The 121,896-nt window shown below is 37.7% G+C and overlaps 2 protein-coding genes across 2 annotated transcripts; both read left to right on the forward strand.

Annotated features, from left to right (window-relative positions):
• Nucleotides 1-32,414: 32,414 nt before the first annotated feature.
• NDUFA5 (NADH:ubiquinone oxidoreductase subunit A5) lies at nt 32,415-48,224 on the forward strand. Its single transcript, XM_046021537.1, has 5 exons — nt 32,415-32,532; nt 32,827-32,871; nt 37,299-37,415; nt 43,405-43,470; nt 47,073-48,224. Exons 1-5 carry the CDS (start codon nt 32,512-32,514, stop codon nt 47,172-47,174), a joined length of 351 nt encoding a protein of 116 aa, XP_045877493.1. The 5' UTR covers nt 32,415-32,511; the 3' UTR covers nt 47,175-48,224.
• A 7,531-nt stretch (nt 48,225-55,755) lies between these two features.
• IQUB (IQ motif and ubiquitin domain containing) lies at nt 55,756-101,679 on the forward strand. The gene is made up of 13 exons (XM_046020973.1): nt 55,756-55,823; nt 61,083-61,516; nt 64,704-64,838; nt 67,793-67,954; nt 68,041-68,213; nt 68,782-68,937; nt 73,722-73,932; nt 79,834-80,009; nt 88,202-88,372; nt 91,650-91,826; nt 96,554-96,802; nt 97,931-98,116; nt 101,497-101,679. The coding sequence occupies exons 2-13, from the start codon at nt 61,087-61,089 to the stop codon at nt 101,677-101,679; spliced, it is 2,409 nt and encodes an 802-aa protein (XP_045876929.1). The 5' UTR covers nt 55,756-55,823; nt 61,083-61,086.
• Nucleotides 101,680-121,896: the final 20,217 nt, after the last annotated feature.

A 121,896-nucleotide genomic window follows, 5' to 3' on the forward strand; every position in this document is an offset into this window, starting at 1 on the left:
TACTAAGTAGAGCCTGGAGAGAGCACAGGTACCTTCATTTTTAAGGTCTTTCTGAAGCAGCAGGAAAACAACGCACAGTCTGTTGCCCGTTAAAGAAAACACTTTGATTCTGCTCTTAACAGCCAACTCAAAATGACAATGACTTCTAAAAATAAAAAAAAACCAGCTTCCAGGGACACATAAATCTTTCTCTTTGGTGCCCTGCCATAAGGCTTTGTGTTCCGTAGGGTGGTCTGTGGGGTCCTAAACTTACCTTCATTCTGTACTTTGAATCTGGGAGTCCAAACATTACTGTCTTTACAAAAAGGACCCACATACCAGTGGGGGCCTGACTGAAGTGGTCAGGAGGTTGGGGTGGTGTTGCAAGAGATGCTACTGGAGCAACCGTGGGTGCATGACGCCTGTCTGCCTCAGGCTCTCTCAACCCCCTCCGGCCTCTATTCCCTGCTAGCGCTGCACTGTTGACGAGTCTGTGGGTCCTAAACGGGGCAGCCCTCACAGTTTCCAGAGTGTCCGGTCACTTCCATGCAAGGAAGCCCTTTGTGTCCAGAAATATCACACTGCCCCTGGCACCTGTCACCCCAGTGTCATTCGGTTGCATCAGTGAGAGATAATGTTCTTGACGCCTTATTGTTCCATGTTCTAGTGTCCCTTTGAAAATGCCAGCCGCGCTCTACGGGTTCCCAGGGCAGACCTAGGATCTCTGGGGATAGTTAGTGAAGGTGGCATGGGGTGGAGAAGAGGGCAGAGGGCCTAAGGCCGAGTCGAGTGGAAGGTGATAAGGGGGAATAATAGAAGGGGCATGCAGTAAAACTTAGATTTCTTCACAGGTTTATACACAGCCCCGATCCAAACCCAGAGGTTCTGCTGTGTGGAATGGGGCATCGTCATACCCTGAGGCAATTTTCTCTTACCTCGAAACTGCTACGGTTTCAGAGTGATGTGTTCACCTCCTGGAGGCCCCAGAGAGAATCATCGGCATTTCTCCTATCAGAGGAGTAGCGATAGTGAAAGAGGATTTCTGTGTTTTGGTCTTGTTAAGAAAATACAGTTATTGTATTCAAAGCAAAGTTCACTCTTGCTTTCCTGCATTTTGACCCTTGATATGTGTCATTTTAGAGGCATATTGAAATCAATACGAATAAATCTTTGTTAACTTTGGTTTTTACTCGGTGGCAACACACTTCTGCTCTTTCAGAGTCCAGTGGCACAAAATGGCAAGTCAGACCGATGGCTTCATTGGACTAGTTTCCATGAATCAACCAGTCAACCAAGAGATTTCTGAGAGTGCTAAAATGCTGTCAGAATTGGGGGTCCAGCCTACAGACACAGGTAACTTTTATTTATAAGTATTGTCACAGCACCTCCCTCCCCATGGTGTAATCCTATAAATAACAGGGAGAACTAGGCCAGTTCTCCTTCCCCAGTAGAACAACTTACTCTGCTGATAAATTGAACAAAGGTGCACCCATGTGCGTGTACACCCCCCCCCACACACACAGAGTTCAAGAAAACGAATGCTCGGGTGCCTGGGTGGCTCAGTGGGTTAAAGCATCTGCCTTCGGCTCAGGTCATGATCTCAGGGTCCTGGGATCGAGCCCCGCATCGCACTCTCTGCTCAGTGGGGAGCCTGCTTCCCCCACCCCATCTCTGCCTGCCTCTCTGCCTACTTGTGATTTCTCTCTGTGGAAAAATGCTACTTTTATGTAGCATTCATAGAACTACTACTCGACATTTTAGAAAATATATAAAAAGAGGCAAAATACACTAACTATTGGCTGAAGTGATGAATGATTAAATAATCAGATACATGCTGCTCTTAAAACTAGCAAATTAATAGATTCACCATGTGTTGCCTATGTCATATATCTTTGCAAGTTCACTTCCAGTTTTGGAGCTACATTAACTGAGGCTGAGTTTCTAGGTAAATACAGTAGTGATAAGACCTGTCATTTTACTTTTGCTTATCTCTAGTTTCACAGTACAACATTAGATATTTTTACTCTACTATTGATTTCTATGTCAAATTCCATTACAACAGAGCTATCAGAAGGTGCGTGCTAGTTTGTGAAAATGATACACAGAATAGGAAGAAGCTCTAGAGTCACAAATAGGTGGATTTCTAGAGGAATAGAAACAGAATAGAAAAGAACAGAGCAAGCATGGCCCACAAAAAGGCAACTTATAATAGATGTGCCCTTATCACAAACTCAAATGATAATATGTTTTTTTAAAGCCCTATCCTTTGTTTATAATTCTAAGTCTAGGAATCTATCTTATAGAAATAATCAGAGATGTGGACAAAAAAAATTATATATGAAAATGTTCATCTCAGCCATATTTAACTGCCAAGACGTTAGAAACAATCAAATGTCCAACAAGAGGAAATTTGTATAAAATATTATAGTACACCTAAGCAATGGAAAACTCTCCAGTTATTAAATTCCATATCCTTGAAGAATATTTATTGCCATAGATAAAGTGTCATGTATGAGAACGATGTTCACTTAATCAGATATTACCAGCCACTTGGAAGGAACTAAAATTGACTTTATGGAACCAAAGTTTTACAAAGCTTTCCAGAAAACTGGCCTCGCATCTGGGTCACAGGCTGTACCTTACAGGTGGTGAAAGAGGTCACTTCCTGACAGGTCAGGGACCTCGGTGACTTTGGTAAGAGAGAAATTTGCACAAATTTATAGCAGAGCAGGTGAAATCTGGTGGAGAGAATTTCTTGGCTTGGGGAAGAACAGAAATCTGAAAGACTGACTGATCCATTTACCTGAATCACCCAAGCAAAGGCTTTGATACCGAAGTTATTCTATCTCTGCATGAGGCTAAAAGTTCATTTTCCACTCATTAGTGAGTGGCAGTTTCTGAGGAAGGTGAGGCCAGTTACAGACCAAAAAATAGCTACATTTGGTTTAGACAGCTGAATTCTAGGATAAGTTAAAAAAAATGTTTTGACTACATTAATTAACTACAATCACAATAAAAATGAAATGCCTCTAGACTTTAATAAAAGCATTGTTTATGTACCATATATGTATGTGAACACACTGCTATAGTATCTGTGTATACTATATGGTGTGTGTACAATGTCTCTACTATATATATGGTATGTGTACATACTGCTATAGGTACGTGTTCATTTGACATGGCAGCACTTCCTGTCTGGGGCTCAAGTCAAGTCATTTCGCATTCGAAACTCAAACAGTAATGAGCCATTGCATTTCTTCATATTTTATTTTGAAATCACATATAGACCACTGATTTCTTTCTGGGGAGATAGTTGGGTATAGCAGTTGGAACTTTGTTCGAGTACTGTCCTCTGGATTAGCCGCTTCATTAACTGTGTTTGATGTGAATAATCAGCAAACCTTACCTAGCATTTTTCTGTAGTTGAACTCCTCTGGAATGAGGAACTAGAATTCTAAAGGTTGTTTGGCAGTTTTAGCTCTATTCCTCACCCTTGAACAGGCGCTCTGTCTGACATACTCATTATTTCTGTTTCCTTCCTTGTCTCTAGAATCACCAGACTTCAGAGCTGACCATTAGATAGCCTCACCTGTAAATTCCATTTACAACATGCCCCATGAGTAATTGTCCAGCCTCAGCCCTCACCACCAAAGTGACAGAAAGGTTATATCCCCACAGAGCCCTTCGTCTTTGGCCAGCTTTAGCAATTAGGAAAGACAGTGAAGTTGAATCCTGTCTTCTCAAGTCATTATTCTGTGATCTTAGTTCTATTCCTCAGGGTCACACTGAAAAAATGTTGTTCCTCTGCTACGTGAGGGCCCTTGAATCATTCGGCAGGAAGGCTGTTATGTCTCCAGTGAGCCTTTTCCTCCTGAGGCAAGACAATTTTTCTTCCTGTGCTGTGGGTTCACCTCCCTCTGCCATCTTGATTGCTTTCCTGTAAACACACTTGTTTACCCATTTCTTTCTAAAACTGGCTCTGGACCTTGGGCTCTGATGGGAGCACAATGGCTGTAGTCAGATCAACACATCAAGCAGGTGTGACCACCTCCTTTTCCCTAGACTCTATAGATCTGTTAATTTAGCCTAAGCTCAGATGAATTTGGGGGCTATCACGTTACTCACTTGATTTGGACCCCTACTGGCCCAAATTATACATCTCATATTTTTTCTCACATTATTGTTACGCATTTTTGTGCAGGACTCTTTATTTAAACCTATTAAACGTTTTGTCTTTTCTTTTTCTTTCTCTTTCTTTTTCCTTTTTTTTTTTTTTAAGATTTTATTTATTTATTTGACAGAGAGAGATCATGAGTAGACAGAGAGAGAGTGGAGGAAGCAGGCTCCCTGCCGAGCAGAGAGCCCGATGCGGGGCTCGATCCCAGGACCCCGAGATCACGACCTGAGCCGAAGGCAGTGGCTTAACCCACTGAGCCACCCAGGCGCCCCTCCTTTTTTTTTTTTTTTAAGATTTGACCTTTATTCCAGTCTGCTAAGATATAATGTGTTTTCCCTCCCTCCAAGTATTGTTCTATTTGCAGATCTATTGGCTTGTCTTCTATAGGTTCATCTGCTCCATTAATAATGATAAATGTTGAACAGAAATTGGCACAGGCCAGAGAGGCCTTCAGGTTGACACTGATCTATTATTTAGCACCCTTCAAGAAAAGCTGTTTATCCCATTACAAATCCTCCCAAACACACCACCATCTAGTATTAATGTCTCCTTTTTGATAATGAGACTATCATCAAGAAATGCTGTCAACTACTCTGTTGAAATACAGATGCATAGTGTCTACTGCATTTTCCTTCTCTGCTGAATCTAAAAGTTAAAGGAGGAGTATCGACCCACCAGTTCTTGATGATGATTATTTTTCTTCCTAAGGATTTTCAAACCATCCTATTCGTTCATTCAAAAACATGTGTTCAGTGTCCGCTAGTCTAGGCAGTGCTAGACACAATAGGATCCATGCCCTCAGGAAGTTTGCTGCCTTTAAAAATGCATTCTAGACTTTTCTCCAGAAGCAACCTCAGTTGCTCTCCTCCTTTCCAAGATTTGGCAGGAAGTCAGGCACACAGCACATCCTCAATAAATATTTGTTTTATTGAGTTTAATAACTAATATAAGTAACATCCATTGAGTACTTACTGGTGACATACAGTATGCCAAGTACCTTAGTCGATTTAATTTAATAGACAGTTTCCCCTATTTTACGGGAAGCAGAGGCACAGAGTTGTGAGGTAATTTGCCCAAGCTTGCACATCTGGTGGAGATGTGGATCGAAACCCAGTTTTTTGGCATTAGAGGGCACACAGGCTTAACCACTCTACTGTAACTGATGATCCAGCTACTATAACAAAATTAATGAAAAGAAGGTCTCATTTCACAACCCAAATATTCATGTTTTCTAAAAGAGCTTACGCAAACAACCAGCAAACGTATCAAACAATCTAGTAGAAATATACATATTTTAGGTAAATTGTCATCTGAAAACAAGCTATTTATTCCCACAGAAACAACTGAAGTATAAAATTATGATACTTATGACGATAATACAGTCTTCTCAGTGCAAAGCAGAGTTAGGACTTCCTCGTCCACATCCCTGCTATTTTTTTTTTTTTTTGAAGATTTTATTTCTTTATTTGACAGAGAGAACACAAGTAGGTAGAGAGGGAGGCAGAGAGAGAGGAGGAAGAGGCTCCCTACTGAGCAGAGAGCCCAATGTGGGGCTCGATCCCAGGACCTGAGATCATGACCTGAGCCGAAAGCAGAGGCTTTAACCCACTGTGCCACCCAGGTGCCCCACATTGCTACTATTTCACAGAAATCATTTCATTTTAGATGTAGAAGGTTCTTTAGACGTCATGTGTTCATTTGCATACCAGATGTGTGATGGGCGCGGGTAAATTTAAGGGCTGTCCAACCTCAAGGTGCTATGATTTATTTTGCAGAAGCAAATTTCCAATTCTACTAAGTTCCTTTTTCTCATCCAAATCAAAAGAACTGAAAGGAATTTTTCAATCTGAACATAAAGTATCCATCTTTTGCTGTAAATGATGAAAAAGCCTTGATAGAAATTCATTTTAATTAGTCACAAAAATCATTTAATTTTTTTCTCAGAAACAAGGGCCAGCTAAGACCCTGCTGAGATTCCATAGCTGAGATTCCATAGTGTGTATACCGATACTTCCTGTGAGCATATTCATCCATAATATGTTTTTCTCATGATACTATTATGCTTCATAACTATGCCATGGAATTAATATTCTCTGAACAAACAAAAATAACCCTGCCTTTATTCTCTGATTAGAAAGGCTCTAGAAAGGCAAACCCCAAGGGTGATCAACTGGAAAGAAAGTAATGAGAAGCTACCACAATACGTATTTCCATCCATTTAAAATATTTCCAATATTAAACTACTTAATAAGCGAGTTGGTGAGGTACAGATCAAATATTTCATAATCTCACCTTTTGGAATGATCGTCTTGCCATTCTTATCCAGGGCCTTGCCTTCCTAAACCAGAGGAAGTGCCTTGGAGCCAATGTGTTCCTCTGTGTATCTAAAATTAAGTACCCAGTTGGTGGTTAAATTAAGATCTGACCTTGTACAACTGAAACATAAGCAGTTCCTGGCACGCAATAAAGTATTACCCATGACTTCTCTAGACTCTCATCAAAAGAAACATAAGCCCACAGAGGTATAATAAGATTAGCTGTGTCCTGATTGGTTCAAAGAGCGCTCATGAAAACAAATGATCTGCCAACCCAGCTGCCATGAGGAGGGTTCCTGCTGAGGAAACCAAGCAAAACCACTCTGACAGAATTTTTACCTCCCTTAAAATTAGTTGTTCAGGAGACAAAACTGTCAGTCTTTGAGTCTGTGTGTTTCCAGATCCATATCCACTTGTAGTCAATTTTAACACACACTATTTCTTGTTCATCTTTTAGACTCACATCAAATCTCATTACATACGATCTTGGTGTATGAATTTACTGCTTTTCATTTAATTTGTATTGAATCCCTGCCAGTCTTCTACACCGATGGGGATACAACATTCAGCGACATATACTCTAATCATGGATTTTTAGGTCAAATTATAAAACATATATAGTCTTAAGAAAAAGTGAGCAGCAGATGTAAAGCAAGCAGAAAAATCTGGATTTTTTTTTTTAATTGGGAAGGATTGTTTCCTATTTAAAACAAACAAACAATAAAGTTGAGTGTCTTACTGATTTTCTAATGAAAATAATCTGCCCTAAGTTTGTTTTGACATGGCTCTCCTTGGATTAGCTCGGGACACTGTCAGCATTCACAAAGCCATCTGGCTTCTGTCCCCAGCACTCCACTAAAGCAACTCTTCTGAAGGGCGTCAATGCCCTCCTAGTGTCTAAAGTCACTGCGTGTATTACTTTTCAGACCCTCTGTTAGATTTCTGCCGTTGGTCCCTTCCTTTCTCCTGAACTATCTACTCCCAGGTTTGGGGGAGCACTATAAATAAGCTTTTGTTTTTCTTCTATCTCTCTGAACCATATTTTGGACTTGGTGTCAATGAAGAAACACATCAACTGGAGTGAATTTACCAGTTTTACTTCCAAACTTGGAATGCCATAAACATGAAATCAGAGCTCCTAGCTCTTCTTTGTGATAGAAGAGGTTGTGCTTCCATCATTCTCAGAGCAGACCCTGAGAAATAGTATGTATTTATACCACTATTAACTGTATCTTGAAATGGTCAAGTTTGAGGGTTAGAATATGGTACATGTTTTATAACTATTAATATAATTAGGAATTTTTCAATAAAAATTCTTATAAGAAACAAATGGCATGTGATACCCTTTAATTTTTATACAATACTTTGAGATAACAATATTAAAAATTCATATGAAGGCTTAGAGTTCAATGCAATTTATGGGTAAAATCTATACCCAACATTTAAAAATGTGATTTGGCACATTTCAGGAACATTTCTGCTCTTATACCAATCAATTTATGACTCTTTTATCCATTTATATAATAGTTATTATAGATCTCCTTAGATCACACAACATTTAAAATAATTGCTTAACATAACAGAAAGGACAAAAAAGACAGACTGAGTGCCAAATAAATGAAAACATGTTCCTGATGTCATGAGTCCATGAACAGGTCTTCTCTTACCACTTATTGTCTCTGTTACCTTAGATTTGCTATTAAATATTTGAGACTCAACTTATTCATCTGAAATGAGGAATAATAATAATAATCATAATAAGGAAAGTAATAATACAATGACCGCAACACCCGCCATTTTTTAGGAGGTGTATTCCTCAGTTAATCTCTACACACGCAATAAAGCATGTCTTGAGTAATTCAAATATTTGAAAGAATGATCTGTTCATATGCTTATAATCATTCCCATATTTGCCTGTTTTGGAAGTTGGCTTTTCTTGTTGATCCTCTCAAAATGGAAACAAAGTGAATCAGCTTTTTGAACAGTGGACTTTGGGCTCGCCTGGAAAGGGTGTTTCCAAGCAAAGGGTGTGAGCAAGCCGTGAAGAGCTGTTGAACACAACTGCTCTTCTGAGGAAGGCATGTATAATGATACTGACACCCAAATACATGTCCTTGTGTCTTTATATGGCATGAAATCCATGTCCTGTACCACAATGATAATTATAGCAACTAAAATGAGGAATCTTATGTGGGAAGGGTTGAAGCACAGTGGTAGAAGGACTGTCCCTGGAAGCACCCATTCTTATTTGGGGAACAAAGGATTTGGGTAGCAATGTGCATTAACTTCCAGAAAGCACAGGGCTTCCTGGCCTTCACGTTCAGGTACCTGCTGCTACTACACTCCTTACTTGCACACAGGGACTCGGTGTTGCTGGGAACGTGCCACTTGCAGGCCTTTGAAGGTGAGTTAAAAATACAGATCTTGCTAAGATTAGCCAAACAATCAAATCCACCCCTGACAAAGCCATTTATCAGGTTCTATTCTGATCCGACCTCTGCTTTCCAAAAGCCTTATCAGACTACAGTTTGATCTTTGCCTTCTGGGCAGAATGGCCTGGTTCAAACTCCTGGAGGAATCCTGCTTTGTTTTGTCCTAATATTTCGCAGTTTAGTAAGCAACATCTATGCACATGTCACTTGGTTTCACTTTTACTTTGAAATACTGTATTTCCAATTTTCTCCTCCTCCTTCCTCCCTTTCTTGCACTTGCTCATTATTTTGGTCATGAGGGGTTGTGATTTAAATACGCACATTTTATTTCAATTGTATATAAAACAGAGTAGAAAAATGTGAGTAAGAAAAGACATCCTTTATTTCTAGTGTTCATCCCAGGACTTTGATAATCAATTGTTTGCCTTTCCTGTGCTTTCTATTGTTTTGTTTTTTCTCAGACTTAAAATCAAGCTGACACTGGGAGCCAAATGGATCAGCACTACGCTCCACCAGGGTGCTGCTGTCACAGGCCTGTGAGGAAGCAGCATCCTTGGCATGGCTCCTGCCATCTTGTTTCCATACAGCAGCACAAAGGCAAGTGACAAGAAAGCAATTTCTAGGAAGGCGCCACTGCAGATAGCATGCTAAGCGAATGAGGAGCACAAAGAGGGAAGAGTTCTGTCCTGGCGGTTAGTTACATGCACTTTGTCCCTGGTGTCTGCGGAAGTGCTCGCCATGTTGGAAGCATGCATGAAATATGTGTAAATGCTTTCTAAACATGGTGACTTGTTCATCTGGGTTAGCAGTTATTTCTTTTCCTTTCCTTTCTTAAAAGATTTATTTATTTGAGAGAGAGAGAGCACAAGGGAGCAGGGAGGAAAGACAGAGGCAGAGGGAGAGAGAGTCTCGAGCAGACTCTGGGCCGAGTGTGGAGCCCGACAGAGGGCTTGATCTCATGACCCTGAGATCCTGACCTGAGCCAAAACCAAGAGCTGGAACCTCAACCAACTGTGCCACCCAAGTGCCCCAGCAGTTATTTCTTATTTATTTTAACTAAAGGTTAATTCAGTTAAAACTGAGTCATAATAAATGTCAAGAAAGCAGGCTGATGGAATTAATTTTCACTACTATGAAAGACATTTCAGGAACATCAAAGAGAAAGAACCCTGGATTAAGAGAAGTCAGGGAATTTGGAATTTAGTTTCAGATGTGTCCATGTTTTTGTGAATTAAGGCAAACCACTTAAATATCTATGCCCCGGTTTCACCTATATAATAATTCTGCTCTTGTTATTTCACATCATTGATATGAGAGTAAAATGAGAGCATAATTAGAAAGTTCTGTGAAAAAATCGTAACCACTCTACAGATAGAGTACTTACTATCACATTGTTCTGTTGACCCTTGAAGTTTGAACTGCATGGATCCCTTATATATGGATGTTTTTACTACAGTACCATAAACGCATTTTTTCTTATAATTTTCTTCATAATATTGTCTTTCCTCTAGTTTACTTTTTTGTAAGAATATAATAGAAAACTCATCTACAAAATGTGTGTTAACTGTTTTATGCTGTTGGTAAGGCTTCTGGTCAATGGTAGGCTATCAGTGGTTAAGTTTTGAGGGAGACAAAAGTCTTTCCTGGGTTTTTGACTGAACGGGGACTGGCGTCCCTAATCCCCGTGTTGTTCAAGGTCAGTTGTATTATATTTCAGAGACCTAAAATGGACATTAAAGAAAATATCCCATTTGGCTGCCTATTCAGTACATGAACACACACATTGTACTAGATGCAGAATTGTGCAGTGGTGTGAGGCCACTTCAGGACGCACATGTGGAGAGAGGTGGGACATGCAGTTCTGGTCCTTAACAAGCTTACCACAGTGGGGTGACTCAGTTGGTTAAGCATCTGACTCTCGATTTCAACTCAGGTCATGGTCTCAGGGCCCCATGTCAGGCTCTGCACGGAGCATGGAGTCTGCTTGAGATTCTCTCTCTCCCTCTCTCTCAGCCTCTCCCCCACACACTCTCACTCACTCTCAAAAAAATAAATAAATAAATAAATAAGAAGAAAAGAAGTTTACCACTGTGTAGAGAACAAATAAGTAGAAAAGAAGCCAGAATCAGGTGAGAGAGATAAGGCATAAGTAACCTTCGAGGAGAAGGTCAGAGAACAAAGACAGACGTTTGAGTTTTTAAAAAAAGAGAAAATGGCTCTGCATTAATAGACCATCAAAGTACTTTGAGAGTATTTATTTTTCTTCTTGTCTTTTGTAATATTGATCTCTTATCTATCCCGGATTGATAGTGTGCTAAGGCAAGGAGACTCACTATTCTTAGTATCGTACTTAAAATAAACTAAACATAATCATAATCAAGACTTTATATTGGTAACCAAAGTAAAATTTGAATTACTGAAAATTCAGTATTGTACACTGTTTTTTTCTGAAAAGACTGATGTTTTTTATGTGTTTCGATGTTTTTGAAGCTACTAATGCATGAAATTCATCAACCAGTATTTGTTATGAACAAGAACATTTGAATATTAATTGTTATGTAAGAGTTATATGAAGTTGGTAAAGAAAACTTACCATGTTAAAGCTCAACAATCACTGTAAGTCTATCCTTTCTACAAGTAATAGACCCACCTTTTGCTGCTCTTGCATTCAGATCTTTATTTTTTTATATTTCAACTTTGACCCACTGTTTTGTGTATGTTCAAGTGATTTCAATATGAATGGTAAGCTTACGGGGCACGTGGGTGACTCAGTGGGTTAAAGCCTCTGCTTTTGGCTCATGTCATGATCCCAGGGTCCTGGGATGGAGCCTTACATCAGGTTCTCTGCTCAGCAGGGAGCCTGCTTCCCCCTCCCCCTCTCTCTGCCTGCCTCTCTGACTACTTGTGATCGCTGTCAAATAAATAAATAAAATCTGTTAAAAAAAAAAAAAAGAAGAAAGGTAAGCTTAGTGATTCTTTGAGGAAACTAGAAAAATATGATTATTTCTGCTAGGCTTAGATTTATCTCTAATAAAACAGTGTGAATAATTGGATGGGATACTCTGGATTTTCCAAAATGGTATTTCTACTAATTATTTGGCTTAATTGTGACTTGATTTGAGAATCTAATATGCAATTACAATACAAATAAGGCAATTTGCATTTTTTCACAGATCCTATAATACCAAAAATATAAAAATTAAGATGAGTTTTGAGGGTTTTTAAAAAAACCCTTTGAGAGAGGGAGAACAGAGTGAGTGAGAGAGAACACGAGTGGGGGAGGAGGGGTAGAAGGAGAGGGAGAAGCAGCCTCCCCGCTGAGCAGGATGCCCAACATGGGGCTCCTTCCCAGGACACGGAGATTATGATGCTTAACTGACTGAGCCACCCAGGTGCCCCAAGTTAAAGGTTTATTAAGGTGTTTTTATGCAGCTTGGAATGTTGAGGTAATTTCCCAGTCCTGAAGATCGGAACCATTCAGTCTCAGTATAAGCAAATCCTTTCAAGGGGACTTTGGGTGGGATAGAACAGTGAACTGATTCATGGGCTCTGGGGCATCTTACAAAGTCCAGAATGGTAGGACCCAGAGAAGAAGATGACTGCAGGATTCTCACCTGTGTTATATTTGGCAAATAGTTGTTGAGCATGTATTATGCCAAGCACTGCCCTAGGCCACCAATGACCCACCAGGTCCCTATTCTTGAAGAACTTACTTTTATGTTACTGAAGTAAATATTAAACAAGAGAATAAATTGTAGTAAACTTATGAAGAAAATAAGCATGAAAATCATTGGTAACAAATACATCACATGGGAATCCCCACAAGTAATGAATCAGTTTGGGGACTTAATTCTAGTGCTTCCTAAATTGGGATTTAGGGAATAAGGAGGTGTTTCCTATTTTGAAAAAGGTTGGGTGTTTCTTTAACCACTTAAATTTTTCAGAAAATTTCACCTGAAAAAAATCAGTCTCTAAGAGGGTGAACTGGTACCCAATTCAAGTGCAAGATTATTTAGTTTTCATTGAGATAATTGTATCCTGTAACTGAAAAACTCAAGGAAATGCTAGCACATTCCTATACCTATCGGTTCCTTCACGAGGACCACGCTATTTAGATTATTACAGCTATATAGAATGGTGTGATATTTCAGAGGGCAAGTCATCCCTCATCATTTTTCTTTTAAAGATATTTTTGATATTTCATATATTAGTATCTGTTAGGTGACTTTAAATCATCTAGTCAAGATGGAATTGTGACCGGGCATACACTAAAAATAGATTCCTCTGGGAATAGTTGACATGTCTAAAATACTTAATTTCGTGCTCGCTTCGGCAGCACATATAATAAAATACTTAATTTCTCCATGCAGGAAAACTGTATGTTTCAATTGATTCAAAAGTTTTCTTTTAAGCTTATATAAGATGCAATAGTTCTTTTTTCCCCCTTAAGTCTTTATTGTTTAAGTATTCCTTAGTATTTTGTAATTTTTATTTCTTTGTAAAGAGAATTATTTTCCTCAGTATATTTGAATTGGTTATTTCTGGCACATAGAAAGCTAACCCTCTTTGTATTTTTATTTTGGTTTGGCTGCCTTTCAGAACTCTTATTTGTTCTAATAATTTTAGGTTAATTTTCTTGCATTCTCTTCTTTTTGTACACAGTGTCAGCGTGCTGAGTGATTAGAAACCTTACAAAAAATAATAGACCAGCTTGTAAGGGAAGAAAAAGAGATTCCACTATGAAACATTTAGAAGAAGTAATTAGTGTATAAACACTAGCTTTAAGTATGATGCCCACCCATAGAGCAAGAGTTCTCAGGTTTGGCTCCCATTGGGACCACCTGAAGAGTTTTAGAAAACTAAAAACTGATAGCTGGGCCCTTCCCCAGAAACTCTGCAGTAGTAATTCCTGAGCATCAGGATAGAAAAACTCTGCAGGTGATTCTAACATATTGCCAAACTTAGGAACCATATTTATAGGTGACTTAAAATGTTCATCATCATATAAAAATCTATTTCTTTCCTTCCCGGTTAACTTTGTGCTTTGGCATGTCTAACTCTTGATTTTTTTTTTAAAGATTTTATTTATTTATTTGACAGAGATCACAGGTAGGCAGAGAGGCAGGCAGAGAGAAAGAAAGGGAAGCAGGCTCCCTGATGATCAGAGAGCCTAATGTGGGGCTCGAACCCAGGACCCTGGGATCATGACCTGAGCCGAAGGCAGAGGCTTTAACCCACTGAGCCACCCAGGCACCCCTAACTCTTGATTTTAAAGAAAAATTTTTTGTTGTTGTTTTAAATAGGTACTCATTCTTACTTAGTCTCAAAACCACACATTCCCTTATTCAATAAGTCTTTTCGGAATAGCACTATATTCCAGACGTACAGTTCAGGATACAGGGACGAATAAAACACATTACCCTCTGACATGCAGGGACTTTTATGTGTTGGAGTACTGGTTTGAATTGGACATTGCTTTGTGAGAGAGGACACCAGGATGAAGCCTAAGTAGCTGGAAAGGTAGAGCTACCATCAACTAAGATCAAGAAGGTTCCGGAAGGAGCAGGTTTAAAGAGAAGGACTAGCAGCTCAGTTTGGATCATGTAGAGTTTGAAACACCTATTCAAGTCCAAGAGAAAAAGTTTAATAAGCCAGTGAATGTGCATTCATATTTAGGGGTAGGGGAAGGCCAAGCTGCAGAAATAGATTAGTGATATTTAAAGCCATGAGGCTAAATGAGCTCACCAATGAACACCCCATAGATGTGGAAATAAATACATTCAAGGGATGAGGCCTGGGGTTAACCGAAGCTTCAAGATCGAATGCAAGCCAAGGGAAGAAAAATATTTGCAGCATGAGGGAGTGAGCAACTGTATCAAATTCTGCTGCTGGGTCAAGTCAGATGACGACTAAGCAGTGACTATTGGACTCAGCACTCTTTAGGTTTGTTTTCTATTCCAAAATCATCTCGTAACCGTCCAGGCTTCCTTTCATGATTTCCCATCTTTCTCCTCCTCTGCCCTCCTTCTCAGGATGGGCAAGAGAGACTGGGTTTATGTAGCTCCCTCAATCAGGGAATGTTGCTTCCTTTTCTTACACCTTTCCTTTCTGAAAAATCTCTCTCAGCTCATTTTGTTAGCCTTATGTGGTGAATAAGGGACATGGAGTTGTAAAACTCAGTGCTTCTAAAGTTTATACTAGCAACCGCTTCAGAATGAAACAATGTCATAGGATAGACATGTAAGTAGAGTTTACAATTCTACAAATTCCTCAGAAAATCACCCGACGCAGGATGCGCAAGCGGGTGAGGTGGAGGGCAGGACCGGTGCCACAGGCTCCGCAGGTCAGAGCTTTCGGAGCTGTTCAGAGTTCTGGGGCACTTCACGGCCCTCAATTTCAGCGTCTTCTCAGAGCTCATTCCCTGTGATAGCTCCTCCCATGACCGGACATCAGAACAGGTTGGGACATTTGGACACTTGGAAGTGGGTCCATCTCTTACATCTCTGGATCTTCCCTTTCCCAGCAAGAATATTAAAATGAGGACTGGAATTAGACGTGCTGTTTCCCTTTCAATTTTAAGAATCTATAATACTTTCTACATTTTATGTTCTATGGCTTGAACAGTCCTTACTTTTAAAGCTTCAGATTCTGCTAAAATACTCCTGTGCAAAATGCTGGCTGTTTCTTCACCTTCTATCTGACTTAGATTTTAAAATGACTATTTAGGGGAGTGCCTGGATAGCTCAGTCAGTGAAGTATTCGACTCCTGGTTTTGGCTCAGGTCATAGTCTCAGGGTCATGAGGTCAGGCTCTGGGCTCAGCTCATAGTCTCAGGGTCATGAGGTCAGGCTCTGGGCTCAGCTCTGTGTCTGCTTAAGACACTCCCTCTCCCTTTGCCTCTCTCCCCTTTCTCTCTCGAATAAATAAATAAATAAATAAGGTTTCTCCTCGTTAGTATAGTGGTGAGTATCCCCACCTGTCAAATAAATAAATCTTTCTTAAAAAACAAGCTAACAGGTTAGCCCTTAAATAAGATTTACATCCTATATTACTATTTCTTTTTTTTTTTTTCTATTTCTGAGCAACCTAAATGCAATGTGTTTTTCCCTGAATAGTACTACATTCATTTATTCACTGGGCACTGATTTATTAGCTATGTGCCAGGGACAATGGTAATCTCCAAGGCAGTTCTTCCTCAGTTGAAGAAGATGGAGAGATGACCAAAAGAAGGTGATATTTAGCTTTCGGAGGGGACAAAGAATGTATCACAGAGTTGAGAAGGATTAAAAAAAAAAAAAAATATATATATATATATATATATATATATATATATATATGCTAAAAAAGGACAGGCATCCTAGCCAGAGAAAATGCACATCACTGTAGGAAAATGGCGTATGTGGTAGGACCTCGTGGCGCAACGGTAGCACGTCTGACTCCAGGAAAATGGCGTATGTGGGAGGAAGGTCACAGAACACACTGAGGGGCCGTAGCAAATGAGCTGGAGTCTTTGGCAGGAGTCAGGACATGGGGAACATTATATACTGAGAACTAGGTACGTTACATTTTATTTTACTTCTTCCTCTAGGGCAGTAGCATTGGCAAAGGACATATTCCTGGGTGTTAACTGGGCTGCTTGGCATTCTTAGCCAGGATCTCAAAGGCCGTGTGCATGTTCTGAACATCGAACACACGCATTCCACTATAACCCCACCTCCCATCCTCACACATCCTTCTTTCCAAAAAGCCGGAACCTCAAACGTTGTGGAATGAGTTTGGCCAAGTGTTTCAGAGTCCGAGAACCACTGTAGGAGGCAAGAAGCAGCCATGGGAGCATTCTAGGTAGAACAATGTCATGTTCTGACTTGATTATTTCTCCTCCCTCTTCTAATTTTGCAGATATTTTATCGTTGAAATTGAAATGGAGATTCTGTTCCGTATTTAATAGGACGTATTCTGTTCACAAATGGATGTGGAGCTAGAGCAGCACAACGTCTGGCCCAGCATGGCCCAGAACGCGTGACTGCAGAGTCAGAAGGCTCTTTTCAGTGAGTTAACCAGTCCATTTGCTCTACCTAAAAAGTTCATTTATATTGTTTCTAAAGTTTGCAGAAATCTTTCGAAAAATACCCTTGAAGTCTCCTATTTTTTCCTCAAAATCTGTCAGACTTAGAAGTGACAAAAAGGGAAAGACCATGGAAACATATCTGGTAAATTCCCAACTGTGCTTCAGCAATAATAAAAGAAAACTTTCACTTTACAAAATAATTTATTAAATAACTTACTAAGTAGCAAGTCATCCTCATAATGTGATATACGGGAGTTCAACCAAAGGACTTCTTAGAAACCTATCTTTTGGGTAGTGAAGCTCACAAATTCCTTAGAATGAGATACATTGAAAAAGAGGAAGACAGAAATAATGAAAATACAGCCTCAGGACTTAAGCTGGGCAGGATCCTCCTCCCCCCCGGCTTGGAGACTAGGTGTCTGGAGAAGAGCTTTTTCTAACCACACAGTTGAATGATTTTGTCCTGCCTCCCCTCTCACTATAACAATGCCGAAGGTGGTCAAACGCTAAAGTGAGGCTGTTAGGGGATCACTTAATTATTGATGATATTCTGGTTTTGACTTCAAAGAGTCCGGAAGTTAATGGATTTTCTTCATGGTGGCTCACACCCCTCCTGTTGTTTTCTACCATCTAGTGAAAGTCATTTCCGTGGATTGGTGCTTAAATATATTGTGGAGCATGGATGCATTGAGAGAGAAGGAACACCTCCTCCGCAAAGAGCTGAAGGAAGCCTGTGGGAGACGGATACCACATGGCTATGGACTGAGTTATTGGTAAATAAAGGACATTTTTTCTAAACCGAGCTGACTGTGCCTACATTGAAGGACAGCACCATCTAGTGGGCAGAGAGTCACACAGCAGTGGATGCCCATTGGTATGTTTTCTGATTCTGGATTCTGGATTTTGAACACTTTTCAAAGTGCATTTGGGGTGCATTGGGAATACAGCGGCCTCTCGTCATCACTGGCTTACCCAGATAGTCTCCAACTGAGCCTCAACACTGCATTTTGCATTCGTTTTCCACCTAATAATTATAATGATGGCCAATGTTTACTGAGGTCCTGTTATAACAGTATTAGGCTAAGTCATTCCCCAGGGTTTCTGTGTACAGTTGTGCAGGTTGTGCCCTGCACAGGGATGCCTTGGGTGAAGGCATCAAAGGAATGAAATCGTCTTCATCTCCACTCATTCATATGAGCCCTCTGTTGAAGGGCTGTGTCTTCCTGGAGAGGGAAATTACGCAAAGGTTCCATATAATGCAGTCCCCTATGTGCGTTTAATTCTCACAACACTCCTGCAAAGCAGATGTTATATTATCATGGTCCTTTTTCAAGGAGGAAGTAAGCCTTAGGAAGGGTTAAGTAAATTGCCTAAGTTCGCATAACTAGTGAGGGGGCAGAGCTAGGATTGTAACCCAGACAGACTTGACCATGTGCTAAGAGACCTCCCAGAAGTGTGAGTGTGAGTGTGTGTGTGTGTGTGTGTGCGCACGCGTGCATGCGCACAGGTGCTTGCATGTCAGATCACTGTCTCCATCCCCATGCTGGAGTGAGAGGTGAAGTACAGTGTCTTCTCACGACCAGGAACTCCTGCTCAAGTGGTCCAAATCGGAGACAAGCTCAGAGCTGCCCCTGTGCCTGGCAAGTTTGATTGAATGGCTGCTCTGCTCAGTGATTCAAGCAACTCGACAAGTAGCTAAATCAAAAACATATCAAGCGTTGCATTGGAGAATCCAAGGCTGCCATGCACCTCAAGACTTCTCCTGCTCCTTTAGCTTAACTCGTATGCTCTGAACAGGCTATGCACCTTCTTCCCCCTGTGTCTTACATTTGAGACGCCACCAATCTCAAACATCCTCTCTTGCTGCTCCCCAACTCTGCATAATGAAGTCCTGCTCCTTTGAGACCCAGCTTCACTCTTCTTTCTCCACTTCTGTCAAGTTTTCCCAATCCTGCCAGAGTCCATCTTTTTTTCTTTATCTTCCGATCATATATTTTTTTGTTTGCCTTATGCTGTAATTATTTATGTGCATTTCTTACATTGGGTTTTTAATCTTTAACCTCCGAGGACACAGGATGTAACCCACAGGATTTGGGCAAACCAGGCGTGCAGTAAATGGGAATTAAATTAAGGGCCTGGGGACCTAAACAAAAGCAAGAGAAACCTGCAGCTTCACCATATGTTTCATGTTCTTGCTTAAACTAAATGTCTACATTGGCGTTTCATAACACAGGGAACGACAAGGTGGGAGTCGGAAGGCAAATCCACAATGCATTCTATAACATAATAGATTTGTTTTTAATAAAGACCTAGTGAATAATTTAATTAGTGTGATTTGCCATAATTAACTCAGCTCCCAGGAGCAGAACAAGTTATAACTTTGCAAATCTCTTGGTAGCAGGCAGGTTGCAAACTAATTCAGAGTTAATTTTTAACTTTCGCTTTGGCAATGATTGTCTATTAGACCCTCAGGCTAAAGTTAAGCAAAAATTAAGTAGAAGAAAAATAGAAAAGCCATTCTGGATATTTCTGAAAATATTTATTGAGAATTTATTTTGCATAGGAGTGAATTGGTAATAAAAAAAAAAGACTTCAGCGAACAAACATAACTCTTACAATCTCAGCAGTGAGTCTATCGCAATGTGGAAATTTAACAGTATTCATTTAAAAAATAAATTTAAGATGATTCTTCTTTAATTCTAACAAGATATTTTTATTGAAGATGCGTTACCGATTAAACTTTACAATTATTAAGGAAAACATATCACAATAGAATCAATGTATTTAAATATTATTGGTAAAATAAACATGACCCCGTTTTTATATATTGGATAACACTATTAATGTTCTTTCTTCTTTCTTACCTTTGCATATAAAATATCTTGAATATAAATGGCATTATCATAGATTTGCATTAAGAAAGATAAAACCGGGTATATCAGATATGAAATAGGAGAAATAAGACTTCATAAAATTTACTGATGGCAATGGTTCAGTTGCCTGAATATCTACAAGAGGGAGGTGGACTATAGGGTGGAAAATTCTAATCATGTACACACAGGTTTCATTGTGATTAACTAGATTGCTAGTTTACAGCAATCTCTTTCATGAGTTTTAGTATTAAAGGGCATGTACAAAAGATGGCCAAGATCCCTTATAATGAAGATACATATAAAGATAATGCTAGGAAAGCTTCAGCCTCAGATTAACTGAGCTCACATGCATGCATGCATGTATGAATGAATGAGTACGAAAAATATAGAGATGACTGCTTAAAGAACAATTCTTTACAGAGAAAGAGAGATACGTTCACAGTTTAGGAAAACAGAAAATATTAAAATAACAGGTAAGTAGGTCAAGGCAAGTTATTTCCTGGAGACTGAAGAGCACCCAGTTCTGATCACAGAAATACTGCTGGTAAAGTTGGAGCAAAACAGAGAATGAAAAAGGCATCAGGAGACTTTGGATGGCTAATGCTGTGAGGTCGTTTTTTAAACTGAAGTAAAATATAAGCAGGAGGTCTATGAGCAATTAGGACAGAAATAGATTATCCAGTATGGATTGTGGGGAACTCTTATCATTTGAACCTTATTTTACCGTTCTTGTATCCTTTTCTTTATCCAATATTATAAAAATAATTTCTATGTATAAGGTACTATGCTTGGCATTTTTTTCCACAAGGAACACTAGCTAGTAAATAGAGGTCACAATTTCCACATGGCCTTCAACAGAAACTCACCTAGGAACCCCAGGGGTGAGATAAAGAAACATGAATGAAGAAGGGGTTAGTGGGTTCAAGACTGAATAACCATACCCAAAGAAAATCTTAATAAAAGGCTGATGTCGACTGGACTGTATTGTTCAAGAAGTTCCACATCTTTATTAACATTTTAAGTTATATTGCCATGAGCAGCAAATTTGGGGGACTTTCAAAACCTGGGAAGGAGAGAATTATTGCAGAAAGAATTAGAGTTGACTTAGGATGATAAATAGAATAGGACAAAACTGCATGAATTAAAATGGATCCGAATAAAAAAGTGGAGCTAAAATAAAAGTGTGTATCATTATGACAGGTTCGCCTGTCTTAAATGAACCAAAAATTGGGTCTTAAGTTTTCTAAAAGCTGTTAAGGGAAACCAGGTCATTTATAGAACTATTTAATGTAAAACATAGTGCTTGGTTCTAGAAGGGTGACAGTGTTAATAACATAATAGTGGATAATAGTGAAATGGTGAAAATAAGAGTGGAACACATCCCTGGAAATAATAGAACACAAGTGATCTTATCAAAATACAAAATTTTCTCAATATGCTAGAAGGATGGGGAAAATCCAACAATGGAATTTATCAAGGACATATTAAAGCCATACATCAAAGCTCAAAATATTAGTCAGATAGGTCTATGAGGTAAAAACCTGGCTTAATAGCCAACAATATGAGAAAAAAACCACAAAAAAACAGAGACTTCAGTTGGTAAATTAAGTATGACTTACTATGCAATAGCTATTTTTTACAACTATGGTCATAATCTTATAGGATATTAATAAAAGAATAGTTTTCCAATCAAAATTGATAAATAATAAGTTTTCTGGTTTGAACTTAAGCCTCTGCCTTCAGCTCAGGTCATGATCTCAGGGTTCTGGGATCGAGCCCCACATGGGGCTCTCTGCTCAGCAGGGAGCCTGCTTCCCCCCCCCCCCCTCTGCCTGTCTGTATGCCTACTTGTGATCTCTCTCTGCCAAATAAATAAATAAAATCTTTAAAAACAACAACAACAACAACAAAAAACACCAGCACATACACATTTTCTGAAGCACTCACATTCAGACTGAGTTCTGTCGTAAAAGCTACTACCTTTGACTGTAGTAATCTATGCGGTGTCCAAGACAGGAAAGTGGTGGCACAAACTCTCGTGTATCTGGTTTGGTGAAGAGAACTAGAGGGAGGGAGCTACATCAAGAACCACAGAGATGAGTGATAGCTGCAGGAAGCAGTCTGTCTGTTCTTTCCCGAACATAGCCCAGGAAAATCCAACTTATTTTAAAATGATTAATAAATATGGGAGTCTTACAGGATAGATGTAAATACAATGAAAGATAAGGATGAGAGTAGCAGAACTGCCCAGCAGATAAATCACACTCATATGGAAGGTGTTGCCACGGCGTAAATGAAAATTATGGTCATCTGCTTTATCATTAAGTGAAATAATAATGACATAATTTCATCAATGAAAAGACTACAAGGTAGAAATGTGAGAACTAAGTGAACAAACGGAAATGGGAAAGCAGAAAGTTTAAAAAAAAAAAAAAAGCTAGCCAAATTCAGAAAGAGGGGAAAAAAAACCCCAAGCTTTTTAAATCAAATTTGGAAGACTTCTCTAGAGAGGGTGGACCTTGAAGAGGACACAGTGTGAAATACAGGGATAACAATGAGAAAAGAAAACAAAATAGAATGACAAACTTAAAAGCATTAAAAAGGACAGGAGAATATATATCTACATATCTTTATGTTTAAAACAGTCAAGGTTCAACAAATGAACCATCAGAGACTGTAAAGAAAGAAGTTAAAAAAGAGAGAGAGACGCAAACAAGAATTGAAAGACATAAATAAAAACTTCCTGAAATAAAAGATTTAAATCCATGTGGCTACAGGATACACGGTGTGTGAGGGGAAAAGGACCTAAAATGTTAATACAGAGGCATGATCAACTAATGCTACTGGATTTTAAAGATAAAGAAAAATGTATTGCTAGGGTTTAAAAAATATTATAAAGGGAACAGCAATCTGACATAATGTTTCTCCAAAGTAGCACCAAGAGATCACCATGAGCCAATCATCTCATATCTGGTCACGCTATCCCTCAAGGATCCACTTGTAAGATTCAAAAAATACTGTATATTGTTCCTATGAGACCTTCTTAAAGAAACTGCTAGAGAATTAATTCAGCCAAACAATAAATGACTGGGGTTACTATGACATATGGATTAGCAGAGAATATTGAAAAAATATTTACTGTAGAACTAGTAATAAAAGCAAGGTAGGAATTAGAGTTACAGAACAGAATATTGATGTTACATGCCCTGACAACATAGAAATGATACAGCTAACATAAATTTGGGATAGAAAGGAAAAGTAGTTTAGTGCAGTGTTGACTACCTCAGTTGCTGTGACTGGGGAAAAAAATGATAAAGAGTAAATTTGACATACTATATTATGGAAGTATAAAAATATGTAACATATGAAGGTGAACACGAAGAAAAGTAATAGTTTTTTACTAAAATTGAGTGGTAGAGAAAACAGGGAGGCAGGGGGTGGTGGGTGAGGTGGAAGAAGGAACATGACTATTTTGTCAACTTTTTCCTAGTAGCGAACTACCAGCAACTGTTAAAAAATTGGAAACCAAGAGAATTATGTAATATTATAAAGCCAACCTCTAAGTAAAAAATAGATGGTTTTTCTTAGTATGTGATGAACTACATAAAAAATAAAAGCTGACAGTGTAGGAAAAAATACAAAAATCAGAGCAAATACATGTTATATCATTAAGCGTAAATGAGCCTATTTTATTGATTAAGGAAGAGGATCAGTTTCACACATTCATGGTGATCCCTTACCTTTCTCTCCATATTTTTCTCCCATTCGTGCCGTAAATAGAGCCCAAGGGAGATGGAAGTTAACGGAGTCAGATGTGAATCCAGTGAAGTGTCTGAGACTGAAATAGCAAAATAAAGAGTACTGTGAAGGAAAATGAGACCGGAAGTACCTAAACATGGTATGAACCTCCCATTACTGGGTAAGACATGACTATTCTTCAAAAAAAAAAATGTATTTGCTACAAGTTCTTTTGAACAAAGCACAATTGGTTAAGGAATTAACTGTCTCACTGTATGAACGAACTGCTAGAGTAAATAGAGATTACTAAAAAAACAAATAAACATTGAAAAGTACAGCCTCAGGCCATTTAAGCTTAAAGAGGAAAATAATACGCATGTGAGGAACAGAGACTAGCTTATGCAGGATCTTCTGAAAATGTCTTCAGAGCTTTCTTCAGTGTTTCCCTTCCGTGATCCTTAAGCCTAAAATACTGAGGGTCAAACCAGAATATTGGTGGTAAGAAAGAGGGTGTTTTATGGTTCTCAAATCCAACCTCTTCCATCCCTTCTAATTTCTGGTGACTCCCTCAGTGCTTTGACCCTACTTTGACTAGCTCTGTAGAGAGCACTGTGGAAAAGTATAAGAAGTAAAAGTTTTTGCTCTCACAATTAGCAAAGAGGAAGCAGAAACTAAACTATTTCTAAATTTAGTTGTGCTCTGGTGATGTTTTAGTTTGCCCACTTTTCTGAGGTATAATTGACAACACTGTACGTATCTAAAGGGTGTGATGTGATGATGGGATATACGTACATATTTTGAAATGATTATCACAATCAAGGTAATTCATACATCTATCACCCGTACCTCATGGAGTTACCTTTACTTATTTGTTTTTGGTGAGAAGACCCTATAAAAGGGCAAAAAACACATGGAAAGATGTTTCACATCAACAAGTCATTAGGAAATGGAAATTACAACCACATTACATGAGACATCACTCTATACCGCACAGAATGACTAAAATTAAAGACAAAAATAGTGGGAGCCTGGGTGGCTCAATGGGTTAAGCCTCTGCCTTCGGCTTAGGTCTTGATCTCAGGGTCCTGGAATTGAGTCCTGCGTCGGGCTCTCTGCTCTGTGGGGAGCCTGCTTCCCCCTCTCTCTGCCTGCCTCTCTGCCTGCTTGTGATCTCTCTGTGTCAAATAAATAAATAAAATCTTTAAAAAAAATAGTGACAAGACTAAATGCTGGCAAGGATGGAGAAAACTGGGTTATTTGTGCATTTCTGGTAAGAATGTAAAATGATACAGCCACTCTGGAAAACAGTTCAGTAGTTTCTTAAAAACTTAGATGTGAAATTATAATACACCCAGCAATCGCACTCCTGTGTAGTTATATCAGAGAGATGAAAACGCACATTCACTCAAAAATATGACCACGAATATTCATAGTAGCCGTTGTCCTTCGACAGGTGAGTGGTTAAACAAACTGTGATACTACTCAGCAATAAAAAAGGAACAAACTATTGATACATCTCACAATCTGGATGCATCTCCAGAGAATCGTTTTGAGTGAGAACAGAGAATCCCAAATGGTTATATACTGTGTGATTTCATTTATAGAACATTCTTGAGATAGAGAACAGACTGGTGGTTGCCCAGAGTAAAAGGGGGTGAATGAGAGGGAAGTGGAGTAGCTATAAAAAGGCAACATGAGAGGGGCACCTGGGTGGCTCATTTGGTCAAGCATCTGACTCTTGATCTCAGCCTATGTCTTAATCTCAGGATCATGAGTTCAAGCCCCGTGTGAAGAAAAAAAAAAAAAGGCAATGTGAGAGATCCTTATGGTAAAGGAAGTGTTCTGTACCTTGACTATAAAATGTCAATATTCTGACCAAAATTAAAACCAACTCAATTCTAAATAACAGTCAAAACTGTCAAGGCTTTCTGTGTGCAAGTGTGATAAGTTGCTCGCAATTTCATCTGACCTCCATGAAGCCCAGCACATACTCATCTGCTGTGCACTTGGAAGCTTTCAGATATTCTTGTTTTAATGGGAAACATTTAAAGTTATTTATGACCTAAAAATAGAAGTCAAAACAAATACTGCTATAACTTATATTGACCTGAATGCCCTGGAATGCAGCCTCGAAGAGCTAAGGGGTTCTTGAGCCGCCCCTCAGGAAATGATGACTTAATCCAACCATTGTGAGCTTCACAGTTGGACCAGTGAAGCTGAAGGAGCTGCCCAAGCCATAAAGCTGGAAAGTGCAGAGATATATTCCTGCTTAGAATCCTTTTCAGTTCACAGTGATTTGGGAAAAAAGACCATAAGGGAGAGGTGTATATATACAGTGATTTGGGAAAAAAGACCATAAGGGAGAGGTGTATATATGAGGAAAAAGGTTGTATAAATGCTAGTGGGAATGGGAAATGGGCAGGGCTGAAAAGTAAAGATAAGTCCACCTGACTCTTCCAAATGAAGACTAAGGAAGGAGAAATTGCTTGGTATCTCCCTTGCAGTGTGTCTCTGCAGAACTAATATCTGCTCAGACCATAATCTGTCAAGGTAGGTGGGATCAAGCCTAGGATTAGAGGTGAGTGGATGTACTTTCTGGAGTAAGTGAGGACATAGGAAGTCAGTTTCTTACTCTATTCAGCTTTCATTGCTCATGCCTAGACTATCCCAGAAATAAAGGCCAGTCAAGAAGACGTCATGTGAATGCTGACTAGAGTAGTGGCCTGGCAGCTTTCTTGGAAGGGACAGTCTGAGACTTGTGAGCATGGTGAGGTGGTCTGAAGAAAAGTGTTACCACCTAAGACAATTTAGAAGCTTTCCTTCCTTTTTTTTGTTGTTGTTGTTTTTTAAGATTTTATTCATTTATTTGACGGAGATATAGAGAGAGCACAAGTAGGCAGAGCAGCAGGCAGAGAGAGAAGCAGGCTCTCCACTCAGCAGAGATCCCTATGTGGAACTTGATGCCAGGACCCTGGGATCATGACCTGAGCCGAAGGCAGATGCTTAACCAACTGGGCCACCCAGGTGTCCCAGCTTTCCGTATAGTTTGACAAGGATTTAATCATATTTCATTATAATGCAGTTTTTCTTTGACAAAGACTTAATAACGGTAATCATTATTTGCTTGTAATTTCTACTCATCTAAGTTACCCATAGTAAGACATTTACATCACACTCCTATTCTCTTCTGCATCCTCTTTCTTGTAATTAAGCTGAGAAATCAATTATATTTAATATGCTTGCCTCTCCATTTCTTCGAGATTCTTCTCCATCATGTCCTTTCCAACTATCGCAGCTACGCTGTACTTTTAGGATATTATGTGAATTCTGTTTAGCTTCCCTTTTCTGCCTTGTTTACTGGCCCTGAGTTACTGTGGGGGTACTGGTTCTGTTCTCATTCAGCTGGAGTTTTAGTAGCAGTATCCACCTTTCTTCAGCCTGTTTCTTTTCCCTGCTACCCTCCTTCCCCCAGGCGCTGGCAGTGATATTTGGACTATCCCCCTTTCCTCTTCCCTTTCACTGCCCTTTAAGTCAACCTTATACATTCTCCAACTATGAACAGTGCATCCAATAATGTTCTAATGTCATATAAGGGCATAATCAAATCCTCCTTATCCTGATATTTACTCTTTTTAGTAATGACTTTTTAAGTGGTAGATTGGCTCTTTTGGGTCCCCGCCATTCCTGGATTAGATTTTTTTCTTGCTGTCTATATATATCTGAGATATTTTAGACCAAACTCCTTTATGTTGTACTGCTAATTATGCTTTTTACCAAATGAAATTGCCAGAAAATTAAATAAAAAAAAAAAAAGCTCTTCGTCCCTCAATGGAATAAGATTGCCAAGACTACCATTTACATTTGTCTCTTTATCACCACCTCCTGGAGAACTGACTGCATGGCTTATGAAGTCATAACTGGCTTTCTCTGGAAAACAAAGAGGTGGTTTGGGATATTTTGTAATACCTCTGTATTAAAGGATTACTTTGTGATGGAGAGAGGTAAGTTGCCTGAATGTATAAGAAGATCCCTGAGACTATTTTTTACTACATTTTATATTACATATTATAAATTGCATAATATTATATATTGCAAATAATAGAACTTTTGGGAATTAAAGCTAGGTTAATCATGGAATTTTAATTAATTTGTTTATTTATTTATTTGAGGGAGATGGGGGGGAGAGAGAGGGAAAAACGTGGGGGAGGAGGAGCAGAAGAAGAAGAAGCAAGACTCCCCATTGAGCAGGGACCCTGACAGGGCTCAATCCCAGGATCCTGAGATCATGACGTGAGCTGAAGTCAGATGCTTAACCAGCTGAGCCACCCAGGTGCCCTTGACCATGGCATTTAGATTAACAGTTTCCACAATTAAAGTATTTGCTCAGCTTTTCAAATAAGATAAAATTAAGTATAATAAAAAGTTGAAAGTGGCGAAAAGATATAATAAATGTAGAAACTGCATTTTAAGCAAGTATCATTGATACAAAATGGCAAATCTTATTATCTTATTTCTAAATTCTGTTAAGGTATTCATTTCAACAGTAATTACTGTTTTATTACCACTTTATTATTATCATTTACATTAATAAATGTTTATTATTTTAATCTCATAGGATAGTTTCCACCATCTTTAAAAACTCCTGACTTTCATCATTTTTTTTTTTTTTTGCTTGCTTTCAAGTGGAGAGCAGCAGCTTTTGGTCACAGAAGTAGTGCTAGATATGAGCCCCCATCGGTAGGGGTGAAGTCTTTATTACTAGAAATCTTCATTACGCGATCCTTGCGTAGGTTCTACTTTTCAATAGAGATACCTCAATGTTAAACCTTAATGTTAAGAGATACCTAAATGTTTAACCTCAATGTTAAACTTATCCCAAGTCTGGGTGGCAGTGTCGGATAGCCCCATTTTCTCACACATCAGGTAACTCAAATACAGAGAAGCTGACAGCCACTAAGATAATACTTGGTAATGGCTTTTATCTAAGTTTTAGCCCAATTTAGAGTGAGGTCCTAAAAACCACTATATTGAAAACATATTGAAAATTACCGGCTTATGGACACTTTTTACAAATATCCACAGCATAGATAGAAAAGACTGGAAAAAATCCAAAATGTTTCGAATATGCCCGATACGAATGGAGGCACAAGAGATGGGTAATATCCAAACAATTCAAATTTTAATATTTTGGTCTGTTCTAAGAACTAACTTGAAAAGAATGATTTTCTTTCTTGCCAAGTCTGGGAAAGGAAAGAATACTCCCTGAGGTGACATTATTTTTACCCTTGCTCCCTGACCATGAAAACTAAGGGTAAACTGGCCAAGGTAGTTCTTATCTCCTCTAGATTATTAGAGCCCCTTGTGCCCTGAAAATTGAGATGCTTTCTTCTTTTTCAGCCATCTGGTTTCATGCCTCCTTCAAGTAACTGGCAGGGGAGCATAGTTCCAGAGCCCTTGATTCTAGAGAAACACTTTAATAACATAATTTTGGTAAGATCCAGCCCTTCACAGAGCCTTATTGGAAGGGCTAGGGGTCTTCCACAGCCTATCATGTAAAACATGAGATCCAGATTTTAGCTCTAAGTCACCTGGCCTGCTCTAATTTTGTTTACAGAACTTCCCAACATCTGTCTCCTTCCTTAGGAGGATTCTAACACTTACCCTCTGGGAACTCTCTCCCAAAGAGAATATCATACATTTGATGTCCTTGCTGCTCACATTAAGATATTCCCAAATCCCTTTCTGATATCGCAGGTGCCAAGGTTGATTTCTTTGTAGGCAATTCTACTATCACTAGCCATAGGACACCACTATCAAGCCCCCTCCATACATAGCCTTGCACCTCTGCAAAGGGGTTGCTTCAGAAAACCTACACATTTTCCCACCACATAGAATTGGTTAGCTATGCAGTACCTTAGCTAGGATCAGCTAGGTCTGTCTCGCTGTGGTGTCTTTAGCAAATACAGTACGGCAGAAGCCTGAACTCCCAAAGCTACAACAAGTGAAAACACATGCATCTTTTATAATCACATGATTGTGCATTCTAGAACATATCTACAATGACAAAAGTTCTTAGACTCTGGGGGGACAGGGAATAAAGTTTGTGACCTCATAAACTTCCATTCATCTAAATTCCGGTGATTATTTCAGCATTATTTAGTTTGAAAAACAAGGACATTTCCTCTCAATCCTAATATCATTTCCTGAATCTAATCCAGTGTGTCCAAATATAAATGTCACCCTTGCAGGAGCAAACTGATGCATCAGATGGTTTGTTCCAGTTCAGTAGTTTGTATTTTTGTATGTGTATACATCCATATACATGCCTGCTTGTATCTTTAAAATGCCATTAATACATGCATATGTGTTAAAATGTATTTCCTCTCTCCTGAATTGTCATTATGAATTATTTAAATACTACAAGTTAGAAATTATTATGGAAGCTATGGTGAAGCCTAATTCTTGAGTAATCTGAGCTGGAAAGATTATGACCCCCCCCCCCCCCATAATGGAAATACGAAGCTGAAAAAAAATGACCTCCATGGTTCATATTTCTAGGGACATCTATCCTAATAGAAGAGAGGAACATATGACCAAACAAATCTATTACTCAGTGCTAGTTTATAGGATTGCTGAAACAAAATACCACACACTTGGGGATTTAAAACATCATTAAAAGTATTAGCTAAATCTGAGGTCAGGTCTGAGTTGGTTTCTTCTAAGGGCTAAGAGAATTCATTCCCTCCTCTCCCCTTACTTCTAGGGATTTTCTAGCACTCTTTGTTTTCTTTGGCTCACAGAAGCATCATCCCTATCTCTGCCTTCATCTTTGCATTATGTTTGCCATTCTTCCTGTGTATATTTCTCTGGGTCCAAATATTTCCCTTTAATAAGGACATCAGTTGTATTAGACAAGGGCCCGCTCTCATGACCTCATCTTAACTACTTACATTTGCAAAGATACTATTTTGATATAAGGTCACATTTTGAGATAGTGGGGTTATGACTTCAACATATGAATTTGGGGGGACATAGTTTAACCTATAACACTCGGCTGTAGGTTTTGCATATCTTCAGCTAACTATTGTGAAGTTACTCCCTAAAGTGATTATACCAATTCACTTCCACCAGCAATGTATGAGTGTTTCTGTTGCTCCACATCCTTGCTACCACTTGGTATTTTCAGTCTTTAATTTTTGTCCATAAGATGTCAGTAAAATTATGTTAATATGCATTGTATTATTAGGGAGGTTGAATCCTTTTCATGTTTATTGACTCTTCCTGTTTCCATGTTTGTCAATTGCCTCTTCATTTCCTTTGCCTATCTTTCTATTGTATTCATTAAAAATATATTTATTAAAAAATATATATATTTATTGAGGGGCGCCTGGGTGGCTCAGTGGGTCAAAGCCTCTGCCTTCGGTTCAGGTCATGATTCCAGGGTCCTGGGATCAAGCCCCGCATCGGGCTCTCTGCTCAGCAGGGGGCCTGCTTCCTCCTCTCTCTCTGCCTGCCTCTCTGCCTACTTGTGATTTCTGTCAAATTTAAAAAAAAAAAAATCTAAAAAAAATATATTTATTGAATGCTTGTTATGTACCATGTACTATTTTAGGCATTTCAGATGCGGTAGGAATAAATTACCACCGCATATGGCTTATCTATTCTAGAAAGGGTGATGCACAGTAACAACATAAGCAAGATAATTAGATAGCATATTAGAAGGGGATAAAGACTATGAAGAAAACAAAACAAAGAAGATCACAAGGATTGCATGGTAATTTGCGATTTTAAATTTCATAGCCTGGGCAGGCCTTAATGAGAAGGTAATATTTGAGTAAGGAATTGAAGGAAGTGAAAGATGGAGCGACGTGCCCATCTGGTGGAAGGGTTTTCCAAGAAAAAAGTTAGAAGAACAGCTGCCTAAGCATGGAGAGAAGAAAAGGAAGTCAGTTCTGAGAAGTGAGAGGCTCCGGGGCTATCTGGTGCAGATGAACGGCAGATAAAGGACTGTGGCTTTTATAAACTTTATATATAAAATTTATATATATACACATATGTGTTCACTCAATTTGTTGTGCTTTTCTCTCGTTGACTTTTTAGCAAATGCCTTCTTTAACTACAGACGCCTACCATTTTTGGTTAGTTACTTCTGCTTCCCTGCTACCACTGCACTTGGGACAGACTCTTTTAGAACAGTTACCAAATAATGCATCTTTTCATTATTGTTCAGTAAATTCCAGGATGTAGGATCCTGTCTTACAAATTATGTCCCGGTAACTAACACATAATGCGTGTGTGACGAACGTCTGCAGAGATAAATGGGGAGAAGTGGTATGGTCTGTTGTCACTTCACCTCAGGAAAAGTGGATGATGTACTTCCGAAAGGTGAGGTGGAAAAGGGTTGAGATAGGAAATGGCCTCACACTGAAAAATGCTTTGGCGCATTAGACCGAGAATACTGATATGCTCGCGCTATGAATTAACCCTTGCTGCTATTCGATCACTTAGATGATAGCTCCAGAGAACCACCCTCATTTTACTATACGCTGCACCGTGGAAGGGAGGTGGAGGACTTCGCCAAAGGTTAAGCCGAGTGCAGGTTCTGTCAGAGCTTTTTGGAGATTTGGAGCGTTTCCCTCTGCCTTTGGACAAGCCGTCAATGGCAGTTAAGAGCAGGAGCCGAGACATTACACAGCTAACACACACCAGCTTCCTCCAGCGCTGGCTTTAGACGCTCGTGTACTCAACGCGCATGCGTTAATTTTCCGCTTAGAAATGGGCGGGGTACAGCCTTTGCCTGGGTGGAAATCCTGAGCGAGGCTGACCGAGGCTGTTTCCAAGGTGACGGTGTGGCGGCCTCGGTGGTGGATTGAGCGGGTCTGAGCGAGGTTCCCAGAGGGCTGCGCGTCCCCGTCCTGTAGGCGCCGTCATGGCGGGTTTGCTGAAGAAGGTAAGGTGACTGGAGGTCACTGTTGGACTTTCGATCGTGAAAGAACTGTTTGGCTTCGTGAGTCAGCCCGAAAGCCTCTCATCCCGCGGGTGATGGCCGGAACTGGCGCGGGCTTGCCGGGGTTTTGGGGGGGACTCATTCAGCTGTGTCCTCTGAGATGACAGATTTAGTAGCTCCGCCCCAAACTAGTGGCTCTGAGAGAGCGATTGCTGGGTTAGGCCAGTTTTAGCCAGGGGGACTGGTGGTATCGCGCGGAATTGTATGCAGCGTGAATCGTGTTTTGTTTCTGTACAGACCACCGGCCTTGTGGGATTGGCTGTATGTGAGACTCCACACGAGGTACGTGCTGCTTCCTTCCTGACATCGCAAGGACGACTAGACCGCTATGACCTTGTTGGAAAGACCAAGGGGATGTGGATATTTCAAGCCTGAAATTACAGCTCAGCCTGAGCGCTGTCTTGAGACAGAGCCGTAACCACTTCGTTGATCGGTGCCGTGTGTTTGTGTCGTGCGTGCCCGCCGACCTCGTCCTTCAGCCACTTGCCTTGCCAGTTTCTCCGTAGCCTTCTCGTGGCTTCACCTGTACTCGTATGAGTGCCCCGCTCCCGTCCCTGTAGATCCATTTTTCACCTTTAACCCCCGCCTCACATTTTCTGCCTCGGTGCCTCAGATTGCAGCACACTCTGGCTTACGGAATATATCGCTCTAGCAACTAACCCCTATGTCATCAGTTTTCCCTTCTAGTGGGAATGCTTCCATCTAAAAAACTTCAAAAACCTCCTCCCGCCATCCCTTTCCTGCCTTCAGTAATCACACCATCTCTCTCTTCCCCTTTATAGATGATTGGAAAGAGTTATCTGTACTTCTGTCTCCGTTGTCTCTTCGCTTTGAATCACTTCACACAGATTTGGCTAGAACTGCCCTTTTCAAGATCACCATGATTTCCGTGCTGCTAAATCCAATGGCCACCTCAGGTTTCTCATCTTAATTGACCCATTAACAGCACTTGCCACATTTGGCGCTGTCTCCATCAAGCATTTGGGGTTTGGGGACACCTCAGTCTCCTGCTTTTTTGGTTATCCCCCTCCCCCTTACTTTCTTCTCCTCCTATTCTGGTTATTTCTCATATCCCCACTTACAAATTTTAGAGTGCTAAGACTTTGTTCTTGGGACTTTTCTCTGCTTATATTTGTCTCCTTGTCAGGACCCAGTCTAGTGTTTTTAAATACCATTTATACACTGATAACTGTTAGATTTCTGTACCAAGCAGGGACGTCTCCTTATGAGAGTCTTCTCTATTTAATTGCTTAGTGGATATCTCCACTTGAATGTCAGGCAACCCAAATGTAATGTCCAAAATTGGGTTCCTGTTCTTCTGTGTAAAATCTGCCCTTCTCTCAGGCTTGCTTATCTCAGTGAATGGCATTTCCATTCTTGTACTTGCTCAGGTCAAAAACCTTGAAATCATGTTTAATTTCTCTCTCTTGCTCACACCCCACATTTAGTACTTAATTACATCCTCTAGGTTTCTACTCTTAACATGTATCCAGATTTTGAGTATTTCTCACCATCTCCTCTGCTGCTACAATGTTCTCAGCTACCATCATCAAGCTGAAGCATTTGTTTCCTAACTGCCTCTCCTTCTTTGTCACTGCTTCACTTTAGTCTTTTTTCAACCAAGCTAGAGTCAGCTTGACACATATGGATCTGGTCATGTCTCTCAGCAGAAACCTCCACTGGCTTTTGATTTCACTCTCAGTAGAGAAGTCCTAATAAAGGCCCTCCAGAGCGCTATTTAGCATTCTGAACTCTAGTAATTTATCTTGCTCATTGACTTTCTCTATTAGAAGGTAGGTTTTCATGAAGACAGGGATTTTTTATTATTTTATTCACTGCTAGAACTATGATGAGCACATGGTATGTGCTCAGTAAATATAAGGTTTGTTAAACAAATGTTGTGTAGTTCTTATGAGTTCATAATGACTCATTATTGTCTAAAATGGAACTTACGGTTTTCCCTTTCTAAATCTATATCTTTTACTGTGGACTCTATTTTTCCTGATGGTATCAGAGTCTTTCTACTCCCCAGATTGGCAGCTGAATATGACAGTTGATACTTCTTTTTCCCTTATATCTTCATGTTAATTCCAGGGACAAGTTCTGTTGATCCTTTTCTATAACAGCTCTCCAGTCTGACCTCTTTCCTTTCCTTCCTATTACATTTTTGTCCCCTGCTCTTGTTTAGAGAACTGCAGCAACTTTGTTATTGGCCTTTCTGCCTTTTTCACTTCCATCCAGTACTTTAAGTCACTACTACCTGGTTAATTTTCCTGAAATACAAATGTAATCATGCAATTTTCCTAAATCTTTTAATTGCCCGTAAAATAATCCCATATGCTCTACCTTGGCACACAAGACCACTTACAGTCTCACTCCCTTTTTCTCTAACCTTACCTCCTAAACATTTCCTGTGTATTCTATATTTTAGCCAAATGCTGTCCAATAAAAATATAATGTGGGTTATAAATATAAACTCTGTTTGTAATTTAAATTTTCTAGGACTCACTTTTTTTAATACAGAAAAAGGTAAAAACTAATAATTTTATTTAATATATTTAAAACATGTTAATGTTTTATTTATTTTAATAAAATGTTACCATTCCACTATATAATATAAAAATTAAGATATTATACTCTTTTTTTATATTAGATCTTCAAAATCTACTGTGTATTCACATTTATAGCAGTTTTTAGTTCAGACTAACAACATTTCAAGTGTTTGATAGCCATATTTGGCCAGTGACTATTGGACAGCAAAGTCAAAGGAAACTAGAACTATATACTAATTACTTTATATTCCTTTAATTTTTGCCATTCAGCCCTACGTGCATATTCTATGTGCAAGGTTGTCTTTTCCTACATCTTTAACTTTCCAAGTCCTATCATTCCTCCAGGTCTATCTCAGATACTTCTTTTTCTTGAACCTTTCCCTGATACCTGCTGAAGTGACTCCCTCCAATAGAACAGTAATGCTAACATTTATTGAAAGTTAATGTGTGCCAGATACTGTTCTAAGCTATACAACAACCTGTGAAGCAGGTATTATTAACATCTCCATTTTAGAACCCAAGTCTGTTAACTTGACCTCTCAATTGCCATATCCTTTGCTAAAATTAAGAAGAAATGAGGCTGAAAACCCATGCATAATTCAGATTATATGTTATCTGATAATTTCTACATTAGTATAGTTAAAAAATACTTTCTTTTGGAACATTGTATCAAATGTCTAAATAATGTCTAAATATGCAGATTACTTTTTAAGAAAAGCAATTCTTAGAGGCCCTGAAGGTTTATTTGTTTACTCATAATGTATATTGTGAATATATATGAATGAAACTAGGTATTAGCACCTGTGGATTTTATACAATTAAACTAAAACATTTCAAATTAAATACAAAGAAATAATAAAAAATTTTTTATCATGTATGTGTATTTATGATTATACTTAACTACTTGTGAACATTTGTGAGTTAGGATCTGCTATCACAGCTTCTTACATGTGACTTTATCCAGACTGCTGTATGTGAACTTGAAGTTCAGTGTGCTTCAATACAGGCTGTACAGTGGTTCAGTTCTCTTGTTCCTTTCCTGTTAAGCCTGTGGTGAAACCTTCATTCACATGATACCAACTCAGTTATCATAAGCTGAAGTATTAGGACTACATTTAGTTAAATTTGATTATCCTGATAATCATTGTTTATATGTTTTACTTCTACAGAAATTCAGATAAGAAAAATAGAAAAAAAATCTTAATTTGTAGTGCCTAGAATCTCAATTTGAGAAATAATGATTTAGTAAATGAGTTGATTTTCAGATTAGATCATTAGTAATAAGTTAGAATGCAGTTTTATTTTTACTTATTATCATACCTTTGCTTATATACAACTTTTGTTGTTCATGCAATGTCAAAAGTATCTGTATTTCTACATTTAACCCTTGAATAGCACAGGTTTGAACTGCTTGGGTCCACTTATATGCACATTTTTTTCAATAAATATAGTACAGTGCTGTAAGTGTATTTTCCTTAAGACTTTCTTTTTCTTTTATCTTTTTTTTTTAAGATTTTATTTATTTATTTGACAGAAGGAGAGATCACAAAAACAAGTAGGCAGAGGAGGGGGCGGTAAGGTTGGGGGGGTGGGAAGCAGGCTCCCCGCTGAGCAGAGAGCCCCATTGCAGGGCTCCATCCCAGGACCCTGAAATCATGACCTGAGCCAAACGAAGGCAGAGGCCCAACCCACTGAGCCACCCAGGTGCCCCCCCTTAAGACTTTCTTAGTACCATTTTCTTTTCCCTAACTTACTTTATTGTAAGAATGTAATATGTGATGCATACAACATATAAAATATGTGTTAACCAGACTGTGTTATTGGTGAGGCTTCTGGTCAACAGTAGGCAATTAGTTAAGTTTTGGGAGAGTCATAAGTTATACGTGGATTTTCAACCATACCAGGGACTGGCCCCCAACCCCAGCGTTGTCCATGAATCAACTGTACTCACATTTTTCCTCAGTTATAAAGGTGATAGATAGGGCATAGACATGAAGAAATTACAACAAGAAAGTGTTAAATGCTTTTTAAAAAACAGACGTGAGGGGTTTTTGTTTTTTGTTTTGCCTTTTTGTAATTTGTGAGACTTTCTGAAGTATTCTGTTGAATCTTAAGATGATATTTTAAACTGAAAATGTATATGATTTGTCTTTTCAGAGGCTAAGAATATTGTACACAAAGATTCTTGATGTTCTTGAGCAAATTCCTAAAAATGCAGCATATAGGAAATACACAGAACAGATTACAAATGAGAAGCTGAGTATGGTTAAAACGGTAAGTAGCTGACTTGATTTTGTTTTCTTGGATATATGGTTCCAATGCAATATTAACAAAAAAGTTCAGTTGTTTATTTTTTGCATATTCCTCATATGGAATATACTTTGCTCTTTTCTATTCTTCTCTGCTTTCCTTCCATCCGTTGTCCCTTCATTCAGCAAATTCCTTTTTACTAAATGCGTGCCATGTGCAAGCCCCTGTTAAATACCAGAGTGAAATAATAACATTAGGTCTCTTCTCTAAGTTCACATTGTTCTTTTTACCTCTCTCCCTGATCAAGTCCTTTGTTGATTATTGACTTAGCTATACATATAACAATCCTTACCTCTTTTCTCTAGTTTCAGAGTAGAGAAGAATGAAAGCAAAACAAAAAATGTTTGTTGTGTTTTAAAAAAAATCTCAGAAATAACCATTTTAAAAAGTGCTTTGTTGCAGAGAGGACCAAGTCAGTCTCTTAATTACCAAAAATTGTATCAAACATTGTTATGGACTGACTCTGTCCCCTCCCCCCCCCATTCATATGTTGAAGTCCTAACCCCTCTCCAGTGTGGGTGGAACATCTGTAGAAGTAATTAAGGTTAATGAGGTCCTAAGATTGGAGCCCTGATTCAGTAGAATTAGTGTCCTTATAAGAAGAGACAGCCATGTGAGGAGGACTCAATGAAAAAGTAACTATTTGCAAGCCAGAAAGAAAGCTCTCATCAGAAACTGACCTTATTGCACCTTGATCTTGGACTAACAGTCTGCAGAACTGTGAGAAGATAAATTTCTGTTGTTGAAGCCACAGAGCCTATGGTATTTTGTTGGCAGCCCTAGCAGACTAATAGAAGCATTTTGTAGGTTTTAAGTCAAAGGCCCTAGACAGACACACCATAGACTGCTGCTAGTTCTTTTATACCAAACTATATTGCTCTATTGTACAATTAAATTTTTCAGTTATTAAATTTTCACACTAGCAGTTATTTCACGGACTTTTGTAATTTTCTCTAAAAGTAATTTATATATATATATTACTCTAAAAGTAATTTATATATAAGTAATAAGTGGTCCTAATACATTTTTCTTATTATTATGTTACCATGCGCTGTAGTCCAAAGAGAATAATTATTTTTCCCTAGGTATGCAGCAAAACAATTTGATTTAGAACTTTTATTCTTAGCTTGGCAATTCTGAAAATAGCTTACAGGTTAAAGTCTATAAGGGGAAGTTCAACATTTCTTTTGATTTCATGTTTTCCTTAAGGTAAAACGGGCTTATGCATTTCTTTTTTCCAATACAGAATAAGAAATTTCCCTTTCTCTTTTCTTGAGGTAAAGCTCTTTGAGTCTTTTTCTGCTTTCCTTCTCCGTAACTTTATTCCACTTTAATCGTTTTTCTCTATTTCCCTTTTATCCGCGGATTTAATTAACTTTCAGATAACCTCAAAATGTATTTTCTTTTTTTTTTTTAAAGATTTTTTATTTATTAATTTGACATAGAGAGAGATCACAAGTAGGCAGAGAGGCAGGCAGAGAGAGAGGAGGAAGCAGGCTCCCAGATGAGCAGAGAGCCTGACGCGGGGCTCGATCCCAGGACCCTGAGATCATGACCTGAGCCGAAGGCAGAGGCTTTAGCCCACTGAGCCACCCAGGCGCCCCCAAAATGTATTTTCTTAAAAAGAAAATTCTTACCTTTATATCTTCCTTTATTTTTGCCTTATTTTTCTTTTCTCTTATCCAGTGTTAACCAAAGAATAGTTTACTGTCATTACTTTCATTTATTAGTTAAAATAGTTTTCTCTGACTTGGGCTCTTTTAATTGTCGTGTAACTTACTGGTCCGTGTGTAGTTCCATCATACTTTATTAGAGTGATTTTTTTTTTTTTTCAGTATATAAATCTGATCCAGGTTCTTCCTGTGGTTTCTTGGTTAGTGTTTCTCAGATGCGGAATTTAAGAATTTTTGCTGAGTTAGTTGTATGAAACTCTCCTAACTGCTTTTATCTGCAAGCCTTTGATGTACAGCCAGGTTTGGGAACCACTGACTTACATGTTAAAGTCCTTAGAGTGGCATGGAAGGTGCTCCAATGTCTGACTCTGGGTTATCTTCTGAATCTTACCTTGTCATTTCCAATTTCGTACCCTAAACTTCAGCAATACCAAACAGCTGATAATTTCGTGATTTACATGTAATTTTATTATTGTGTTTCTTTGTATTTTCTCTTCCCTCTTCCTAGAATACTCTTACCTTGTCTTTCTGGCTTATTCAAGGCCTCAAGATTGTTACTTCCTCTGTGAAGCCTTTTCTTATCTCCCTAAGTAGAGATTAACAGCTTCTTTGCTTTTCTTACATTGTACCTGTCACACTGTATTTTATTTATGTCTTCTCTACTAGTCCATAAGCTACTTATGATTGATGCTTGCATTCATCTTTCTGTCCCAAGTATTGAGCATAGTGCCTGGTGCTTATATAAGGTCCTGTAGAAATTTTTGTCTATCCAAAAGGCTACGTACAAATAGTTTTAATAATCCCAAGCATTGTATAATAGTTGTATCATCGATTCCTGTTTTTGGTAAAATTATCACAGATTTTTAACCCTCAATAGAGTCCTATATGAAGTCTTCAGTAAATATTGTTATGATTATAAAATATCTATTTACTAAGCCTGAAATGGAAATAAAAGTAATTATTTTTTCAGATTATACTAGGGAGATAGAATATTAGTGAAAAGTATTGGTTTGTGGCCTGTCCAAAATTTTCATCTCAGCTCTAATACTTATTTGCTGACTGACTATTGGCATCTTGTCCATTTCTTTGTCTCAGTTTCCTCATCTAAAATTCGGGTATAATACCTACTTGAATACTTACTGTTAGGACTGAATGAGGTAATTATGTACAATGTTTAACACAGTTGCAAGCACATGGTGATCGGTACATGGTAGCTTATTAAGCCTAAGGACATTCTGTCACTGTTAAATAGAAGTCATATATTAATTTACCTTCAATAAGACAAATTTTGAATTGTTTTCCTAGCACAGGATTCTCTTGAGTTGGAAATATTGAACCTTCTTTGCCTTCTTTTCTTCACTCTTGTGGGTCTCTTAACAGTGACCACCTTCCCTGTTTTGTTTTTGGAGTTCGACTTTAAAGCTCAGTTAATTCTGAGTTAAACAGTCTTTCTCAAACATGTTCATCTGCTTTCCTCCCCCTTCTTTTCTAACTATTTTCATTTATTCAAGAAACATTGAATGCCTTTTATATGCCATGTATGTTTGTAGGGATGGAAGCCAGTGCCTATATGACAATGAACAAAGTAGATAAAAATCCCTGCCTTCTTGGAGATTACACATTAATGGTGGGAGGCAAAGAAGTATGTAAGTCAATAAAGAAGTACATTAAATAGCATGTTAGAAAGTAGTTAAATGCAGTGAAGGAAAATGAAAAGAGAATGATATGTATATGGGTGATGAGGAATGTTACAATATATATTTGTTTCCTCTGCCTGTCCTAATAAACTTGGTGGCTTAAAACAATAGAAATTTATTCTTTTACATTTCTAGAAGCCAAAAATCCTAAAATTAGTACCAATGGTCCAAATCAGGGCCCTTGGTACTAATTGTACTGCATTCCTTTTAGAGGTTCTAGGGTAGAACCTGTTCCTTGACTCTTCCAGTTCTGGTGGCTTCAGCATTTTTTGGTTTATCATTCTGATCTCTGCCTCTGTGGTAACATTGCTTTCTCTTCGTCTGTGCATAATTTCACTCCACCTCTGTCTTTAAAGGATTCCTGTAATTGTATTTAGGGCCTGCTTGGATAATTTAGGAAAATCTCTGTCTCAAGATTCTTAATTACATTTGCAAAGTATTTGCCCCACAAGGTAACATTCATAGGTTTTAGGGATTAGGTCATATACATTTTGTGGGGCCTTATTTAACCTACCACAGTATAAGTTATTATCAAGAGTGGTCCTCGGGTGCCTGGGTGGCTCAGTGGTTTAAGCCGCTGCCTTCGGCCCAGGTCATGATCTCAGGGTCCTGGGATCGAGTCCCGCATCGGGCTCTCTGCTCGGCAGGGAGCCTGCTTCCCTCTCACTCTCTCTGCCTGCCTCTCTGCCTACATGTATCTCTCTCTGTCAAATAAATAAATAAAATCTTTAAAAAAAAAAAAAAAAAAAAAGAGTGGTCCTCACTAAGAAGGTGATATATGAACAAAAACTTGGAGATGGAAGTGAAGGAACAAGCCATGCAGATATCCCTGGTTAGCCAGCAGATGCCCTGAAGCAGGAACATGTCAATTCCTGTAGAAAATATCTTTGTTTTTTTCTCCTTCTTTTCATTCCTTTTGTGGGTCAAAAAACCATCCTTTTTACACCTTACATATGTGTAAGTATGTATAGAACATGGTTTCTGGATCTCACAAAGCTCAGTTTACTAGCAATAAATACATGTCATTGTGTTTTCTAGGTAACGTATTAGCATTTCTTTTTTAAAAAACCTTTTATTGAAGAATAATGTACATAAAGCAATATGCAGAAGTCATAAGTGTAGAGCTTGATGAATTTTCACAAAGTAATCACACCCATGTTAACACCAAATCAGAGGACATTTTCAGAATGCCCAAACCCTCTCTTTTAACCCTCCAAGTTAGTACCCTCCGAAAGATAACTACTCTTCTGACCTCTAACACCACAGGTTCATGTCACCGGGTTTTTAACTTTTTATAAATGGAATCTAAGTCTGTGCTCTTCTGTGTGTGATTTCTTTCATTTAGTAGTATGTTTGAGAGAATCATCCGTGTTCTTGCATCTAGTTGTAGTTCATGTATTCTCGTTGCTAGGTAGTATTCTGTTATATCCAAATACTATATTAATTCTATATATGATTATTTGAATATTTCTAGTTTGGGTTATAATTTGTGCCACTGTGAACATTCTTGAACATGCTATTTGGTTAATGTATTATACTTTTCTGTTTGGTATATACCTAGGAATGGAATTCTGGGTTGTAGAGTAGCATTTATTTTGAACTAATGCTCTCAGAGGAAATACAGGAAGTACTAAGAAAATACAGTGGTATTTTAAAATCTGTATTTTATTTATTTATTTTTTATTTTTTTTTAAAGATTTTTATTTATTTATTTGACAGACAGAGATCACAAGTAGGCAGAGAGGCAGGCAGAGAGAGAGAGGAGGAAGCAGGCTCCCTGCAGAGCAGAGAGCCCGATGCGGGGCTCCATCCCAGGACCCTGGGACCATGACCTGAGCCGAAGGCAGAGGCTTAACCCACTGAGCCACCCAGGCGCCCCTATTTATTTATTTATTTATTTATTTATTTATTTATTTATTTAAATTTTTATTTATTCGGCTGAGAGAGAGATTACAAGTAGGCAGAGAGGCAGGCAGAGAGAGAGAGGAGGAAGCAGGCTTTCCACTGAGCAGAGAGTCCGACGCGGGGCTCGATCCCAGGACGCTGGGATGATGACCTGAGCTAAAGGCAGAGCCTTTAACCCACTGAGCCACCCAGGCACCCCTATTTATTTATTTTTTAAAAGATTTTATTTATTTAGACAGAGAGACACAGCGAGAGAGAGAACACAAGCAGGACATGTGGGAGAGGGAGAAGCAGGCTTCCTGTTGAGCAGGGAGCCCGATGTGGGGCTCAGTCCCAGGACCCTGGGACCATGACCTGAGCCAAAGGCAGACGCTTAACAACTGAGTCACCCAGGTGCCCTAAAATCTGTATTTTAGAAAGACTGAGGTGGACATCATATTTCTTACTCTTGATAAGCAAGTTAATATTAAGACAGAAAAACAATAAAATAGTAGATAAAATGGGTTTCTACTAGATATTTGGCAAACATTAGTAAGGGCTTAATGAAATAAAAATTAATTATGTTTGCTATAATAAGTGCTATTTTATATTTGGGTCTTTTTAATTAGGATATTGAAACATTTAGATATTGTGCTTCTTTGTTTAAATCTTTTTTTCTTTTTCTCCCTTAAATTGTAGGAACCAGACGTTAAGAAATTAGAAGACCAACTTCAGTGTGGCCAGCTAGAAGAAGTTATTCTTCAGGTAAATAAAAAGATGAATATTTAGCTGTTTGGCTTTATTTATTTATTTATTTATTTATAAGATTTTTTATTTATTTATTTGACAGAGAGAGATCACAAGTAGGCAGAGAGGCAGGCAGAGAGCCTGATGCGGGGCTCCATCCCAGGACCCTGAGATCATGACCTGAGCCGAAGGCAGCGGCTTAAACCACTGAGCCACCCAGGCCCCCCAGCTGTTTGGCTTTAAATGGTCAGAGGCACAATACTTAGAGACACAAAGCTAACATTCCAGAAAAAAAAAACCCTAAATTTCTTTATTTAATCGGCTCTCAAATATAAGAATAATTGCATATAGGAATAGTTCTGTCATGTATATATCAATTAAATATTTATCAGTAATTATAGTTTGAGTTTATGAGGCTTCTGTTGGAAATTTGGATACACCTTAAATTTAATCTGTTAGCCTTTAGTTCAAACTAGTAACACAATATTACTATTATTTGAATTTTATCTTTTAAGATACATACTTTTGTGTTTTAAATGCTTAGTATATTTTTAATATGGAAAAATACAGGTTTTTTGAATCACAAAATCATAAAATGAAAATGTATTTTTATTTTTCCTTTGATTAACACATCTGTGCCTTTTTTAAGTTGTACATTTTTCCCCCAATTATTAATAAGGTTAAGCTTAAAATATGTTCTTGTATTTTGTGTTTTATATATTGCATCATTCATGTTTTTACTCTATCATTTTTTTAAAGATTTTATTTATTAGCATTTATCTTCTATATTTCTCTGAATGTTTTTTAAAATAAAAGAGATACTAACCTTAAACTTTTGCTATCTTATCTGCACATTTTTTTAGTCTCTTCTTTGTCTTTTGACTTCAACTGAATATTTTCTCTCATATGTAAAGATGTTTAATATTTTTATTTGGTCAAATCACATTCCCCACTTTGCCCCACCACTTTGCCATCCACCTCCCTGCCGCAGTATTATAGGTTTAGACGTCTACCCTTAGAAGCCATCTGACACTTAATTCTGTTTCATTTAACTTTTTTTTTTTTTTTAAAGATTTTATTTATTTATTTGACAGAGAGAGATCACAAGTAGGCAGAGAGGCAAGCAGAGAGAGTGAGAGGGAAGCAGGCTCCCTGCCGAGGAGAGAGCCCGATGCGGGACTCGATCCCAGGACCCTGAGATCATGACCTGAGCCGAAGGCAGTGGCCCAAACCATTGAGCCACCCAGGCGCCCCTAACTTTTTTTTTTTAATTTAAAGAAAATAAAACCATTTCTTCAGTTTTATTAAAGGACAAATAAAAGGATATAGTGGGTAGTATTGGGATTAGGGAGGTATATCACCAACAGACACGATATACAAATTCAAAAGAATTGTTAGATGGCTCTGTTAAAAGAAGAATAGGGCATTCATACAGCCTTTTATGAATGTAGACTATTTCAGTCATTCAAAGGCCTGTTTTCTTGGCCTTCTATTCATTCACCAGCTGTTGTACCATATGGCAACTTGCTGCCTAACTTACTATTGTCCTTTTCCTGTTCCTCTTTCTTTTTTGTCAGATCTCACTTTGATCATGATTAGTTTAACTTATACATTAATTTATTATGCAGTTATAGTCTCAGGGTGCAGTAGCTATTTTTAAGTCAGCTGTGCCATCTCCACACTTTCATAGGCAGTATTAAGGTTGAATTTTAGTAATGTTTTACTTAACCTAAAATATTTAAAACATTAATTGAAACCTATAACCAATATAAAAATATTGTTATATTTTATATTCTTTTTTATACGAAGTCTTTAAAATCTTTTGTGTATTTTATACTTGCAGCATGTCTGAATTTGAACTAGCTGCATTTCAAATGCCTACTCAATAGTCACATGTAGGTAGTAGCTACCATTTTTTTTTTAAGATTTTATTTATTTATTTGACAGAGAGTGAGATCACAGGTAGGCAGAGAGGCAGGCAGAGAGAGAGGGGGAAGCAGGCTCCCTGCCAAGCAGAGAGCCGGATGTGGGGCTCGATCCCAGGACCCCGAGATCACGACCCGAGCCGAAGGCAGAGACCTAACCCACTGAGCCACCCAGGCACCCCAGTAGCTACCATTTTTGACAGCCCATTTTTAGAGGGATGATAGAAGAAGAAGGAAAAGGAGGTACTGTGTTAGAGGTAAGGAAGAGAGCAGGAAAGGGCAACAGGCCCCTCATGCAGCTGAGTTACCTGAAATGGGGTTGACCTTATGATGGTTTAGGGTTAGGCACTACACGATGCCTTTGGGGCTTAAAGAAAGCATGAATGGTCAACAGACGCAGGGCAAAGGGCTGTCAGGAAAACAGCCATCGTTAGGGATATTTTTAATTAGTATTTATGCTATTTTCTCATTTTAGCATTAGTAAATCCCTCTATTCTCAGACTTCTATTAATCTGCTTTTTAACTCATTGTTTGCATACATTTTAGACTTGATGCTAAACATAGATTGGCTGTTTACCCCACTGGCATTAATGAGGCATTGCCTTTCTTTTTTTTTTTTTTTTTTATTTTTTTATTTATTTATTTTTTTTTTTTATTTTTTTTATTTTTTTAAGATTTTATTTATTTATTTGACAGAGAGAGATCACAAGTAGGCAGAGAGGCAAGCAGAGAGAGTGAGAGGGAAGCAGGCTCCCTGCCGAGCAGAGAGCCCGATGCGGGACTCGATCCCAGGACCCTGAGATCATGACCTGAGCCGAAGGCAGTGGCCTAAACCACTGAGCCACCCAGGCGCCCCGGCATTGCCTTTCTTAAAGAATTACAGTCTGTGATGGAATCTGGCACTTATTCTGTATTTGAATTCCTTTTCTGACATCCTGACAAGTGTTAACAGTGTTCTTCTAAGTTAGCAGGAGTTGTCATAGGTCTTTTTGTTGTATAAAAATGTGAAATAAAAAGATACCTAAAATATTTGTTAAATAGTTATAAATTTGTTTGAAGGGAAAAAGTTAAATGTAGCATAATCTGACTAAGGAAATTAATTCCATCAGTAAATTCTGTGCGCCTATGATATTCTATACTCCATAGATCATTGTTTTACAAACTGTGGGTCTCAGGTGATTATGGGTCAGGAAATCAATTAGATGGGTTATGACTCGCATTTTAAAAAAACAATAGAAAATAATGTATCATAGCTAGTAAAAGTAATGATATTTTTAGTTTTGTTTTATGTGCATATTATGGATCCTTTAGTAGAATTTATTGTGTTTTACTGTGGGCCATGATAAAATAAAGCTTGAAAGCCATTGACATAGATAAGAGACATTCTTCTCATTCTCAAAGAATTTATAGTCTAATGGTGAAACAGACAATTAAGATTGAAAATTCACCACGTAAATTTTTGAACACTCTAATAGCAAATTTTAATCAAATAGAAAATATCAAAAGCCATCCTTTCTTGCTCATGATTATGTAGCTATGAGAATTAAGATAATTTTATTAATAGTGTTCACCATTTGATGGTAGACTAGCTTATTAGCTTTTAACATGAAAATGGTTTTAATAACTGTATTTCAATCATTAGCTATGATAAATATTAGTGTAATCAAATGATTTTTTAAAAATTTTTATTAACAGGCTGAAAGTGAACTAAGTCTGGCAAGAAAAATGTTACAGTGGAAACCATGGGAGCCTTTAGTGGAAGAGCCTCCTGCCAACCAATGGAAATGGCCAATATAATCATCATTAAATATTTGTGTGTTGATGGGAAATAGATGTAATTAAATGTTCTATTATATTAAAAATGTTTCTATATTATTGACATCTTATAATCAAGAAAACTAATACAAAGCATATTTAGGACACTTCTTAAAATTGATAAACTATTGTAATAGGGACTTGTGAATCCATTTTTGATATGTAAAGCATTCATTTAAATTATCTCAAAGATTTTTTTATTTGTTTTTTGTCTTTTTTTTTTTAACAGAAGGGTTTTAGAAAGATTGAAAATTTAATTGGAAAAATTCCTGTAGATTTTCAGTACAGAAGCCATAACCAAAATGTTAAGTATTTATAGTGGTGTCTTCAACAGATCATTTAATGATTTTAATCCTGAAAAACAAAACAAAACAGTAAAGATACTTAATTATTATTATTGTTTAGACAAATTTATAGGCCAGTGAAGTGAAGTAGTAAGAGTAAAGCCATCAAATTATAGTTGTACAGTTGAGGAAATTGATTTAGTATTTGAAAGAAAAATTTTTTTCTTGAAAGAAAAAATTTCTTACAGTGGTAGTTGGAAAAACTTTTCCATTTGTCTTATTTAAAGAAGTTAGCTTTCTGTTCCTTAGCCTTTAGTTTTCTTGATCAACCAGAGCTTACAGGATAGAGATTGAGTAAAAGTTTATCTGACATACAGATAGGCTTATACTCAGAACATCTTAGTCATACATGGGTTGTAACTTCAAAGTGGAATCATGAGGTAGTTTTCACTAAGTTTCCAATATGAATGCATTTGAGTATCAAACACAAGATAAATGCTAATTCAAGGAAAGAAACAGCATAAATTACTTTTCATGTGTCCTCAGTACTTAAATTTGGTATTTTTTACCTTCAAAGGTAGTACTGTTTTGTGTGTTTGTACACATATGTTTTTGTGTCTTTTGCTATCCCTTGTGGCAAAGCAGAATCATTCAGAATTTTCAGAATGGGAAAATTTTTTTTTTCTGATATATTTCTCCCCTTACAGAGCTGTAAATTGAATGGTAAATAAACATTAATTGAGGTGGATTGAGTTACTTTTCAGCAGTCAGAATGCAAGAGAAGGCTGCTGTGGGGAAAGTGGGAAAAGCTTTAGAGGGAGTCAGAGGTCCAGGGGTTCTCATTCCCATGGTTCCAGTGCCATCAAGAGCTCAAGTGGAGGCAAGTTGTCAACCTTTCAGATTGACCTGTTTCCTTCTTTGTAAAAAAGAGTAGAACTTAAGATTTATAACTTCCTTTTCAGTCCTAAATATTTGCTTTAAATATAATATATACTTATAGATGTAAAAAAATACATGATCTTAAAGCATATCTGTATAGATAATTCAAGCAGATTTCTAATCAACCAAATTTTTTTTCAGGTCCTTTGAGCACATGAACACAAAGATGGCTTGATTTCTCTATCAGACTTTTTAGCCTCACCTCCCACGATTCTTGGGCATCATATATTTTACCAACAGGGTTCCTGTAGCTGTTAATAAAAAGGGGACCATACTGATGTTTGCATTAGAAATGCTAGTGGTAGAATAGTAGTAGTATGGTAATGATAATAACTAATATTTGTTAATGTTTGCCAGGTACTGGTCTAAGTACTTGACTAATTTCACTCTTAAATCTGCACTACAACTCCTAAAAGAGTGATCCTGTAAATTATCTCCATTTCTCCAGATAAGGAAACCAAAATTCAGTGTGAGTAGTGTTCTGCAATTGTAGGCCACTATAGGCAATACAGGCACCTTGAAAAACAGATGAATAAGTGGTGTAATAATTAACCAAGGTCGCATAGTTAGCTAGTAAGATGTGGAGCTAAATTTTGAATCTGGGAGTCTTGCTACAGAACTCATGTTCCTAACCATTATATTATTTTTATGAATATTCTTGCATTGCTGTCACTCCTGCCTATACCATAGGGACTGTACTAAATAACCTATTTCTTGCTTTCTTGATTTGTTTTGTCAAAATGACTATAAAGAACAAATAGGAACAGAGGTAGTAAACTGGATTTCATTTTGTATAAAAATCTTCATATGGATTATAGGTAGATAATGTAAATGGGATAGGTATTTAAAAGGCATTTTTGTGTGGGGCATGTTTTTACATTTATTAACTGCCATTCCAACTGCCCATACACCTTACATCTGATAGTTTTTTTTTATTCTTTTTTTAAAATTTCTTATTTTTTTCTATAAACATATAATGTATATTTATCCCCAGGAGTACAGGACTGTGAATCGCCAGGTTTACACATTTCACAGCACTCACCATAGCACATACCCTCCCCAATGTCCATAACCCCCCTCCCCCTCTCCTAACCCCACCTCCCCCCAGCACCCCCCAGTTTGTTTTGTGAGATTACGAGTCACTTATAATTTGTCTCCCTCCCAATCCCATCTTGTTTCATTTATTCTTCTCCTATCCCCCTAACCCCCATGTTGCATCTCCACATCCTCATATCAGGGAGATCATATGATAGTTGTCTTTCTCCGATTGACTTATTTCACTAAGCATGATACCCTCTAGTTCCATCCATGTTGTCGCAAATGGCAAGATTTCATTTCTTTTGATGGCTGCATAGTATTCCATTGTGTATATATACCACATCTTCTTTATCCATTCATCTGTTGATGGACATCTAGGTTCTTTCCATAGTTTGGCTATTGTAGACATTGGTGCTATAAACATTCGGGTGCACGTGCCCCTTCAGATCACTACGTTTGTATCTTTAGGGTAAATGCCCAGTAGTGCAATTGCTGGGTTATAGGGTAGTTCTATTTTCAACATTTTGAGGAACCTCCATGCTGTTTTCCAGAGTGGTTGCACCAGCTTGCATTCCCACCAACAGTGTAGGAGGGTTCCCCTTTCTCCGCATCCTCGCCAGCATCTCTCATTTCCTGACTTGTTAACTTTAACCATTCTGACTGGTGTGAGGTGATATCTCATTGTGGTTTTGATTTGTATTTCCCTGATGCCAAGTACATCTGATAGTTTTTACTCCTTCAAATGTTTTCTGGTTGCTCTATAATGTCCACATTAGGCTTTCCTGATCCCTTTACAAATGATTCTTCCATTTAAAGATCTTCAGTGTTGCTGAGTGGCTTCTAGACTAAATTGAATAATTTTCAGAATGGCCCATTTCAGTTCCTCCTAGGCTTCTCATGTTTCATTCGGATTAATCACACACCAGACACTTCAAAAGAAAAAGAAGCCAATCAGTTTGAGCTTTGCAAACAAGCAAGTGGCAGCAAAGTTGATGCTCCCTTTCTTCTATCTGTGAATTGAGTGCAGAATATTCAAATTTATCCCATTCTTTCCTTTGGGATAGAAATGATTTGTATCTAGGATGATATATAATTTTTTGTTCAACCTGTAATGATTTTGAGAGATCAAGGAAGTATTAATAATGTCATAAAGGTAACAGGTATAAACTATGACTATTATGGGCTAATGGTATGTGGCACCCGCTGAAAAAAGTTTCAGCGTTGAGGGCTGCCATCATTTCTACACCAGAAGTTCCAGAAGTAGTCTTATCTGAGTAGAAAGGCTATGATGTCAGCAGGGGCAGCCCTTGTGAGTCACCAGACCTCAGGTTTCATGTGCCCCTTCATTCTCCATTATTCTACTTCCTCCCCGCACCCCAGCTTCTCAGAATTGGGGGAATGGAAGAAAAGGAACTTAGCATTATCATTACCTTTTCTTTCTTCTTTTTTTTATTTTTTTAAGATTTTTTTATTTACATATTTGACAGAGAAAGAGGGAGAGATCACAAGTAGGCAGAGAGGCAGGCAGAATGGGAGGAGGAAGCAGGCTCCCCGCCAAGCAGAGAGCCAGATGTGGGGCTCCATCCCAGGACACTGAGATCCGGACCGAGCTGAAAGCAGAGGCTTAACCCACTGAGCCACCCAGGCGCCCCATCATTCCCTTTTCTAATCTTAAAGTGCAGTTAGAGAAGTGAAGCTATTTGAGCTTTTTGCTGCTATTATAGAAAGCGGATTTATTTTCAAGCACAACAGTGAGGATTAGCATACTAGATAAAAGCAAGAGCCGTCTTTCATAGCTGACTTTGGGATCTCCTACAATGGGGAGACTTGCTGTGTTGCTTCAGAAGTTAAGTCTTCACCTGATGCTTTAGCAGGCTTTTCAAACAGATTTCCGTTGGAATTCCTTCTGACTGCTAAGATGGTATTCCAGATAGTCTGTTTTACGTTTTTTCCAGGAACTCTTCCATGAAGTGTGAGAGATCAGTTTCACTGTTTCCCGAAGCCAAGGTCTTCAGGTCTTATAGGACCTCTCACATGTGCTTCAATCGCAGAGCAGACTTTCAGAGTTGCCACTTCGCTGTTACTTACATCAGGCCTCAATCACTGGAAGACATGTGCTGCACCTTCATGTTTTCTGTCAAAGGAAGGAAATCGACAATGTTTTGTATGGGAAAATACCCATATCTTGTTAATACCCACTTTTTCTTTTTCTTCCCAAGCTCCATGGTTATATAAACAAATAGGAGTTAGAGAAACCATCTGTGTGAGTGTGTTCTGGTGTCTAGGGTAAAGCAGCAAATTGAGGAACATACTATGAGTATTTTCCATCTGAGGGTAGAATTTCCTTTAGAACTCAGTACTTAATGGGATTATAGCCTATGCTACAATAATAGTAACACTAACCTTTTGAGAAAGCAGTAAATGAGAAGATAGAAGTTTGGCTTACAAGGGAATGAAGAGGTTTATTTTTAAAAGATTTTATTTGAGAGAGAGTAGAGAGAGAGCACAAGGCGGGTAAGGGGTAGAGGCAGAAGGAACTCTGCTGAGCAGGAAGCCTGATGCGGGGCTTGATCACAGGACCCTAAGATCATGACCTGAGCTGAAGGCAGATGTTTAATTGATGACACCACCCAAGCACCCCTGAAGGTTTTAATTTTTAATAGAATTCACAAGAAATCAAAATGGGAATGTGATACATGATTTGAATTTATGATAGGGACTGGAGAAATTTATTTGAAAGTCAGTATTTGGAGAGGGAATAAACTAAAACTCTACTTAGTGAAAGAAAATAGAAAAATGGTGAATTAGAATAGGTTATTCCTAAATCCTAATGTCTTAACACAACAGAAGTTTGTTATTCATATTGCATGGCTACTGAGGGTTGACAGTTCTCAAAAGAGTTACATAAGGGATCTGGTCTGAGGGTGATGCCATTTCAACTCATGCTTCCATAACCATAGGGTAGGGAAAGGGAACATACCAGCCACACACACACACACACACACACACACACACACACACACACACAAGACACAAAGTTTTGAATGTGCTATAAAACTCAAATTTACCTTGCCATGCGTTGCTAATGAGTTTGTGATCTGTCAAATAAATAAATAAAATCTAAAATAAAATAAGATTTTTTTAGATTTTATTTGACAAATATCATAAGTAGGCAGAGGCAAATAAAATCTAAAATAAAATAAGATTTTTTAGATTTTATTTATTTATTTGACAGAGATCACAAGTACGCAGAGAGGCAGGCAGAGAGAGGTGGAAGCAGGCTCCCTGCCAAGCAGAGAGCCAGATGCCGGCCCCAGGCGGAGCTAGATGTGGGCCTCATCATGACCTGAGCCGAAGGCAGAGGCTTTAACCCACTGAGCCACACGGGCACTTCTAATAATGAGTTTTCAAAGTGATCTTTAGATTTATATTAGTAGCTAAGTTTTTGTAGTGTGCTTTTGTAGTGTAGTGTGTAGTGTAGTATGATGAATTAGCTTCTTTCTGTATATGACTCTATAAATGAAAAGCGTTGCAGAGATTCTTTTTTGGGATTTCTCATGATCTTCAAATATGTTTTTTTCAGATGACCATTTTAGGCATTTCTAAATGGCTCTCATACTTATTCTATTATTCTAAATGCCTCTCATACTCACACTATTGTATGACAGAATATTTCACTTTATTCTCTTTTTCTATACCTGGGTAAAACCAAACTTTTTCATAACTCATTTGGAAGCAAAATCTGACCTGAATTGACTTAAAGCTATTTGTGGTCTTTATCTCACTTTAATGTGTGAATATGAATATATTTTTTGCCACAGAATTCTTAATGTATTTGATTCTGGACTACTTCCCCACATGTACTGACAGTGTTGCAGAACATACAGTATATGCCCCTATTACCTTTAAAAAATCTGAAAAATCTGAATTAATTCAAACACATCTGTCCCTTAAGGTTTCAGAAAAGGGACTATGGATCTGTATTTATATAGTCTCTTAACAAGCTCATAGAGGTATGATCCAAATTTAATCCAAAAGCATAGTTTTCAGGTTTTCTAAATTCTAATATTTTTTCTAACTCATTTCTTTGTAACAATGGGAAATACTTTGAGATGCTTGATTTCATAGAGCCACTAGGTGGCATCTTTGTAGAAATAAAAGCACATTAAAAGAAATATTTATTGTATAAATAAATACTGAGATAAATAAAGGTAGATGTGTCATGAGAAAGATAAGTCATTTTGGGCAATAAATCCTGAGAAAATGCATAAGTTTATTGTGAAAAGTAAAATATAAAATGAAATTTAAAAATTACTTTTCCACTTTCAGAATTGAGAGCCTTTTTCCTATTGGTTGTTTTCAGTTTGCTTTCACATTTATTTTGTACAACGAACAATTATATATTTGTGTGTATATAATATATATATGTGTATTTATGTGTGTGTGTGTGTGTGTGTGTGTGTGTGTGTGTGTGATTTTGATATTAATAACCATTTCCACCTGCAGACACTACCTCAGAAGCCTACCAATTTAGGCCCATATTGTAAGACTGAGTTGTATAAGATCATCTCCACAGCCAACCGTAAATAAAATAGGAACATACAGTGGTTATCAAGTCACACTTAACACTGTGAAGTACTTCACCACCAGGTTTTCTTCCCTCCATCTCCTGCCTGTATGCTTAAACCCAGTTTTTTCATACTGTCCCTAACATTGAGGACAGCAAGTGATACATTTTATTTTATTTATTTATTTATTTTAAAGAGAACGTGTCTTTTTTTTTTTTAAGATTTTATTTATTTATTTGACAGAGAGAGAGATCACAAGTAGGCAGAGAGGCAGGCAGAGAGAGAGGAGGAAGCAGGCTCCCCGCGGAGCAGAGAGCCCAATGCTGGGCTCAATCCCAGGACCCTGAGATCATGACCTGAGCGGAAGGCAGCGGCTTAATCCACTGAGCCACCCAGGTGCCCCATGCGATACATTTTAAAGAGTCCAAGAAAGGTGAGTCTTTAAAACCAGTGGAATTCTCATTACTAATAAAATATAAGATACATTATGATTTATCTGGTTTACCCATGAAGAACTAACCAGAGCAGTTATATGAATGCTTCCCCATCTTTGCTCTTCACGCATGGTGGATTCATGAAGTGATTTAAACACATTTGCTTTTATTTAAAACCATTATTAAAGCCTGTTATATTTGAGAACGTAATACATATTTTATATTGTTCTGGTAAGATCTACCATAAAATGGAATGAAGACTTTGGGGAAAAATGAAATTGGACATTAGGAAGTTATTGAGATGAGAATGCAATTTCAGCAGAACGCTATAAAGGAATGAAGGCATTGAACATTATGAAGGAAGAATGGATTTGTACTACAGACAACAAAAACCTTAATCACTTTATCTTACATGCTTTTTAAATATCAAGAGATGTTAAATCAAACAGCATAAAATAGTGGTTTAGGATGGAGGCTCTGGAATCAGACTGCTTGGGTTTAATCCTGGCTCCCCCAAGAAACCTGAGACTTAGTTTCCTCATTGGTAAAGTGAGGTTAATCAATAAAATCCTTATGAGTTAAATTAGAAATATATGTGAAGTGCTTAGTAACAAATAATATTAGCTATTATTATGAAGCCACATGACAGTTATCACTACATTTGCGATAGGAACATAACTGATCATTTTCCCCAATAAGATGTGCTTCTTTAAAAACCCTCTTAGGGGCGCCTGGGTGGCTCAGTGGTTTGAGCCTCTGCCTTCGGCTCACGTCATGATCTCAGGGTCCTGGGATCGAGCCCCGCGTCGGGCTCTCTGCTCAGTGGGGAGCCTGTTTCTCCCTCTCTCTCTCTGCCTGCCTCTCTGCCTACTTGTGACCTCTCTCTGTCAAATAAATAAATAAAATCTTTAAAAAAAAAACCTTCTTAAAGAATTTATAGTGATAGAAACCTTTATAATTACGTGATTAACAAAAGTTTTGCTTCTCCTGACTTAAAAGCGTTTGGTTCGGAGAACTGCGCCCTTTCACAGGTGTAAGAGGAAGTTTGGAGAGTAGCGTCCCATTCACTTTGGGATCTAAGCAACCTGCACGGGACAGCCCTCCCCACCGGCTTCCTCCTCCCGCCCCGGTCTCTGCCTCACTGCTCCGCCCGCCGCCAGACCCCGTCCCCGCCCTCCCCTCCCTGCGTTTCTTCCCAACGCGAGCACCGCCTCTTCTCGCGGGATCGGTGTCCTGCAGGAGCAGGCGGTGGCAGGGCGGTTGCTAGGATATGGCAGGCAACAGAGAATGCGGCGGGTGTGGACGCTGCTTCCTCGGGGCCGTTCTTGAGAAACCCCTGCGACCCGAGTAGCTGCGTTTCTCAGTCAGGTAGGAGGACAGGTTTGGGCTGCCCTCTCCCGGCCCCACCCTCAGACCGGCCTCGGACTGGTGACGACGGCGCGGGACTCCCAGAACTTTGGACGGGACACTGGTCCCGCCTTGGCTCTGCGGACTGCGTGGCCGCTGGAGAATGTTCCACCTCTACTTCAAAAATCGTGCAAAACATCCCATTTTTCTTGGTTTCTTTCCTGGCTCTGTATCTCATATTTGGGGTTCGGAGGCATCTCCCACCCGGAGTGCTTATCTTAAGTGACAGTAAAGCAAGACGTGTGTGTAACCCAGTCTGACATTAGAAGACGTGTAGGCATCACGGCGACATTTCCAGTCGAGCCAATACAGGGCTTTCACACTTTCCTCCTTGGCGCTCTCCTCCTCTCCTCCCATGGTCTTTGCCGTGCCTCCTAAAAAAACTTAAAAATTCAACAGGTGTATTTGGTAGAAGGCAAAACTGGATCCTTGCCTTACCGGTTACACTAACATTCTAGATACATCAGTGAAATCATGCGTTGTCGGTGAAAGAGGGCCCTTTTTTTTTCCTTCTTGCCACAGCACATACCCTCCGCAATGGCCAACCCCCAGGCACGCCATCCCTACCACCCCTCCTCCCCTCCTCCCCTCCAGCAACCCTCAGTTTCTTTCCGGAGATTGAGAGTCTGCTATGGTTTGTCCCTTCTGGTTTCATCTTGTTTCATTTTTCCCTCCCTTCCCCTATGATCAAGAGGGACATTTTTGTATGCAATCATAATAGGGACTTCTTTTTTCTTTTTGAACAGTTTTATAAGATTAAAACATTTACATTTGAATAGGCAAATGTAAAAGAAAGTTCAAACAGTACAAAGAATGAACAGTGAAAATCTGTTTTACACCCATGTCCTCCCCTCTGCCCTTTATCTTCCACAGTTATTCTGTCCCTATATAAATATGTAGTTGTACCTGTAACGTGGTAGGTACTGACATGTGTTTTCGCTGGAGGCAGTCATGGAGGTGTGATTGCTGGTTGACCAGTGAACTGAACTGGGGCAATCACGGGCTCCTCCCCTGTCCTTGGAATGGACCTCCCACCCAAGGTCCCTAGCTAGGGGCTGCTTCAAGGACCCAGCCTTGAGAGAGTAATGTGTAATTGAGACCATCTGGACTGGATACCTGACTGAACCCAATAAAGGCCTCTATATATAAATTCTTTAAGATTCTGGCTAGTGGGTCCAGAGATCTACTGTCTTGCAGCTGCCAAGAATAAGCCTAGTGTGTAAGTTCCCTTGCTTATTAAACTTGCCACCTACAAATCTGGAGTGCTGCCTCCTCCTTTGGTTTCTCCTTGGAGTCCATGTTTGGGGCTCAGTATCAGCTTTTACCTCCCCCCACCCCCACCCAGGGAACTCAAGAGGTTGTGAACCATCAGCTTTGCTTTTTCACTTAATTGAATTATAAAGTATGTAGCTTTTAGAATTGGCTTAGCATAATCCATTTGAGATTCATTCATGTTGTATCAATAGTTTATTCCTTTTTATTGATGAGTATTAGTCCATTTTGTGACTGTCTCATAGTATGTGGATCCTTGCCTCAACAGAGGAACACTTGTGTTGTTTCCGGTGTTCAGTGATTAAGAATAAAGGACACCTGGGTGGTTCAGTGGGTTAAGCGTCTGCCCTTCAGGTTATGATCTCCGGGTCCTGGGATCAAGTCCTCCGTGGAGCTCCCTGCTCAACGGGGAGCCTTCTTGTCCCTATGCCTGACATTCCTCCTACTTGTGCTCACTCTCTCTCTGGCAAATAAGTACATAATATCTTAAAAAAAAAAAAAAGAATAAAGACTTTATAAACTTGTGTGTGCAAATTTGGTATGAATGTAGTTTTTCATTCTATCTGGGTAAAGAACACAGATTGCTGGCTCATACGATATGTGTATGTTTAATTTTATAAAAGAAATAACAGTTATTTCAAATGCTGTGCCAATTTTCGTTTCCACCATCAAGCTATGAGTTCCACTTGTCTTCATACCAGCACTTGATATTGTTGGGCTAAATATATATATATATATATATATATATATATATATTTGAAGTTGCATTTCTTTAATAACTAACGATATTGAGCATCTTTTCATGTGCTTGTTCTCAGGGCCAGGGCTAGACTGAGGCAACTGAGACAGCTAGACCCCAAATTTGAGGAGGGATTTACCTTCAGGTGCACCTGCAAGTGTGGCTCAGTGCAGGTGCGACATCACACTTGTGCCACTCCTGTCCTGGCCCCGCCTCTTTGCTTTCTGTATATACTCTTGTTGACTTGCCTGTTGAACTATTTTACTCACTTTTAAACTGTTAGTCTTATTGCGTTGTGAGAGTTCTCTATATATTCTGGTTACAAGTCCTTGATCAGATAGAAGCTTTGCAAAAAATTGTCTCCCAGGCTATGGTTTGTCTCTTCGGTTTTCTAGTTATGTTTTTTTGAAGAGCAGACATGCTTGATTTTGTTACTGTTTTAGAAGGTGACATCTTGGCTGTTTTGCTGAGAGGATGACCCACCAGATAGAAACAAAAGCATGACCTCAGCCTCTCCAAAGGGGTGGAGTGTGTTGCCAGGTGTCAGGGCTTCTATATGATAGTCTTTCTCTAATCAGGCCATTAAGTCCTGTTATAGGAGAAAATAGGCAAATACAGAGAATAGTCTTTCTTGAGTCAGGCCATTTCTCCTGTTATAGGAGAAAATAGCCAAAAGGAAATTTTTTTTGTGGGTGAGAACCTAAAGGGGTTTCTTGAAATTTTTAAAATTTGAATTTTTGTTTTTTCTCATTTCACTTTTTTCTTTATTATTTTGGAAGTGTAAAGCTTTCACTTTTTTGGTTGTTGTTGTACTTGAAATTCAGGTATGTCTATTTAATTTAACAAAGTCTGGGGTCAAGAATATCATATCCCTCAATTTTGTAAACAGTGTAAGAATTTGAGAACAGTTCACTCATTTTTCCCTTCCCAATTACATATTCTTATTGTCTAATATTTCAATTTTCTACTGTTATTTTGTGTTGACAGTATTTGTGTTTACCCTTATTTGTTCACCTTTCCTTTTGCACTTTGAACTTCTTTTGAGCCCATTTTCCTTTTTTTTTTTTAAGATTTTATTTATTTGACAGAGATCACAAGTAGGCAGAGAGGCAGGCAGAGAGAGAGGGAGAGAGAGAGAGAGAGAGAGAGATTGAGAGAGGAGGAAGCAGGCTCCCTGCCCAGCAGAGAGCCCGATGCGGGACGCGATCCCAGGACCCTGAGATCATGACCTGAGCAGAAGGCAGAGGCCTAACCCACTGAGTCACGCAGGCGCTCCCATTTTCCTTTTTAAGTGTATCCCTTAGAACTTTCTTTAGAGCAGGTATCTTGGTGTAACTTACTTGTAAATATTTCTATTTTCTTTCTGAAAGAGACATTTGCTAGGTGCACAATTCTAGATTGATAGTTATCTTCTTTTAATTAGTCCATTGTTACATTGGCTTCTGTATTTTTGATGAGAAATCTGCAGTGATTTTACTTTTATTTCCTTTGTATTAACATTAGCAAATTAATATTATTCAAAGCAGTAGATGATATGTCCTTTATCGCTATATGCTTTCCATATCTTCTTTTTGTTACTCTGTAATGTAATTACAATGTATATGGCTTTGAATTATTTTTACTTATCCCATTGGGTATATATTTATGTTATGCCTCTTGGCTGTTTGGATCCATAGTTCTTATCAGTTTTGTAAAATTCTCAGCCATCACCTTTAAAAATATTTTCTCTCTTCCTGTTTTCTCTGGTATTCCAACTTGGCATATATTAGATGAGGGGCTGACAGAATTTTTCTGGAAAGAGGTTCTCAGGCCACATATAGTCTCCGTTCTTATTTTTTATTTCGAAAGTACAAAAGCATTCTCAGCTTAAGTGAAGATACACTTTTTCTCTTTTGCATGGCCCTTAATATCTCATACTTTTCATATCCTTATCTCTTTGCAGCATTCTATATAAAATCCTTTTCTGTATCTTCTAGTTTACTAATAATTCTCTCTTCAACTCTAATACTATATTCATTTAATTCAACACATACATATTTTTATTCCAGATATTCCATATTTTTGGAAGTTTGTCATCTAGCAGCGAGACAACTTCACTAAGGTTATTTTTTTTTCTTTGTAAGGATTTGTGCTGAATTTGTTAGCCCCAGACACAGCTTTTTCACCTTACTACTGTTCTGAATTTTAATCTGCCCCTGCTGTTGTTACAGAAATATGCCTCAAGGCCACTTCTGTCCTCCCTTCCTGGCTTCCAGCTTCTACAGGTATCCCTCCCGCAGACAGGCTCCTCACTGTTCTGATCCAGCTCCTGCCCCTGAAGCCTGGCCATCGGCTGCCCTAGCCCACTCTGGCTCATGTCCTGGATGCTGTCATACGGTCTCCCAAGCCAAAGATCTTGGTTGTTGTACCTCATGCCCTAATCAGCTCCAAGATCAACCCACATTTGTTTTTGATCTGTTTGTTTTGGGGAACAAAGGTCCTTGGAGACTTGCTACAGTTTGTGAGAACAAAACTACTACAGAGAGTGATACTATCCAGGGTATGGTTGCTGTGGAGCTGGCGATTCCTTGGAGCTTCTAATCCGTTGTAATCCCAGAAGCATAAATCCTGTGTTAGTTTGTGTTCAGGAAAAAACCAACAAACTATTCAAATAAGTCCTTTCACAAGGCATTGTTCTTTTTAATAAGGAAGAGGCGACAGTATATTTTAAAATATTTTTCAGTATATTCTTTTTTCTTTTTAAGATTTTATTTATTTATTTGAGATAGAATGAGAGTGAGAGCAAGAGTGAGAGCGTGCATAAGCACGGGGAGCAGCAGGCAGAGGGAGAAGCAGACTCCCTGCCGAATAGGGATCCCAAGGCAGGGCTCCATCCCAGGACTCCAGGATCATGACCTGAACTGAAGGCAGACCCCCAAGCAACTGAGTCACTCGGGTGCCCCTGTTTTTCAGTATATTCTTGACAGTAGATTTTTCTCAAATTGATTGTGTTTTGAGGTTCTCTTTTGGTTTAATTTTTACTTTCTGTGGTGTTTTTATTAAAAATTTACCAATGCTTTTACTTGATACCATTACTAAAATAGTATTTAAAAAAAAATAACAAGGTGCATTACAGTGTATTATAAACACTGCTGTGTACCATTGATGAATTTGATATCTGGTGTAGAAATTTTTATGTGTAGTAAATACATTTATTTTTCTTCGTTCAGGAAAATGTCTGATCAGGAAGAAGAATTTGATGCTGAGAATGTTGTGAATGCATCAGAAGAAAATAAAGATGCTTCTGGGATTATCAGTATTCCAGTTCCCTCTGAAGAGTTTCCAGAGTCAAATCAAGCAGACGATAATGAATCTGAAGTTGAACCATCCAGTGCGGGCTATACAACACATGCTAAGGAGGAAAGTCACCAGGGCTTATCCAACGTGGAACCAGAAGATGAAGAACAACTCATGGAAGAAGCTTTGTTGTCCAAACAAGTTTCATATTCTCCAGAAAGTTCTACAGAGCACTATCTAACTAAATATGATAATGTAATGCAGCCAACCAAACAGTATTCAAAGCCTGAATCTCTGGCTTTTCTGGATAAGATAAAGGCTATAAAGGAATCTCTGAAAGCATCAGTGAAAAATCCTTTAGCAACAGGTATTACATAGGGAAGATAGGAATTTCTTTTCCTCATTTTGAAGAATGGCTGCTTTTTCAAATTTGTTTTGCTTGAAGATTTGTTTTATATTTGCTATTACATTACTTTCCCTTTCCTTTATCCACCAAACTTCTGTAGCTACTACCACTTGATCTTTTTAAAATTTTTTATTTTTATTTTTATAAAAAGATTTTATTTATTTATTTGACACACAGAGATCACAAGTAGTCAGAGAGGCAGGCAGAGAGAGAGGGAAGGGAAGAGGGAGGGGAAGCAGGCTCCCCACAAAGCAGAGAGCTCAATGCAGGGCTCCATCCCAGGAGCCTGGTATCATGACCCGAGCGGAAGGCAGAGGCTTTAACCCACTGAGTCACCCAGGCGCCCCTGATCTCTTAATTAATTGTGAAGATACTCTATTCTGTTCTATTTTCCCTCAATAGATGAACACCATTAAATTTTAAGTTGATATTGATCCATTTTTTTCCTAAGTAAAGTATATTTTTAAAATGTTTAGGAACTTTGGAAAATGGACAGATTCTTGAGTATAATTGTAGTTCTTTTGCATGCCTCTTTGGAATTAATCCTTCATAGCTAGCAAGAAAAAGTTGGAATGGAACTTGACTCCAGATTCCTCGTTTCATATCCAGGGCTCATTCTTCGTATCTTGTTACTTTTACATATTTCCATACTTCTGCTAAGGGTTAACTTTATATTTAGCTTCGGAAAAATTGTTGTTCTCTTGCATTATTGGTTAGTTTTAAAAGCATAATGTTCATGGCATGTAGGAGTTATTACTGCATTGTTGGTAACAACGCCAAAGTGGAGCAGCAAGAAGGTGGTTATACCTAGAACCAGCCTACTTGACTGATTAACTGGTTGCTCCTTTTCCCTCTTGTTTGTTTATTTGTTTCAAAAGCTATTTTTGTTATTAAGTTCAGTTAACCATAATACAGTGCATCATTAGTTTTTGATGTAGTGTTCAGTGACTCATTAGTTGTGTATAACAGTGCTCATTATGTCACATGACCTCCTTAATACCCATCACCCAGTTACCTAATCCCTCTACTCCCTTCCCTTCTGCAACCCTCAGTTTGTTTCCCCACCTCCAGAGTCTCTCATGGTTTGTCTTCCTCTCTGTTTTCTTCCTATCCAGTTTTCCCTCCCTTCCCCTCTGGTCCTCTGAGCTTTTTCTTATATACCACATATGAGTGAAACCATATGATAATTTTCTTTCTCTGCTTGACTTATTTCACTTAGCATAATACTCTCCAGTTCCATCCATGCCAACGCAAATAGTAGGCATTCATCCCTTCTGATGGCTGAGTAATATCCCATTGTATATATGAACCACATCTTCTTTATCCATTCATCTGTTGAAGGACATCTCAGCTCCTTCCACAGTTTGGCTATTGTGGCCATTGCTGCTATGAACACTGGGGTGCAGGTGCCCCTTCTTTTCACTCCATCTGTATCTTTGGCGTAAATACCCATTAGTGCAATTGCTTGGTCATAGGGTAGCTCTAGTTTTAAAGTCTTGAGTCTTCCATACTGTTTTTCAGAGTGGCTGTACCAGCTTGCATTCCCACCACTTTATAGATCTTGGTATCCAAGATCTATAAAGAACTTACCAACTCAACACCCAGAAAACAAATAATCCAGTCAAGAAGACATGTTTGTACGTTTGTTTCTTAAAGTAATCTCTATGCCCAATGTGCGGCTTGAACTTGCAGCCCTGAGATCAAGATTACATGTTCTCCTGACTGAGCCAGCCAGGCAGCCCCTGGGCTCCATTTTTTGATATCTCTGTGATTGCCTGATACTGTAGTTTTTTTTTTTTTTAAGATTTATTTATTTGACAGAGATAATAAGTAGGCAGAGAGGCAGCAGGAAGCAGGCTCCCCGCTGAGCAGAGAGCCCAATGTGGGGCTCCATCCCAGGACCATGAGATCATGACCTGAGCTGAAGGCAGAGGCTTTAATCCACTGAGCCACCCAGGTGCCCCTGATACTGTAGTTTTTAGCAAGCACATGGAAATTAGAATAAAGTTGTCTTGGCCCTGTGCTTTCTGGGGTTTGTGAATTCCTTCACATACCTCCCCTTCTCAAAGCTTAGGAAATCATTGGCATGAAAATGTTAAAATGTGTTAACCATAGAATTTTGACTCTATAAAACAACTAGAATAGCTTTTTGATAATTTAACATCTGTGAGAGTGTTTTCTTTGTTGATAGCTATGAAAATAAGTTTTAACAATCTCAAAGAACCTCAGCATTAACAATGCCTAGTTAAATTTTATTCTAGGATTATTGATAAATGTGTCATTTAGCTTTATGAAAATTGTCATATGTAAGGAATTTAGAAATGTACAAAAATTTTGGTCTACAGTGTACACTCTGCCCTCTATCTTACTTGTCACTCACTTCTTACATTTTCTCCATTAAAATTTAAAAATCTGTAGATATAAAAGAAGAAAGTTTACCCCATTATAAGAAGGTTTTATAAAGTTTTTCTTTGTTATCAACATGTAAGTGTCTTGATTTCCTATTTTATAGAATGGGTAGTGAGTCACCTAATGTCTATTTTTGTGAAAAGTAGATTTGTATTAGTTACTCTAGATATTTTTAATGAACAGTGATTTTCCTGTTTTACATTTTGGCAGCCATAGTCATAAATCAATTATGGGAAGACGAATGGACTTAGATATCTTTTTCTTTGAAAATTTCTCTATTGGATTTTCTTAACTTCATGAATATGCACTGACTGACAGATGCATGCTACCAATATATAATCAAAGCTTGCACGTGCACATCACAGATTCAGGGATACCCCCTAGGTCTCCGGGTCTCCCGTTCTGCTATTCAGTACATTTCTGAGATGTTCCTCTATTTATTTCTGAATAATATAATACCAGATTAGCACCAATTAATACCAGTATGATATCAAATATTTGGACTCTTTAAAAGCAGTTTAGTTTTATTTCCTATTTCTTGTGGAATTCTGAATGAGGAGGTAATTCTGAATGTGCATGGATCCTCATAGCAGGGAAGGGAAAAAAAGACTGGAACTTGGGGCTGGGGTCGGGGGAAATTGAGGTCAACTTGCTCCATCATTCTCTCTCTGCTTGTGGACTGCAGGTTGCTGACCCTTGCTTTTGACTATGGTTCTTTCTTTTCTCTTTTTATCTACAGTAAAAGTTGTACTTTTTCCTGTGGGCCAGGAAATTATAATGCCTTTTAAAATAGACATCACTGTAAAATACCTCAAGGATCATTTTTCGAATCTACTAAAGATCCCATCTAATGTACTGCAGATAAGATATTCAGGTAAGTTCGGAAGCTAATAAAACTTACCAAGCCTTCTTTAGTTTTATCATGTGCATAATCAAGATCTTTGATTTGTTAAATTGATATCTATTCTTTGAACACTATATTATGATTATGCATTCGTTCAACACATTTTTATTGAGGACATACTTGTTCTAAATACTTAGCTAAGAACTGAAGATGTAAAGAAACATGAAACAAAATCTTCATTCTGAAATTGTTTACAGACTAGTCAGAAAGATGATGCAATAGTTACCACATAATGTGTAAATGTCTTCATGGAGATATGCACAAAAAACTGTGAGAACAGAGAGGAAAGAGACTGGAAGTCTAGAAAGCTTCATTTAATAAAAGTGGTAATATTTGTGCTAAGTCCCAAAGAAGTTAGAAAATCTGGGACTCTGGAGGAAGTGGTAAGAAGTTGAGAGTGGCTAGAAGTAGGTTCTGTGCGGGGAGTGGGAGACAACGAGGTTGAGAGAAGTTGATGAGGAATGAGTATGTATAAAATAAGAAAAGGACTAAAAATGGTTTCTCTGTCAGTCTTGATAAATTAAGGTTCACTCACTTTCCCATGGTATTCACGTTGATTTCTTTTTTATGATTTCTTTGAGCAGCCCACTTTATAGTAGCCTCGTGTCATGAGAGAACATTGTCTTTTGTAACTGTGAAAGAGAGCGTGAGAGCAGCCTAGCTAAATAAATGTTTCTGTAGAATATGTCTGCACAGATGCTAATATTTTAGTTTTGAAGTTTTTGTATTAACTTACAAAGATGCCACAAAAAAACTTTCCAGGGAAATAAAAACATTGTTCTGCATGTGGGAAAAACCTAAACACTAAAAATGAGTAAACCATACCTATTAAATTCCTCCTCATCAAATCAGAGAAAACAATCAGTTCAATTTCAAAATTATTTTTAGAAAACTATTATAATGAATGTGTTGTAATACTAAGATGCTCATGTATTCAAAAACTGACTATTAAAGCTTGGGTAGACAAACAACGCGAAAATTTAAATAGTTAGTAGTAGTAACAATCATGATGGTTAATTTGTTGAGATGTACTATGTGCTAGTCCATCTACAGAATGTTTTACCTACATTATCACATTATCATTCAGTCCATACAACAACCCTTTGAGGTAGGTATTGTTATTAACTTTTTTTGAAGGAAGGAAACTAAAGCTTGGGAAACTTACACAAATTCACACAGCAAATGAGTGGTAGAATCTGAACTTAAATATAGGTTGACTCCAAAAACGGAATTTGAAACTGCCTGCTTGGCATTCTCTATAAGATGAAGTTCAAAATTGGAGGAGAGAGCACTTTGAGACTGGAGTAGCTAGCCAGTGGTATTTGAGACTCTCTGTTCTTTGTATTTCATGACCAACCTTTATATGTAGGTGCCAGTCATCACCACTGAGTAACAGGCTTATGTCAGCCATGATAGTAAAAGAGCTTGAGTCTATGTCAACTGCTCTCTAACATAGGTGCTTTTTTCTAGTACTAGAATTGGAGTTCAAATTTGGTGGGTTTAAGCCTCCTACACAAACTAGAGGAATGACGAGGGCTCTGGGAATCTATATTGGTTTCCTATGGGTGTTGTAATGATTAACCACAAGCTTAATAACACGTGATTTCTCTTATAGTCCTGGATGTCAGAAATCGTAGGTCAGTTTCAGTCAGATGAAACCAACATATGGGCAGGGCTGTTCTCCCTCTGGAAGTTCTGGGGGAGAATCTGCTCCCTTGTCTTTTCCAGCTTCTAGAGTTGTACACCATATTCATAGGCTCATGGCACCTTCCTCCTTCTTTAAAGCATGCAGTAGAGCATCTTCAAATCTCTCTTTACTTTTGTTTTATCATCTTCTCTGTAGCCAAATATCCCTTTCTTCCTCTCTAAGGGCATTTGTGATTACATTCAGGACCCATATAGATATTCCAGGATAATCTCTCATCTCAAACTTTTTAACTTAATGAAATTTACAGACATCTTTGCTATATAAGTTAGCATTCATAGGTTCTGGAGATTAGGGTATGGATATATTCTGGGGCAACCTATCACATAGTCCATATAATATTCATGTTACTTTTTTAAGTTAAGAATTTGGGGTGTGAAATTGAAACTCACGGGTCTTTGTGCTTTCTTAAACATAGCTAAAATGGACTGGTGGTATCTGATATATTTCTAAGAAAGAGTGTCGCAAAATCTTTGGTATGTTCGAGTTCCTACCTGTAATTTAGGAAGACCATGCATTGGAAGAGTGATAGAGATTCTGTCAAAACAGCAGCCAATAACATTATATATAGTTTTGTATTCCTTGAAATAGGAAGTAAAATTTGAGTAAATTTACAGGATATACCAATGAAGGGAGATAGAACTAAAAAAATATAAAATAACATAAAAATGATGTACACTTTTCCCCAGCACAAACCTAAGCCTTAACTCCTCTTTTTCATGAATTTATTTACATGAGTTCCTTATTATAGAAACAGAAAGGAAAGGATGGAACTCTGAGTATATGCTTTTCTGCACTGGAGAGAGGAATGGGTATGAAAGTAATCAAATTTTCCCTCATCTAGATATGTCCATGTTCACATATAACACACTGTGATTTTTTAGAGACTCAATGTTTAGAATATGATTTTGCTCATAGAACATGTTTTTATTTTTAAATAGTTAAAGAGTTGCATGGTTATTACATATTTGTATTTCTGATGAGAAATCCTGGAAGAGTTGTAGCTTTACTTATAATGCTGAATTCTTGCATCTTAACTTTTCCCATTGTGGCATTTTCTGTACTAACATTACAGCAAGGGGTAGACATCATCAATATTCTATTCAGTTATTGAACTCTGTGTGTTCATACAATCATCTTTGATGTTTTCCATCACCTTACAATGAGTATATATGGTTATTTCTTTGTCAGAGTGCTTCTAATTTCATGTCATTTTTAGGAATAATTCTTAAAAATAATGAGACTCTACTGCAACATGGAGTTAAGCCACAGGATATTGTACAAGTGGAAATTTTTTCTACAGATCCAGATCTATTTCCAGTCAAAAGAATACAAGGATTAAATGATGCCTCTCAAATCATAACTGTCAGAGTACAAACTGGTTAGTTATTACATGTCTTTTAGATAAAGTATTTTAGAGTCCCTTTGTAGGTGAACTTTCATTCAATCTTGGTTTTACCCCCTTAGGCATTACTGAGTACCAGGAGGTAGCTGTTGAGATTATAAAATCTGACTTTCACAAACCGTTTCTTGGTGGCTTCAGACATAAAATAACAGGAGTAGAATATCACAATGCTGGAACGCAAACCGTACCTAAAAAGATTCCCAAAAAAGACAATGTATTTTGTAGGGATACCCAGGTAATATTTTTATTTTTCTGTGTAGGTTTTTGAAACTGCAGAATCAACAGATGTTCTGTGTACCTCTCTAAAATTAAAAATTGCCTCATTTGCCATGATGTGGAGGGAGCTTAAGAGTATTATGCTAAGCGAAATAAGTCAGTCAGAGAAAGACAAATACTGTCTGATTTCATTCGTACGTGAAATTTAAGAAATGAAACAAACAAGTAAGGGGAAAAAAGAGAGAGAGAGAGGCAAACCAAAAAACAGACTCTAAACTATGGAGAACAAACTGATGGTTACCAGAAGGGAGGGGGGGATTGGGAAATAGGCGATGGGGATTAGGGAGTGCACTTGTTGCGATGCACGAAGTGTTCAGTCACTCTGTTGTACATCTGAAGCTAATATTACACTGTATGTTAACTAACTCGAATTTAAATAAAAACTTTAAAAAATTAAGTTAAAATCTTCCAAGGAATTATACAGTAATTCAAATAATAACAGAAAATTAACTGAGCACAGAAAAATGTCCTCTTTACTCACTTAGACGTGTACATCGTGAATATTTAAATTTTTGTTTTGATTTTAGACAGTTCTTCAGAGAAGAAAGCTCCAACAGACTACAAATACAACATCCACACAGATGACTAAAATTGGTGTGTATGTATCAAACATGACTGATAAACTGGTAACACCAGGAAATTATTTTTCGGCAGCAGAATACCATGCTCAAAGATTACAGTCGGTAAGATAACTTTTATTATGAGTAAATACTAATACCAAGAATGAAAGAAATGAGCCAATTGCTCTGTGTGCATCTTTGTGTGTTTCCTTAAGCTACACTAGCTTCAAAACAACCCACATAGGTGCTGTTAAAGAAAAAATTACCATAACACATACTGAAGATGGTAAGGCAGTCTTTTAGGAGGGGCTACTACAATGAGGTTTTGTGGTCGGGAAAAGAGTCTGGGCTCAACTCTAAATACAAGGAAAAGTGGAAATGTGTAGCCAAGGAGTAGGGTAGAGGTCAGTGGATGGAAAATTACTAAGAAAACATCAGAGGTAAGGGGAGATTCTAGCTAAACCATTCTAAACGGGATTTTTTATTGAAGGCAGACCAGAGTTGATTAGGCATTGTCTGGAGCCATATATTATAAGTACATTATAAGATCAAATTTTCTTATATATTATAAGAGCCTCATTAAATATTGAGGATGGGATTCTGGTTAAACTGACTAAGCAGGCTTTTGCTAAAATTGAACAGTTCAGACATGATCACAGAAGCCCAAAAGTTGAGGCCTAATTAAAAAAACTGCTCAGAGGGACCTGATTAGAGTTTGGTCAAAGAGAGAATCTTTATTAGTGTGAGTTCTGTTTCACTGGTATTAAAAGCTATCTCCAGTCTCCCGCCAGTAGAAGGAACCATAATCCTAAATGCTCCTAATCCTTCCTTCCCTTTCTCTTAGGGATTCCTAAGGGTTGTGTGTTACCTTTGGGCATTGTTAGCTTTGTCTTCTCTATACCTTGGCCTTAATCATTGGGACAGTAGAATCACCTAGGGGGCTTTCTAGAGTAACTAAAACCAAAAGGACACCAAAATCTGTTTTCTCTGATATTAATATAGCCACTCCAACTCTTTTATGTTATTGTTTGCATGGTCTTTTTCTGTCCTTTTACTTTCAACTTATTTGAGTCTTAATCTAGAATATTTTTCTATAGACCGCATATAATTTGATTTTGTGTTTTTATCTAGTCTGATAATCTCTCCCTTGTGGTTGAAGTATTTAATACATTTATATTTAATGTAATTATTGTTAAGGTTGGATTATATCAGCCATTTGCTATTTGTTTTCTGTATGTATGTCAGATGTCTCTCTTGTCCTCTCTTCTTCCTTTGCTGTCTTTTATGTTAAATAGGTATTTTCCAATGAACCATTTTAATTCTTTTGTTTTTTATCCCCATTTAAAACCCTTATTTTCAATATAATATATACTTTTTAAAAAGTACAAAATTCAATGATTTTTACTACATACAGAGTAATACAATATTTAGAATGTTCTCATCATCCCAGAAAAAAAATCCTGACCCAATAGCAGTCAGTCCCTATTTCCCTCCAATGTTTTCTGCCTTCGGAAACCACTAGTCTACTTTCTGCCTCTGTTGGTTTACCTATTCTGGATATTTCATATACATGGAGTCATACAATATGTAGTCTTTTGTGATTGGCTTTTTAAAAACATAGCATAATGTTCTCAAGGCTAGTCCATGTTGTGACATGTACCAATACTTCATTCTTTTATATTACAGAATAATATTCCACTGTATATACTCAACTGGATATACCTATTGTATCCATGCCAATGTATATACTGAATTTTGTTTATTTATTGGTTGATGGACATTTGAGCTGTTTCCACTCATTGGCTGTTAGGAATAAAGCTGCCATAAACATTTGTGTACAAATTTTTATGTGGACATATATTTTCATTGCTCTTGGGTATATGTCCAGAAGTGTAAATGCTGGATCATTTGGTAAGTATATGTCTAACCTTTTTGAGGAACTGCCAGATTGTTTTTCAAAGCAGCTGCACCATTTTATGTCCCACCAGCAGTGGACAAGGATTCCAATATTTCACATATCTTCACATCCTCATCGACACTTTTACTGTCTATATTCTTCATTATAGATGTCCTAGTAAGTGTGAAGGGATATCTCATTGTGGTTTTGATTTGTATACCCTGATGGCTAATGATATTTAATATCTTTTCATGTGCTTATTAACAACATTTTACATTGTCAGAGACATTTTTGATATGATGACATGCAGGGGATGCTATCATGCTTTAATGGGTAGAAAACAAAGATGCTGCCAGACATCCTATAAGCATAGGACCCCTAGCCCCACTGCAACAGATAATCATCTGGTCCAAAGTATGAACAGTGCCATTGCTAAAACCTGCTTTAGGGTCTGTCTCTATCACAGTGGGTAGTCATTGATGTCTCTGGTCAATTTGTTGTTGTTGTTGTTTTTCTATTTCTAAGTTTGCCTTCCTGAGGACCCCTGGTTTAGCATTGTCTAATGGTTAGGTAATGATTGACCAGAGGTTGTGCTCAAATTCCTTGATCTAGTAAAGCTTCCACTTTAAAACAAAACAAAAACAAAAACTTCCACTTTAGCTAATGGACCCATGTGTATATTGGAAGATGCATTCAAAGTCCAGAGAAGTTCAGTTTCTGTATATCCTGGCTTTTACTTTCTGCTGGGTTTTCTTCTTTCATTTCTTCTGCACAAGGCCTCACAGCCTGGAATATGGAAATAGGGAACGCCTTTTCCACTCTCTGAATATGTGTTTATCCTTCTACATGTGTTCAGCCTTTATGCTACTAGGGATATTTGGGAGGTTATCACGGCTCACTATGGCTATCTCATTTTCCTGATCTCCCTGATTAATTTCTGGCTAGTCTGCCTCTCTATTGCTTGCTCCAGAAGACAATCTCAGCTGAGTTGCTGGCTAGTTAGTTTTTGTTTTTTTTTTGTGGATTTTTTGGCACTGAGATTACTGTTGTTTGTGACATTGCTTGGGACATTGCAACCCATGCCTGAGTTGCAATTCTTTTGTCTTTTTCTCCCTTTCCACTGGTTGGAAGATGATGAGAAATGGGCCAGCCACCTAGGGCATAAAATTAGGAAGCCATTTGTTGAATATAATAGAGCTTTCTACAGTCTCTAAACTGCTTGCTAATCCCTGGATTATGATATAAGAAGGGGAAAACTTGTATTTGTTGTTTAACAACTGTGTTTTAGTGTCACTATTTAATACATGTGATAGTGTCCAAGTTAAATGCATTCTATTGATTTTTATTTAAATTAAGAAAAATGAAAAATTTGTAAAATCTTTTTGTTGGTTTTTTAATACTGATTCAATAGCCTCTCCCCCCCCTTTCTCTGAAAATGTTAACTCTTTCTAGTCTGATCTTGATTTTTGTTTTGTTTTGTTTTACTGTAGTACAGTGGTTCTAAAACCTTAGCAGGCATCAGGAACAGCAAGAGAACTTGTAAGATACAGAATCTGTGCTCTACCCAGGATTTCTCATTCAGTATCTCTGGCGTGGGGCCTGATAATTTACATTTCTAACAGTTTTCCAGATGAAACTCCTGGTCTGACCTTCACTCTTTGAGAACCACTGTTCTAATAATTCCGTTTCACACTAAAGTAAACTTTTCTTTGTTGAATGAGGAGCCTTATATTTTATGGGCTCTTCCCAAATGTTTGGTTATTCTTGGGTGTGTAGGCAGGGTATTTGAAGTCCCTGATGTCCAGTGTGCTAAGCATATTTGTTTACTACAGCCTTATGGGGTAGTTTTAGGGGATGGCCAAGCCTTGATTGTGGAAGAGAGGTAGTGTTCTGAAGAGGGAGCTTCTGTTCATCCTGGGTGTGACCAGGCTCTGGGACACTAACTGTTCTTGCCTGAGGCAAATATTTCTGTTTACCTAAATTGTTTTAGAGAAGCCTGTCCCTCTTGCATTTCTCAGTCACCTTGTCAATTGCCCGAACATCCCCTCTGCTCATAGGATCCACTGGTTAAGGGCTGGAGCAGTCTTTCAGACTCCTCTGTATTTTCTAACTCGCCTTTCCACCTTTCCTGTGCACGATTAGGCATAGTTTCTTTCGTTTATTCTACCTGTCTCCTTTCTTGAGGGGATTCTTCAGAGTTTCTGTTCCTTCGGAGGACTCCTTTAGTATAACCTAATGTCCTTATTGATTTCTGCTTATATGATTTTCTATAATTACCAAGGATTAGGATATGTAAGGGGATGAGTCAGTATATTCTCTGTCCTCAATTTTGATCTAGCCTCTCCACGTTTTATTTACGCATTTAGTAAATACAAATATGACCTCTCTTAGCTGCATTGCAAGTTTCATGAGGATCTAGTACTATACTGTAACCTCAGACATACTTATATTTCTCACAATTTAATAAATGAGTGTTTGCTTAAGTCTTTCCTTTATCTAACCTGCCTTTGGTGGCTTCTACACATAACCTACCTGCCATGTGTTTAGTTAATGAAATTTTGTTTTAAATATGAGCCTAAGCTAATGATAGTTAAGATAAACTAGAGACAATTAATATTCATAACAAAAATGGTATTTATTGAGGACTTGTGATATATCAGGGTTAAGCTGAGGGCTTTATATGCAAAATAAACCAAAATTTAAAAAAACTAGCGAGTAGTGGAGGGAAGATTTAGACTAAATTGTACTGGAGCCTATGCTCTTAAGCATTGTACTAACTGCCTCCTAGGAAGACGTATTTGCTAGATTTCAAAGCTAAGTTGCTGATGCGCATTACCCACAGCTTATATGTTCTAATGTGTGTGAGAACACCTGGCATGGGGCAAACCTAGACTCTTGGTACTTTCTAGTAATTACTACGCTGAAATAGAAATAATCACCATTGCCTTTTTGTTATTATCTGATACAGTTGATAATGAATACTTTTTATTTCCTTTTAATTTAACTATAGGTAATAGTGCTACAGACTTACTATAGACAATGGCATGCTAAAGTCGTGGTAGAGAATTTAAAAAGACAGAAAATGTTAAGATTCAAGTGGGAAGCAGAGGAAGAAGTAAGGAAAATACAAGAAAAAGAGGAATGGATCAAACTGGACTATTACCGGAGGCATAATCCTCAAACAAAAGAAGATTTTGAGCTTCTTTATAATGCACTGGAATGTGAGTTTGAAATAGCCTTCACATAAAATATTAGTTTTGTAAGTTTTCACCAGTAGGAAAAACAGGTTTACTAAAGACAGAAAGAAGACCTTATTATTTCAGAATGATGTCTTGGGAATCTTCGACTAGAGAATTTAAAGAGATAAATAATGTTTTACATTTGGGACAAGAATTAAGGCAGGAATAAAATTGGGAATGCTTTTAGATTAGCAATAGGTAAATAAAATGTGTATACTGCTCTGTCAATTACATGGTTTTGATGTATTATCTCATTTGATCATCCCTGTGAGGTCAAAGAGAAGTATTGTCCAATCTGATTCTCTGATGGTCTTGGCAATTTGTGAACTCAGAGCTGAACCATTTGGAATCCCTCAGTTTAACAGCCTGTCTCTGACTCCGCTCTTTAGGGGGGAGATGGGCAATACCTTTTAATTCCCACCCATTAATGATCAGTAAAAATGTATAGTCTCAACACAAGTGACTTTTATGCCTTATTTCTTCCACAAGATGTGTGCTAGTCATTGACACAATGAAAAGCTTCAGTTACTTGACTGGCCAAGCACTGCCTACTCAGGGCAGTAGCTACACTGTTCCTGACGCCTTTTCCCCTTGCCCCCTTCCAATTTCAACTTAAATTTTGTCACCTACTCAGAGGCTTCTGTGACTGACAGTAGAACCTGGATATCCTGTTGTCATCACGGTTCCCACTGTACCCAAAACTTTTCATTTATGTCACCACCACAATTTGTAATAACACATCTTTTTGTTTAATGTTAATTTTCACCACCACCAGATGGTAATCTCCATGAGAGAATAACTTAGTTTTTTTTTTTTTTTTTTTTGGATGATTTCTTTTTCTGTGCTTAGTTCACATGCCCAACAAATATTGATAGAATGAATGAGTGGGTCCCTGAGGGGGAAACCCAAAGATGTTGAAATGTAGCCATCTCTAGCTTGACTAACAGAACATGTAACTGAATACAATTTTAGGTGTCAGATAGTGGGTCTATTTAAATAGCTATATGGTAACATGATATTTACCAAAAGATGAAACAATTAAACACTTGGTCTAACAAGCAATACTAATACATTGTTCTCTTTGGTAACATGCAAAATTGAGTGGCTTTAGAAACATAGCAGTGTTTGACTTAACAGCCTTCTCCTTCAGCTTTACATCTGCCTCCCTTTTCTCCTAATTGTTGACCTCCGCAAATACTTCGTTTTACTTTAAACTTCGCTTCCATTTTCATTTTCTCTCAGATGAAAACCAAGTTTGTTTCTAAGTGTTCAGGGTTAAAAGGCAGTACTGTTGGCAAGGTGTCTGTGAAAGGTCTTATTAACAAGCGTGAAACTAAAGTTCTGTTATAACAGAACTCTATTCAAATAATTTTCCAAATTCGCATATGACAAAAATCAAGGGATATTTTATTGTTATTTTGCTTGGTTGACAGACAATTGTGCAAAACAACAGAAAATATGCTAAATGAGGTTCTACTTTTTCTACTTAATGGCTATTAACTTGGACAAGTCACTTCTAAGCCTTAGGTTCTTTATCTGTAAAAGGACTTAGTGATCTTTGACATATTTACTGCACAGGGCTTTATGAAGTGAAAATAAATATTGCATTTATGAAAGTACTTTAAAAGCACAAAGACATACATACATAAGTTACTGTTATATGGTAAATAATTTTATACCTTTTTTTTTATTTAAATAGAACACACATACTTTGTATGTCTACACATGATTTGTATGGGAGAAAATGAAATTTCTTTTTTTTTTTTTAAGATTTTATTTATTTGACAGACAGAGATCACAAGTAGGCAGAGAGGCAGGCAGAGAGAGAGAGGAAGGGAAGCAGGCTCCCTGCTGAGTAGAGAGCCTGTTGCGGGGCTTGATTCCAGGACCCTGGGATCATGACCTGAGCTGAAGGCAGAGGCTTTAACCCACTGAGCCACCCAGGCGCCCAGAAAAGGAAATTTATTACATAAAAGAAGCATTTCTTAGTTTTCTTCCAGCCCTGAAATTCTAAATTAATGCTCAATAATTTAGAAGTTGTTTTGTTGTTGTCTTTGAAACTGCTGCCCTCTTGTGGCTCCTAGTGGCAATTGCATAGTTTGAATTACAGCCCCTAATTATTTTTCCTTTGGGTAATATGTCCCTCAGTAATAAAAGCAAAATATATCATTTTAAGAAAATGAATTTAAGTATGTAAGATAATGTAATGGATCAAAGTCAAGACCATTTCCAGGCAACACTATTTTATTTTTATGTTTTTTTTTTTTCTTTTTCTTATAGCAGTATGTTGAAGGTGACTCCTTTCATTGATCTGAATTGTCACTCTTACTTCAGCATAGGGATCATTATCTTTAGGAAACTTGTCTTGACAGCACGAATTAGGCTCAGAGCCTGTTTTCCTTGTCCATGATTCTCTGTAAACACCACTTAACTGTCTACGTTTGTACCGAGGGAGCCTGATAAGACCCTTGCTCATTTTATGTAGTAAATATTTGTTGAATTGAATCTGCTAACCCTTTGCCTTGTTTTAACTTGCACTGATGGCATTTTCTGACTCTTCTCTAATTATTATTTCTTTTTTTTTTTTTAAGATTTATTTATTTATTTGACAGAGAGAGAGATCACAAGTAGGCAGGGAGGCAGGCAGAGAGAGAGGAGGAAGCAGGCTCCCTGCGGAGCAGAGAGCCCGATGCGGGGCTCGATCCCAGGACCCGGAGATCATGACCTGAGCCGAAGGCAGCGGCTTAATCCACTGAGCCACCCAGGCGCCCCTCTAATTATTATTTCTTGATCTCAGTCTATCTTGACTTCTAGCTTCTGGAGTCTATTGATGTAATCTGGCTCTGGGCGTTCACTGAATCTTTCTTGGTTCTCTCCATTTAGGCTTTCAGTCTGTGAATGAGGATTTTTAAAAAGCAGATTATAAACTGCTAGTGGTAGATAAAATCTTGTATGTTCTGCTATTTCTTATTTGGAAATTGCAAGTTTAGATCTCGGAAATTTTAGAATGTGTATAGACTTTAGGACTGGTCCTGTCCTTTCATTTTATAGTTGAACTTCAGACCCTGGAAATTGGATGATTTGTCCAAGAAGATAAGGAGATAAAATAAATATATTCCTTCAAATGAACTAGTTCCTTTAATATCTTTTTCTTTAAAAATATTGGTGGCTATTGACATCTGTTATGTACTGAATTGTGTTCCTCCAAAAATTCATATGTTGAAGTCCTAACACCTAGTACCTCAAAATATAGTTGAATTTAGAAACAGGACCTTTGAAAAAGTAATTTGGAAAAAAATAAGGTCATATGAATGAGCCCTAACCAGTATGACTGATTCCTTATAAGGAGAGGAGATTAGGAGACACACACACACACACACACACACACACACACACACACACAATCATGAAGAGACTTTGGAGGATGGTGTCCCTTTAGACCAGGAGAGAGGCCCTCAGAAGAAACTAACCCTGCCATCACCTTGATTTTGAACTTCTGTCTTCTAGAACTGTGAGGACATAAATAAATTTCTGTTTTTTAAGCCACCCAATGTATGATACTTTGTTATGGCAGTCCTAGAAAACTAATTCCGTATTCCAGTTTGTTTTTGTTTTTATTATCATCATCCCCATGGAACATATGTTTTATGAAAGGGGGCAGAATCTCTTTTGTTTTCATCAATGTTTTTTCTGTATAGGTCTGGAAACTGTGAATTCAGAAAGAAAGTAAGTTTTGTCCATCTACTCCTGATTCCTGTGTGTTTCTATTCCTTATCGGTAGTTGGGACATGCTATTTCTCTGATGTCATGTTCCATTCCTTACTATAAATTTACAGGAGGTTGTTCATCTAATGGAGAATTTTGTTGGAATTAAAGCCCATTATTTTAATTTCTAATTAGCTTCACTGGATTGTTCCCTTTTAAAAAATCATACTAATAATTTGAGCAAAATGTGAAGTCTGAATATATATGAATATAAATGAATTTGAGTGCATATATATATATATATATATATGCGCACCAGGACTTAAATATTAATCTTAGGAGAGCAGTATATTGCTATTTGAGGTTGGTGGGATGGCATAAGTAATATCCTAGCGGCCTAAATTTATTATTGTTCCCAAAGGTTTCTAATGTAAAAATGGAAGTAAAATAGGCTTACTTATATCATTCAATTTTTATTTGCTTTCTGGGAACATCTATATAATCCCATGAGATAAATATTCTCAGTTATTATTTCCACAAGCAAGCAATTTTTCTCTTCATTCATATACTGCCTTTGGATATATGGATTTTGTCAAATTTTTAAAAGTTCTTTTGGTTGGTAGAACTACTCTTAAAGGATAAACTCATCAATCATAGATTTTCTGGACTTTCATAACATAATTTAGGCCTTAAATTTGCAACCCTTTTGCTGAAGACAATTTAGCTTTTAAATTTAAAAATCTTCTTTTTCAACAGACAAAGCTGTACAGTGTCTGAATAATGTATTCCTGGTAAGGGACAGAGTGGATTCTTATAAAGAATATCAGTGGCATGTCCTTGGCCTGATCAGGATGATTTCAAATGGAAAGTTGAGAGGAAGAAGAAATAGTTTGATAAAACTTTAAAACTAGATATTATCAAAGGCAGTGGTTATAACACAAGAAGGCCAGAAACAACAATTTATTTGAGAGAGAGAGAGAGAGAGAGAGAGAACATGAGTGGGGGTAGGGCCAGAGGGAGAAAGGGAATCTCAAACTGATTCCTGACTGAGCGCAGAGCCCCTTGTGGGCTTGATTCCAGGACCCTCAGATCATGACCTGAGCCTAAATCAAGAGTCAGCTGCTCAACCAACTGAGGCACCCAGGTGCCCCTAAAATAAATACATAAATGTTAAAAAAAATAATAATCATTAGTTTTAAGACTAAGAAATTTGAGTCATCTTGTGGAGGAATTTAGCTGGAAAGGTAAAAAACAATTCAGTGATAGGTATTTTCACATATATCAGAATACTAAACATATTTATATATATACACACACACATATATATGGGAAATGTATATAAAAATATTAACCACATTTATATATTTATATACATATATATGGGAAGGAAATAACATGTTGCCCTCTGTGTATCTTCTTTTGGGGGGTTATCTTCCTGAGGGAAATTATTCTTTTTTTTTTCTTTAATCATTTTATTTTATTTTTTCTTTTTCTTTTTTTTTCTGAGTAAGCGCTGTACTCACAACTCCAAGATCAAGAGTTACAGGCTCCACCTAATGAGCCCACAGGGCACCCCCAAAAGTGTATGCTTTAATCCCCATCACCTGTTACCCCTCCTCCCACCCACCTCCTCTCTGGTAGCCATCAGTTTGTTCTCTAGAGTTATGAGTCTGTTTCTTGGTTTGCCCCTCTCTCTTTTTTTACCCCCTTTGTTCATTTGTTTTGTTCCTTAAATTCCACATATGAGTGAGATCGTATGGTATTTGTCTTTCTGACTGCCTTATTTGGCTTAGTTGGCAAAAACACATATTCTTGAAGGGGGGGTCTGAGAAGTACATGTTCATGGCTGCTACAAACCCAAACCGTATATTTTTCAATACTGGGGAGAGCTTGCGGTTACTTGGAGGCATAATGTAACATTATCTGGGCTGATTTCCTTCGTCTTCCCTTTATTTGACTCTAATTTTATTGCTTTAAGTTTCTCAGCTTCCATTTTAAGCTTCCATTTTCCATTCTATTTTTTCATATGTCAGGTGTACAATATGGATGCTTATATTCATGTATGATTTTATTTAAATTGACATACAAATAAAATACTGTTAGGATATGAGGTAAAAAAATTTTCTGAAAAGATGTGGGATTTTAAAAACTCAGGAGTTTTTCATGTTATTCTTCTAGTCTGGAAGCAAGAAGAATTTGTACGCATTAACCAGTCTTTCACTGGAGCTGAAAGGAAAGCTGCTCTGTGTGAACTTCTGGAGAAAGAGACCCAGTTAATTGCTTCCATTGGGAGGCATAGATACATCGCATATATGGCAAACCGGGAGGCATCAATACAAGCTTTTTTGGATAAGGTTAGTAAAGTAACAATTATTTAAATAAGAATGTATCCTGAGTTTAAAAATGTAGAATAATAAACTAAAGAAGAGACTTACATTGTACAAATTTGCATGTTTAAAATTTGTGTGCGTGTTTTCCTTTTTTCTGTTACAGCTTTAGACTTTTAACTGTGGCCTAGACTAATAGTTGACAATTAATATGAAATCAATATGTTCTTAACTAAAAGGTTTTGGCCATGAAGGAAAAAATAAAGATACCTTCCTTGTGACTGTTCATTTAGCTTTAGGCTGGCTCTGGAAGTTAGATGAATTGCACACCCTGATGAAATGGAGAGTTATTGAAGTCACAAAATGTCTGGATTTGGGATGTCTCATAGAAAGCAACCTGGGAAAAAGAGATTTGTGTTTTTGCTTTTGCTCACCAGGTCATTAACTGACTAGAACTTTCTGATCAAAAGCATATATGATTATTGAAAACCATGAAAACGTACACTTAAGGGAAAAACTAATTATCTTTTCGTGTTGAAATGGCCTATTTGATATTGATTGCATAGCGTGTTTCCATAGTGACCGATCTCCTTTTGTAAATCTGATCTTTTCCAACAATTAAAAGCCATTCCAGAAACAAGAAGAAAAGAGAGAGAGTTCTTCAAGATCTTTGCCTATAGTGACTCTAGTTGCATGCTTCTTGTTATCTGAGAATATTCATTCTTAAAAAACTTGTTTTTTGATACTATAAATGCCCTCTCATTTTACTAATACACTCTCCTGTTTGATCTCAATTTTTCTTGTGGCTTTAACTACTACCTACAGGCTGGAACTCCCTGTATGTCCACACCAGACCTCTCTTAGGAGCTTCCAAATCACATATCCAATTGCCTATTGTTATTGCTCTCTGTGTGTCCCAAGAATACACCTTAAGTTGACATGTCAACACTGAAATTAAACCATCTCACTGGTTCCTCATCTCCAAACTGGTCCTGTTTTGTAACACACACAATAATGTCTTCATGGATGTTTCATCATCTATGCATTTGCTTCAGGCAGACACGTGGGCATTACTTTTGACATCCCATCCAACTACCAACCAGTTTGTTTTATTACTTTAATGATCTTCTCAGTCCTTTATTTCTATCTTTTCAAAGCCACTACTATTGCGTATAGGGAAATGGCTCTGCCATAGCACCCTGATGACCTTCCCTGTACCCGAACAGGCCAGGCAGGCGAAGACTTGAGCCACAGCTGATCTGAATCTTGGTGGAATGCCTTGTGATCCTGCTGGAAAATGAAAGGATGGGAGGCTTCTGAATAAATGCTGTGGAGCAGTTCCTTTCTTTTGCTCCCTTGTGTCTTCTCAGAGGCGGTCATGAGAGGTCTTGTCATGTGTGTGTGAGCTTGACAGTGATTCAATTGAATGTGGGTTTCCTTCTCATCTGGATCACTTTCTGTCTCCAGATTTGGCTCAGCCTCCGGCCTCACCTCTGTCATCCAGACTGCTGCCCTAGTGACCTCACTACACCCAGCTCTGCTCCTGCCCCTCCTTACTGTCCTCAGGGAACAAGGATTTTCGTCATCCATCCTCAGCACACCTCATGTGTCCTGCTGTTGTCTCACTGTCATCTCTCCTTGCGCACTATAGCTACACTCCTCCAGCTGTGTTCATTCACTGGCACAGCCTCAGAAAGACCACGTGCTTTCTTCCATGCTTTTGCTTCTAGTGTCGCCTCCACACAGAACGTCCTTTCCCTCCTTCCTTAGTAGTGAGCTAGCTACGCACCCTTCAAAACAGGCTCAGATGCCCCTTCTCCCGGAAGGCATCTGCTGATCGTCCTACTCTAGCCTGTACTGTACACTTTCATGAGACCCTGTTTCACTTTTGTTTTAGTACATAGTGGTCAGTTTTTGTTCTAGCTACTTACATATCTGTTTACATCTGTGAATCATTCTTCGATACTGAGTTTCTCAACCAAGAGCAGTCTTTATCTCTGTATCCTCCTATCCTAGCAGGGTGCTTATCATGGAGTTTTACTAAATGCTTGTGGAGGGAGGCAGGGAGGAAAACAAAGGGACAGAAATAATGGTTGTGTAATTTTGTATTTTAGGTATTATCAAGAAATTGGACACTGTAGATACTGTCATTTCAGATTCTTGAACATCTTCATTCTACAAAAGATGGAAGCATAATATTCATATTTTTCTAGTCATATTTCAAACTAAACTTATTCCTTTAGCAAGTTTCTTTATCTTGAATCTGGCTTCACCACCAGGAACTGTGTTCCTTATGTGTCTGATTGTTAACCTTACCAACAAGGATAGCATGGACATAGGGCAGCAGAGACCCAGAATGTTTGAAGGAGCTGGGGGCCTCTGAGGTGCGGTGGACAGGGAGGATGAGTGGCACCTGCCCTTCCTCATTTGAGGCTAGAACTTCTACCCGAGTTCCTGGTTAGGCTTTCCATAATGCTTTGTTTGCTCTAAACTACTTTAAATCCTTCTTGTTAATACTTATACAGTATCTATCCTACTTAAGTCTTTATACCCCCTCCCATCCTGCCCCACCACCCCTGGCTAACACTGTATCTAAACCTTTTTTCGAATTATAAAGAGATCAAGTCCCCACATACAATACTGACTCTGGAGCCGGTTGATGCCCATTGCTCTTTCTCATGAAGTGTAGCACTCTACAAGGTCTTGAATCTCACCCAAAAAAAAAAAAAAAAAAAAAAATGAGGTGGAGAAATGTTGTTCACAAAAATTTTCATGAGGAAGAAGGATGTGGTCTTTGTCTTTTTTTTTTTTTTTTTTTTTGTAAAAACTGTTAAGTTTTTGGGGTAGGAACTAAGACCCTGAAGGATCCTAAGTGTAGAAAGAATTGCCAAGAAGATGGAAGTCTTCTGAGTGTTGCCAGAAGAGAAAAAGAGAAAGTTGAGTGAGGAGACAGTTGGAAGGCAGTGGGCACAATGTGACTTTTTACTAAATAAATGATTAAGGGCAAGATTTTTTCTTTTTCTTTCTTTCTTTCTTTTTTTTTTTTTGTTAGTAAGAGGAGACGGAACAAGAGAAATGATTGGGGCTTAGTGTCCACACTGATTCAGGACAACACAAAAGGATGCAAGCAAGACCAGAAGACTGAAGGAAAAAGGGAAAAATTAGCCACAAGAACTTGTAGAAATCAAGGAAAAGGTTTTTTATGAGTCATAGGTTTTAGAATTTGAATTCTAAATTCACAGTTACCGTAGCTGATAAACCAGTTAATCTCACCAATCCTCAGGCTACGATTTAAAGGAAATGGACATTCTAGCTGATACAAGGGAATCTTACCTTAGTTTTGACCAAAATGTTGTTCAGGACAAGGAAAACACATCCACAGGTTGGCACTGCTACACTTGAAGTTGACCCTAATCCATTACATGGCTTAATTGTCTAGTCCTTAAAAATATTGACTAACAGTGACTTTGGCCTACTTTTAACCTGTTATGGTAAATTACAAAATCTTTGTTATTCTATTTAAATTCATTTAAATCACTTTTTTGTATAGGATGCCATACTAAACATTATAGAAAACAATAGAGTTAGGGGCACCTGGGTGGCTCAGTCTTAAGTGTGTTAAGTATCTGCTTTCAGCTCAGGTCATGATCCTGGGGTTCTGGGCTGAACCCCAACTTGGGCTTCCTGCTGGGTGGGGAGTTGGCTTCTCCCTCTCCTCCTCCCCCCGCCCCTGCTTGTGTTCCCTGTCTCACTGTATCTCTCTCTGTCAAATAAGTAATAAATAAATAACCAATAGAGATAGATTTTTATAGTCTTTCCTTGGAAATACTTCTACAATATCTACTCTTCTTTAGGCCTGTCTGCCTCTTCCCTCCCCCACACCTAGCACTGTCTCTAATATTCAGGTGGAGACAGTACTGATTTCATAAAACTTGAAGTAACTTATTATCCAGCAGTTTGGTTTTTTTTTTTTTATTACTAAGAAAAAGTAGCTTATATTTAATTAATCCCTGAAACTAATCAATGTCAGAGTTTTTCAAATGTCAAAACTAATGATCAGAGCTATAATGCAGACTTTAAAATCCGCATTTAGCCCTGTAATGTATAGATATATAATGAAAATATTTATTTTCCTATAATTTGGAAATAACTTTGGAGAATAAAATTTTATGTTTGGTTTTAGTTTAACTTCAATGTATTTAAATATTATATAGTTTACTGAACTAATATTTTATTTTTAATCCTCTTATCCTGTACATAGAATTTCTGAGTAATGAATACTGTTATTTCCAATAGTCCAATCAAGGCATTAAACTAATCAGCTATTATGGATTCATACTAAGTCTTCATTCTCCATAAAAGGCTTAATCTAAAGATTTTTTTGAAGTATTAGTTAAATAATCTGTAATTTTAACACATCAAACATTGACCTTGGCAGCAGATTATCAAATGTTAGAAACTCACAAGCAATAGAGATGAAAAAAAGCAGGCCAAGAAATTCGAATAAAAAAGCATCAGCCAGTTTCTAGTGTATCTTGGGTTCTCTTCACCCAAACTGTGTTAAAGAGACAATTTGAATTTCTTCAGGACATTTTCTCGAGTCAAGGCCATTTATTTCCTTGATTCATATACCACTTCTCACAGTCACTAGCTAAAAAAACTGCAGTCCTTGTGAGCTCTGTCATTTAAAGGTTTTTTTTCTCCCCTACACTCTGGTGGCCAGCAGCTAATGGGATAGAAAAATGCAACCGATTTTTGCTTCTCTCTTAGCACCGTAGTTCACAGGGGTGTCCTCTGTGTATGAACAAAACCCCTTTGCTGTTGTAAAAGAAAAGTTGATCACTACGCAGTAGCTTTTGGGGGGTTAGGGTTATTCTTAATTTGTGCCCTTGTGGACCTGAGTATTAATTTAGGAGGAAGAAAGCCCTCTCTCCCAGTGCAGTCATTTCTCCTCTTCTGTGGAAGCCTGCTGCTCTCAAGGTTTTTGTTATCTCTCCACCTTCCCTTCCTTGAAATGTTTCTTCCTGCTGTTCTTCTGTTTCTCTCCTCTGGAGTCTGCCCTGTCTCAATTGTTGGCAGCTTAATGGAATTTATTACGCTCCTGTTTTCCAAAGCAATTTAAGAACATGATTGTTGTACATCTCTTATTACAGCCAAAGCAGTCAAAGAAAAAAGAAAATAGGAAAAAGAAACAAGCAAGTTGACGCATTTTCCTGTGTCAGAGTTAAAAAAAAAAAATACCTTAAGGCCTGAAATCAAAGAAGCTTAGACTTGAATGAAGATCAAGTTATCAGTGTTGGCAGAAATACATCCAAGTGTAAAAACAGCTTTGTCAAACAGAATTTTTTTCTATCTTTTACTGCTAACTAGAGAAACTCAAACTTCAAATCCAGGATTCTTTGATTATGTCGCTCAGTTTCCTTTACTCTGGCTAATTCCTGGTTATTCTTCAGGTTTCATCTTGGATATGATTTTCTTTTCACCAGATAATCGCTTCATAGCAACCTGTGGTTAGTTTCCTATTTATCTGCAATCATCAAGCATAATCACCCTTTATTTTAATTACTTATTTTCTTATCTTTACATATTATTAGATTTGAGAGTTCTTGAAGTCAGTATATTATTTTATTTACTCTGCCTAATACACTGACTAATTATAGTAAACAACAAATATTAGTTGAATGAATGAATGAATGAATGAGTATGGTAGGCCCTATCAGATATACAGAACTATGTGAGAGATTTATTTCTTATAATCTTTCGGGAGAAATAAAATTAACAAACAAGATAATTATAGAACAATTTGGATTTAAATTTCATTGCCCTGAGTGATTGAAATAGAGACACTCCGTTTTTGTCTGTGTTCACGTGTGTGTTCACAAGTAGCAAATGTGTTCACAATAGCCCTTCAGATACCAGCAATGTCATTGATTCAAAACATAGTAGTTAAGAATTTTTATGGAAAAGGTAGGATTTGAATTAAAACTTGGAGGGTGGGAAGGATTTGGGCATTGAACATACTTGGAAAAAATCCAAGATATTACCATATCATACCATATTATATAGGGCTAAAAACTTGGAGTGAAGATGGAGTTCAATCAGTCTTACCAGCTAAAATACAATTTAGTAGATGAACTAGGCATTTTATTAAAACGTAGTTATGCTTGGATTATTACAAATGAAGTAAGTTACTGCCTGCAGAGCAAAAGGTATTGTCCACATTACTGAAAGAAAGGACAGTGCATTTAATAGAACCCTGAAGAAAATTGCATGGAAAGATGAAGATATTACTTAGACTTTAAAATATCACAATATGAAACTTAGCCTAAGATTGCTTATACCTTAAAACTTTAAAAAGGAGCCTTGAAACAAACATTAAACTTTAGTAACACTCTGAGACCTACCCTAAACAAGGCTGTATCTATTTAAAACAATATATATATTTCTTTGTTTCTAGGTGATAATAATTAAATGACTAAATATTTTCCTTTTTTAAATTTTTTTTTTTTAGTTAGAGCAGGACAGAGAGAGAGAGAGCGAGCACATGAGCAGGGGGAGGGGCAGAGGGAAAGGGAGAAGCAGACTCCTTGCTGACGAGGGTCTCAGAGAAGCTTAATCCAAGAACCCCAGGATCACAACCTGAGCTGAAGGCAGACTCTCAACCAAATCAGCCACCCAGGCACCCCTATAAGATATTTTCTTACTGAGCTATTTCCCTTTTATAATCCTTTATAAATTTGAGTTAATTCTATCAGTCTGCTAAATTGTAGTACATTACTTAATATTAGGTCTATGCCCTAAGAATATAGATTTATAGGCTTACAGCCTCTCATTTGCTGAATTAAAACTAGAACTGGAATCTAAAGTTTCTGATGAAAATTCCTAGCTCTGAACAGCACTTATTTCGGCTTTGATCAGAAAATGCTGCCATTCCTTTGAAAACACATCAAATAAAGTTGTTTTTAGATGGTTCTTTTCAGTTTTCAATGCAATTTAGCTAATATGAAATGCAAAAATATTTTTAAGTAATTTAAGTCTGCAACTAAAAATGCCTCATAATACTGTCATTCTAAATACAACCTTATATTATTTCTCTATTTGGCTAGTCTGCATTCCTGATGATTTGTTCCTATACGTGGGCTTCTGTTTAAACTTTAAATTGTATCAAATCTAAGATTTAAATGGCTTCAAGTATGGCATAAATTGGACTGCAGGTCTCCAAAGCAATTACTATTCAGCGTATAAAAAATCCAGCATTTGGACAGTTAATAGTCGTCATCAAAATAGCCTTGTTTCTGATAGATTAACATCAGGGAAAGAAATTGAGCAACTTTATACCACAAAGGAGAGGAGAAAATAGTGAGTTTTTCACTGTGAAATTCTAGGTAAATGCATCTTTTCTTAAAGTCTCAGTAGGAAGGAACAGGAGCAGTGTCAAACACAGACTTGATCTTCATTAAAGATTGCAGTGGTGTCTCTGGTGTCTTACTTCATACGCTATCTCCTGAATTCTTAGCCCAAGAGTCCGCAGATGAGTTTCAGGGCAAGGGAAGGCCATTTTTAACCCTCAGTTCCTCAGGTGGGCTGAGTTGGGAGGCACCAATCCAGATTTGGGAATAGGGAGGGAGCATCTTGGCCATCAGCTGGGACCACAGCACTGCTAAGATAGCTAAATAGAGCTGTTTGACCAGGACATCTGCTTTGTAAGGAACTGTGAACTTGTTACAGATTTATGTTATGGAAAACAAAACCTTAACTCACAGAGTCCCGTTTTGTAGTATCTATAGGTCTAATGCTTTGAGAATTGTAACCATTACTCCTCAAAAGTTGTTTTCAATTGGCAAAGCATGATCAAGACATATTTCTATAAATCAGTATAATTGAACCAAGCAGTTCATATTTTTAAACACTCCTTTTCCCAAAGGGTAATGAGTTATTCCGTATACCCATTAAGCCATTTGACATACTGATTAGTACAAACTAGTAGAAAATTCTGAACCCTGTAGAAATGTTTGCACTTCGGCAGACTGAATAGCGCTTTTATATTTTTTTTTTCCTAAAATGTTTTACTTTCCCATGGTCTACAAATTCCTCAATTAATTTCTTCAAGTTTTAGCGATACTAAGCATATGATACTAAGTTAGCTTTTAGTAGAAGTACCAAAATTATTTTTTAACCTTTAATTAACTGATAATTATAAACATAATATTATTTTTAAGTGTTCAGCTCCAAAGGTGTGGAGAACATTGAGTGGCAAAATAATTGAGATGGATACACAGTTCACCATCAGAGCCAGAGAGCTGCAGAACATCTATAAGTGCATTCTGCTGAAAAATATCTCTCAAGATGAAAGACTGGATGTTCTCCTAACGCTTAAACATACTGTGAAGGTACATTAACTTTCTCTTAGTTTTGACGTATTACTATCAATTAAAAAAAAATGAATACTATAATAAACTGTTTTGTGTCAATTGTAAAGATGATTAATCAATGTTTATATATATGGATTTGTTTTGTCAACAGCTATATTGTTTTGGTGTACTTTGGGGAGGATGTGGTTTATGCATTAATATTTATCTAAAAGTTCTCAAACTATATATTATGATACGTAATAAATATAAATGTAGCAAAATGAATATTCTAAACATAAATATACCCCTATCTATGCAGTGGATACAAATACATGGAGATTAATACTCAACTCAGTTCAATAAAACAGCAATTGTCTATATATTTTGACCCTTTTGAGTGAAAATTTTATTTTTAGCAGTTTTAAAGCAACATTAGAATATTTTAATTTTTTCCTCTTTATTGATTTAAGACACTTTAAGTGGTTGAGTAGATGGTTCTGTTGGAAAGTAAGTCTCCATAGGTCTCTTGTATTTCTCCCCATCTTTTTTTTTTTTTTACAATTTTATTTATTTATTTGGGAGAGAGAGCAGGAGTGGAGGGAAGCAGCAGAGGGAGAGGGAGAAGCAGACTTCCCAACAGATAGTCCTCTATCCAAGGACTCTGAGGTCATGACCTTAGCTAAAGGCAGACACTTAACCAGCTGAGCCACCCAGGTGCCCCATTTCTTCTCATCTTGAGAACAAAGGCATTGACTCAATTAGGCATTGACTGTCTTTGTTCTGGATTACCTTTTTATTTTTATTTTTTTAAAAGATTTTATTGATTTATTTGACAAAGAGAGATCACAAGAGATCACAGAGAGAGAGGAGGAAGCAGGCTCCCTGCCGAGCAGAGAGCCTGATGCCGGACTTGATCCAAGGACCCTGAGATCATGACCTGAGCTGAAGGCAGAGGCTTTACCCACTGAGCCACCCAGGCGCCCCTGGATTACCTTTTTAAAGATGTTTGTGTAGTGACTAACATTGGAAGATAGAGATAGTTGGGAAGAAAGTGAGAAGCAGTAGCTCCAGAGGTTGGAAATGAGCATGATATCCATGGGGGGCAGTAAAAAAGCCAGATTGGAAAAAAGAGTGCAGGTAGGGAAGAATACAGTTAGAAATCCTCCTATCTGACATACTTAGGAACATAAACTGGTTGATAACAATAATAATAAAAAGAAAACAAAAACAAAGTATAGGCTTATAAAAATAAATTGTGCTATTTTAAATAATATGTTTAACCTAGTATAGCTACATGTATATTTATTTAACAATATTTTGATTGAGGACTAAGGCCTTTAAGCATGACTCGAATTCCGGATCTATTCCTTATGGCTATATAATATTAGATAAGTTATTTAATATTTCTGAAAATCAGTTTCATCATTTATAGAATTAGTTGCTTAGAGGATATAAATGTATGTGTGTGTATATATGTACATATATATTTATAAAATATAAATAACTATAATCTATATATCTCAGTGCTTACAAATAGGCAGCCCTCAATGAATTATAGGTATTACTTTGATGACCATTACTAAGAGAGACCAGTGAATCTTAAACCTGAGTACACAGTAGAATCATCTGGAGAGCTTGAAAGAGAGAGCAAGATTCTCAGAGACAGGAGAGAGATTGAAAGAGAGAGAATATGAGAATCAACGACTAAGGGATAATATCTAGGCCCCATTTCAGAGAAGTTGAATTAGATCCTCAAGTGGGAGGCAATGTTAAAACCTTTAAAAATCTCCCCTAGGTCATTGTAATACACCTTTATGGTCAAGGACCCCTGATACAGACTCTTGAGTTAGCTTTACCAAGAATGTATTTTTTTTTTTAAAGATTTTATTTATTTGTTTGACAGACAGCGATCACAAGTAGACAGAGGCAGGCAGAGAGAGAGAGAGGAGGGAGCAGGCTCCCTGCTGAGCAGAGAGCCCGATGTAGGGTTCGATCCCAGGACCCTGGGATCATGACCTGAGCTGAAGGCAGAGGCTTTAACCCACTGAGCCACGCAGGCGCCCCCCAAGAAGTATTAAATGGTACAGAAGAACATTATTTTACAGTTACACGCACTTCACGTTCTGACTCCTCATGCAAACTGTGTTTCTTTCTTTCTTTCTTTCTTTTTTTAAAGATTTTATTTATTTATTTGACAGAGAGAGATCACAAGTAGGCAGAGAGGCAGGCAGAGAGAGCGAGCGAGAGGGAAGCAGGCTCCCCGCCAAGCAGAGAGCCCGAGCAGAGAGCCTGATCCCAGGACCCTGGGATCATGACCTGAGCTGAAGGCAGCAGCTTAATCCACTGAGCCACCCAGGCACCCCCAAACTGTGTTTCTTTTAATCCTCTCTTGAGCAGTTGGAGCAACATACTTCTGTTTTACTACTCATAGATCCTACCTTAATCACCTGACTCCTACTTGGGGCTTTCCTTTTCAACCATACTAATTTCTGTGACTTTATCAAAAAATTATTGTAAATTATACAAATTTTCAGAAAAAATATGTAAAATATGCATATATATAACAAATATGAATATGAAGTTTAAAAAATATGAAGTCATCAACCCTGTAACCTGTCTCTGACCCCAGAACAGGACATTGCCAACATGCCAACATGCCAAAGAGTATCCCTCTTTCTCTTTGAAATCCAGTTCACCTTCTCATCCCCTAGAATGTTGACTTTCACAGCAGTCATTTCCTTGAGTCCCTTTATATTTTTACCACCTATGTATGATGTATGTATGTATATATATATCTATATATCTACATATATCTTTAAATAATATAGTTTAGTGTTGCTTACTTTTGGATTTTATTTAAATGGAATGATACTGTGCCTTGCTGCTTTAGCTCAACAACATTAATTTGTAAGATTGGTTTGTTACTGTATATAGCTGTAGTGTACTCATGTCCATACATGTGATATTCTATCAATATATGTATTCTATGAATAAGCCATCACTTATTTATGTCATTAATTTATTTGTGGATATTTGGTTGTTTCTAATTTTGAATTATTATGAACAATGATTCTATATGTACATTTCTCTAAAGCACCTAAAGAGTGGAACTGGTAGATTGCAGATTACACATGTCTGAAGCTCTACTAGATAATGCCAAGTATTTTTTCCAAGTTAGTTGAACCAATTTATACTCCTACCAGTTTCTTTTGGAATTTCTTTATTTTAGAATATAGTTTTCAGTTTGGTGGTAATTTCAAAAACTAACTTAGTGACTTTGAAAATTCTGTACTGAATATGTTTGTGTTTTATATAGGAACATGAATGTAAACTGACTCAGGAAATTCTAGAATTGATTGACAGAGAGGTGGACCTTATAATGAGAGGAGTCAAACATCGTAATCTTGAAGGACTCAGAAAAAGAATTGCAACACTCTTTTTTCATTACATCAAAACACCTCTATTTAATCCAGAAGTTGCAAGACATCTTAAGGTACTCTACTTTTTCCCTTTATTCCTTTCTCAGAATTCTGAGATATGCCATAGTAAATTGAAGTACATTCAAATTTCGTTTTAATGCTTTAACTTGGGGTCCATGTGGAAGACCATCTTGTTGATGAAATCTCTTTTGAATGACTGTTTTTTATGTCAATAAATTAAATGTAGTCATTTAATTTCTTCTGTGTCTGTATTTTTAAGTTTGAATTCTTCCCCACTCTCTGAACCAAACTGAATATTACACTGAGCAATCCTATTTTCTCACACTATCATGCTTTTGAACATGCTGCTAATTCCACCTGGAATGCTGTCCCCTACTTCACTCAGCTAACTCTTGTTCATTTTGACATTTAATTCATGGGTCCTTTCCTTCATGAGGCCTCAGAGAGAGTTAAACTCTTCATTTCTGAGATTCTACGTGTGCCTTGTTTGTGTTTCCTTATAAGACTTATTGCTGAGTCATAGTTACGACTGAACAGATCTGCGTAGATATCCTGAGAGAACTTCCAATGTAACATGTATTTGAATTAAACGACCCTTTCCAGCTCTAACATGCTTGGGCCTCTATGAGGATTTTGCTGTCTAGAGCCAAGGAAAATATCTTACTGCCTTCTTACTGTCCAAAACTATTTAAAACACTTTTAAGTTTGGAAGGGAGTGGTTTACTAAAGAATTCTAAATAGTGTTTTATTCTAATGATTATATTTAGAGTTATAACTTATTAAGAAGCTGGTTAAACATGTATTTCGCTCTTTTTTTGATGTAAAATCTCATTATTTTGGTAAAACTTCTATTTTTTATTTTTTAAAAGATTTTATTCATTTATTTGAGAGAGAATGAGAGAGAGAGAGAAAGAGAGCATGAGAAGGCGGAGGGTCAGAGAGAGAAGCAGACTCCCTGCTGGACTCGATTATGGGACTCCAGGATCATGACCTGAGCCGAAGGCAGTCGCTTAACCAACTGAGACACCCAGGCACCCTAGTTAAAACTTTTAGAAAAATAAAATTAATTTTATATTTTATTTTAAATGGATTTTTATTTTTTATTTTATTTTTTATTATTTCTTAAAGATTTATTTATTTTTAGAGAGAACAAAAGAAAGAGAGAGCACATGCAAACAGGGAGAAGTAGAGGGAGAGAGAGAAAGAGAATCCTAAGCATGCTCCCCACTGAGCCCAGAGCTTGATGTGGGGCTCGATCTTACAACCCTGAGATCAGACCTGAGCAGAAAGCAAGAGTTGGATGCTCTACTGATGGAGCCACGCAGCTACCCCTTTAGTGGATTTTTTTTTTTAAAGATTTTATTTATTTATTTGACAGACAGAGATCACAAATAGGCAGAGAGGCAGGCAGAGAGGGAGAGAGGAGGAAGCAGGCTCCCCGCTGAGCAGAGAGCCTGATGCGGGACTCGATTCCAGGACCCTGGGATCATGACCTGAGCTGAAGGCAGAGGCTTCAACCCACTGAGCCACCCAGGTGCCCCCCTTAATGGATTTTTAAAACTTAATTGTATCGCAAGAGAATATAACAAAAAGTCAGTGTGCCTGGCTGCCTCAGTCTGTAGAACATGCAACTCTTGATCTCAGGGTTATAAGTTTGAGCTCCATGTTGTATGGAAAGATTAGTTAAAAATAAAATCTTAAAAAAAATATATATATATAAATATAACAAAACTCCAAGAGAAAAATTGCCCATTATATTATTTCTTATTCAAATTAATGTTCTACTAGCCCAAGCGACCTTCTAGTCCTCTATATACTTAACTCAGCTTTTATATGTTTGCAGTAATAGATTTTAATATTCTACACATTCACATAACAAATTTGACTATTTGGGGTCAGTTTTGACAAATGCAGTCATGTAATCAATAGCACAATCAAGATAAGAAATGGTCTTGCCTCCTCCCCCTGAGTTCCCTCATGCTGCCACTTTGTAGTCGGCCCTTCCCCCGGCAACCTGACCCTTGACGGACACGGGTCTGCATTGTATATCTATGGTTATACCCAAGCCAGTGTGTCATATAAATGGAATCCCACTATATGTAACTTTTTGAGAACAGGCTTCCTTCTTTAGCATATTACATTTGGTACTTACCCATGTTTTTGAGTGTATCGTTAATTCGTTGTTAGAGTTGAGTAATGTTTTTGTTGTCTGGGCATACTAGAGCTTTAGCCATTCACAGTTATAGAACATTGGACTGTTTGTTAGTGTTGGGCTTTTGTGAGTAAAATCACTACAAACACTTGATTGTGAGTTTTTGTGTAAATTGATTGTTTTGAATTAAATACATAGGAAGTGGGATTTTTGAGTCATCTGGTAAATGCATATTTACCTTTGTAAGAGATGGCCAAACTTTCTTTCCACACTGGCTGAACCATGTTTCATCCCTATCTCTAATGTGAGAGTTCAGTAGTTCTGCATCTTTGTCAGCAGCTGGGATTGCCAGTCTCTTTTAATTTTGGAATTCTACTAAATGTGTAGTAGTATCCCATTATATTTTAATCTGTGATTTCCTAATGCATATAGTATTAAGCATCTTTTCGTGCATCTTTTTTACCATCCATGTAACTTTTTGGTGAAGTATCTGCACATACCTTTTCCCACTACCCCTCTTCTTAAAATTGAGTTGTTTTCTCGTTACTAAGTTTTGAGAATTCCTTGTATATTTTATATGTAAGTCCTTTGTAAGATACATGATTCGTAAATATTTTTCCTCAGTCTGTAGCTTGTTTTTGCATTCTCTTAATAGTATCTTTAACAGGGTCACCTGGGTGGCTCAGTGGATTAAGCTGCTGCCTTCGGCTTGGGTCATGATCTCAGGGTCCTGGGATCGAGCCCCACATTGGGCTTTCTGCTCAGCGGGGAGCCTGCTTCCCCCTCTCTCTCTCTGCCTGATTCTCTGCCTGCTTGTGATCTCTCTCTCTGTCAAATAAATAAATAAAATCTTTAAAAAAAATAAAAAAAATAGTATCTTTAACAGAGCAGGTTTTTTTATTTCAATGAAGTTGAATTTACCCCTTTTTAAAATGGATCATGCTGTTGGCATTTATTTTGTACTAAAGAAATATTTTTCAAAGAATTAATATTGTTAAAATGCTCATACTACCCAAAGTGATCTGTACATTCCACCCAATGGCTATCAAAATTCCAATGGCATTTCCCAAAGAAATGGAAAAAAAACCCAAAACACTAAAATTTGTATGGAACCACAAAAGAGCCCATAGAGCCAAAGCAATCTCTAGAAAGAACAACAAAGCTGGAGGCATCATGCTTCCTGACTTCAAAGTATATTCCAAAGCTATATAGTTCAAACAGTATGATACTGGCCCAAAAACAGATACATAGATCAGTGCCGCAATATAGAAAGCCCAAAAACAAACCCACAAAGGAGTTAAGAACATAACCGTCAAGAAAGGATAGTTTCCTTACTAAATGATGTTGAAAAAACTGAATAGCCACATGCAAAAAAAAATCAACCTTTATCTCACACCACGTACAAAAATCAACTCAAAATAGGTTAAAGATTTAAATATAAGACCTGAAACTATAATACTATTAAAAGGAAATATAGGGAAAATCTTGTTGACCTTGACCTTAGCAGTGATTTTTTGGTCATGATAACAAAAGCAGAGGTGACAGAAGCAAAAATAGATGTGACTTATCAAATTGAAAACCTTTTGCACAGAGAGGAAACAGTCAACAAAATGAAAGGTGACCTATAGGATGGGAAAAATATTTGCAAACCATGTATCTGATGAGTTAATATTTTAAAAAAAGTCACTTATAACAACTCAACAGCAAAATAACTTTAACCCAACTTAAAAATGGGCAAAAGAGGGGCACGTGGGTGGCTCAGTGGGTTAAGCTTCTACCTTCGGCTCAGGTCATGATCTCAGGGTCCTGGGATCAAGCCCCGTGTCGGGCTCTCTGCTTGGTGGGGAGCCTGCTTCCCCCCAACCCCCTGCTGCTCTGCCTACTTGTGATCTCTCTCTCTCTTTCAAATAAATAAAAAAATCTTAATGAGCAAAAGACCTCAATAGACATTTTCTCAAAGAATATATAATGGCCAACATGAACATGAAAAAGTGCTTCATACCACTAATCTTTGGGAAATGCAAATCCAAACCACAATGAGATATCCTCTTATACCTATAAGAATGACTAGTATCAAAAAGAGAAGAAATAATAAGTGTTGGCAAAGATAGCGAGAAAAGGGAACCCTTGTATTCTGTTCTCTGAAATTTAAATTGGTACAGCCATTACAGAAAACAGTATGGAAGTTCCTCAAAAAAATAAAAATAGAACCACTATATGATACAGAGTTTCAAGTTTTGAATATGGATCATTAAACCAATCCAAATTCAGTGTTAAGATAAATGAAATGAGAAAAACACTTAGTTTAGCAGGCTTTTATTTCTGTGAATCTAGCCTGTAAGATTAATGTAGCATGACACCAAAATCTAAATTCTTTAAAAAAATAATACAGATTTCTTAATATTTTGGCAGGATAAATGAATACTGTTTGAAATTTAACTTTTGTGTAGAATGGGAAGTTAAGGAAAATAAGACTAAGAATTAACCAACTTTTTAATCTCATTCTAAGATAAGTTAGCCCTCAGTGCTTCTGCTGAATAATGTTTGGCCTGACTTTTGTAACTTTCTTTTCTTTTTCTTCTTCTTCTTCTTCTTCTTCTTCTTCTTCTTTTTTTTTTTAATACTTAGGTCCCTCAAGACCCATTGAAGTTTTATAAGAAGATTTACTTTTGCCACGGTTGCCAGCTCTATTTGCCTTCCACAGAGTTTGCCGTCTCATCCACCTTACACCGCATATACCGGTGTCGTCACTGTATTAAACTTGACAATGAGACTCGACAACGAGAATCATTTTTGAAGTACAAATGTTTACTTCAGCGGCTCTACTATTCAGAAGCTGATTATGAAGATGATTCCAAAATTGCTTTCCTGATCCAGGTATGATCAGTGCGGGTTGCCAGTCATGGATGAAATTTGTTCACTGATTTTACAGAAAAGATTCCAGCTTTCCCACAGAAACCTTTTAAAATAATGGTTTCAGGTGCCTGGGTGGCTCAGTGGGTTAAGCCTCTGCCTTTGGCTCAGGCCATGGTCTCAGAGTCCTGGGATCAAGCCCCTCATAGGGCTCTCTGCTCAGCGGGGAGCCTGCTTCTCTCTCTCTCTGCCTGCCTCTCTGCCTACTTGTGACCTCTCTCTGTCAAATAAATAAAAATCTTTAAAATAATGGTTCTTTTCTTTATGCTTATACTTTGTGAGGCTTGCCCCTCTGGCAATTCTAAGTCTGAAGACTTCAGAATAAAAAACCATTTCAAGAATTTTAGCTACTATGGTTTAGATTAAAAAACAACAACAAAAAAAAGGTTTTTAAACAGTTACTTTATTTCCCCCCATTTTCCTTCTTTTTTCATTAAGAAAACAAAGTCTCTTTAATAACACTAAGGAAATTGCTTAATCCTTATCAAATCTCAATTTCTTCATTTGTAAAGTGGAAAAAAAATGGCCTACAATAACCCTGAGGATAAGGGTTAGGATAAGGATAGTGGTGAATAATACATTTTGAGAAGCCCTGAATACCATGCACACGTAAGGTAAAATTAGCATACTGGAGGAAATATATGCATCTTTCTCTGGGTTAAAGATGCAGTCTCTCTGACTGTGAAACTGATAATGTAGCTTGGGCAGAGTGAGCAGAGATTTGGTGAAAAATTAGAAGATATGAGGCACCTGGGTGGCTCAGTGGGTTAAAGCCTCTGCCTTCGGCTCAGGTCATGATCCCAGGGTCCTGGGATCAAGCCCTACATCAGGGTCTCTGCTCAGCGGGGAGCCTGCTGCCCCCCCACCCCCACCCCGCCTGCCTCTCTGCCTACTTATGATCTCTGTCTGTCAAACAAATAAATAAATTCTTTAAAAAAAATTAGAAGATATAAGAAGCACTAAAAACTTCATGAATAAAGTTTCTCTTAAAAATATGCTCAATGTGATTATTTCTTCAAGTAATAGAATAATCTTAAAGAATTGTTATGTTTAGAAGAAAACATTATTTTTCAAACTTGTGTTGACATGCAGCTACAAGATATTCAGTACCTGGTAGAGAACATCTGGGCATCGCAGTCAGTGCTCAGTGCCTGGAAGGATCTCAATGATCTGGTCATGGTCAGGTGGGATAAGTCCTTGGAGTGGTCCCCCTGGAACTGCATTCTTCTTACCAAAGATGAAGGCATTGCTCATCTCAAGCTAACAAGTATCGAAGAGGTAAGAAAGTGGAAATTTATTTGAGGAATTAATTTGATCAGTGAAAATATTAGAGTATAACCTTTTACTACATTCCATGCATAATTCACATACATACATTGGATGAAGAAACAGAGAACGAATAACAGTAACAAAATATGTGGATGGTATTTATGGCTGCGATTAAAATTAAAAGGATGCTAAGGCATAGAAAAGGACAAGATAAGAGATCTGAACATCTTGCAAGTAATCTAAACTTGGTTCCCCTCTCTGCTAATAATAACAAGTTCAAGCATGTCATTCCATGGTAAATTCCGTGAGTACAGGGAATTTTATTTAGCTTATTCATGTCTGTCTCTCAAATAAACTACACCAGTGCCTGTCACACATTAGGAGTTTTAGTAAGTATTTGCTGAATGAATAAATGAAATACCAGATAGATATTATATAACCTAGAATCTGCCCTTCTTTGATTAACCATCACGAGTCTGTCTAAAAAGCACACTAAATTCTCAAATTTTGCTCATAATCTTGTGCTCTAAATGAAAATCATAGTGAGGGGTATGGTTCTGAGACTCCACTTTTTATTTTCTCCCAACTAACTCGGAGTGAGGAAAGCACTGTAAAAATTCAATACCATTTAATTTTAGTTACTTACAAGATGCAATCCATAAAACCTTTTGATGGCAGAATTGAGTTCATCAGAGATTCACTTACACCGAGCAAACATAGGATCCCAATAGCTGATACTAATTCTCCACCTTCTATTGATTAAATTTCTATACTATTAATTTCATGCAAAATATCAGTTAAAAGAAAATAAAGAAATGACTTCAAATTTAATAGTCATTTTGAATGACTCTATTCCCTGCTTCTGTTTTTACTGGGGAGGCAGAAGGTATAAAGAGGAGAAACTAGTTAAATTTTTAGCTTTTTTTGAATAATTTTCTAGGAGAAGCCAGGCTCAGAAAAAGGGATTGAAAGAAAAACAGCATGAAACTGAAACTGTGTTAAATATTATATTTAGTAAACTAAACTGCTTCATAAATATTTAATCACAGAAAGCATAGCCAACACTACAATATTATTTCATCTAGAACCCGTAGTGGGATTGAAGTTCATTCCCAAAGCTGATATTACTGCTTCAATTAATCCACACACTCCTTTTGTGTATTTAATCAAATTACTGCAGTACCAAATTAAATGTTCTATTCACATGCATTTCTGATTTCAGGATGGCGATCTTACTGAATTTCTATAAATAGAGCTAAGGTTCTCAACCAGACAAACTAAAAAAAAAAAACCAATAACAACACCTTTTTATGGTTTCGGCCTAGTGTAATCGGTTAAGTATTAATATTCAGCCTCATTAAAGAATAGATTATGTCTTGCCACAAGTTAAAGCATTTCTAGGATTTCCTTAATGCACAGAGATATTTGCTTTCTCAGTAAGTAAAAAAATGCTCAAAATTTAAAATAATCTTGGCTCCCTGAAATCATGACACAAGTTATAGGAAAAGCCTGGAAAAAGGCTTCTGTTCTCTGAATGTAAATGATGCAGAGCAGTTTCTTGTGTGCACATTGGTCAAAGTAGGAACACTAGTGGATTTAAAATCAGGAGACCTGACCCAGTATTTCCCCATTTCTGTCGCTCGTAATCTATAGGACATTAAGACCTACTTCTTTGCATCATAAATTTTTGTGAAGGTTAGCTAAACACATGCAATCAATACAGAGGATCAGAGCAGCCCTGGTTGAATTCTGGCTCTATCACTTAGGAGCTGGGAGAAGTCGAGCAAATTTGCTCATGTCTCGGTGCGCTAGTTCCCTCATCTGTCAAAAGGCGATAATGTGAAAAGGGGATAATATATACCGGATATCTTTCCATATTATATTACTCTTTAAAAGTTGCTTATTGTTCCTTTGCTTGTATGTACCATAATATGCTTATCTTACCACTAATGATTACATTTTTGTTTTGTGAAGGTGCTTTGAAAACCTTTTAAGTTCTGTACACATGTAATTTAGTGTTGCATATCAGAAATGTGTTAGTTTTCTTAATGAAGTAAGGACTAAGAAGTGGTAGAACACAGATTAGTGCAAGGGATGAGTATTTTGCCCTGGTATATGTGTCTGTAGAGAGGAAAGTTAAAAATAGGCCCAGCGTACTCCTACGTAATAATCTCTGCCAGGATATTGTATGCTTTGGCTCCTTTCTCCAAGTTTTTTTTGGATTGTTTTTTTTTTTTACCTCCAGATGGTGGCTCCACAGTGCTCTCAGAAACCCAGGCCCTCTAACCTTTTCTTCAGCTCTGTTTAACATTTGACTTTCATTCTCATGCTTGTGGACTCTTTGGGATGAAATAGTTAAATCATCTCCTGCATTCTCTTAAAAAAAATTTCTTGTACGCTTTGTCCAATGGCTTCTGTTATATATATGTATGTAGGTATGTATGTATGGATATACATACATGTATGTGTAATGGCCAGAAACTTGTCACATGCCCACCCCTAGCTGGAATAAAGGCTAGGAAAGCTGAGCACATCACACAATACAAGATCAGGCCTCTGAATACGAGGGGAAGAGAGAGTGGATGTTGGGTTGGCAGCAAGAAGTCTGCGGCTCTCATTAGAGAACAGATGGTCATACACAGTGGCAATGCTGTATAACAAAAAAAAGTTCAAAGTACTGTTCTAGCTGTGAAGAGACAAGAAGCATAAACATTAATAAAGAATTAAAGTGGAAAGGTACAGAGGCTTGATAAAGGCAGAAAGGTTATTTTCTGTTTAGAAGACAGAAAATGGACTCATGAAGTAGGAATCCAAGGTGGTAAAAAGGGGATACAAAGAGAAGTTTATACTGTGAGAATACCATCATAATCTTTGTTTTGGACCTGGAAATTGGGAGATAAGTACCAATTTTAGAAAAAATAACTTGGGCAAAAGTTGGTAATTTAACCAGTTTGAAGTAGAGTTAAAGAGAGAACCAAGGTGACAAAATCGTTCATTCAAATATATTGTTGAGACACACTTACATACAAAAGACCCAGTTTGAACCTTCAAGCAGTATTCCTTATAGTGGAGAGACTCTCAAGCAGATAGTGAAATTGAAGGCAGAATGAACTAAATATTACAATTAAAATACATAAAAGTACTTGCAAGTAAGAAGAAGGAGGGATTAGTTTGGACTCAGAGGTCAGAGGGAGAGTCAGAAAAGGCTTCAGGGTTAGAGCAGCATAGCCGCTGAGCCCTGAAAGGTGGTAGACAAAGTAGGAAGCAATGTTCTCTAGGCTGAGAGGACAGATGAGCAAGGGAACCGAGATATGAAAGTGTTTTTATTTTTTTGTTTGGCAAAATATATCTGTGACATTTAATAGAATTTGATTTTCTTTTCTTTTCAGGGATATGAACCCTTGTTTATTCACAAGATCAAACACAAACATATCCTGGCTAAGAACTATTTTTCTCAAATTCCAGTGCTGGCTTCATATTTACTTGGTGATGGTGAGATAGATGAGATCAGAAAGAAATATCACTCAGAAACAACTCCTAAGATTATAGTGTCCCAGAGGGCTAGTCCCTAGAAGATCCAAGAGTATTTGATGATCAGCATTTTGTCCACTGCTAATAGAGGAATACAGAGGCTGTACAATATGGAAATAGAATTTAATCTTTTTATTGATTTTAGTTGTTTTTTGTTTCTCATAGTGTTATACGTTTATGAAGACAAAACATCCTTATATAAATGTTTTATTATTAGACGTTTAGTGAAAATTGAAATACAGTTTAGTTCCTGAAAGTAATATTTTAAGGTAAAGAGAACATTTTATTTTTCATATTTTCACAATTAAAATTTTTAGACATTTCAGTGCACTGTAAAACCAACAAACAAAAGCTAGGTTTAACTTTTGACTCAAGTAATTTAAGTTAAATGTAGTTGTGGAATAGTCAGTATATGGATGGGAGGAAACATAAAATTCTCTTTCTTAAAAATCTTTGCAGGTGGGATAAAAGACGCTATATTTTAATATAACGATTTGAATCTTCACTTTTTATTTTCTACTTTTACCTTCCATCCTTCCTAAAATCCCAGTAAAACAACTGGAATTATTTCTAAATAAACAAACAAATGCATTCCATGCTGGAAAGCAGGGTAAACAGTAGAACTATCTTTTACCCTATTGGTGGAAAACTCCCACTGGGGCAATGATGACATTCTGGAGGAAGGATAAACTTGGTTAAGTTAACTGTAACAGCCTCATTCCTCAATAAGACAAAGAACCTTGACTACATGCATGTCAGAGACCTACAGTGATGAACAGTGTGTGTGTGTGAGTCTTAATAAGAAATTGACACTCAAAATAGGAAAATTCAAGGAGGTTGTATTTACAAAGGGACTTATTATAAAGTGTGGGCAGTATTTAGGGAAACTAAAGGAATAGTGCAGGAACTCAGGGCCAGTATGAGATACAGGCTCTCTTGACCCCTAGTCTTAAATGAACATGCAGAGGAAGAGGGCTGAGAATGCTCAGTGTAAAGAAGGTAGCTGAGAGGATCAGAAACCAACTGTCATGTGATAGTCAGCCCTAGGTGGTCTCATGAACTGGAGAAATAAATACTCCGATTTCATACTTCTCCCTTTCTCTAGTCTCCTGCTTGCTTTTCCCGTTAGTAGAACCCAGAAGGAAAGCAGGAGAAATAGACTTCTGTTGGCATAAGTCATGCAGTTTGAGGGAAAGGAGTGGAGTAGATAACGGGGATAGTGGATCTGGACGGCTAAATAGAAGATACCTTCTTAGAGAGTATGAATTTAGAGTAAAGCTGTTTAACTCAGGTAGCAGTATTTCACACACCACACACACACATGTGTGCCTGTGCATGCACACACGGCGTAGTTAGAGAGAAAGGGGTGAGGGGAGAATTTTTCTCCTGATTCCCATCAGTAGTTAATGAGCGGTTCTCTTCAGTTTAGTGCTCAAGGAATTCAATCTAAATATTAATATTTGTTCTATATAAATATTTGCCAATATTTCAGCAATATATTTTCTAGGACATCTACAATTTTTTTTTTTTTTTAAGCAAAAGCATGGCACATGGTGATTGTTCTTAAGGAAATAAACATCAAAGAGGGAAGTGCTATAATGAGTTATTTTCAGGTTTCCATGGACAATTCAGACATTCTGGAACTTCCTAAATGGTAAATTACAGATAGGGTTAGACTGGAGACCATTCTGATCACTAATAAACAGGTAACAATTTAACACAGAGAACAGTGGGTTTATACAGGAATGTAAATGACCAGATTTTCATTAGACAGTGTAAAAGAACATGCTATCTTAGAAAAAAAAGCAGGGGAGGCAAGCATCAGGGGAGAATATTCAGATAGGGACAAATAAGCATCTTTGGGAATTCCACTGTTTACCCTGGGGATGAAGCAACTGACCAGATAGTATTTGCTGTTAGTATGGAAGACTTGTGGAATGCATCTGAGAGGGGTAGACCAGCTAGAGCAATTGAATGTAGGGAAAGGGACAGTACCTATAGAATTGGGAGAATAACCACTAAGGGGGAAAACAGCTAAGAACAGACAGGCTTTCCCCAACATTCTGGTAAGCACTTTTCAGTCCTTCTGGAACTACAGTTCTCAATTTAGACAGCTATCTGAAAATCTAAAGCAGAAGGGCTAGAAGATGTATCTGGTTAGAGAGTGTATCTGGTTAGAGAGCTGTCAGTGTTGGGGGGGAAAAGTCAGGTTGCTATCCACTAAAATCCTAACGCTAGCATACTGGAAAGCAACCGCTTATTTAGCAGTTGGTTCTCCTGCCTTCATAGTGTCTGCATTCCTCTAGTTTATGACCGAATGATGATACTTCCCTTGGCCCACTAACAAATGAAACTACAGCAGGTGTTTCCTTCTTTCTCCTTCATGAGGACTGTATTATATAGATAGATGCCTAAGTAATATAATAGGACAGAATTTTATGTCTGCAAATTTTAAAAACAAGCTGATGAAGAATAGTCACTAGATAGCAAAAATCAAACAGGGACCCTCTGAGGAATGAGAACAAATATCAAATCTCTTGATTCATGTTAAGGATATTTGATAGCACTTTTTGTCCTTTGGGCAAAAAATGGTACTGGGAAAATAGCTGTTACACAAGATAAACAATTGCTTAATTACCAAAAACAACACATAGATGGCAATGAACAGCAGATTTGGTACTTTAAAGATGAATCTAAAATAGAGATTTGGTGGATTAGCTCAAGATACTTCCCTAGAATTTAGAGGAAAAGGACAAAGTAATGAAGTAGATGAGCAAAAATAGTAAATTTAATAATCTTGCTGTATCTACACTAAAGATAACATGAGCCTAGAATGGAATAAAAAAGGAGGAACAATTAGCAAATTGAGATTTAAAGCCAATTTTCCTAAGCTAAAAAGACATATAACTTTAGCTATATAAAGAATCTACCAAGTACTGGGAAAATTAATGTAGAGACACATATAAGTGCAATCTCATGGTATTTCTGAATTTCAAGAATACTGGACAAATTCTATAAGCATTCAAGTTAGAGGGGAAAAGTTAGCCACAAGAAAATAAAATAAATAGCATCATAGATTTTTCTTCTCCAACACTAAATGCCAGAAGGGAGGAATATCTCTATTGAAGGATTTTGAATTTTGAGGTTTTAAAAAAAAAATGACCCAAGAATTTTACTTCATGTTTATGAAGGCAGAAGAAAGACATTGTTAAGCAGGAAGCATATCATGAATCTCTGCCTTCCCATTCTGTATTCCAGCCCACCTTAAAACTGTGGCAGTGAGGTATGGGCATGATATCATAAGTGAGAAATGACAGTGAGCCCTAGAACCTCAAGGTCCTTTCTAAATGATCATTTGAAGACAAAAGTAGTTTTTAAAAAGTCACTTGAAAAACCATTCTCCATAGGCTTCTTGCACTGCTGCATATCTTTGGAGCAGAGATAGTAGTTCTTCTTTTCTGGTTTATTTTGAAGGTTGTTTATATAGTAATCGGTCTTGGAAGATAGGGATAGGATTTACTGTTCACTATAGAAGAGTCAGAGTTTCTAAGCCCAGGATTTCTACCCTGTAATGTGTGTACATGTGTCCTCCAGACTTTGTATCACCCTGTGGGGAATTAGGGCAAAATGCTGATATTCTGGCTGCTGCTATTTCTGTGAACAATAAATTGTGCTTCATCTCTGACCCAGGAGTCTCTGTGTCGTCCCCTGTCACCTATGACATTCTGGCAGCCAAGCTTGTTAGCTTGTGTTTGGGTAGTGTCTCAGACCCTTAGCAGTTCTTGACCCAGATAACCTTAAAAACGAAAAAAAGAGAAGTGACTCAAGAGGTAGAAAATGTGTCTTTGCTCTTTCCAGGAGCACTGGGTGACTGATTGCAATCTCCACCCTCTCAAAATGAGGCAGGATTATATATTATGTTTTGCCCAGAGTGTAATGCGAGTAAAATTGTCCTGTGTCACAATTGAACATCAAAAGATCAAAAATTCAGAATCTATAGATACACTTCTTCTAAGGAATAGAAAAAGTGAATACTCTCTAACTCACAGGACCAATACATCGTTGACAGCAAACTTTGACAAGGCTAGCACAAGAAAGAAATTGATAGGCCAACTTCATGATGAAGATAGATGCCAAAATCCTAAACAAAGTATTAGCAAATCAAATTTAAAAACACAAAAAGATGAAATAACGTGGCTTTTGCTGGACGTTCTTCATTTGCTTCTCCAGATCTACCTTCTACCCTTCTCCTCTCTGCTCTGTGCCCCGAGAGGCGGCTCTTTGTGTGTTGTGTCAGTGAGTATGTGACATCCTCCAGTTGCTTTTGGCCAATGGGAAGCATCAGCAGGACATTTGAGGTCTGAAAGACAGGCAGAGTTTGGGTGTTTATTCCCCTGGCTCCTCCTATCTTTTTGATCTGTTGTTGTCAATGACTGCATTTATGTGCCTAAGACCATATCTCTGGTTGGGTGGTCAGCTCTTGTGTGCTATAGCTCTCTTTGAATTCTGAGCTTCATTCCTTCTTTTTACTCCTTCAGCTTATGGGTACTGCTTTCTTTTGTAGTGAGGTTTAAGGTGCTTCCGTTTTTCATTTTGATTTCCTTAAACAGTGTCCTTGACTTCATAAACAACCTTTTTCTAAATACTTCTCAAATTAACCAGTTTAAGTGTACCTGCTGGACCCTGACAAGAACAGTAATTGGTACCAGGAATGATCCCCGCAAACAGACTTTAAAATGGGATCCAGGCTTTGGCTGCTCACATATTTGAAGAACATATGGATAACTCATTGCCAGGGGGAATAGGACACTGGTGCTAGGCAGCATGTGGTAGCATCATGATTACTCAGAATACCACAAGTGGTGGCCTTGGATGGGGTGCGAGGGGAGGATAAGCACAGCGAGATCAAATGGCTGAGCCAAGTAGTCACTTTGATGACAAAGATTGTGCCATAGGATGGCATTTCTTACTCCAGAAAGGGTTCATGAGGAAAACGATAAACTGAAACCCTTGAAGGTCCAACACAAGGCCCAGAGAGAAATTCAGAAAGCCTTTATGACAACTCTACAGAAATTACTTATCTCCTGTGTTTACATGGCAGGATGTGGCTAAGGATTAAGTCTAGAGCCAGGTGTAAGGCGTATAGAGTTGTATTGTCAATTAAGTGCGCACCCCAGCTAGATCTCAGGCTAAGGTAAGGATAGTAGTGAGGAAGAACGAACAAGGTACGGTCTGGTATGAGTTAGCGTATATACTGAAAGAGTTGTAGGATTGTGTCAGGTTTTATCAAGAGTCAGGAGTGCATGTGTAAGAGATTATTCTAAGACTATTAGACCGAAAAAGACAAGACAAAAGATTGTATCAAGCCAAATTCATGTACTTGCCTAGAATTCAGGATTTTATGTGTTGGTTTAAGGCCCTGTGAATTGCTAGATGTGTTAACTGAAGCCTGGACTCAAAAATAGCATATATCAGTGAGCTCAAAATGCAAGAACTTCCCTGGAAAACATTACTCAGGAAAATGGGTTGTTGGGCTGGCTCCATTATGTGTGAGTTTCTCAGACACCTCTTACAGGTGTCAACACTCCACAAGAGGATCTTCACCAAGGCATTAAGAAATGCAGTCATGGGGCGCCTGGGTGGCTCAGTGGGTTAAGCCACTGCCTTCGGCTCAGGTCATGGTCTCAGGGTCCTGGGATCGAGTCCCGCATCGGGCTCTCTGCTCCGCGGGGAGCCTGCTTCCCCCTCTCTCTCTGTCTGCTGCTCTACTTGTGATCTCTCTCTCTCTCTCTGTCAAATAAATAAATAAAATATTAAAAAAAAAAAAGAAATGCAGTCATGTGTGGATTACCAGCATCCTTGAAAAGCTCTGTGGTAGCTGTTCCCTCTAGGCTGGAGATGACAGCGGACATGATGTACTGGAATGTGATAACCCGATTTGACGGGAACAATGGGATCCCTAATGCTAAAAGCCAACTGGTGAAGTTTAATCATCAGAGAAAAAGAGAACAGAGTTATAATAAAAAGCCTTAGGAGCCAAGTGATTTGACCCTGTGGGGATTTATAACAATGATTAAATGATAATCAGATCCGTGGGAATGAAATGGACAGCTGTATTTGTTTCCTAGGGCTCCTCTAACAAATTACAACAAATTAGATGGCTTAATACAACAAGAATTTATTCTCTCGCATTTCTGGAGGCCAGAAGTCCGAAATCAAGGTGTTGGCAGTGCCACACTCCCTCTGGATGCCATGTGAGAGAATCTTTTCTTGCTTCTCCCAGCTTCTGGCAGCTCCAGGAATTTCTTGGCTTCTTTGACTGTATTATTCCAGTCTCTGCCCTAATGGTCACACTGGCCTCCTTATTTTTATGTGTCTGTCTTCTACTCTTCCTTCTCTTATGAGGATACTTATCACTGAGTGATTCACTAAGTGACTATTACTAAAAAAATGCCCATAATAAACTGTGTTATCAGATTCACCCAGTCATAAAGTCAAAGGTACATAGCATCATTTCATTGTAAAGTGGGAATTGTATATCCAAGAATGCCCTTGCAGGTTTGGGAGTTACAAGTAAACCACAGGAAGCAGATACTTCAGTCTCCTGTGGTATATGCTCCTACTGCTTTTCCACTTGCCCCTCAGCAAACAACTGTGGCTCATGGAGAGTTCCCTATGGTCACTTAAATGGAAGAACAGAAAACTGGTTTGCAGAGGATCTGCACACCATAGTGTCAACTGATGGTCTGGTTTAGGGAAAGTTCTGCACATACACTTCCACTGGATTACAGCTGCACTTTGGAAGGCCAAGGAAGACACGGATAAAGAATTCTCTCCGAGGGAAGACTTTCAAACGGAGCCATCTCATTATCCACTTTTTGTGCAGTGGGATGTAGCTGGTGGTATAGAGCTACAGAGATCCATGGACAGTGCCTAAATGGTTAATCAACTAGGAAGAGAGAATAATATTTAAATATTGGTGATAAGGCATTTGGAGGGGATGTGTGTAAATAAGCCTGTCCTATGTAAGAGCACTCCAGATGGCATCCACCGCAGAGGGCACTGTCAGTAATCAAGTTTTCATCCTCTTGTGTATCTCAGTCAGCTTCTTTTACTAGATTTCTGGTGTTTGCTCGATAGGTTCATTTACAAACTAGCCTTGACAGTATGGTTGGAACTCATCTATGGGTTTAACAACACCAAGGCTCATTTAGCTACCCTCACAGCTGGGTGTCTAATTCACCAACAACAGAGGACTCTAATAAGTTACAAGCTGATAATATTCCCCAGGAAAAGCAGCTGGCATTCTGATGGATAGTTGAGTATTTTGGATTTGTTTTTTAATCAAGGAGAGAACATTCTCACAAATATGGGTGTTTAATATGCATATGGATTTGTCCTCCTTGCTTAGAGTATTTCTGTCATGTACCTACAGGAAGCATTACTTACCACTATGATGTCATGTATTACATTACCTTCAACGAAGGACTCATTTCACAAAGTAGGAAACAAGACAGTGGGTTCATGCTCACAGAGTTCATTGGTCTTACCATGTCCTTACTACCCAGAAATATCTCACTTCATAAAGTTCTAGAATGGCCTACTGAAGAGTCAGTTATGGCATCATCTGAGTGACAGTATCCTGGAGTGTTATAAGTGGTGTCTTATAGGATGCAGTATTATGCCTTAAATCCGTGATCAGAATGTGCTGTCTCCTTCATAGCTGGAATGCATAGGCTGGGGAAAAATGGGTACAGCTGACTAGTGGATAGTGCTGTCTGCCCTATCCTAAAAGTACACAGACCTGGGAACAAAAGGAAAGAGCTGAGTGCGGCCCCTTTCACTACTATACCACATAATCTACGTAAAATTATCGCTTTCCATCCCTGCAGCCTTGGACTCAGTAGATTTGTAGGTCTTAAGGCCCAAGGAAGAAATTCTCCAGGGAACACAGTAATACTCCCACTGAATTGGAATTTGAGACTCAACACAATTCTTTAGAGAGCACAAATGGTCAAATTAAGGGTAACTAAGTGAACAAGTCATAATATCTACCTTTTAGAAGTTGAGAGTTACCGATACCTGGTTGAGAAAAAATACTTTCATAACTTTTTTGGTTTTAAGATGATTTCATTCTCACCAGATCTCACAAAATCCCTGGCGTCTCCAAATGATATTCCAGATAGTATGCTATGGTGCCCTATTTGAGGCAATACTCCACGTTGCCTTTTGGGAATAATGTATCATTCTATAGTTGGCATTATAAAACATCATTTTACACTCTCAAGACTGTCACACATAAAATTTTATAGAACAGTAATATGTATTTCAGAGGGAGACTGAAAAAGTTTGGTTGAAAGAATAATATACTGGATGTTCTTTGCTTGAGAAGAATATACATTCTTTTGGATGATGTAGTCTGTAGATGTCCATTCTATGCAGCTAATTGGTGTTAGTTTTGAGTTCAACTATGTCCTTGCTGATTTTCTGACTGCTGGATCTGTACATTTTGGACTAATGTTGAAGTCCCAACTATAACAAAATAATCCTAATTCTTCCCTTCTATCCCTGGTATCATTGCTGTCATTCATTTCACTTATATATATATAAGCATATAAATGACATATGCAAACAAACACAATCAAATGTATTGTTGCTGTTATTTTGAATAAAATGTTATCTGTTAGGTCAATTAGGAATATTGTTCCAGTAGGCTGTGATTCTGTATTTGCCTGTCATCCTCTCCAATAGGGCGGGCAGGGGTTGGTTCTATGACCTTCCTTCTGTTATGGATCTAAGAAGAGTTGTTGATTGTTCAGTTAGCTTAGCTTTTTATTTGTTAGGACAGTGTGAGGACTTCTAAGCTTTTTACACGCTGTACCAGAAGCCCTCTGGATGCTCTTGGCTTGGAAAGAATTCTAATAGTCCTTTTACAAACTTAAGTTTAATGTACTGCATTAAAAACATTTCTTATATTACACATCTAATACACATAAAACAGGTACATATTTTTAAAAACATTTTAAAAAACATTTATATTACACATCTAATGCACATACAATAGATAAAATACTCAATTTCCAGTCTTAATGATTCAGGAAGAAATATTTCCACTACAGTCCCCATAAATATTATACATTTATGTAATCATGAAAGGAAAAATACATACTAGACTATGCACCTCTCAGTAATGAACAGTTAGTGACAATGACAGCGTCTAGCATTTTATATACAGCTATTGCAAGGTGTTTGTGAAATCTAAACTGAACTTGAACTTCTTTTCCACATACAATGTAGAATTAAATTACAATCTCAACACATACATATTAAAAGTTGATCTCACATTCTAGAGAGCTGATAATGTTTGCATCGTGTTAAACTGAAATTAAGAGCTTATCAAAAACTGAACTGAGCAATGTTTAATCATTGCGGATTCATGTGAGCTGATGTGAAGATGAATATAAGTGATGCAGAAGAAAATTGATAGTGAACAGAGTATACAAGTTTTGCACTTGTCTGAAGTCTATTTTATATATAAGTCAGATGTATTTTATACAAGTCAGAAGTCTGTATTTTTCTGACTCTCCAATGAGAGTCAGAATTAGTATTCTGCTAGTATTAGTATTTCATGCTAGTATTGGATTTATGAATTGAATTAGGTGCAAGAGCAAGTATTGAAAGAAAGAGACTGGATTATTTTTTTCTGATGGCTCTTCAAATTGTTATCTACACAGTATGCATTTTCACATGCTGGATATGACCCTTGTTTGTTTGTTTGTTTTTCCTATCTTCTCTCCCATGTCTCTACTTTTTCTAATATTCTACTATTTTTAGGGCCATCCCAACTGTACTTCATTCACTCATTTCTTCAGCACATATTTCTCAGGCTTAATATGGACTAGTTATTATGCCTTGGGGCCACAATGTTAAGTAAAATGCTATCCATGGCCTAGAGTAAATAGATAGACAAAAATTGCAATCTTTCTGTGCTTCCTCATCTATAAAGTAAAGTTGGCAATACTTCAACTGCAGGATTGTTAAAAATTAGACTGTATATGTAAAATATAGGGGAACAGGAAATATTAAATGTTTGTTAAATGAAGGATTAAAGTTTCTTCGTTTTTTTAAAATGTTTTTTAAGAATAGTTTTCTTTTATGATTTCATATGCAGTATGTTGTTGGGGGATACTCAGAATTAGGTCTACCCTCTAATGATTGTTTTTTTTTTGTTTTGTTGGTCACTTACATGCTTGTTAGCTATAAAATAGTGACTTGGCTCTCTGGGTTTGCCCAACAGCCAGTGGATGCTAATTTGACCCATGAGTTATCCCTTATCTTTACTCTTTCCTTTTATTCAGAAGGGACAGAACTCGGAATATTCCAGGTATATAAAGTGAACAACTACTGTGATACATTGCAAGCTATGAGCTTTACAGGTGTTCAAGAGGTTATGAACTTCCTGTGGCCTTACTCAGAAAAATCTATCTTCACAACAGCTTTATCTTCAAATTGCTTCCTTGGTTGTCTCCTCCACTCAGCTTGGCTCCTGACTAATAATATCTGTGTTTGGCAGCTTCCAGTGGTCTTCCTAACCTGCATTTATCCTCCCCGAATTAGAAGCAGCTAGCCAATTTTAGGAAGACAACAACTCACTAGTTCTCTCTTTTCTAATTTGTAAAGCCAGTAATTCAAACTTTAGGAGACTGCTTTGACTTTGAAACAAAGAACTGTATATGGTCTTTAACTTTTTAGGCTTTATAATTTACAAATATTCTCTTAATGTAAAAGTTTTTGAAATGCCAGTTATTAAAATAAAAATATTACATATTGTGATAGCTCTATTTTCTATACCTGTTTTGAAGTTGATATGAATAAGACCAATTGGAGTTGGCCTTGCATTGTTAGAAACTATATAATTTGTGTTATGCACAGCAAGTAGCCAGAACAGACTCTTGAGCTGAAAAAAATGTTTAAGTTGCTTTTGAGTTGAGAATAAAGAATTCTTATCTGCTAAACAAAAACCCCAGCTGTTTTATAGTAACAATATATTTTTGTAATTTTTTCTTTGGAGAAAATTCCAGAGATATTAACTATTTTTAGGATGAATTTAATATCTGCTTTCTCCAACTTTTAAATTACATTATTATTTGACTTAACTCATCTCGATCTACCTTTTAAACCCCTTGTAAATAACTGTTAAGGAAAAACTATGTAAGCCAAAACGTCACAATATGCAGGATTGTTAAAAATTAGACTGCATATATCTAATTTTGTATGGTATGCAAGTATGGAAAAAGCAAGTAGCCTTGGATATTCAATAAATCATTAATAGTACTTTGTTTTAAAGCATCAATATACTAATAAAAATACCATGATAAGAAATAGCAAAAGTAGTCATGTTATTCTTTTAATAAAAGCCATATTACACAAGACATAAATTTCACAAACTATGACTCGTAAAAAGGATCCTGAGTCCCTGAATATACCTATAGTTGCAGTTTTATTCACCATGGGTAAAGTGTATATAAGGAATTTATTTTTATTGCATCATTTTACTGTTGAGGTAAAATTTGTAAACAGTGTAATACATAGATCATATATGTATAGTTTAGTGGATTTTGAAAAATGTGTATATCTATATAACCAATATGTTATAGAACATTTACATTACATCAGGAAGTAGTGTTGTGGTCCCATATAGTCAATTCTTACCCACCATAGACAATCACCATTCTGACTTCAGTCATCAAAGATTAGCATTGCTAGTTCCTGAGTTTTATAAAGAATTCTTTTGTGCCTGACTTCTTTGTGCAATGTAATATTTTTGAGATTCACTGATATTGAATGCATCAGCAATTTATTCATATTTATTGTTGAATGGTATTTTATTTGGAATATTGCCAGGTTTTTGGGCTGGTATAAATAAGCTGCTATGAACTTTGCTTTACCGAGCATTTTTCTAGACATATACTTTCATATCTATTGAGCAAATATCTGGAATTGAAATTGTTAGTTGTTGGGTAGGTGTATCTGCAATTTTAGCACAAAGTGCTAAACAGTTTCTTCCATGATTGGTTATATTATTTTGCATTCCCACCAACAACGTATATTTGCATTCCCAACAACAATGTATAAGAACTATATCTGTTCTGAATCCTTACTAGTATTTAGACGTGTGGGTCTTTTTGTCATCTTATTGGATGTGAAGGGGCATCTTATTGGAGTTTTAATTTACATATCCCTGTTGACAACAGGGCCAAAGAGAAGAACAACTTTTCCTGTTTTTATTGTATCATTCTTATGCATTCTGTTTGAATGTGTTTCTTCAAGTGCTTCACCCATTTTGTAGTTGGGTAGGTTTTCTTATTATTTAGTTGTGTTCTTTATACATCCTGTATACAAGTCCTTTGTCAGATACATGTATGGTGGATATTTTCTTCCAGTCTGTGGCTCTGTGTTTAATTGTATTAGTTGTATCCTTTCATGAGTAACAGTTTTTACTATGAAATTATGAAAGTCCAATTAATCAGCTATTTTTTTGGAAGTCAATGCTTTTGTGTCCTAAGAAAATTTTGCCTTCCCTAAATTTTAGCAGCTCTTATTTCTTTCTACCTGCTTTGTAGTTTTACCTTTACATTTAGGTCTTTGATTTATCTGAATTAATTTCTATATATTAAGTGAGACTGGGACTGATTGAAGTTTCTTTTTTTAATATGAATATCTAGTTGTGCTAGCACCATTCGTTGAAAGGAATTTCCTTTCTCCATTCTTTTATTGGCACTTTAATTGATTTTCTGTATTCCTTGCTGTCTACTACGTTGATATCTGCTCTTTTATTAATTTATTGTTTTTATTTATTTTGGGTTAATATATTTTTTAAGATTTTGTTTATTTGACAGAGAGAGAGAGCTCAGCAGGGGGAGTGGGAAAGGGGGAAACAGGCTCCCCACTGAGCAGGGAGCCCGATATGGTACTCTGGAGTTTGATCCCAGAACCCTGGGATCATGTCCTAGCTAAAGGCAGACACTTACCCAACTGAGCCACCCAGGCTCCCCAAGAGTCTTTTTAAAATTAATTTAAATAATCCATGAAGGTGAACTATTGTTACCTGTCCCTTAATTGGGGAACACACTGGTTACTGAGATGAGCATTGGCAATAGGCACTGGGCTAGTGATCAAGTACATTTTCCTATTTATCTCTCTAAAAAATAGAAGTAACCAATACATGAGTGAATATAGATTCCAAAATGCTTTCACTAATGAAACGCTGACACCTTAACTTCTTAACCCCTTCCACAATTTACACGTCCTCCCTGCTGGGAAATTCCTGTCATTTAACCAACTTTTCTCATGTCACAGACCAGTCCTCTGTCCTCTGTTCCACCGTAAATGGAAAACCACTTTTACCATTTTTGGTATAATAACCTCTCTGATTTTATACCTAGAGATTGCATGGTTAACTTTTTCACCCAATGTCTATTACTTATTTCCACAGATACTAGCATAAATTTTGAAATTTCTTTTTTTAAATTTAATTTTATTTTTTCAGTGTTCTAGGATTCATTTTTTATGTACCACACCCAGTGCTCCATGCAATACATGCTTTCCTTAATACCCACCACCAGGCTCACCCATTTCCCCCCACCTCCACTTCTAAAGCCTCAGTTTGTTTCTCAGAGTCCACAGTCTAACATGGTTCATCTCCCCCTTTGAGTTCCCCCAATTCATTTTTCCTTTCCTTCTCCTAGTGTCCTCCGTGTTATTCCTTATGCTGCACAAGTAAGTGAAACATATGATAATTGACTTTCTCTGCTTGACTTATTTCACTCATCATAATCTCCTCCAGTCCTGCCCATGTTGATACAAAAGTTGGGTATTCATCCTTTCTGATGGAGATGTAATATTCCATTGTATATATGGATCATATCTTTTTTATCCATTCATCTGTTGAAGGGCATCTTGACTCTTTCCACAGTTTGGCGATTGTGGCCATTGGCCATTGCTGCTATGAACATTGGGGTACATATGGCCCTTCTTTTCACTACATCTTTATCTTTGGGGTAAATACCCAGTAGTGCATTGCAGGGTCATAGGGTAGCTCTATTTTTAATTTTTTGAGGAATCTCCACACTGTTTTCCAAAGTGACTGCACCAACTTGCATTCCCGCCAATAGTATAAGAGGGTTCCCCTTTCTCCACATCCTCTCCAATACTTGTTGTCTCCTGTCTTATTGATATTGGCCATTCTAACTGGTGTAAGGTGGTATCTCAATGTGGTTTTGATTTGAATCTCCCCAATAGCTAACGATGAAAATTTTTTCATGTGTCTGTTAGCCATTTGTATATCTTCTTTGGAGAAGTGTCTGTTCATGTCTTCTGCCCATTTTTTGACAGGATTATCTGTTTTTCGAGTGTTGAGTTTGAGGTGTTCTTTATAGATGTTGGATTCAGCCCTTTTTCTCCCATTTTGTGGGTTGCCTTTTTTGTTTTCTTGACTGTTTCCTTTTCTGTGCAGAAGATTTTTATCTTGATGAAGTCCCAAAAGTTCATTTTCACTTTTGTTTCCTTTCCCTTTGGAGACATGTCTTGAAAGAAGTTGCTGTGGCCGATGTCGAAGAGGTTATTGCTTATGTTCTCCTCTACGATTTTGATAGATTCCTGCCTCACATTGAGGTCTTTAATACATTTTGAGTTTATCTTTATGTATGGTGTAAGAGAATGGTTGAGTTTCATTCTCCTATCCATAGCTGTCCAATTTTCCCAATACCATTTATTGAAGAGATTGTCTTTTTTCCACTGGATATTTTTTCCTACTTTGTTGAAGATTATTTGACCATAGAGTGGAGGGTCCATATCTGGGCTCTCTACTCTGTTCCACTGTTCTATGTGTCTGTTTTTGTGCCATTACCATGCTGTCTTGGTGATCAAGCTTTGTAGTAAAGCTTGAAATCAGGCAACGTGGTGCTGCCAGGTTTCCCCCCTCCCCCAACATTTCCTTAGCAATTCGGGGTCTTTTCTGGTTCCATACAAATTTTAGGATTGTTTGTTCCAGCACTTTGAAAAATACCAATGGTGGGTGCCTGGGTGGCTCAGTGGGTTAAGCCGCTGCCTTCGGCTCAGGTCATGATCCTGGGGTCCTGGAATCAAGTCCCACATTGGGCTCTCTGCTCAGCGGGGAGCCTGCTTCCCTCTCTCTCTCTCTCTCTGCCTGCCTCTCTGTCTACTTGTGATCTCTCTGTCAAATAAATAAATAAAATCTTTAAAAAAAAAAAAAAAGAAAGAAAAATACCAGTGGAATTTTGATCAGGATGGCATTGAAAGTATAGATTGCTCTGGGCAGTATAGACATTTTAACAATGTTTATTCTTCTGATCCATGAGCATGGAATGCTCTTCCATCTTTTTGTGTCTTCTTCAATTTCTTTCATGAGTGTTCTGTAGTTTCTCTAGTACAGATCCTTTACCTCTTTGGTTAGGTTTATTCCAAGGTATCTTATGGTTCTTGGTGCTATAGTAAATGGAATAAATTCTCTAATTTCCCTTTCTATATATTTCATTGTTTCTATATATATTTCATTTTCATAGTATATAAGAAAGCAACTGATTTCTGTGCATTGATTTTGTATCCTGCAACATTACTGAATTGCCGTATGAGTTCTAATAGTTTGGGGGTGAAATTTCTTTACAAAGGGACACACCACCCCACTCCCTTTAACTCCAGCTTTACTATGTATATGGGAAGTGCCGCACAGCAGTTTTCCCTAAGGCCATTCTTGATTTCAGGTGACAAAACATAGGCTACTTGCTCTAGGTATATTGACTCATGACCGTTACTTCTTGAGTCTGAGTCTGCAATGGGTTCCTCTGTAAATCTCCCTCTTTTGAAACTTCATGTTCAGAAAGGATATCTAAACTGATATGAGGCTGGTTTTTTTCAGCACAAGTAATTTCTCAAAGCTCTGTGCCACTATTCTTCATTCCAGCTATTAATATTCATAGCAGCAAACTCTGTGAACAGTGGATCTATGTGGGTTGGAGGTAAATTTAGGCCTTAATAGAGGATGTCACTCACAAGGCAAGATAATTTAAAGATGGTCTCTTTGCATTTGAATTTTAAAGCACTACAGCAGGAAGAAAGAAATGTTGCCAGTGTAAATTTATGTATGGATATGGCTTCTGAAAAGTATCTTTAGAATCAACATATGGATCCCAGAGATCCTATAATAAGCTTGGATAATGAAAGATCACTTATTTTTGTCTCAGTTTATTTTTAAAGATGATTTTATACATTTTAATATCCACAAGAGCCAAAATTGTATTCCCACAGGAGAAAGACATGTATGGTAGTCTAAAAACTTGAAGCCAAGTATCTACCCCCAAACTTAAAGTTATATGACGATCTCATTTGACCATCTGGGAAAACAGTATTAAATAGATAAATTACAAACAGTGGCAATGATCTGCAAAAGTAATCGTTTTATTGTAGTTGTATCCTGTCTCCCACATAGGATGGCAGTAACATTACAAAGGTAGTTTTCGCACCAATAGGCATAGAATGTCTAGTTAAATTTAAACGTTTATTTGCTGTATTTTTATTTGCTAAATCTAGCAACTCTATTATAGGGATAATTCTTTGGTCTTATGTGCCTCATTTCATTTGGCAACAGGTAGAGAATTGGTGACTTTCACTGGAACCAGAAAAATTATTCATTATTTTTAATAAACTTCCTTCATTCTTCATTCTCTGCCCCAGGCCTTTCATTCTCAAAAGCTATAAAGCACAGCAAAACCAGACCAAACAGAACATGGTGAAATTAATTAATGGTGTTTTAATTTCACTTTTATCTGTGCTTATCTATATAAATAATGCACATTATTATAATAATTTTAGCAAGACAAGCTGTTCAACCAATTTACAAAGCCCTTCTAGGGCAGAAGAAGGTATCCTGCTACCCAGTCCAGATTCCCTGACGTTCTCTAAATGTCTTATGTTTTTAAATAAATTTAGAAAATCTGTGTACCAGTACTCCTTGTCAACTAAGCCGGGGAAGCCAACCCTTTAGGTCAGGGAGGAGCTTCAGTGTCCTATTTCCTGTTTATGCGGAATTTACATTCACACCTTGTTCTTGGCAAGGCACCAGGGTAAACAAGTCTGGACTAAGGTTGGGGACACAAGGAAGGAATGAGAGAGTGTTGGGTGAGGACTGGAGAGGAGCTGAAGCAAGTGTGTCATTTGGGAGAGGTTCTTTGGGAAGGACAAAGGCACCAGCGCTCTCTATCCCCCTCAAAACATCCCAGGGAGCTGCAGCTGTTTGAGTGGAACTCTTGCTCAGGCTGGTCAGGCCGACTTGGGTTCTAAGTTTTTTTGTCTTGCTGATGTTACTTTTACTTGCCTTCTCATCATTCTAATTTTTGCCTTACCTTCCCTGGCACCCCCCCCCCCCCCTTGGAACTGATCACTTGTTCATTACAGGTATCTCCAGGAGATTTCCCTGTGATTATTGTGGGAGATAGTGATTGGGGAGGGAGGGTGGGCATAGGATTTCACAACGTAGCCATTCAACCAGAGTTCTGTGGTATTTTTATCTCTAGCATAATTTATCCTGGCTACAGTATTTTGAAGCAAATATCTTGGATTTTATTTTTAAGGCTTAAGTGTGAAGTGTGATGATGTAGTTCCTTTCTTGCATGTCTCAAGTGTACCAAAAGCATTTCCTATTGGATTTAAACAACACAGAGGACATTGGGAGATGGAGAGGAGAAGTGAGTTGAGGGAAACTGGGCGAGGAGACAAACCATGAGAGACTGTGGACTCTGAGAAACAAACAGAGTTTTGGAGGGGAGGAGGTGGGGGTTGGGTGAGCTTGGTGGTGAGTATTCAGGAGGGCACGTATTGCGTGGAGCACTGGGTGTGGTGCATAAACAATGAATCCTGGAACACTGAAAAATAAAATAAAATAAAATAAAATAAAATGGAAAAAAAAAAAGCCAAAATGATGGGCCCAAGGGCCAATGGTAGGCAAAATTCAGACCGTGGAAAAAGTGGTTGAGACTCTCTTTCACCCTCCCACATATTCACTCATTTGGCTGGCCCTTCTCAGACCTCAAATAGCAGAGCCACATTCCCTCCTATTGCATTCTGTTTTCCCACCAGGGTACTTTCTTCAGCTCTTCACCTTTTTCTCCTGCCTCTCAATTCAGTTGTTCATTCAGTTATTTATTTGTTCATTTTGCAAATAATCATTATCGACCATGCACTTGGCTGTTCTAGGTGCTGAAGTGCAGCAGTGAATAAAACAACATTCTTGCCCCCATGTGCATGTGGGGGTGGGGGACAAATAATGTATAATATAATGTGTAACTATATAAATATGTATAAATATTTAAATATAAATGTATAAGTATACAATGTCAGCTAGAGGTAAATACCATTAAGAAAAGTCAAAGTGAGGAGAGAGAAGTTCTGTTAGTTATGGTGGTCATGAAGGGCCTCTTTGATGAGATGAGATGAGATGAGATTTAAGCAGCAACCTAACTGAAGTGAAGAAGTAAGGCAGGTGGATAACTGGGGTGGAGAGTTCTGGACAGAGGGAAGAACAAGAAAGCCAGTGTGGAAGAAGGTGAGATCCAAGTGGTAGCCAAGGGCCAGATCATGCAGGGCCTTGTAAGGACTTTGTGATTCCTTTTGGAGTCAAGGGACAATACTGTAGGGTTTTAGATGCAGGCAGATTCAAGGTAAAATTGATATTGTGAAACACTTCAGTAGCATTTCCCAAACATACCAATTGTTTTCATGCATCTGTGGCTTTGCATATGCTGTTTTGTCTGCCCTCAAATGTTCTGTCTCAGCCCATCTCTCTGCCCCCATTGTGTTTTGTACAGACAGCTGTTACGCCACATTCATTATAGGATGCTCTCTTTATTAGGAGACTAACTCTTTCAGTTGCGAAGCTGCAGATGATGTCCTCATGCATTATCCACCGAAGTTAGAACAATGCGTGCCGAGTGGGTACATACATGACATTGAGTGGATAAATAAATAATAAATGCTTCAAATTCTTATTTCACTAAAAAGTAAAGTTCCGCATTAGAAAACCCCTTTAACTCTGAGGATTGGTTTAATGATACACTGCATGAACTTGGCGTTTAGGTATTTTTCTGAACAGACTTTAAAAGCTAATCTAGAGTCAACAGCCTGTTTTACTGTGTATTGTTCTCTAAACTTTTTTTTTTCTCAAAATTATATACTTGTATCAACCCAGCTCTATTAAGATAGGAGCCTGCTTAAATGGTATCATTCCTATCTGTTTTTTCTTGTTAAAGTCTGTAAGAATGCCAGATCCTGTTGGCTAGTACTGGACTGCAACCCCTCTTTCCCATGCTCTACTGTTTCCGAAAAGACCAGAAGCACTTCCTAGAACCCCTTGAGAGGTTTCAGATAGGTTCTGCCAGTAGGGAGGTACAAAAGTGAACTTAGAAGGCGGCAGGAATAGACACTGTTCTGCTTCTGGCTCTGGTAGTAGGAGATAACTTAGGTTCCTCAGTGATGGGCTGGGATCCAGCAGCCTGAGAGGCAGCTGCTGCATGGAGTTAGTACAGCATCGGTTTAGTTTTATGTCTAGCCCAAGTGGAGGTAGCGGGCCAGCCCTTTCTCAGCAGCAGTGCCTGACTCTTCAACAGGGTCAGTGATGAGTCTAGGTTCCTGGCTCTGGCTTCATGGTGGTGGGAGCTTGAATTTATAGGCCCAAAATAGGGGAAACAAAGTTGTGGAGCCACGATTTCTGCATTCAATCAATGTTTTCATATTTAAAAAATCGGTATGTCCAGTTTTGCATCATTATCTGGAGGACGTGTACTATGAATTTTGCAAATGAGAGTAACCATCTGATTTGACAGAAAAAAGTGATCATCATTGTAACTTTTCTTCGTATCTTTAACTAGATGTAATTTATGGGACATTTGGAAGAAGTACAGAATCTCAGACTGGGATTAGAGCAGCGCTAAACAGAAAGGGAGGGATGGAGAGAAGAGACAGCATGAGAAAAGAGTCAAAAAGACAAGTTGATACACATGTTGTGGAAAGAACAATGGGGGAGTGGAAGAAAAGCCTAAAGATCTGAACCTGAGAACCTCAGTTTATTAAAGGGGGTGAAATTTATAGAGTTGCAAGGGTATAGAAAGGAGGACAGGGCTAAGTGCCTTCTATTTGAGCCTTGCTATTCTACAGGTTTCTAATGAATTTTAACAGTTCTCTTGTAG

The sequence above is a fragment of the Meles meles genome, chromosome 10 (genome assembly GCF_922984935.1).
Source record: "Meles meles chromosome 10, mMelMel3.1 paternal haplotype, whole genome shotgun sequence".
Lineage (NCBI taxonomy): Eukaryota > Metazoa > Chordata > Mammalia > Carnivora > Mustelidae > Meles > Meles meles.

Bases quoted from the DNA above. Each gene is read 5' to 3' on its own strand.
- IQUB (XM_046020973.1), top strand. From the start codon at position 61,087: ATGTCTGATCAGGAAGAAGAATTTGATGCTGAGAATGTTGTGAATGCA. The intron at 68,938-73,721 runs GTAAGATAACTT...ATTTAACTATAG, and splicing joins ATGCTCAAAGATTACAGTCG to GTAATAGTGCTACAGACTTA. The intron at 91,827-96,553 runs GTACTCTACTTT...TTTAATACTTAG, and splicing joins AAGTTGCAAGACATCTTAAG to GTCCCTCAAGACCCATTGAA.
- NDUFA5 (XM_046021537.1), top strand. From the start codon at position 32,512: ATGGCGGGTTTGCTGAAGAAG. The intron at 32,872-37,298 runs GTACGTGCTGCT...TTGTCTTTTCAG, and splicing joins TATGTGAGACTCCACACGAG to AGGCTAAGAATATTGTACAC. The intron at 37,416-43,404 runs GTAAGTAGCTGA...CTTAAATTGTAG, and splicing joins AGCTGAGTATGGTTAAAACG to GAACCAGACGTTAAGAAATT.